Here is a 144,179-nt window from a genome sequence, read left to right on the forward strand (position 1 = left end):
AGAGGAGATAGAAGAATGAGAGGAGGAGAGGCGGACTCCAGGGACCAGACTACACAACAAACCATGGAGTAAGAAATAAAGAAAGGTATATAGAAAGAGAAAGATAAAAACCCAGAGGCAAAGGTAGACAGGATAATTTAAGAAAAGCTGGCTAGAAAGGAGCCGAGCTAAGGCCAGGCATTTATAAGGAAGAATAAGCCTCTGTGTGATTTATTTGAGAGTTAGGTGGAGAGCCCCCCCCAAAGAGTCAGAAAGGTAAAAACAAAATCCATCCATACATCAGCACACTGAGATAATTCATTTGCGGTTTGAAAAAGACAGCATCACGTGATGCTTCATAGCTTGCATCTTGTCAAAGCTCTCAGGACAATCAAGAAGAAAAGCTACCACCATGTATTACTTCTGGTCTTATGTCCCATGCTGGAGGAGGGTCAGCCTTTCAGCATTTCTAGATGGGTGTAGAGCAAAAAAAAAATCAGTGCTTTCAATTTGTTTGTTTTTCGAGACAGGTTTTCTGAGTGTAGCCCTGACTGTGGAACTAGCTCTGTAGAGCAGGCTGGCCTCAAACTCACAGAGATCCGCCTGCCTCTCCCTCTCCAGTGCTGGGATTAAAAACTGCCCAGCTACTTTTTTTTTTCTTGTTGAGAGCATTAACAGAATGAGAGAGATGAGGTGTGAGCCACTCAGAGTTAATGCTAGAAGCGAAACTCTAGTCCTCTGAAGAGCAATAAGAGCTCTTAACCACTGAACCGTCTTTTCAGCCTTAATATTATATAACTTACATTAAAATGAAAGATCTCATAAGTTTCATAATAGAAAACTAAAGTCGTATCACCTCTTTTATTTGAAGTTTATTTGGTGAGTCAAGATTTGTTGGACTTGGTTCCGTATTGCTTCAGTTTTTAACAGAGTCAGCCAGGAAAGCAGATAATTTTATGATTACCAAATAAGAAATTGGGTCATTTTTTTTTTCAGGAGGAAATTTTGGAAACCCAGTTAGGAAGTATTTAATACTGAATTTCCAGTAGTGAGTGAGCACTAACTATAAATCAAAGCCAGACATTTTTAAATCGTACAAAGAAGTGATGGAGTATGAACTCGGAGTTTCTGAGGGTTTGGAGATTTCTAGAGCTGTTTCCCTTTGTGGACAGCCAACCCTAGTACCTGATATGCCACACCTAAGGGTGGCCTCCGCAGACCAACCCAAGCCAGGGCAGGGCTGGAGAACCAAGGCCTGTGCCTAGATACCCGCTCCAAGAGAGCAATCTCAACCCAGCTTCTGCAGGGTGCATTTCCAGTCCAGCCCCGCACCCTGGTGAAGTTTTCACAGCGACGGTGGCCATGAACCCCGAGAGCAGCCAGGGCCACGGGGCAAGGGAGCTGATGCTCCAGGTGGCCAGGGTCCTGAGGGGTGACCTGAGGGGCACGGCCACCGGGCCCTGGAGGAATCTGGCCAGGGTACCAAAGCCTGAGGGGACGGACGAGGAGGCTACAGCTGCAGGCCATGAAAGCTGTGAGTTCGGAGAAGGGGTCTCCTGGTGGGCAGAGGGTGGGCTCGGGCTGAGGAACTAGAGGAGTAACCACTGCCGCCTGGAAGGAAAGGGGCCAGCAATCTGCCCTGGCGACCCTCAGGATGTCCCCCGACACCGCCTTACCTCCTCCGTGCCCCCATCCCCATCCCGGAGTGTTTATTCATGCTGCACCCTGTACTGTGGACAGGGAAATCTCCTTTCCAAACTGAGGAGGAGACTGTTTAAAGAAATGAGTAAGCCCTTTGCAAATAGAATTTCTTGTTCTCTTGTCTTAAATCATGATTTACGTGCAGATTTATTGTGTGACTTTAAGTCGCGTACAGTTGTTGCTAGGTTTCTAAAGCATGGGGAATAGATCAGCTATGCTTTGGCAATGATAGCAGTTAACTGAGAAGGCCCCAAGGAGGAGGTCATCAGGAGTTGAAAATAAAGGACTCAAGTCTCTTAACAGCACACCATGGGCTCACATGGATGGGCTCTTTCCTGAAGCCCAGCCTTGGCAACTGGACACTAGTTCCTTAATATAATGTACAGTCAGTTGGTTAGCTAATTCCAGAAACACTTTCCCAGGGCTTAATATTTGTTAGACATGATTCAGACGTGGGGATGCAGAAGCCAAGGTAGCTCTTGTTCCCTGGAGCTCGCTTTCTGCTGTGTGGTGGAAGTTGGTGGACCATGAGGAAGTAAACCCGTGTGACCATTTGAGGGAAAGGTCTGAGAGCGCTGTGGAAACCGTGAAACAACGTGACCAGGGCTCAGGCTGACTTTAGGACGGATACCCAAATGAGAGGAAACAACCAGCCACCGGAAGTTCAGATAGAAACCATGGCAAGCAAGAGTGAAGCAGATGGAAAGCCTGTTTAAAATGAGGAAGAAACCCTTTCCGGAGCATTGTGAATGAAGCTGAGAGCTGCCGAGGTCGGAGAGGGTTAGACTGTGGGTGGTGACATCTCCTAGTTCAGTAGGCGGGGCTTAGTGAAAGGACGTTTTCCTGTTACTGAGGGGGCAACCCCAAAGAGAATATCAGGACAAAGTCTATCCACTGTGCAGCTGCAGTCCAAAACAACGCCCACGTAGCCATGGAATGAAACCTCTGAAACTCTGAGTCAAAATGAACTTTTTCTCATTCCACGTCAGTTGTCTCAGGCATTTTGCTAACACAGGACAGTAGGTAGAACGAGTTCATTCACTAATGCGGGACTGTATTTTTTTCCCCAATTTTAGACATCTCAATGGATGCACACTGGTATCTCATTGGTGGTCTTAGTTGAGTTTCTCTCTCTATAGTGGTGACAAATTTCAATACTTTGGTTCCTCTCTGTTCTTCTGAAGTCTTTTCTCTGTATTTAAATTGGATTGTTGAATATTGAGAGCTAAATATTCTGGATGTATTTAATTTGTCAGAAATATTATTTGAGAATATAAAAACCTACATTGTAGTGTGTATTATTCTGGTTTTTTGTTTGTTTGTTTGTTTTCTGGTTTTTTTTGTTTTTGTTTGTTTGTTTTTTCTAGTCAGGGTTTCTCTGTGTAGCTCCAGCTATACTGGAATTCACTCTGTAGACCAGGCTGACCTCAAACTCATATAAAGATCCACCTACTTCTGCCTCCCAAGTACTGGGATTAAAGGCGTGCACCATCACTGACTGGCTCATCTGCTTTATTCTTTAGTGGTACCTTTCATAAGAGTGGATAGATTACATTTTGATGAAGTATAGTTTATTGATTTTCTTTTCTTTCATGGTTATACTATCACTGTTATGTATGTGTAAGAAATCTTCCTGAACCACAGACTATAAAGTTTTTCCCATGTATTTTCTTCTAAAAGTTTATAGTTTTGTGCTTTTCATTTACATACACAACCCATTTGGAATTCATTTATGTATAACATAAAAAGTTTATATCAAGATTCAGTATGGTGTCCAAATATTTAGATGCCATTTGTTGAGATGATTATCCACCCTCTGTTGTCCAAACTTGCAAACCTTTGTCAAAAAATAACTGGCCTCTTTGTCTGAGTTGATTTTCAGACTGTATACGTTATTCTATGGGTGGATGTATCCTCTCTATGTCAAATGCCCTATATTGCCCTGTTCTTGCACATTGCTGTACAATTGTGATACACTACAGTTCACTAATGTGACTCTCCCAGCATTGGTCTTTCAAAATCGTTCTTTGCCTTTCTAGATAAGTTTTATATGAACCTGTCAGTAGCTGCAATATATTTGTGCGACATTTTATTGAAAATCCATTATATCAATAGACAACTTTTGGGACATTAACAGTTTATGATGTTCACTCTTCCAACCCGAAGGACTTGATATATCTTCCCACTATTTAGCTTTGAGTGCTTTCACCCACAGTTCTTTTTTAATATTTAGTCTATTATTTTATGTGTGTTTTGCCTGCATGTACATTATGTGTGTCATGTATATGCCTCAGCCCTTGAAGGTCAGAAGAAGGTTTTAGATCCTCTGGGACTGGAGTTAGAGATGGTTACAAGCTGCCTTATAGGTGCTGGGAATTAAACTTGGGTCTTCTGCAAAAGCAACAAGTGCTCCTTAAGCTCTGAGCCAACTCTCCAGCCCCAATATTTCTTTGGTACAGAAAAGTTGTATGTTTTGTTGCCTTATATGTAAATAATTTGGTTTTTGATCAATTGTAAATAGTGCTTTGTAAATTTCAGTTTTCGTTTGTTTATTTCCAATATGTAAAAATATGATTAATAGCTATGTATTAATCTTGTATTCAACAAACTTGCTAAACTCACTGTTTCTAGAGCTGCTTTGTATATTCCTTAAGATTCTATACATAAGTAACCAAGTTGTCTGAAGCCAGACTAGACAGTTTCTCCTCCTACTGCGTGCCTCTTCACTTATGTACCAATTTATTGTTCTAGCTAGAACTCTCAGTTCAGTCCGTAAACAGAGACGTAAAAGTGAAAAATCTTTTCTCATTCTTGATCTTTAGGAAAAAAAAGAAGCTCAGATTTTAAAAATCAAGTATGCTGTTGCTTGTCAGTTTTTGTAGATGTCCTTTCAAAATGAGGACCTTCTCTTCTATTTCCAGTTAACCAAGAGAGGTGTTTGGTGTTTTTGTTTTGTTTTGTTTCTTTGGGGAAGGGAGAAGAAGGCCGTTTGTTCTTTGTTTTCATTTCTTTTATAAATGTAATTTAGTGTGTGTGTGTGTGTGTGTGTGTGTGTGAGCGTGTGTGTGAGCGTGTGTGTGTGCGCATGTGTGTGTATGATGTATGGTGTGAGGATGGTGCATGCATGCTATAGTGTGCATGTGCAGGTCAGAGGTCAGCTCTGTGGAGTCAGCTCTCTTCTTTGACCTTTATGTCCTTTCTGGGGTTAGAGTTCAGGTCACCAGGCTTGCCTTTTCCCGCTGAGCCATCTTGCTGACCCCTAAAAAAGGTTTTTATAGACTCTGTTGGTCTTTAAATGCTTCGTAAAGTTCATCAAAAAAAAAATGTTTTCAAGCATAAAGATTTCTTTTTTGGCATAGTTTTAGCTATGAATCTAGTTTCTTTGCTAGTCAGAGTTATCCGTGATAATTATATAATCTTGCATGAATTTTGGTAGCCTATGGTTGTCTAGAAAACACGACATTTTATCTTAGTTGATACATTTATATGGATGGAATTGTTCATAATATTCCCTTATCTTTTCTTGTTTGTTGTTGTTTTTGAAACAGTCTTTCTAAGTATCTCAGAATGATCTTGAACTCACAATTTGCCTGCCTCCTCCTTCTGATCCTTTTTGATGTCTGGTGGGGTCTATAAAAATATGTTTTCTTTCACTTATGATACTGATCTTTTTATGTCATCTGGCTGGGCAATTTTTTTGGTTCATTGATGTTTTTAGATAACCAGCTATCATTTTCATTGATTTTTGTTTTATGATTTTTTCTGTTTGAAATTTCATTGATCACCATTTTTATCTTGCTATTTTTCTTCTGTTTACTTTTTCTCTTCTCCCTTTAAAAAATTGTTTTTATTTCATGTGCATATGTATTTTCCTGCATGTGTGAGTATGCACCATGTGTGAGCCTGGTGCCTGTGGAGGTCAGAAGAGGGTGTCCCGTCCCCTAGAAATGGAGTTACAGATGATTGTGAACTACCACGTGAGTGCTGGAAACCAAACTCACGTCCTCGACGGGAACAGTCAGCGCTCTTAACTGCTGAGCCATCTCTCCAACCATGCTCTTTTCCTTTTCATTCAGTTCAAAATATTTTGTCAAACATCTGCTTTCAATTCTTAACCTCAATTTTTATTTTATCCCCCATGATTTATACTGTCTCTTGAGAACTCTCTGACTCTCTTGAATCTTCTCTATGCTAGCTAATAAAGCTTGTCACATGTATGTATGAGCGAGAGGGGTGGAGTGGGGGATGTCACGGTCACAGTAGGTGTGAATCCAATTTTATGTCCTTTCTTATAAATGATAATAAAACATGTCAATCTTCTTACTTAGCCTTTATCTGGGTTTCTACAATGGACTCATTAAAAGCTTTGGTTCCTCCAGGTCTGGCACTAAATCTAAATCTGAGTTCTGCAGATAGAAGGAAGTTTTAGCTTTGGAAGAAGCACGTTCCTCCCAGTCTTATCCCCTACTGATGTCTCACAAACAAGGTCCCCTGGGAGGTCACTCTGCTGTGGCCCTCTGACCTGCTAAGCTGATAGCAGGTAGTACAGCTTCAGGGTGGCCTTCTTGAGCAACACTTTGTTTGAGGTCAGGAACATTTTGAGGGTATGAAAACGAAAACACTTGCAATATGAGTAGAAGATGGAATCGTGGTATTCTGGCTTTGGGAAATATTTAAGCAAATATGCTGTGTCCTCAACAGCCGAGCAGGAGAGTCTCAAGGTTGCAGTTCCAGCTTTTCAGAGTACGAGGCTGTCACATGAAATGTGACAGAGAACCGTGGCCTCCTTTGCTCCTCTGGGTCATGCTCTCTTTCTTTCTTTCAGTACTGCCAATTAAGAGAAGCTTTCAGAACGCCGCTAAAAGCAATAATTTGGCTCTTATGGAGAAGCTGTTTGAAAAGAAGGTTAACATTAATGCTGTGAACACCGTGAGTAGAAGTCACAGACATGACAAGTGACGATTCCATGTGGTGGCTTGGGAGCACATAGGTCAGCTGAAATAATAGCAACAATCGTAGAGACTCGGCTGGCTGAGATGTGGGGGCTCTAATGTGGGTGTTAGAACTAAAGATGGAATTACGTAGCATCGCAGAGCAGGGAGTTTTCACTTTAGGGAGGGAAGTGTGCGGGGTCTTATGCAGAGTCTCTGAGGAGACAAGCAAGTCCACCATGGGCATTGTGGGCCTGGACTTGGCCCTAGATTGTATCCTGTGGATAGATCGGTTCAGTCTTCCCCATTCTGAAAGCCAGGGCATGACTTGCTGTAACATCTGGGCCCCTTTTCTCTCTTTGGGTAAAAAAGCCAAAGAAGTATATGGATTTTCATCTTACTGTTTTTGAACTAGAAAGCATCCACATGCCAGGCAACAAATCTGGCTTTTGTTTTTCCAGTACCTAGGCTTTGGGGGAACACTCCACTGCCGGAAACATGGATCTCCTGTTGCTTGGCTTGGTGGGGAGTTTCTTTAAGGCAGGGTTTATTAGCATGAGAGGGTTAACAGGTAAGACTTTCTTAGGGTGAACTGTGGGGTGCTTTGAAGTCAGAACACAGAAGTGGGTTTAATGCTAAATAAAGCCTAAGCCCTCAGAGGCCCCACTTGCTCAGGCCCCTCCAAAGGCTCCGGGAGGACTCTAGCAATGCTGCCCATAACTATATGATCTTCATAAGACCTAAGAAGATATTGTAGCTGCAACAAATTATACATCTCTAATTTTGGCTTTAGGGAAATAGCTCTGTCAATAAAGTGCTGGTCACACATCATGAAGACTCAGTTCTAGCACCCAGAAAAAAAGCCTGGCATGGTGGCACATGTCCATATCCCAGTGCTGAGGATGTGGAGACTGCAGCTCCCTGTCTAGCCAGTGTAACCTGACTGGCAAGCCTCAGGTCCCGCTGAAAGACTATCTCAAACAAAGATGGCTCCTGAAAATCAACATCTGGGCTGACTTCTAACCTCCACACACGCTTTCACAACTCTAACCCTGCTGCACCCACAGAGGGTTCCTAACAGTCTGATCTCAGGTTTCTTAAAATATGTAGCTATTCCAGGCAGGAAAGTCACAGAAACAAAACTGCACAGTCTAAGTTATGCCGCACATGCAGCAGCAGAATGATCTTTAGCAGTTGCATATGTGTGCATGGAATGCATGTGATGGGGTATGTGCTCAGGCATGCACTCATGGGAATTTATGTATCCGTATATGCACTTGTGCTTATGTGCATTGTGCATTTTTGATGTATTATGGATATATGTACATATATGTATAACATATTATATATACAGATACATACACACAACCACATATATGTTTCATACACATGTTTATATATCATATGCTTGTAATATACACACGTGTATATATTATTCATATATCCATATATATGGATATGTATATACACATAAATAGAAAATCAGAAAAAATTTATAGCACAACAATTCTAGGAACAGAAAATAGGGAAGGGGAATTGATGTGGGATTCCCTTCTGTATACTGTGAATACCATTGGTTAATAAATAAAGCTGCTTTGGGCCTGTTGCAGCACAGAACAGGGCAAGGCGGGAATTTCAAGCAGGTAAATAAGAAGAAAGAAGGCAGAGTAAAAGAGAAGTCATGTAGCCACAGGAGACAGTTGTTGGACACCAGATGGAACCTTACCAGTAAGCTACCACCATGTGGCGATACACAGATTAATAGAAACAGGTTAATTTAAGATGTAAGAGCTAGTTAGGAATACACTAGAGTCCCTGGCCAAGCAGTGTTGTAATTAATTTAGCTTCTGTGTGATTATTTCGGGTCCAGGCAGCTAGGAAACAAATGAGCAGCATCCAACTATGATGAATAAAAGAAGAGTGGATAGGAAGAGGGAAGAAAAGACAATAGCTGGTTGGCATGCAGAGAAGGTTCAGCTGTTGAGAGCATTGGCTGCTTTTACAGAGGAAAAGTGTTCAATTCCCTGCACCCATGTGCCATTAACCCACCGTAACTCCAGTTCCTGGAAATCCCATGCCCTCTTCTGGCTTCTGTGAACATGCATGGAGGCAGACGCAGAGGGATCTCTGCGAATTTGAGGCCAAACTGGTCTACATAGTGAGTTCCAGGTCCCCTGGGGCTTTAAAAAGGAGAAGAAAACTAAAGAAAAGAAGCAGGCAGGATTTAAAAAAAAAACTGTGAAAATAGTTATTTTCTATTTTTTTTTTTCGAGACAGGGTTTTCTCTGTAGCTTTGGAGCCTGTCCTGGCACTAGCTCTGTAGACCAGGCTGGCCTAGAACTCACAGAGATCCGCCTGCCTCTGCCTCCCGAGTGCTGGGATTAAAGGTGTGTGCCACCACTGCCCGGCTAGTTATTTTCTAACACACAGGTATTTATCTTTAAAATTATTCGAAGCATAGGGGTTTCTTTTTGAGTAAGTAAAACAGCAGTAACTTTTTTTCTAATTAGCAGGAAGTACAGCCTCTACGAGTTTAAAAGACTTCAAATTTTCTGCACAAAGCAGCTGCAGTTATGCTACTGGTGTTTGACCTATAGTCTCACACATGCTAGACAGCCTACCACTGATCTAATTCCCCAGACAGTTGTGTGTTTGTTTGTGTGTGTTCATGGATAAGCATTCACATCCGTGTATGAGCAGGTGTTCACGTGGGTGGCTATGTGTATGGAAGCCAGAGGACATCCTTGGGCGTCAACCCCCTCTGTCTTCCTTCTCTCTTCCTCTCTCCTTCATTCTACAGAAGGAAGGAATATCTCAGAGCCTGTGGGCGGACTGGAAAGCCCACCATCACAGTTACAGGCCTGGGCTTGGTCCTAGATTGTAGCCTGGAAACTAAGACTAAGTCCAGGGCCTCACACATACTAGGCAAATACCTATCACTGAACTACCACACACACACACACACACACACACACACACACACACACACACACACACTTTCTAATGACAGCTATTTAATCTTGTTTATAGCAACTTGTCATGGTTAGTTGCAGGGTTACTTAAAATCTGTGATGATGCATATTTTTTTAAGTGTAAGTGGACTTATTACATTCTTGTACAAATAAAGTTTATGGGGAAGCTGATAGCCCCAAGCTGACTCAATAGAATAAACTCTACATTGCAGACAATGTCAAGATGACTTGTGTTTTGTAAACATCACCAGTTTAGCAAGCAAGAAAAGAAAATACTCATCTTAAACCATTCTCTTATTTCTGTCATTACTTGTGTGTAACAAGAGTAGTTCATGCCCAGGCATCTTTGGGGGGGAGATAAAACAATACTTAGAATATGGCAAATGTGGCATGAATATTTCTGATAAGCAAAAACGTACATTGTGGGAAGAGAGGTAAATTGTCTGTGGGCTTCCTGGGAGCAAAATGTGGCTTTTCCTTGGAAGATTTCAATAGCTTGCTTTCTCTCCCCGATTCTCTAACTTCGCCATCTCTCCTTCCTCCTTCCTTTCTTCTTCTAACCTTGAATCTTCTCGTCTTTCTTTCCCTTCCTTCCTCTTCTCCTTTTTCCTTCATTCCTCCCTTCCTTCCTTTTCCTTCTCCCTCCCTCCTTTCTTCACTTCCTTCCAACTCAATTTATTTGCTTCTGTCCAAATGGCAGGCTTTTAATTATAGAAGAGAGATGCTGGGGAGACGGCACAACGATTAAGAGCAGTTGTTGCCCTTACAAAGGACTCAGTTCGTTTCCCAGCTCTGACATGGTAATACACGACCATTGTGATTCCAGTTCCAGGGCATCCTGTATCCTCTCCTGACCTCTTGGCCACACATGTCCCTTATATACACATACAATTTAAACTATTTAGATTATACATAGAAGAAAGGAACAAACTGAAACATTTAGAAAATTTTGCTGTCAATGATCAATATATTCCATTTTGATTTAAATCCTAAGTATCTCCAAAAGCCATCTAGAAGGCTTGGTTGCCGCACAGTGGAAGTTGTGAGAGCTTTCAGAGATGGGGCCTAGCAGACAAGGACAGGTCCCTGAAGTCTACTCTTGAAGGGGTCTCTGGTACCCCAGCCTCTCCCTCTCTCTTTTCCTGGCTTATTCGAGGTGAGCAGCTTTGCTCCCTTCCATCCTTCCCACCAGTGAGACTATGATGCTCTGAGCCAAAATATGGCTTCCTCCTTAAGAATCGCTCATCTCGGTTATTTTGTCACAGAAACAGGACATCGACTAACATACATTGTGAGGGGAAAATGCCATTATTAATGATTGCATATGAAGAAAAATATAGCTTTTCCTGTGTGAATGACTTTTATGGTATCACTGTATGGCAGGTTCTACAGGGCATGCGTCTGGGCGCCTTCAGTAGATGGCCAGATTCTCAGGTGACTTCTGACAATACTTAGGGTATGATTCTGCTGCACACAGTTCTTACCCCTTTCAAAGGAAAAAGCAAAAAGTGTGACCAAATAATCAGAATACAGAGAGTCAATATGAAAGTCCTGGCCATATGAGAGATGGGAGACCCAGCTGAACATGGTAGCTCAAGCCTGTGATCCCAGCCTTCAGGAGGCAGGCACAGGAGGATCACAAGTTAGAGGCCAGCCTGGGTGACACTGCCAGACTCGGCCTCATAAACAAAGTGAAAAACAAAACGACCAAAGGAGACAGGGGTGCTAAGAGGGTTAAGTGATGTCCAGATAACCAAAGATACAAATTCTGTTTCCTCAGATGAACCGCACGGCCCTGCACTTTGCGGTGGCGAGGAGTAATTTATCGGCCGTGGATTTCTTACTGAGTCACAAAGCCCGGGTTGATGTTGCCGACAAGGTAAGCTCACCTCCAGTGCGTAGACTGAACTGGCACACGGCCTGCGCTCAGGAGAATTGACAACTGCAGACGTCTTCCTCTCGTGGGCACACTTCCATCAGCAGGCCGCATTACCGGAACGGCCTCTTAAGAGAAGACACACGCTGTGTGCTCTCTGTACTTGGTAACTAAACTGTTCACCCATTAAGACTTGGGATTTTACTCATTTTCCCATATCAACCTTAGGACCCTAGCTCTCACCTGCAAAAGTAGTATGATTGTCCACACTGCAGTCAGATTCATGACAGACAGATGAGAATTAGCTCCAGGGACTTTACATCTTGACTTTGCCCTGTGGACTCTGATCCTAAATAAATTTATCAAATGCATGTTCTGTGCCAGGCACAGGTATCAGGGTGGGTATTTAATGCCATTTCCCTTCTAATCCTATGGAAAATATTAGTAGAATATACTCAATTTACAGATAAGGAGACTTGGATATAGAGAGGTTATAGATCCCGTCTCTCAAAGTTACATTTCGGAAGGACGGGAGGGAGGTTTGAACTGAACTTTTCTGGTTTCAGAGACTATGCTGTTAGCCACAAGCCAGCTTCTGTCTGTCTGTCAAGGGAGCAAAGCCCACCTCAAGGATTTTTCATCCACTTTCCCACCTCTCTTTAGTACTTCTTGGCACAAGGAAGCTGGCCAGAAAGCCCCCAGATCATGCTTCTCATCTCTGTGGCAGAAGACAATGGCAGCTCTGCTTGTTATAAAACTCTTGAGTTCATAACAGGTTGTGGCTCTTTTTTGATTACTTTTATTTACAATGGGCATGCATGTGTGGTGGGTGAGTGCAGACATGTGTGTGCCCTGGCACACATGTGGAAGTCAGGAACTGGTCACCTCTTCTGCTGTGGGACCCTCGTCCATGGTTCTCAACTTTCCTCCACCTAGAGACACTCAGAGTCTTTGTGTTCTCTCCAGTCTGTACATCCTGGGAGGGCAGGTTCAGCACTGTTTTCTCTTCACCTCTCCCAGGGCCTGGGAGCAAATATTTGGATAGTAAAAGGCTTCTGTTCACACCTGTTAGTCATCTCGCAGGCTTTGCTGGCAATCCTAGAGAACATGAAGGTTGTGTCACCAGTGAGGCGCGGAGCTCTCTCAATTATTGCCATGGCACTGGTGAGCCAGTAAATTGTTATGTAATAACCCAGAGATAAAAATTACCACCGGCTGCCCACTCACTCTCTGAGTGTGATTAATTGTATCACAGTCATGGTTTTGAGGTGCAGGGGCATGGCTGATGACTGAACCCAGGACTTTGCATATGTTAAGTAAACATGCATCACTGAGCAGTCCCAACCTAAAAAACTAAACAGATAAACAACAAAACCAAAACAAAAAACCAAAGCAACTTCATTTTGAGACAAGATACCATTAAGTGTCTCATACTGGCCTTAAACTCTCTGTGTAATCCAGGCAGGCCTTGAATTTACAATCTCACACATCCAAATAGCTGGTTTTACTGGCCTGCCACATTCTTATCATGACTGTGGCATTTAAGGGGCATGTTTTTTTAGGTATGTAAATTCTGGTTTGGTTATTTTGCCTATTAGTTAGCCTGTAAAAGTTAAATTGGCAAGAGACATGATTATCCAGATATATTTATATTTTGTCATTGGAAACGGTATACAGTATCTTTGTGTTTTACTTTAATCCCAACATATTGCCCAATCAGCTTTCTTCTTAAAGTACAGTACTGATTTTTGACAGGTATGCAGTTTTATATAACCACCACTACTTTAAAAATGCTGAGTAGGGCCTTGGGGTGTAGCTTAGTGATAGTGTGTTTAGGATGCATGAGGCTCTGTGTTCATCCCCATCAAAAAAAAAAGAGGAAAAAACACACACAACCAAATAAACAAACAAAAAACAAACACTAAAACTAACGAAACTTAACAAGCAGAACAGATGCACCGCCCCAATTTTTCTGTTGTCTCTGCAGTCTAAGCTGTCCCACACCTTGAGACTGTCACCTATGCGATGACAAATGACATAAGACATTGAGGCTGATTCTTTCACTCAGCAAAGCTCTCCTGATGTTCACCCACATCCTTTCCCCTTTTAAACCCAACAATATTTTGTTTATGGATGGAGCCTAGTTTATCTCTTTACCATGTGAAGGACGTGAGGCTGGCTTTCCATTTGTTATTGTGAGTAAAGTTACTGGTGCTGGCGAGATGGCTCGGTGGATATGGTATCTACTGCACAATCATGGGAACCTGAATTTTAATGCCCAGCACCCACACAAGAAGCCAGGCGTGGCTGCACACACCCCCAACAACAGTGCCGGGTGCAGGAGTCACACAGATGGGTGGATCCTTTGCCTCCCTGTCCTCCAACATACCCAAAATGGTGAGCTCCAGGTCACCGAGAAACCTGTTTAAAAAAATAATGTCAGAGCGATACATGAAAATATCAATAATCCACCTCAACCTCCACGTGTGTGTGTTTATGCACAAACACAAAGTAAGGCCTTGTGGACATTCTTGTATGTTTTTGCAAGCGTAGCTTTTCCTCTCTTTGGTATAAGAGACAGTTGGGCCACAGGCATATATGTGTAACTGGACATGAGCTGGAGATCTGTATGGGCTGTTTTCATCCTCACCAGCAATGCAAGAGGTCACTTTTGCTTTGGACGGCATGGTCGCCTGCGGTTGATGGTGTTTCCTCATTCGGTTCTATTCAGATTGTAGGCATCTCACTGTGGTTTGAACTGTGCTTCTCCACTAGTGGGTGACGGTAAATATCTTTTTACCTGTTAGTTATCATTTATGTCTCTTCCTTAGAGGCATCTGCTGAGATGTGTGTATGTGTGCATGCGTGTTGGAGATGGGAATCAGGGCTTTCCACATATCAACTGAACCTTCTACCACCAATGTGTATCCCTAACCAAATCTTTTGACTATTTCTAAACACTGAGTCTGATTTTTTTTATTTTCTTTTAAATTATTCTTTCATTGTGAAGTTTTGATATTTCATCATAAACCCTGAGCACAGATCCAATGTTAGGTGCATATTTTGTATTATTCTCATATCTTCAGACTGTCTTTATAGTGTTCACAGAGCAGAAGTTTTTCATTTTGATGAAATAAAAATTTTGATGTCTGTTTTGTTTTGAGACAGGGTCTCATCATATGACACCAGCCAACCTGGAATTCACTATGTAGACCAGGCTAGGCCTTGACCCAGAGATGCTCCTACCTCTGCTTTTTGAGTGCTGGTATTAAAATCATACGTCATCATGCCTGGCTTAATATTCCTCTTTTTAAAAATGAGTCCTGATACTGATATTGCGTATACATAGGGATGGTTTGCCTAATCACGGCAATTTTTTTTCATATTTTTCTTCTAAATATTTTATAGTCTTATGTTTCCATTTAGTTCTGGTGTTGCTATGGTTTCAACATGTCCCCTGTAATTGATGTGGCAGATGTCTGGGGCCGCTGCACTGAGTGAGGAGACCTTTAAGAGCTGAATAGTTCATAGTGCCCTCATGAATAGATTAGTGCTGTTTTCTCAGGAGAGGGTTCCTAATAAGGTGACGATCCCCCCCATATTATGATGTAGTTCTCTAAGGAAGCCTCTTCAGCTTGGACCGCTAAGCCTCCAGAGTCATGAGCCAAGCCTATTTTTTCTCATCATTAATTACCAGGCTGTTATTACAGTTTGTTACAGCCTCTTACAACAGATTAAGGCAGTGGTCCATCTCGAGTTGGTTTTAGTACAGAGCAGAAACGGTTTGCGATGGTTTTGTCACACAAGGGTGATTGGGTTTTTTATAAATCCCTCCAGTTTCCAAAAGTTTTGTAATGCAGCTCAGGTCTGTCCCCAGAGTCAGTCTTGGACAATAGTCTTCACCAGAGTTCAGTTCCCAAACTGTTCGTCACAGGGTTAGCAATCGGTCCAGTTATGGCTCAGGACACAGTCAGGAGTATACGCGCGAGCTCCTTCTTGTCCACAGTTAACCCCTCCTGCACACACACCATATCTCAGGTCCCCTAAGCTGTCATGGACAGAAGAGAGCAATGAGGCATGGATTCTATCACCGTCTCTTCCTCAGGGGCTTCCTCCTCTTTTTGTCCAGGTCCAGTTCTAGAACAGGAACTGCCCTTGAGTCTCTAAGAAAACAGTGAAAACATCAACACTCTCAGTTTGGGTAACCCTCCCCATCTGCCTATTTCCATTCGTTTTCTAGAGTCCTCTGATAGCTGGATTTTGTCCAGAGAGTTTAGCGGCTTTTGGTGGGAGAGACAGAGGGAAGGACACTTGCTCTACCTTAGCTGGAAGTTTACCCTACATAACAAAACTGCATGGTGAGAATCTGTAGATAGATAGATAGATAGATAGATAGATAGATAGATAGATAGATAGATGGATGGATGGATGGATGGATGGATGGATGGATGGATAGATAGATAGATAGATAGATAGATGATAGATAGATAGATAGATGATAGATAGATAGATGATAGATAGATGATAGATAGATAGATGATAGATAGATGATTGATAGATAGATAGATAGATGATAGATAGATGATTGATAGATAGATAGATGATAGATAGATGATAGATAGATAGATGATAGATAGATAGATAGATAGATAGATGATAGATAGATAGATGATAGATAGATGATAGATAGATAGATAGATGATAGATAGATAGATGATAGATAGATGATAGATAGATGATAGATAGATGATAGATAGATAGATGATAGATAGATAGATAGATAGATAGATGATAGATAGATGATAGATAGATGGTAGATAGATAGCAAAACTAAGATGGACAACAACTGAGGAAGATTTCCGGACTCTACATGAAACACACACACACACACACACACACACACACCCCAAACAAACAAAATCCGTGATTTGAAAACATTCCAGATGATTATATTTAAAATGAGTATGAACACGAGACAGTCCTGGTCTTAAGGACCCTGCTGTCAAACTGGGAAGCAAAGGGAAATACTGTAATAGACTAGTACCATTCAAGGCATTGAGACTCAGGGGCAGATGCCTGCCTCAGCCACTAAGGATGAAGGTGGGTGGCATCCATGAGCTTTGAGACAAGCTAAATAAAAGGAGGGTCTTAATTCAGGGTGAACAAAGCTCCCAGACATAAACAAAGCTCAGAGATATACCTGCTTTTCTGTGATGTTCCTCACCTATGACCAGGTTGGTTTGGGGGACCAGGCTGGTTATCAGTGAGTGTCACCCATGTCATAGGCTCCAGCTTGCCTACTTTGTGGCATGGAGGATGCTCTGGGGAGATGCTTGTCTATACACTGTGATTCATTGCCTCTGAGGAACAATGGCTCTAGTAGGAATTTGTGGCTGCAGAAACCAAGTTGCTTGCTGCTTTGATTCCCAGAGTTTAGATTTTGCAGTCAGCGCGAGGAGTTTATAAAGACTGTTCGCTTCAAAATTAGGAGTGATCTCTTAGGGGAAAGAGGGTTTGTCACTATGTGATTTGAGCCTGTCCCAAATATCTGCAGCCAGATTTAGACACTGAATATGGAGCAGAGAGAGTAGGGGAGCCTGAATGAAGAGGGAGAATCGTGGCTAATGCTGCTCAGGGAACCTCAACTAATCATGATGGGCCATTGCTCCTCGTAAAAGGAAGCCTGCAGAACTGTACACTGGGAATACACCATGATGTCTGGGACCAGCATTCCTTTTGCGTGGCAGCCTTGCGTGTTGTGGCGTGCTCAGCAACATGCCTGGTCTTTGCCCTTTGGGTACCAATATCATACCTGAGTCATGACTATCAGAAATACCCCAAGATATTTCTAGGTGTCCCCTGGAAACAAATTGGGCCCTCGTCAAGAGGCACTGACTTAGAATTACACAGTAATAAGCTGGGATTTGCTAGTTCACTCCTAACCCAAACTCTCCAAATCCAGTGCCTGGAGCAGCCATAGCAATGCCAACGGGTCTTATCCACATCACTAATGGGAAAGGTCTACACACCCATATTTCTTCATTATTTACTCGGTTATGCTCAGCTAAACAGCCTGTGTACCAGATCAAAACCATTATTTGAGGCATAGATGATTCTGTGGGAAGGCTGTTCAGAAGACATGGGTTGTTTTTTTTGAAATGGATAAAGGAAACAGGAAAGAATATGTGTGACCTTAGCGATAAGGAACAGGACAGCTGGGCATGGTTGGAGGGCATCTGTGATCCCAGGATTTGGGAGGCTGAGGCAGGAGTGTGGCACACTTGAAGCCAGCCTGCTCTTTATAGTGAGACTGTCTCAGAAACAAAGCAAACAAAACAAAATGGTCTGGAATGTGAAGCTGCTGCTGAGCCTAACTAAACTGAGCAACACGACAGGACCTGGCAGTGGCGGACAGGAGCCAAGTCGGAGCTGCTGTTGACTGCCCCTAAAGACCATCCCATGAGTTGTGTGCCTACAGCCCCCTCCCCCTCCTCTTTCCCAGACCGGCCAGGGTTAACTGCTGCTGTGGTTTCCTTCCACATTTCTCTCTGCAAGTTTAGTGCATGATTTAAGAATTCAGCCTACGACCAAGCAGTGGTGGCGCACGCCTTTAATCCCAGCACTTGGGAGGCAGAGGCAGGAGGATCTCTGTGAGTTCCAGGCCAGCCTGGTTTACAGAGCTAGTTCCAGGACAGGTTCCAACACTACAGAAAAATCCAGTCTCCAAGAAACAAAAACAAAAACAAAGGAAAGAAAAAAGATTTCAGCATACAGCTTTCTGCAGGTCATGAAGTTCTGAAATGAATCTTTCAGTCTGACTATTTTATGCACACATATGCACAAGGCATACCATCTTTTCAGCTATCTTAAACCCCATTACTTTCTTTATTGTTTTGTTTTGTTTTTTGTTTGTTTGTTTTTGAGACAATATTTCTCCAAGTAACTTTTGAGTAAACCAGGCTGGTCTCGAACTCACAGAGATCTGTCTGTCTGTGCCTCCCGAGTGCTGGGGTTAAACACATGTGCCACCATTGCCTGGCGCATATTTTGATTTTAAGTAGAACTGCCAGTTAGTTTAGACATGACACTTTTTATTTTTTCTAATGCTCTAGGAAACCATGTCTACCCACATGCTCTTCTATGGTTTGTCTTTTGTTGTTGATGATGCTTTGTAAGAAGATTCCATAGATTGGTGATCTATTTATCTTTACTAGTGATAGGCTTTGAAAGCATCATTTGTTTAACGTTTATGTTCTATTTTTCTTTTTATCATTCTAAATCAAGAGAGTGCACATTATAGTCTAGTTCAAAACTAGTCCTTGTGTGTGTTGCGTGTGCTATTGTATGTATTCTAATTTTTAGTACACTGCAGGGCAACATTTCATTTTATTTCCTTCAGCTGGAGACCCACGTGTGCCTATATTACTTACATGATCCCTATAGGATTACAATATCACTTCTGTTGCATATTAAATTACTTATTTCTTATTTTTCCAGGACTCTAAGATCACCTAGGCTTTTGTTGCCCGAGACAGAATGTGGTAGTTCATTACTTAATGGGTTCTCCTCTTCTCTCTTCTTGGGGAAGCACGGCTTGACAGTAATTCACCTTGCAGCCTGGTCTGGATGCTTCGAGATCATGCTCATGCTAGTTAAAGCTGGAGCAGACCAGAGAGCCAAGAGCCAGGTGGGTGTGCTGGTCCCTCAGGGAGGGGGATGATGTGAGCGCTCACCTCACCGGTGCTGGGGTAGGAGTTCTGGGGTTCTGAGGTAAGTAAGCCCTTACTTCTTCACCCTGGCTCTCTTCAGGAAGGAATGAATGCTCTCCACTTCGCAGCTCAGAACAATAACTTGCACATTGTGGATTACCTCATTCAAGACTTGCACCTGCAGGACCTGAATCAACCCAATGAGGTATGCCTGCACACTCCCTCAGAGTTCTACTTCTTCCTGCTTGGGTGGGGCTGCGAGAGCAGGCTTGGCCCGGTAGCCAGTTCCTCGCCTCTCTGGCTGACCACAGAGCAGAAGGGAAGTGTTGCTGGTGGCAGTGGCCCAGGCTTCTGCCTGTGGGGAGGACAGGAAGAGCAGAGAAAGCCAGACTCCGCCACTCCCTCTTCCCAGCTGGGGGCTGGACACTCTCCGCCTCCATTAGTATTCAAAATGTGTGCTATTAGTGTTCAAAATGTGTGCTTGAGCTTTGTTTTACAGTGCCTGACCTTCTTTTGATATATTTGACCCAAAGTTATGCAGAAATCAGTCACGGGCTGTAACGCTCTTACTGTATTTGCCATGGTGCCTTGAGATTAAGAAGACCAATTTTACCTCATGACTGTGTCTTAATGTGCTAGGCACAGAGGAAAGCAACTTATGTGCATTTTTTCAGGGACAGACCTAAGGCCCAGAACACAGCAGACTCCTGACTCATTTTGTGAGACAGTGGTGTGTAGGAAGGAGAGGCGGGCTGATGGTGTCAGGGACAGAAGCAGGCTTACTAAGAGCCATCTTAGTTTTTCGAGGTAGGAGCTTTCTCTATAGCCCAGCCTGCCCCTGAACCTGTGATCCTCCTGCCTCAGCCTCCAGAGCGCTGGAATCAGATGTGCACCACCACACCCAGCTCTCCCTACTTCTGGGATTCTTGCTTTTTCGAGTCTATTGACCTGTGCTGTACTTCCTCCTCCTCCTCTGGCAATAAGCTGAGGTAAAGACTGAGGAACTCAGTGCTGGGTAGAGCTACGCAGCCACTGAGAGGCCTTAGGATAACGCAGGTTCAGAGACTCCAAGAGAATGAGCCCAGGGGCTTCACTGGGGTGTGTGGCGAGAGCCTCTCTCAATGTTGATTTGTATCTCTATAATGAACCTGAATTAATGGAACAGACAAATAAGATACACTCTTTTTCTAAGATAGTTGAAAGGAATATCTTAGAAGTCCAGTAGGAATAGAGATTGTTAAGGGCGGGGGCGGAGTAGGGTTGGGACAGGCAGTTGTTGTTCACTGGGTAAAGAATTTCAATTCTGGAAGACAGAAAGGGCTATGAAGATGCACGGTGGTGATGCTTCCATAATGATATCAGTGTACCTGGTTCAGAGCTGGTGAGAGCACAGTGTGGAAAGAGGCACTTGCCACCACGCCTGGTAATAAGCCTGATAATCGGATTTTTGGAGCCCACATGGTGGAAGTAGAGAACCATCTCCCACAAGTCCTCTGATCTCTGTGCCTCGTATACTCCTTCCTCTCTCCCAAATAATAAACAACCAGACCTAGGCATTGAACTATGCATTTAATAATGATTAGGGCGGTAAACTTTATGTTATGACTATTTTACCATAGCTTTTAAAAGAAGTGGTAAAAAGAAGCCAGTTTGGAGCTAGGATCAGGAAGTGATGGCTATTGACTCACCGTTTGTATAAAGGTTGGGGATTTCACAAAACCCATTGTGCAAGAAGGATTACTCTGTCTCACGGTGTCACCCTCTTGCCCAGACTCTTCTCATCAGAAAGAGCTGTTCATCTAACAGGGTTAGTGAAATCCTTCTCATTGGCTCAAAGGGAATTCTAGGCTCTGGCAAGAGAAGCTTTTCTCAGAAGAGATCTTTAAGACAAAACGAATTTAAACCAGGCCTAAGAGAATTTGGACGGAGTTCAGGACATGCCGACATTGGGAAATCTGGACAGTCCCCTAGTCACACAGCCCTACAAATCACTGTAGGATTTGTGGGAGAGAGATTAAAGCCAGGAGTTTGAGGCTAAGTAGTCTAAATGTTTTAATCTATATGTCAACCTCTATCTGTGACCAAAACTAAAGAAGCGACACTGGGGTGGGGGGAGTAGAAGGGAAGCTACAAAGGCCATTTGAATATTGGTTGAAAACGTACATGTGTTTGGTTATGTGTCTGTCAGCTGTGTGTGTTGAGAACATCTACTGGCCTAACAGAATCGGAGCTGGAAGGCCTCGTAGGTTAAATGCAGCGTCTTTGAGGGGAGGGGTAGTAGGAAAGAGTGTAAGGGGAATTGAGAAGACATCTGTTTTCTCATTCAGGCATCCCTCAGTATCCACAGGGATTGGTTCTAGAACTCCTCTTGGATGCTAAAACAGTCAAAAATTCAAGTCCACATATAAAATTGTTTAGTATTTATGTAACCTACACAGAGCCCCCTGAGCCTTCTAAAGCATCCCTAGATTGCTGTTAATATCTGTTTCAGTGATAATGCTGTGTGGTCTATTGAAGCCTGCAGTGGGTCGAATGACAAAGAAAATGCTACATGTTCAGTAGAAGAAAGCTTTGTTCCCCCCTGGATATTTTGGATTTTGAGTAGTTTTATTCACGCATGGATGCATGGACCAAATGCATCTGAGGTGGCGTTTAGCCAAAGCCATCACTGTACTGTGAAAAGAGAACGCAGCCTGTGTCTAACCCCACCTCCCTGCCTGTGTGCCGCATCTCCAGCTCTGAGCACATATGACCTTCCTGTGTTCTTTCCTGGACTGTTTCATTGCTCTGTTTTCTCCTTATGTTGTGTTCTGCTTCCCATAAAGGGAAATGTTGTGAGGTGTGGATGGATATACACAAAAAAACCAAGGACCTGTGTCTCAAGGATCCCTATGATAAAGAATGGGTCAGGTGGGACTTTGGGTACCTGCTTATTGAAACATAAAATATTTTATTACGGAACATTTTGATGCGTCAAACTTGTTTACAAGCAAAAAAATTTAAACGCATCACGTTAAAACATAGATGGTTAAAAAATATAACAAAGGAAAAACAAAAAGGAACAAGAACCTTGGACACTGTTTGTTCTTGTTAAATAAAGGTTCGGGATCTTGGGCCAGGAGGCAAGGGGATCTGCTCCAGGAGTGAAGCTGGGGCTCAGACCCTCTTCTTAGATCTGGCTGGGAAGTTTTCCTGCCTTCCAAATATAGGGAATCCCTTGAGACTGCACTGGCTAGAAGCCCACTAGAACATAATTCAGATGGGTTGTGTTGTTTAAAAAAAAGAAAAAAGAAAGAAAGAAAGGAACAACATGGTATGAAACTTTATTTTCAAAAACACACATGGCTTTAAAATTACTATTGATATTTTTGCCCTATGTACTTAGACAAGAAAAAAGACTTCTATCCTATTATTTACATCTTACTATTGCTTCATCTTTGAAGTATTTAAAAGAGCAAGATTATGTTAAACACTCTACTCTGCTTAACTTGGCTTTTCCATTTATCTTTCTTGGTAACATCTATAAAGGGCGTCCAAAGTTCACAGACTTAGCTCTTCTTTTGCAAAGCAAGACGCTTCATCTGTGATAACAGTCTTTCTTAAGCTCTCTTTGGGTGTGGGTCCTCTGTCACTTGGTGTAGCGATACAAAAATGTAAAGCTTCGCCGCAACTCAGGGTACAAAGGGACAGGTTATTTTAAACCTGAACAGACCTCTAATCCTTTTAGAGAAACATTCGCCCTTGTCATGGCTTACAGGTGATTAGTTGCTTCAAACTCTTACAAGGAGTTTAACCCCCAGAGTCTTATGGTAAGGACATTAAGCCAACCCTGGTCCTGGGAGGTGGGACCTCTGGGAAAGGGTCAGGATTAGAAGCGATCACCAGGATGGAAACTTGTGATTGAAACCTGATGACTTTATAATGAGAGGAAGAGACATACTCCCTCTCTCTCTTGCTTTGTGACTCTTGCAACTTTTCAGCCAGCAAGAAGGCCTTTCCCAGATACGGGCCTAAACCTCACCCTCCTAGAGCCATGAGCCAAACAAACTTCTTTAACTTTATAACGTAGCCTGCCTTTGGTATTGTAGTAATGAAAAAAAACCAGATTTATACATATATTTCATATAATATATACATATGTTAGAATTATAGACCCCAAACTGTTAAATATATATTAGAATTCTTTGTTATAAGTAACAAAATCATCTTAATCTGTGCTGAAAAACAAAGATGATTTGCTAACTTATAAATGAGGTCTTTGAGGGAGTATCTTGCTGATTTCAGACATGGTAGGTCCAGCAATTTTTTTCTTTCTGTAACCATTGACTGTCACTTCACTGGTGCTCATCCTCCCTGTGCACGGTGGGAGGAGGTCTGTTCACAGTTTCCGGTTTATAGTCATACAAATTTTGATCCAGCGACAAGAGATCTTTCCTGTCAAAGTTCATACATGAGTGTCACAAGCAATTCTGTTTGGTTCTGATTGAACCACGTGCTCAATTCTGAGCCAATCACCTCGACCATATAACATGAGTTATCTGATCTCTTCCCACGGCAGGAGAAAGTCAGGTGAAGCCTAGCATGTGGCAGTGCTGCACGCAATAAATGGTGTAATATAGAAAGGCATGACCAGCGGCAAGCTGTGGTTCCTGTATCTAAGTGAACCAGTGCCAAATGTGACCCATGATACCGTTATGGGCCAGGAACCTAAGAAGATCCCCTAATGGGCATTGAGGCCAATTGCATAGTTGTAAGATATTGGATCAGTTGCTTTAAAGAAACCCCTGGGCCTGGAGATAAAGTTCTTGTTGGTAGAGACTTTTCTAACGTGCATGAGGCCCTGGGTTCAGTCTCCAGCACTGGACAAATAAAGGCCACTAACCAAAGGCACTGGGAATTACAACCTTCATTGTCAACCTGATTAGATACAGAGATGCCTAGGCAAGCAGGCTGGTACACATCTGGTCCTGCCTGAGACGGCATGTCTAGGAAAGGTTAGACGGTGAAGACTTTGGCTTGTTCCATGATTTAATCTGTTGACTCTGGATCAGAGTTTGAATAGACTGTTGGGAGATGGTGGGACTGTGGGAAGTGGGGATTACTTAGGGGAAGTGGGTCGGTTGGGGTGTTCCTTTGAAGGGTACGTCTTGGTTCTGAATCCTTCCTGGTCCTTACGGGATTGCCACAGGTGTCTTGCCTGTATCATACACATCTTCCCTGATGCTTCTGTCTTGTGCGAGTCCAAAGGCCACAGAGCTAGTCAATAGTGGACTGAAACTTCTGTCCCCATGAGCCAAAATAAACCTTTCCTTGTTAAAAAAAAATTTTTCCACCAAATATCTATGACAGTACTTTTTAAAGAGGGGGATTTATTTGTCACGTGCAGATACTAGTGGCTTCAGTTATGTGTGGATCCAGGACTCCCAAGTACTGGTATCAACCCTCCATCTCTTTTTCTTTTCGGTTCTACCTTCCCTTGTTCTGGCTTCATTCATATTCACAGTCTACTTATCAAGTGACAAGGAGGGCTGACGACATCTCAGCTGAGGACTTTAGACTAAATATAGACTGTGTCAGGGGCAAAAACCCATGGCTAACCCTGACTGGCCTGCTGTGATGTGTGGCCAACTCGGGCAGGTAGTCCTTGGTGAACATAACGGGAGTCATAGAGTTAAAGGTTGCATCAACATGGGCTAAGGGCCATGTTCCAGAGGAAAAGATTATGCAGAGATTGGGTAAAAGGTGTTTTTAATCTCCTAGGACAGCCACCTTCATAGGCAGCTCTGTGTCTCCTCTTGCTGTTTCCTTCCCTGCCCACACACAGTCATGCTAAGTGGTACTCCACCCTGTCACCAGCTCTTGATGCCTTTCGATTTGAATATATGCCTCTGTGCCTCTATACTCAGAAGGAGCCCTCTCTACTGCTCCTCTTGGCTACTCTATCGATAGCACAATATCTGCATATATGTATACTCAGTAAAATCATGTAATTTATGGATTATCAGTAATACATGGATTATGTGGATGTATGGTATATGTGGTGGTTTGAATAAGAATGGCCCCGTAGGCTCAAGCACTTGAATGCTTGGTCACCAGGGAGTGGCCAGTAGGTGGTGTGGCCTTGTTGGAAGAAGTGTGTCACTGGGGGTGGGCTACTGCTCCCATGAGGACTGTCCTCTGGCAGCTCAGGGGTTGAGGGGGAGCCTTTGGAGTCAACAGACATCACTCAGCTTGACTTTTCTATCTGAGGGAGTAAAACTTAAGTCTGTTCTTTATTTCTTTCCTTAACTCTATTTAGATGTATCCATCCTATTTCTCTTGATGTCTGTCTTCTAACTTTATTTATTCCTTTATAGCTTATACATCCCAGCAGAATCTTTCAATCGTATAAAAATTATAATGTGGTTATATTCTATTTTTCAAGTGGATGATGCAATGAATGCAAGTAAAAAAACATGTTTCTCATTTCCCTTACACGATTAAACATCTTATGTATTATAGATGAAAAACAAATTATTCCAAGAATCCACATATATTCATACCCAAGCAACTTGTTATAGATGAACAGAGTGTAAGCCAACAAGGTATTTTTCTCAGTTAGTTCTCTTACTGGCAGCTGTATTTTGTCATTACAAAGAAAGAATCAATCACTTTATTATTTATCTCAAAAGGTAATCTAATAAGGAATCTTAAAAGAATCATAAACCTAAACTTTTATTATTCAAAAACTATCAGTCATCTCTGCTTTAAATCCTCAAGGTGCATACCCATTTGTCAACAGTTGTTTTTTTCCGTTTTTTTTTTTAATGAGGAAGCTGAAGGCAGAAATGGATGCTAGGAATTAATCATCATTTTGATTACCAATCAATCACAAAAGGCAATCCAGCTAATTATAATTGGGATACATAGATGTATAGTATTTGTGTTTTAATAAATAAAGCTTGCCTGAAGATCAGAAAAGCAAAGCAGCCAGACACTGGCTCTTATATTTACCTCAGACTGAAATGGATGCTCCTGCCTCCCCGAATCCTCAGATTGAGACTGAGACTGAGAGCTGTCTCCTCCCGTCTAATATTCCTCTCTAGTGCTGGGATTAAAGGTATGTGCCACCACTACCTGACCTGTATCGCTGACTAGTGTGGTTGTTTTACATCCTGCTCTGCAGGTAAGCTTTCTTTATTAAAACACAAATCCCATACCTCTCTAAGGCTGCTTTGTTCTTGTTCCCTGACCTTAACAAGTCCCTCACTCAGCTATGTGTGTTTCTAACCTTTCCCAGGCTTTTCAACTTGAAGCCATTAGCAAAAACATCTTAATCTACCCTTAAGACATATTTAAAGCTTTGTTTCAGCTATGATGCACACCGAAACCTGTGGCCACATCTCCCAACATTAAGATTAAAAGAACTTGAGTACTCTTAGTTTTGGGGACTCAGTTGTTTTACTTATTAACCTAAGCCACAGTCTATATGGCTTTTCAGGAGAAACTAGCTGTGTGAATTTTCTTGCACTTCTTTTCTATCTTCTGCAGCCCCTGCTTTATCAGGGCAAGGGGCAACACCATACCTTGCTTTTACCTATGTTAGTTTCTCCACTAAGCTTACCTCTATTGCAATTCCTTATTGTATTTACTAAAGACTCTCAATCATCAAAATTCTGTTTAAACTAACATTATATTATATAAATCATTGCTTCAGTTAAACAGTACATTTTAGGAGGAATTCATCTTCATAATAATCCACCAGTAAAAATGTCCAGTAGAATGGGATATTTTCATGAGATAATCATCTCACATTAAAGGCAGTGGAGATCTCCCTACACCCATGCCAGATACCAGAGAAAAATAGACACGGCAACAGCAAGAGCCACTCTGAGGTCTGGGGTCTTGCCCATCCAAGATTCACCCATCAGTACCTTGCATGTGAGTGGGCTGATTCCCTGAAGTCAATTGCCACCTGCTGCTCTCCTGACATGGCCCCTGGCAGTGGGCTTTGGGGCTCCAAATACTCAAGCCAGGCCCAGTGTCTGGCTCTTCCCCCTGCCTGCCTATCTGGATGTAGAACCTGCAGCTCCTCTCTAGCGCCAGGTCAGGTCTGCCTTTGTCCAGCCATGATGGCAAAGCCTCTAGAACTGTAAGCCATCCCCAATTAAATGCTTTCTTTTATAAGAGTTGTCGTGGCCATGGTGTCTCTTATGTTCATCTGGTATACAAGCAGTGCCTGTTGTTCCCCATTTCATGATTTAGATGTTACTCGGGCTTGCTCTCCCTAGGGCACACATACCCAAGAGAACAGTTCCGAGGACAGACGCATCATTGCTCAGTATTACAGAGATTTTATTTGTCATGGCAGGAAGCGTGTGGCAGAGCACAGCAGCCTCCCACCCTGGTGGCCAGGAAGCAGAGCTGAGCACAGTAAGACAGAGCGAGCACAGGACAGGCCCCAGAACAGGTCCTCAGTGACCCGACATCCCTCAACCAGGCCCATCTTTCACAGTTCTGTCACCCCCAATAATCTATTCAAAATGTGAGTTCATCAGTGGAACAAACCATTCATTAGGTCAAAGCCTCAAGTCCTGCCTGGAGACGCCCTCCCAGACATGCCTGGGGGTGCTTTACTAATGTCCTAGCCGGCTCATAATCCAATCAAGTTGATAAATAAGATGAATCACCACGAGCTGTTTATATGATTTTTCGTCTGCTGTTGTCCTTTGGGGATACTTGTGTTAAATCACATACAGTAACTATCCATCTGTCATTTTCAAATGGACTAGATTTTATCCTTCAACCATAGCCCGACTTGTAGGCAGGAGACTGTGGCTCTAACCTGTCTGTTCCTTCCCTTTATCCTCTGGTGACTTCCTGGGAATAAGGAGGGCAGGGAAGCCTCAGACTTTGAAGAACTGAAGATGGAGGCTCTCATTGACAATATGTGTAGCCTAAGAACAATGAACTGCATGAACTTCTTGGTGCTGGTTTGTTTCTCTGGCTTCTGCACATTCATGGAGCCAGATCTCCACACAGCTGATCTTAGCAGATGTTCTCCACTTTGTCCAATAGGCACTGGGCTATTTTAGCCACTTCCTCTTCCTTTTTCCTCCCTTATAAGCAAAGAGTGGCATGATCTTTTTGTTAAACATAGCTAGCAAGCGATTAGTTGGCAGATTCAGAGCCCTATTTATAGACTGTTGCGCCCTCTTTACATTAAAGGCATCTTGGTAAGCTCTCAGTTAACACACTAAGCCGTGCTGAATTTTCCTCCTTTTCAGCTGAAGAAGATTCATCGCTGTTTTGTCATTCAGCTTCCTTTTTCTTTTTTAAAAATAGCTCAAGTTTAAAAATTCAGTCTTTGTGCCTCTTTTCCTTTTTCTTCATGACATTTGGGTATTGCAAAGGCAGTCTCCGTTACCAACAGGAAAACTTGGAGAAATTACCATTATTTAAGAATTCTATATTTGAGGAACCAGCTACAAACACTTCTCTTCACTGAAGTTTCTGGATGTCACCGCTTTGGTTCTCCTTTCCATTTCAAACAGACCCACACTCAAGAGTTTTCTGGCTGATTCTTAGGAATATAACAGCCTGTGAATACGGCCTCAAATTGGATTGAGCGGGGAGGGGAGGTTGGAAAGAAGGTTCAGTGGTTAAGAGCACTTACTGTTCTTTCGGAGGACTCAGATTCAATTCTTAGTCCCAACATGGAGGCTCACAATGGTTTTTAGCTCCAGTTCCAGGTGACCCTGAAGGGCTCTAGGCCCGAGCATGGCAGACAAGGTGCACACAAGTTTCGCTCTTTCCCCCTTGCTAAAAACCATTAGATTACATTCCTAAAGCTAGCCCCTGAGGTCCATTCTCTTATTTGACCATAGACTCATTACTGAGACAGAACACAAAGGTCCAACAATCAATTATTTGGCTAACATGTTCAATAAGGTTACCAACTCACCCTACCTAGCACAGACTCCCCCTTAAAACCCTACTCCAGAAAAAAAAAAAACGCTTGCTGCTGCTTACTGTGTGTCTTTGTGGCTCCTCCACCCCTCCCCATCCCTCCCAGGTAATAAACCTCCTTGGTGCTGAGAATTTGGTGTCAGGATGTGTCCTGTACCCCAACTCTGATGGGAGTGTCCTCCCTTATTGACCCAGCGTTCTCTTCTGGCCTCTGAGGGGGATCGTGCATGCACACGATACACATACATACACTCAAGGTCTACGTGTACACATTAAATAAAAATAAATACATCTTTAAAAACAAAACAAAATGCAGTTGTATCTGATTAAATGTTGGATCTGAATGAGCTTCACGTGTGTTAAATGCTAAAGAATTTCTGTCTCGTGTGTTTTTATCAGGAAGATTTAGGATGCTGCTGAGGAGCTTCCAGCAGGATCTGGCACTAGCTCACGTCTCAGGAGGTAGCTGAGTGGGAGAATGGTTGATGCAGTCAGGAATTCTTGCTCATTTGAACTGGCATCTGATCACTAGGCTGTGCTACAGTCCTTCTCTGGGACTTCAGAGAACCTCTTCTGAGCGCTTCTCTCGTTACCATGGAATGGACTCGCTGTTGTTTTGGGGTTCCCACAGTTCTGATGACAACGATGACAACCCAGAACTGGAACTGGCTTCACTTTAGAGGAATTATCATTGCCTTCCCATGAGAAGGGCCTAGAACTGATATATGTCCACAAAGCACCATCTTAGCTGCCTCTTTACCTTTCAAATGCTACCCACTTCTTGCCAGTTACTCCAATTGTTTGCTGAATGTGAAATAAATGTAGAATTTGTGATTGTTTCAGAGAGGAAGAAAACCATTTCTTCTGGCAGCTGAGAGGGGCCATGTTGAAATGATTGAAAAGCTTATCTTCCTTCATCTGCAGACTTCAGAAAAGGACAATGTGAGTTGGACTTAGCGGTTTGTTGTTGTTGTTTAACTGAGAACAAAGAGCAGTAACAATTGGTGTGGGGATTAAGAATCAGTGTGCAGATTGCATGACATTCTTTTCTGGCCCACAGTAGAGTTCTTAAATTGTTACTGCTGAGAGAAACATGGACTTTGCAGATAAAATCCATCCACCTTTGCTGTAGGTTGTTATAATTGGTAGGTGTTTGCTGTTGTTGTTGTTTTTGAGATTGATCTCTTATGTAATCCTGGCTGTCTTGGAGTTTAATATGTAGGCTAGGCTACATATTAAGAATTTACAGAAATCCACCGGCTTCTGCCTCCTGAATGCTGAGGTTAAAGGCATGTGCCATCAGGCCTGATTATGATTGGTAGTTTTTGCTCCATACACATTTTAAAAAATTTTTCGAGACAGGGTTTTACTGTGTAGACCTGACTATTTTGGAACTCACACTGCAAACCAAGCTGGCTTTGAACTCACAGAGATCTGCCTGCCTCTGCCTCCCGAGTACTGGAATTAAAGGTGTGCACCACCACCAACACCCATCCATAAGTGTTTTGGAGTTAGTTTACTTCACGGATTTTTCTACTTCATGTTGAGTTTGACTCTTCCAAATCAGAAGTTTGATGAACTTGGCCTCCAAGTTGCTTGTGAGGCATTGTTTCATAAACGAAGGACCCACTCCTGGGAGTCCCAACCTTCTCCTGTCCTTCCTTGGGGACTGCTCTGGACTTGGCCCCACATTACTTGTGAAGGGAAAACTTACATGGTAGCCATCCGCATGGACATCTTTGATGATTCCTTAAGATAAATTCCCAGACGAGAAATTAAAAGTCTAGGAGTTTTGTACCATATATCTTTTGATATGTGTTACTAATATTACTGCTCACGTTGATTTTATCAGGGTACCCTAACATAGGCTAGGACCAATTATTTTTGTTGTTCTTTATTTTTTTTAAGTACTAAATTTAAGCAAGAATGATTTTTTTCTCCTACTGTATTAAATAGCCGAGGATTTTCATTTAAAACTTAAAAATTGCTAAGCCTTACTTAAAACTGGATAATGTCTATATTCTGCTTTAACCAAAGAAAAAGTTTCCAGAAATCACCCTGTAGCCTGGTGTTGGAAGGTGTGTTCGGGCACAAGCAATTTCACCAGGAATGAATTTCTGTTTCAGGAGGGGAACACTGCCTTGCACCTGGCTGCCATGCATGGCCACAGCCCAGCGGTGCAGGTGCTACTAACTCAGTGGCCGGAAGTAAATGAGACCAACGAGGTAGGTGGACATGCAGGGTCCTGCTGTTTTCTTCAAGTGTCCTCCACTGGGGAAACTGCTAATTCACTCGAAAGCCACTTGAATTTACCTCGAGGGAGGTCACCAGAGACAGCAGAGACGGTGGCTGCAGGCACAGAGCCTGTATAGGTTCAAGCCCAGTGAGGTCCCAACACTGATGGGTGAAGCCGATGCAAGCTTTCAGCTCTAAGGAGCTGTCTGCAATTAACTGCCTGCAAAGGAAAACTTAGTTTCCTCCAATGGAATCTCACTGGAATCTCACAATCCGCACTCACAGAGGCTCTATGCCCAGCAGTAGATGCCAACACAAAATGAGTCAATGGTGTTTTTGTAGACTTTTTGTCTCCTAGTGCTTTGTTTGGATATTTTTTGTCTGATTGGTTTTTGCATGTCTATTACGGTTTTGGATTTTGTAGTTTTATGGGTTTTGTTTGTGTGTTTCTTGTGCATGTATGTTTATTCTGTTTTGTTTGTTTGTTTGTTTGTTTGCCCAATTGTTTTCTAAAGAGAAAGAGAGAAAGAAAGGGCCTAGAGTTGGGTGAGTGGGGAGATTGGGGGGGGGGACCTGGAAGGAATTGAGGGAAGAGAACCCGTGATCAGAATATATTGAATGAAAACAAATGTTTCCAATAATGATGATGATAAGAAGAGGAAGAGAAAGAAGTCATTTGTTTTCAGAATAAGTATGTATTTTTACACTGGGGACCTACAGGACAAGAAAATCGTGGGGAAAACATATAATTATAACTGTATACACAACATGCCATGAGAATCAATTTCAGAAACCACAGCCTTCACATAGGAGGTAACATGTCATCTCTGTTTTGCCATTTCAGTGGTCTTTGGCGGAAAGAGTTGCTTCTTTGTTGTTGTCGTTGTTGTTTTCCTGGGGTGTGTGTGTACATGTGCACACATGCATGTCCATAAAAGACATGGTGTGTCCTGGGACTGACCAGGTCAGCAAGACAGAAATTGAAAATAGCTGGACTGAGTAGGCTAGAACAGGTAGATGATGGAAGCTCTGGTCACCAGCTGTTTGATTTTCTTGCCTATAAAATAAGTATAAAATGAAGCCTGCTCTTCTAGGATTATCATATGATTTGACTGTACCAAGTGTATGGTCTTGGTAGTATATGTTGGCACATATATTAACAACAGCAAAAGAATCATGCATAAAAGATATTGGAAGTGTGCTCTTTCTCAAAGTACTTTTATCGCATGCCAAGGGGAAATTAATTTTAACTTCTTTTTCTTTGTGTCAGAATGGAGAAACTCCATTCATGTTGGCTGTTGAAGGAGGCCATGAAGAATGCAGTCGAGTGCTCTTGGCAGGAGGAAGTGATGTCAACATTCCAAACAAAGTATTCAACTTGGGTTGTGATCAGCCGTGTGGTGGGAGGATGGCTTAGAATATTCTTTGGAACTCTGGTCCTTAATTGATGGTTTACTGGGTTTTTATAGAATTAAAATTTTTTGCATAAGAATGATTTACCACAGATAGTCTCTTCAAAAGCAATGTCATTCTTCCAGTTCATTTGGGGAATGACAGAAAAGGAGACAAAAGGAGCAAGGGCCTGTCACAGCAAGGTGGTAGATACTGCACTCCGCTTTGTTGATAGCAGACACTAAAGGAGAAAAAAGTTTGCTGTGTGAAAGCTCAGTGGGTCATCCTGGCCCTGAAGAATGCATGATGCTGTCTGCCTCTAAATATAAAATACTTTTACGTAGTCATGGCACTGACAGACTTTGAAACTTTCAACATTGGTGTCTTAGTTACCATCCTATTGCTGTGAGAGGGACCATGAATGGGGCAGCTTACAGAAGAAAGCATCTAACTGGGGGCTGGCTTACTGTTTCAGAGGGTGAGTCCATGACCATAATGATGGAGAACATGACAGCATACAGGCATGATGGTGCTGGAGCAGTAGCTAAGAGCTTACATCCTCATCCATAGACAGCAGGCAAAGAGTAAGAACAGGCCTGTCATGCTTTTTGAAACCTCAGAGCCCATACTCAGTTGCACACCTCCTCCAATAAGGACACACCTACTCTAGTAAGGCCACACATGCTAATCCTTCCTAAATAGTCCACCAACTGGGAACCAAACACTCTAATATATGGGCTTATAGAGGTCATTCTTATTCAACCCACTACAACTACATTACTAGCTTCACTTTTTTTTAGATTAAAAAAAAAACAACCCTATTACCTAGAATGAGCAAGAAACTAATCCAGGACCATACTGTAATGGTAGTGCAAAGATTCAAACTCATGCTGGTGGCTCTGTCTTCAGACAGGTTTCTGTGATTTTCTGATTAGTATTAAATTACAGTGAAAATAAGTCATGGTGGAAAATCCAAATGGTACCTAAAAGAGTATATGATTTAAAAAGTGACTATCTCCAACTCTACATTTCAGTTCTGCTCTTCAGAACTGTCTCTGGAGTTCACTTAGTTCCCCAGGAAGTTTCCACGCATTCAGAAGGAAAGTGAGACTGGATTGGACATTCATCTGCACAGTAGCACTCTGTAATTTATGTTACTCTGCACCTTGCTATTGCCTTTGTATTATCACAGTGTGTTGTTGGAGGAGACCACTCATTTGTTCCCAGCTGTCCAGAAACAAATAATCACTCAGAAACTATACTATACTGTTTGGCCAATAGCTTAAGCATATTTCTGGCTTACTCTTATATCTTAAATTAACCCATTTCTATTAATCTGTATATTGCCACGGGGTTGTGGCTTACCAGCAAGGTTCTGGTGCATCTGTCTTCTGTGGGCGGCTACATGGCTTCTCTCTCTAACTCTGCCTACTGTGTGTATGTGTGTGTGTGTGTGTGTGTGTGTGTGTGTGTGTGTGATATATATCTTCCAGGCTAGCTCTATTCTGTTAAGCCATTGGCTGAAAGCAGCTTCTTTATTAACAAATAAAAGCAACACATATACAGAAGGACTTTCCACATCAAAGTGTAGGCAGAGTTTTCCTGTGCTGGTGGCCTCTCCCAATTAATTACTCAGAAGCAATATTAAATGTCAATGCTTGGCCAATAGCTCAGACTTATTACTAGCTAACTCTTACATTTAAATTAGCCCATATTTTTTATCTATGCTTTTCCACATGGCTTGGTACTGTTTCTCAATATGGCATGCCCATCTTGATTCTCTGTGTGTCTGCTTGTGACTCTATACTCTATCCTTTTTTCTCCCAGCATTCCCAGTTTGGATCTCCAACCTAAACTTATTTTGTTCAGCTATTGGCTATTCAGCTTCTTCATTCAACCAATAACAATAAAATATATTCACACAATGTAAAGGAATATTCCACATTATCCCCCTTTGAGTAGACAGGAACCAGAAATCTCTGTGGGTCTGAGCGTGAGTAGGCCTGAGCCAGAGACCTTTGCAGGACCAACCCCAAGCCAGGGACCTCCACAGGAGTGAATCCAGATCAGAAACATTTACAGAAAGAGGTCTGAGCTGCCAATCTAAGCCAGAGCAGGTTTGAGCAAACTCCACACGATTGGAGCAAACCCTGAGAGCGCTGAGCACCTTCAGGAACACGGAGTAACCAACAGAGTAACTGGAACCGTGACACTGACTGCACCATGAGGAGCAACCATCTGAGCCTTGGATCCACTGGTACCTGGAAGATTAATCACCAGAGTCACAGACAGCCCCAACTACACCAATTAGAGGAAAAGATGGGTAGACAAGGTAAGAACACACGCAACAACACAAAGAACAACATGATACCAGTAAAATCTAGTGACCCTACAACAGTAAGACTTGAACAACCAAATATAGATGAAGCAGAAGAAAATGACCTAAAAAATAACTTCAGGAGAATATTTGAGACTCTGAAAGATGAAATAAGAAATTTCCTCAAGGAAATGGAAGAAAAGACAAACAAAAAATTGGAAGACATTAAGAAATCCCTTAAAGAAAACTAAGAAAAAGCAATCAAACATATGAAAGAAACTATTCAAGACTTGAAAACTAAAATAGAGACAATAAAGAAAACACAAGCCAAGGGAATTATAGAAACAGAAATTATGCTGGGTGGTGGTGGTGCATGCCTTTAATCCCAGCCTTCAGGAGGCAGAGCAGGCAGATCTTTGCGAGTTCGAGACCAGCCTGGTCTACAAGAGCTAGTTCCAGGACAGGCTCCAAAGCTACAGAGAAAACAACAACAACAACAACAAAAAAGTAAGAAAGAAAAGAAAAGAAAAAAAAGGAAAAAGAAAGAAAAAAAGAAATTATGAGAAAACTATCAGCAACCACAAATGCAAGCATAAACAGCAGAATAGAAGAGATAGAAGCAAGAATCTCAAGTGCATAAGATACAATAGAGGAAATAGACTCATTGGTCAAAGAAAATGTTTAATCTAACAAATGCTTAACACAAAATATCCAGGAAATATGGGACACCATGAAAAGACCAAACCTAAGAATAATAGGGACAGAAGAAGGAAAAGAAATCAAACTCAAAAACACAGAAAATATATTCAACAAAATTATAGAAGAAAACTTTCCCAACCTAAAAAAAGATATGGATATGAAGATATAAGAAGCTTACAGAATACCAAATAGACTGGATCAAAAAAAAAGGCCCTCGAACACATAATAATCAAAACACTAAACATACAGAATAAAGAAAGAATATTAAAAGCTGCAAAGGAAAAAAGCCAAGTAAGATATAAAGGCAGACCTACAGAATTACACCTGACTTCTCAATGGAGACAATGAAAGCCAGAAGGTCCTAGTCAAGTGTTATGCAGACAGTAAGAGACCATGGATGCCAGCCCAGACTACTATACCCAGCAACACTTTCAATCACCATAGAAGGACAAAACAAGATATTCTACGAAAAACCAGATTTAACCAATACCTAGCCACAAACACAGCCCTACACAAAGAACTAGAAGGAAAACTCCAACCCAAGGAAATTGGCTACATCAACAAAAACACAAACAATTGATGATCTCATAACAACAAATTCTAAAGAAGGGGAAAACACACACAATAACATCAGCAACAATGAAAACTAAAATAATAGGAGCCAGCAATCACTGGGCATTAATATCCCTTAATATAAATGGACTCAACTCACCTATATAAAGACATAGGCTAACAGATTGGATACAAAAACAGAATCCATCATTCTACTGCATACAAGAAACATATCTCAGTCTTAAAACAGATATTCCCTCGGAGAAAAGGGTTGGGAAAATTTTTTTCCAATCAAGTGGACCTAAGAAACAAGCTGGTGTAGCTATCCTTATAGCTAACAAAATAAACTTCAAATGAAAATCAATCAAAAGAGGCAAAGAAGGACATTTTATATTAGTCACAGGAAAAATCCATCAAGAGAAAATCTCAATACTGAACATCAAAGTCCCAAATACAATCCCAGCACTCGGGAGGCAGAGGCAGGCGGATCTCTGTGAGTTTGAGACCAGCCTGGTCTACAAGAGCTAGTTCCAGGACAGACTCCAAAACCACAGAGAAACCCTGTCTCGAAAAAAAAAAAAAACAAAAAAAAAAGTCCCAAATACAAAGGCACCCTCATATGTAAAAGTGTAAAAGAAATACTTCTAAAGCTTAAATCACACATTAAATCCCACACACTAATAGTGGGAGACTTCAACACTCCATTCTCACCACTGGACATGTCTGCCAGACAGAAAATTAACAGAGAAATAAGGGAACTAACAGATGTTATGACTCTAATGGACTTAACAGACATCTACAGAACATTCTATACAAACATAAAAGAATATACCTTCTTCTCAGTACCTCATGGAACCTCTCAAAAATTGATCACATACTAGGTAATAAAACAAACCTCAACAGATACAAAAAGATTGGAATAACCCCACGTATCTTATCAGATCACGATGGCTTAAAACTAGAATTCAACAGCAACACTAATTCCAGAAAGCCCACAAACACATGGAAATTCAACAATGCTCACCTGAATCATCAATGGGTCAATGAAGAAATAAAGGGAGAAATTAAAGACTTCCTAAAATTCAATGAAAATGACCACACAACATATCCAAATTTATGGGGCACAATGAAAGCAGTGTTAAGAGGAAAGTTCATAGCACTAAATGTCTACCTAAAGAAACTGGAAAAATCTCACACCAGTGAATAAACAGAACATTTGGAAACTCTAGAACAAAAAGAAGCAAACTCACCCACAAGACTAGACAGCAGAAATAATCAAATTGAGAGCTGAAATCAACAAAATAGAAACAAAAAAATTACAATGAATCAATGAGACAAAGCGTTGGTTCTTTGAGAAAAATCAACATAATAGACAAGCCTTTATCCAAACTAACCAAAAGGCAGAGAGAGAATATCCAAATTAACAAAATCAGAAATGAAAGGGGGACATAACAACAGATACAGAGGAAATACAGAGAATCATCAGGTCATATTTTGAAAACCTGTACTCACAAAATTGGAAAACTTCAAGGAAATGGACAATTTTAGATAAATATCACCAAAATTAAATTAAGACCGGATAAGCAAATTAAATAGACCTATAAGTGCTTAAGAAATAGAAACCATCATCAAAAGTCTCTCAACCCAAAAAAGTCCAAGACCAGATTATTTCAGCACAGAATTTATGATTTTCAAAGAATAACTAATATTTAATAATAATATTTAATAACTAATATTTAACAATACTTGTCAAATTGTTCCACAAAAAAGAAACAGGAGCATTGCTAAACTATTTATATGAGACTACAATTACCCTGATACCCAAACCACACAAAGACTTTACTAAGAAAGAGAATTACAGACCAACATATTAATCCACACATTTACAAACACCTGATTTTTGACAAAGAAGCAGAAAATATAAAATGGAAAAAGAAAACGTATTGAACAAATGGTACAGGCATAACTGGATATCAACATGAAAAAGAATGAAGATAGATCCATATATATTGTTATGCACAAAACTCAAGTTCAAATGAATCAAAGACCTCAACATAAAGCCAACCAAACTGTACATCATAGAAGAGAGAGTGGGAAGAACACTTGAGCACATTGGACAGGAGACCGCTTCCTAAATATAACCCCAGCAGCACAGACACTGAGAGAAACGATTAATAAATGGGACCTCCTGAAACTGAAAAGCAAAAAACACAATCAACAGAATAGGAAAAGATCTTCACTAACTCCACGTTGGACAGAGGGCTGATTTTCAAAACATGCAAAGAACTAAAAAAAATTGGTCGTCAAAGGAACAAATAAACAAATTTTAAAAAAAGTGGGGTATAGACCTAAACAGAGAACTCTCAACAAAGGAATCTAAAATGGCCGAGAGACACTTAAGGAAATGCTGAACATTCTTAGTCATCAGAGAAATGCAAATCAAAACAACTCTGAGCTTCCATCTTACACCTGTCAGAATGGTCAAGATCAAAAACACTGATGACAACTTATGCTGGAGAGGTTGTGGGGTAACAGGAACACTCCTGCATTGCTGGTGAGAGTGTAAACTGGTACAACCCCTTTAAATATCAGTATGGTGATTTCTCAGAAAGTTAGGAAACAACCTTCCTCAAGATCCAGTAATACCACTTTTGGGTTTATATCCAATGGATGCTCAATCATGCCATAAGAACATGTGCTCAACTATGTTCATAGCAGCTTTGTTTGTCATAGCCAGAACCTGAAAACAACCTAAATGCCTCTTGATCAAAGAATGGATAAGGCAAATGTGGTACATATACACAATGGAGTACTACACAGCAGAAAAAAAATAATGACATCTTGAAATCTTCAAGCAAATGGATGGATCTAGAAAACATCATATCGAATGACATAACTCAGACCCAGAAAGACAAATATCATTTGTATTCACTCATAAGTGGCTTTTAGACATAAAACATTGGAAAACCAGCCTACAATTCACAATCCCAGAGAACCTAGACAACAAAGAGGACCTTAAGAGAGACATACATGGATCTAATCTATATGGGAAGTAGAAAAAGACAAGATCTCCTGAATAAATTGGGAGCATGGGGATCACGGGAGAGGGAAGAAGAGGAGGGGAGAGGAAGGGAGGGGAGCAAAGAAAAGTATATAGCTCAATAAAAACAATAAATACACCTACACTTCTAATATATATCACCACTGTTACTCTAAACAGAGCTTTTATTTTTATTTTTCTAATTACTTGGCTGCAGTGAACTTCATCTAATTTATAAGTGATTGATTTGTTAGAACACTGTATATATACTTGGGAATTTTCAGGAGGTTAAAAAGTGAAAACTCTAAGTTATTTATAAATTAATGAATATTTTATGATATTACATTTAACAATCAATGAAGTAGGAATGTGTCAATTAAATATTTATTCACTTCAATTTTGTGACTTTCTTTTGGTATCTTGGAACCAGTAATTATTATTTTTTTCTTGAGTTTCAGAGGTAGCTTAGTGGTTAAGAGCACTAGCTGTTCTTCCAGGGGAATGGTGTTCGATTCCCAGCACCCAGATGGTGGCTCACCACTGTCTGTAACTCCAGCTCCAGGGTACCTGTGGTGCTAAAGAAAACAAATAGAGGCAGTTACACTGTTTTTATAGATGGAGACAAATCGGCCTGCACTCAGAAGCCTTCTAAGCCAGGTCACACAAGTGTTCAGCATCAACTCAAGCTGGCTTTCAGTTGGCTGGTCAGCTATCTATCCCTTCATAACCAACAAGCAAAGCTCTGGGGCTTAAACCAGTGTTTGTTTATCTCTCATGGTGTGTCAATTTCACACACAAAAGAGTCTCCAAAGAGTAAATTGATGGTCTGCATAACGTTGTTGTAGTAGGATATGGGTACAGCCTATAAGCTGGTTCAAGGGCAGTATGGCCAAGCTCAAAACTGAGGAGGATTGCTTAAGGTGTTTGAAATGAAAATTGTGGACTCTCTGGATGAATAGCAAAAGTCGTCAGTCCAAGATCAAGCAGGAGGTTTCTAGGTAGACATCCAGGCAGGCATATTACTTTTTTTAAGTTCTATTTTTAACTTTTGAATGCATGTGTATGTTTATGTTTGGCAAGACACGTGCACAAAAGGGCAATTGCACAAGGATACTAAAAGAGGATGTCAGATCTCCGGAGCTGGAACTACAGGCGGTTGTGAGCCGCCTGCATAGGTGCTGGGAACTGAACTCAAGTCCTCTGCATGGGTAGTGCATGCTCTTAAGTACTGAGCCATTTTCCCAGTCTCCAGGAGTATTTTTGCTCCAGAGTCTCAGAACCTTGTGGGTACTCTTTTAAGAATAGTTCTTTTGGTGGTTTGAATGAGAATGGTCCCCATAGGTTCATAGGTTGGAAGTGTTTGGCAAGGCTTAGGAGGTGTGGTCTTGTTGTGGATGATGTGTCCTTAAAGGTGGCTTCGAAGTTTCAAAAGCCCATACCATTCCAAGTTAGCGCATTCTCTGTCTCACGGTTGTTGACTCAACGTGTAAGCTCTCAGCTCTTGCCTCAGTGTCATGTCTGCCTATATGCTGCCATGTTCCTTGATAGGGTCATGGACTCGACTTCTAAACCATACGCCAATAAACTCTTTTATGAGTTACTTTGGTAATGGTGTATAGAAAAACAACTTGGAGGCAGCAATAGAAAAGTAACTTGGACTGGTCTCATCAGTAGGTATACGTATACCAGATCCCTCTTTTATAATATCTTGGTATTATTTATTTGTTTATTTGGACTGAATAAAAGGAAACATGTTTTGATCCCGAAAACTTTCCCAGTGAGTTGACTGGAACCATCTGCGATAATTCTTCTTGGAGTCTGTTTACATGATTATAGTCAGAAGGTGGCCAGGATTTTAGTCATGTAATGTTTTATCTGAACTAGATATCCAAGATGGTTCATTCACTTATCTGGAAGATGTTGCCAGCTGTCAGTTGGGAGGTCAACTGCAGTAGCAACAAGTGCCTACTATGTGGGGTTACCCTTGGACAGTTTAGCAACTGGCTGCAAGAGGAAGTGAGTGCTACAGGAATCATTGGTACAAAAGGAAGGGAGGTGAGCCGGTGGTGGTGGTGCATGCCTTTAATCCCAGCATTCATGGGAGGCAGAGTTAGGCGGATACCTGTGAGTTCGAGGCCAGCCTGGTTTACAGAATGATTTCCAGGACAGGCTCCAAAGCTATAGAGAGAAACCCAAAAAAACAAACCAAAACAAACCAAAACAAAACAAAAAACAAAAGGCAGGGGGTGGAAGCTGCCAGGCTAGTTAGGGACCCTGCCTGAAACTGGTTTCTTTATCACTTCTGATCTACCTATTGGTTAAAGAAGTTGCAGGTCTACCTAGATCCAAGGCAGTAAAGAAATGAATGCTAGCTGCTGACGGAGGAGTGACAGAGGAGAGGCGAGCAGGTCAGGGGCTCTCAGCACAGCGGCTTCAGGGAAAGCGGTTCTCTACAATGCTCTTATATTGAGGATCTGAATATATTTTATGGCAATCTTATAATCAACCCTAACTAATTCATTGGCTTGCATTGCTGCCAGACTGAAAGCTAACCACGAGTAGGCCACGATTTCGAGCTGAGTACCATCTAGCTCAGGTGCTAAGCAAAGATACTTAGGCACTGGAGGGTGGCACGAGGCTGTGGAAGCAAGAGAATGAGAGCTGCGAAAGGAACCAGGTGACAGGACCAAGAAGCAGCACTTCACACGGGTGGAAATCTTGCTAAGCTTTGAAGTCATTCCTGGCACAGAGGAGAGCTGGGAATAAACAGAGGCGGAGAGCCAGAAACCACTGAGGTCGTTTTTGAGGCCAATGCCAACCACCTATTTTAACTCAAGGAAAGGCTTTGTTGGGACTACAGGGGTAAGCTTGATTCTGGAAATAGGGATTTAACTCCCATGCGACTGAGTCATAGTGTCTCAGTGTCTTAGGTCAGGCTGTTAAAAAATTTGCAATAAGAAAACTGGGTGACTTAAGCAGCAAGCATTTACTTCTCATAGCTGGAGACTGGACCTGGGCACTAACAGTGTTGGGTTCTGGTGAAGATGCCCTTCTCGCTTCACTGGCGGCCATTTGTTAGGTCCTCCCACAGCTGAAAGAGGAGCAGCTGGCCCTCCAGCCTTTCTTATCAGAGCAGGGACACCATCACGTGGACTCTACTCACCTAACACTATCCCTTCCTGTAGTCTCCTCTTCCATATCTCCTCTCATTAGCATTAGGAATTTTGGAGACCCAGTCAGGTCGTGGGGTCATGTGACAAGGTAACAGACGACCCTTGGAAGCGACAGACCCTAGAATAATCAGAAACACACTGGAGCTCCTTTTCAAAATAGTTGTACTATTTCCTTGTATAAATTGATTACCATGTCCTGAGCACCAGACTGCACGCAGATAGTGATGGAATTCCCCCTGACCCTCCCTCTCCATCTTTTTTTTTTTTTCAGCTCCACGTCAATGCGTTGCAGGCAGCCACCCGGAAGGGACACACATCCCTCGTCAACTTTCTTCTCCATGAGAACGTTGGTTTGCAGCAGCAGAAGGAAGTGAGTCCAGGACAGTCAATACAGGTTTGGGGGTTGGTGCCATGCAGCTGGCTGTGCAAATGCCCCGGGATGAGATGTTTCACGAGGCAGGGATTCTTTTTAGAGAACACTGGCTTGTTTTGTTTTGCATTTTTAATCTTAATCGTGAGAAATAAGATCCAAGGGGTGAATTTCAGAGAGCCATTGAAGTTGCTGCATAAAACAAACTCTTTGTGTTTAAGATCTGTTTGCTGCAGTAAGTCTCAGGTGTCTAGAGGTGCCCTGACTCTTGTAGCGATCTCACCAGCCTGGGAAATGCCGCCGCCATGGCTGCTGTGGCTGTGGAGAAAATGGATCATTTCCCCATCTCTGAATGATCTTGTGGTTTTTCAAAGTCAGTCTTTTATTACTGATTGAAGTTTTTGTGAAGTTTGGATCGGCTCCAGCAGAACAAACAAATGCCGTTTGTGCTGGAATCAGACAAGAAACACTGTTCTATCCCCACTGTATTTTCCTCTCTCCTGTGAATATTATTTCCTCTGGTGTGCTGTGCTGTTTCTATTTACGGTACTGCCTTGAAAGGAGGGACGTGATCTGAACCATGTCCGATAATTTTTAGAGCGTGGAGTTAGAGGAACTGGCTCTGATTTACCTATCTGGGGCCAAGGAGGGTTCCTCATTCTCAGGAGACGCTGGGTCCCAGCAAAGTGGGTGGCCTTGGCCAAAATACTGACCACTTCCTTGAGATGAAGGATGCGGTCTCTTTGTTCTTGCTTCATGCTTCTAGGGAAAGGCTTACTTCCAAGCAGAGGAGACCTTCACCATCTCTGGCGACCCCCATGAGTGCCCCAGTGTCACCTTGTCCCCTGGCTCCTCCCCAAACAGCCTTTCACTCAGTCGTACAGCCTTCCCTGTTCCTCAGCTCTGCTCCACTGAACTATCTCCACCGTGCAGACAGAGAACTCTGGAAGGCCTGTGCTCAAGTCCTGTCTTTGCCTCCTCCTTGTTACTGGAGAATTACCAATCTGTGTGTAATGTAGGGGATATGAGGTCTAACTCCTAGGGTTGACATAGGTTTTAAGAACAGTTTTTTTTTTCCTAGTCTTGTTTTTCCTTTTTGTTTGTTTGCTTGCTTTTCAAGACAGGGCTTCTCTGTGTAACAGTCCTGGCTGTCCTGGGACTCACTCTGTAGACCAGGCTGGCCTCGAAGTCACAGAGATCCGCCTGCCTCTGCCTCCACAGTACTGGGATTAAAGGCGTGCGCCACCACTAGCAGCTTTTCCTTATGTTTTTGAGCCAGGGTCGTATTATGTAACCCAAACTAGCAGGAAACTCCCTATAAAACCTAGATTGACCTGACATTTGAGATCCTGCAGCCCCTGTCTGTCCCCATGAGTGCCGAGACTGGAGTCCTGTGCCACTATGCCTGCTTGATTTAGTGTTTAAAACAGGATAAGCATGGCGGGTAGTAAGTGTGTAGTATTGACCCTTGTGCATCCCACAGCGGGTGGGAGATGGACAGATACATCATGCAGAAAAAGCTTGGGTATGGAGAGTTTATTTAGTGGGCATTGGGAGGGTATAAGGGTAGGGAGTATAGGGGGCAGAGAGAGAGAGAGAGAGAGGAGGAAGTGGGGAGGAGGAAGGCAGAGGTTGCCTCTTCAGAAGAGCTGGAGAGAGAGGGAGAGGGAGAGAGAGGGAGAGGGAGAGGGAGAGGGAGGGAGAGGGGGAGAGACGGGGGGGGGGGGGGTGGGGAGAGAGAGAGAGAGAGAGAGAGAGAGAGAGAGAGAGAGAGAGAGAGAGAGAGAGAAGAGAAGAGAAGAGGAAGAAAGGCAAACTAACCTGCCAAGTTGGTGGTGGTGGGATTGGGAGTGGGCGGAGCTTTCTCTTAAAGGGACAGGATACCCAGGTGACAAGGCAGGCCAGCATAATTATATTTTAACAGGAGAGGATGTGTTGAGTGTGCCTGATTGTGACACTGCAGGCTACCCTAACCACCCGCCTTCCTCTCCTCTGTGTCCCCTTCTCTACTCTGTTGCCAGCACCTCTGCCACCACCTTCCGGCTGCAGTCTCACTGCAACCCACTGCCTTTCAGGCCAGTGCTCTCCTGCTGGCCAGAGCTCCCCTCCTCCCCTCCTCCTCTCCCTCCACTCTGCACGTCCCTCAACTTACTCATTTCAGGCCTTAACTGCTTTTGAACCTTTGTTCAATACTTCTTCCTCAGTCCTTTTCTCCTCCCAGAGAGCTCCGCAGGCCAGTGTGGCTGGGTGGAGGGGAGGTAGCAGGGACTTTTGATTCAGCTTGTGATGATGGACTTTGTGTCCTGTGGGCTGAGTAGGAGAGGGGAGGAAAGGAAGGAGTGAGAGGGGTCGGGAGATCCAGGTGGGGTGATGTAAAGGAGACAGGTTGTGAAAGGAGGAGATGAAGGAGCAGGCCGCGGAGACTGCTCACAGCACACTGAGGATAGCCTCTTTGGAGGAGGAGGCAGACACCAGCCAGGGATCAAGGGAACTGACTGTGGCTTGCATCTGGTCAGGAAATGCTGACCGCGTGTACATTTCCGCCTTGGCGGCCACTCCTTTTGTCCTTTGGCTCTTGAAGACTTGGAGAAGTCCTCAGCGGAGCCTTCCTAAGACTTCCTTGTCCAGTTCTTCAAGGAAGCCTCTTCTAACTCCCAGAGGGTCAGCCCTCCCTGCTCCTCTTGCCACTTCAGCGCATTTGACATTTCCTCTAAGCCACTTAAACTTTGAAACTAAATAGCTGTGTGACTGAATTAAAAGAAAGGAAGGGAGGGAGGGAAGGAGGGAGGGAGGGGGAAGAAGGAAGGAAGGAAGGAAGAAAGAAAGAAAGAAAGAAAGAAAGAAAGAAAGAAAGAAAGAAAAAGAACCGTTCAGGTGCGATAAAGGAGTAAGTTTATTATAGTTAAGTGGAAGAGCAGAGACATCTGGGAGAGTTCAGAGTAGAGATGACCAGACTGAGCTGGGCCATGTGAGGGGAGTAGGAGAGGAAGGGAGAGGGAAGAGACAAAAGGGACAGGTGATCAGGTAACCAAAATGGCTGTATTATATAGGAAAGAGCAGCCCGGTCCCTTGAATTGGAGAGTTCAGGGTAGGGGTGGAGTATACCAACCAGGAGGGCCCTGTTAATGTAGGTACTGAGGGCTGCTGGGACACCCAGGGCCAGTATCTTCTTTGATATGTTAAATAGGTATCCAGCTGTTTGTCCCAGGTTTGAAACCTCACAATGACTTCATTAAAAAGATAAATCTCTAACTCCTGAAGAGCCGGGTCTATAGTAGGTGCTTGCTTGTTATATATTTCCAGAATGACCGGCAGCCTGGGGATGGTGCAGATTGCTGAAGGCTTCCTGTGGGTCCCGCACTGCCAAGGACAGTTTTAATTCTCAGAGGTCGTCCGTGATGGCTAAAATGGATTGCTTCAGGATTTGAATACCAAAGCTGGATGGTTTTGGATTTGCATTTTTTTTTCTTTCCTGCAGCCTCAGGAGTCCCCTCTTCACTTAGCAGTTATCAACAACCACCCTACAGTTGTAAACAGCTTATTAAGTGCTCAGCACGACGTTAACGTCTTGGATCAGGTAAGCGGAGCAGGCGGGAGCCCGGACACTCTGTTCTCTTGCATTTCAGCCCGGAATTGCCAGGTTTCAACAGGGAGTTCTGCTTAGATTCAAGGTGCCTACAAAACTTCTAGGAGGGAACTTCTACATCCTTTTTTCATCACGCTTCTTCTACAACCAGCACCCTGTCCCCACACTTCCGCTTTCTGCAGAGGCAAAAACCCGGATTCTGCGGGTGTGTAATCAAGGCGTTCATTTTTAAGAGGCGTAGCCAGGGCTTTGGATAAACAGTGCCAAGGCAAATTGCCAGAAGCTCTTTAAATCAAAAGCCACTCCTACAGTGTGAAATGTTGTCCTTGGCCTAAAGCTGGTCCCCCGTAAGAAGGAAGCTTTGTTTCCACGCTAAGTATCTTCTATACCAGAAGGCAAAAAAGACTCTTAGAATTAAAACAAACAAATAAAAAGATCACCAGGTATTCAGTGAACTGGGGCAGAATCAAATAACCCATAAAAGTCGCCCGTGGCCTGCTGGAGTGGGAACCCAGTGGAGCAGCAAACAATGAGCTCCTGTTGCCTCAGCGAGCTGCTCCCTTCCAGGGGATGCAGGCAGGAGGAGGGAGCCCGGCTGGGGGGGGCGGAGCCACGCGCAGCCTCCTTTTCCAGACAATCTCCACCTGCGCCCTCTAGGTTAGGGGGAAGCCGTCACGTGAGGCACACCTGTCCGCATTTCCTCACCTACTGAATCAGCAGGACTTGATCCCTTCAGGGCTCAGCCAGCTCCGGTCTCTTAGTTAATTTTTCACCTGAGCAGAAGGGACACTTCGCTGCCCCCCCTCCCTCCCTCCATCGCTCCCTCCCTCCGTCCCTCGCTCCCTCCCTTTGGAGTGCCTCCCTCTTTTGTATTGCATTAGCCTACTAGCTGGGGCCAGAACTCCCTGGTTATTAAATGTATTTGCAGATTCACACTTGTTTCAAATCTTTCCTAAAGTGAAAAACCTTTTGCTAAATAATACAATACCGTCTTGCCTTCATGGGTGATTTGGGCTTCTACAGAATTGGCTTGATCCTCCTCTAGGGAAGGAGTGTTTGTCATGCCTGCCGATCCGTTACACAACTAGACTTTATCAGTTCAAACTTTTTGTTACATCAGTAATATACGTACAAAATAAAAAAAAATATTTCACATAAAGTACATAGAATCAGACTGTATAAATATGCTCTAAAAAGGTAATTGTTCTTTGGCCCCAGTAAAGAAAGCTAATGCTTGTTTTGGTGTTTCCTGTGCCCAGGACCTAGAGCGGTATTGTCAAAGCAGGACCTGTGTCCTGTCTACCTTCGATAGGTTTTTCAGTTGGCCTGTTGGGTGATGAGCGCCCCCAGAGAGGCACACTGCCATCTGCTGGTAGTGGTTACCAGTTCAGCAACCTAGAAGGAAGAGAACTTGGGCTTCAGGCTCCTGCGAAGTACTAGCCTGCGGAAGTGGCTTTCTCAGCCTGGTGCAGGAGTGGGTCCTGTCTGCCTAGACGTCCTCACGTCATTCTTTTCTATAGGAGGTCGGGGTGGTGATCTTTTGTTTACATGGGTTACACGTTTATCTTCTCGGTAGAAAGCGGTCACTCCATTAGGAAGTTAGGAATCTTTCACTCCTTCATACACACTGATGTAGAAGTGGGGAAGAGCATCAAAAGGCAGTAAAATAACCTTAGGTCTCCATCTAGATGTCACCGTTTTTAACATTAGCAATGATTTTTTTTCTCATTTTCTGTGCATTTATAGATTAAGCTTAGCCAGATATCATGTCTTTTTTCCTAAAGCTTTTTAAAAGGATTTGTTTTCATTTTATGTGCATTGGTGTTTGTCTGCATGTCTGTCTGTGACAGGGTGTTGGACCTCCTGGAACTGGAGTTACAGACAGCCGTGAGCTGCCATGTGGGTGCTGGGAATTGAACCCAGGTCCTCTGGATAAACAGCCAGTGCTCTTAATAACTGAGCCATCTCTCCAGGTGCCCCCTAAAGCTTTTATTATTATGTCATAGTTTTCCCTTTATATGAATCTCTGAAGCCATTTTATTACAGTAAAGTGCATGCCATTAGTTACCATTTGAAGTATTTTTAAGTGTGCGGTTCTGTTACATCACAGAACTTCCCCTTTCCCAATCCCCAGCCCCTGGAAACCACCATCCTTCCTGTCCTTATGAGTTTGGCAACTCTATGTACCTTGTACTGAAAAAAAAATGGGCCTCAAACTCCCTTCTGCATTAGCCACCCACGCAGCTCTGACTACAGCTCCATGACCACACACTGAGGTTGATTTAAAAGTTGCCAAATATTCCTATATGTTTATATATATATAGTTTGTATAATGTCTCATTACCAAACATGTAACTGCACCAGATGGGGGGCAGTAAAGAAACTGCTGACGTGACAACACCATTACTGGGGAAGGTTTTTATTGTGAATAAGAGTGAGAGGGAACAGCCGGAGGCATCTGGGAGAGTCCAGAGCATAGAGTGAAGAAAGCAGACTGGACATGGCCAGGGCTGTCCGCTAGAGAGCTTGAGAGAGCATAGTCGGGAATAGAGCAGATAGCCAGGGAGAATGGCAAGAGACAGAGAACAGAGAATAGCTAGAGAACAAGGGGGATAGCGAGGGAGATAGGTAGGAGAGCAATAGAGAGAACGGGTAGGGTGGGCAAACCGTGTGGGTTATAAGGTGGAGAAACGGGGGTCGGGGGATGGTGGGAAGGGTCAGGAAAGGTGTAACAGGTACTTGTGCTACTGAGGGAGCCTGGAGGCCAGCAGGGGTTTTGATAAGCTGATAGGCCCCAGAGGTAGCCCTTTGTTCCTTCTGCCAGAGATAAGGGAAATAACTCCTTTTGACAGAGGGGAACGTGTTTCACCAGTTCCTGAGGACTGCTGGCTTATCTAACCTCCAGAAATCCTTCTATAGTCCAGCTTGAGCTCCTCTGTGGATGTCTGGACTGCCTGTGACCTAATGGGAACTTCCTCTTGTCTTTCAATAATTTAAATACTGCTGCAACAACTGTGCCCTAGGTCCACATGAGGATACCCGCTTTTACCCATCCCCTGCCTCCCCCCAAGCCTGCACAGCATGTGCATGGCATGCTCTCCTGCAAGTGCCTCCATGACAGTTTCACATCTCTTGTGGCAGAGGCAGCAGACCCCTCTGCACGTTGCCGCTGATCTTGGAAATGTGGAGCTGGTGGACACCCTGCTGAAGGCCGGCTGTGACCTGAAAATCACCGACAAGGTAATGGCTCTGTGTTCACTCTTTCCGGAGATGGAGCCGTGACCTCCCTATTGGCTGCCATGGAAACAGGAACATCAGCCTTCCTGTGTGTGTGGCACATGGAGGCTAGTGGTTATTTATTTATTAGTTCGTGTGTGTGTGTGTGTGTGTGTGTGTGTGTGTGTGGCACATGGAGGCCAGTGGTTATTTATCTATTTGTTTGTGTGTGTGTGGGTAGCACATGGAGGCTAGTGATTATTTATTTATTAGTTCGTGTGTGTGTGTGTGTGTGTGTGTAGCACATGGAGGACAGTGGTCAATGTTAGGACTGCTCTCTACCCTATTTTTTAAGACAGGATCTCTCATTGAAACTGGAGTTTGCAATTTAGTTAGACTGGTTGGCCAGCAAGCCCTAGGAATCTACTGTCTCCATCTCCCCAGTCCTGGGGTTACAGGGTCAAGCCTTTTTACATTGGTGCTTGCATGGCAAGCACTTCACTAATTCAGCCACCTTCCCAGCTCTACATCTCAATTGTTTTTGATGATAACCCTTTTAAATGCTATTTTATAATATTTTATTAATTCTTCGAGAATTTCATACAATGTTATAGGCAGAATTTTTCTGTCCTGTCAGCCTGTTCCCCAATAACCACAAAGAAGCTTAATATTAATCTTAGATGCTCAACCAATAGCTCAGGCTTTTTACTAGCTAACTCTTGCATTTTAAATTAACCCATTTCTATTCATCTATATTCTTCCAGGTGGTGTTACCTCTCTTTCATCTCACACCTCCTGTTTCCCTTCAGTGTCTGGCTGGTGTCTCCTCTGACTCCGCCCTTTTTCTTCCCAGTGTCCTTAGTTTGGTTCTCCTGACTTGATCAGCCCAGCTAATGGCCAGTCAGCTTCTTTATGAAACCAATCACAGCGACATATATACACACGGTTTAAGGAATATTCTACACAATGTCTTTTGAAGATTTTCACTTCTCCCAACTGCTCTCCTTATCACTTTCTCCAACCTCCCATCCCTGCCCACCAAATTTCTAGATTGCTGCTTCCTCCTCCTCCTTCTTCTCTTTCTTCATTGAATCCAGCGTTGACCAGCTAAGTGTGTCTTGGGCTGACCCTGGCAGGTGGTCTGTCTACCAAGGGTCACATCATTGAAGAAAATTGACTCATCCCTTTATTTTTATTTATTTATTTATTTTTGGTTTTTTTGAGACAGGGTTTCTCTGTGGCTTTGGAGCCTGTCCTGGAACTAGCTCAGTAGACCAGGCTGGTCTCGAACTCACAGAGATCCGCCTGCCTCTGCCTCCCAAGTGCTGGGATTAAAGGCGTGTGACCACTGCCCGGCCTCATCCCTTTATTTTAAAAAGTTCTACCTATGAATTTAGGAATATATATTATAGGCGGGCAGTGATGGCACATGCCTTTAATCCCAGTACTTAGAAGGGAGAGGCAGGCAGATCTCTGAATTGAGGCCAGCCTGGTCAAGTTCAGAGGGAGGAAACGGAAGGGAGGAAATGACCTACATTTCAATTTTGACTGAGATCTGTCTCTAAGAATTATTATTCAAAGCCAGGCAGGAGTGGCACACACCTTTAATCCCAGCACTGGGGGGGGGGGGGCGGGGTTAGAGGCAGGAGGATCTCTGTGAGTTTGAGGCCAGCCTGGTCTACAAGAGCTAGTTCCAAGAACAGGCTCCAAAGCAACAGAGAAACCCTGTCTTGAAAAACAAAACCAAAAAAACAAAAACAAAACAAAAAAAAGAATTATTATTTAAATGACAAAAATATCTGTCTTTAGGATTCTGGGTCTGGGTGTGTATGAGTGTTTGTGTATTGGCCTGAGATGATGTAAGGAATCTTCCTATACACTTCTTCCTTAGTCTTTGAGGCTAGGCCTGTCAATCAAACCCAGAGACCTAGATCCCTGATACTGCTAGTCTTACTAGTCACTTAGCTCTGGGGATCCTCCATCTCTGCTTTCTGAGGCCAGCATTACACATGAGTTGCCATGCCTGCATGGCATTTACTGGGGTTCTGGCGATCTTCGGTCCTCTTGCTTTTACAGCCACTGAGCCATCTCCCAAGCTGTGTAGCCTAGACTGGCTTGAACTGGAGATTCCCCTGTCTCAGGTGTTAGGTTCATTGTATTTACCACACACCTGGCCATTCTTCTGTCTTCTGAAGACAGCAGTGATGTTCAGGTGTGCATACCCTTCTGCACTGAGCTCTCTAGAGCAGGGGTCGTCTTTAAGGATCAGCACATGGAGAGGTGTTGGCAAGCTCTCCTTAAAGGTGTGCTTGAGTCTCAGTGAATAACTCACATGTCTAACCGCATTGTTTATGCTTTTCACCCCTCTCTCTCTCTCTCTCTCTCTCTCTCTCTCTCTCTCTCTCTCTCTCTCTCTCTCTCTCTGTGTGTGTGTGTGTGTGTGCACGGTGTCAACCATGGCACTAAGCACGTGATGTCAGTGCTTCTCTCGTATCCTTTGTGTCCTCCCCTCATTCTGTGGATGTGTGGACTCAGGCACTTCTAAAAAGCCTGAATCAAGTTGGTCTCTCCTGGTCCTCCTCCAGGGGCATCTGGGCTGGGAGAGTTGGTTCAGAACAAATAAACAGTTAAAATAGTATGTGCTTGCTAAACTAGTAACGCGTGCATGCCAGTTCCTTTTTACAGCACGGAGCACCAAAGTGCCTTTATCAAACACAGTACGGCCCTTCCAGTCCTGGGGCTAGAACCCAGGACCCTGCCCTCGTTAGGCAATTGCTCCACCACTGAGCTATATCCCCAGCCCAAAGCAGGCCATTTTCTTTTCTGGTTCTGGAGATTGGCACATGTATGATCTGAGGTGTTATTTTACTTTTCTCTGTCAGGATTTTTTTTTTCAATTGTAAGAGTAACACAAGCAGTGGAGAATGTGGTAAACATTGAACAGCGTAGGAAACATGGGCACCTAGGGCTTTGGCTTGGGCAGAATGCCGTTTGGTCCCCAGATGTGTCTGCGTGGCTTCATTAGCATTCAGTCGTGGTATTTTCCCATTCAGTCCTTCAGAGTAACTGAGCCCGTTCACACTCCTTTCCTCCTGGGCAGTTTGGTGGGTGGAGACTCTGTAGGAATTCTTTTGGGACCCCTGGTGCTCCTGGGCTGACTAGTCCAGTTGTCAAGGTCAACACTCCCAAAAGCCTAGTGTTGCTAGCCCTTGGGAGACGATCTTCCCCACTCTCTCTTCTCCTTTGCTCCTTTATTCTGAGGGTCTGGCCTAAGGCAGGCACTGGTACACATTTAACTAATGGATAAGCACTGCCCTTTCTAGCTGCTCCCAAAAGAAAGTGCGTTAAGGACTGGATGGGTAGCTAGGCATGGTGACACAGGCCTTTGATCTCAACACTCTGGAGTAAGAGGCAGACTGGTCTCTGGGAGTTGGTGGCCAGCCTGGTCTACCTAGCAAATTCTAGAGTTTCAGGCTAACGAGGCTTGCATAGTGAGATGCTAGAGAGAGGGGTGGGGATGACGGTGGGGGAGGGTGTCATAAAGGAGCCAAAAGAGAGGCTTGATGAAAGTCTAACTTGGGGGTTGCAAAGCTCTTGGCCTCCGGCTGCCTCGCTGTCAAGGGCAGATGGCACCTACACTCTAGTGTGCTGTTCCCTTAAGAGCAATTTCTCCAGCTTGACTGTCCGACTTTTAGAATACTGTCTTCCCAAAACAGGCTAATTACGGTGCTTCAAATGGCTTTACGAGGCAGAATGCAGACAGTATGCAATTAGAGCCTTGCTAAATGCCTGCACAATGCAATTCTTCCTAATTTCATTACCAGTTCTGCTCACAGGCTGATTGTGTTCAGCCCCGACTTCCCAACTCCCCCAGGTCTTAGCGCTGGCCCTCAAAACCTTGTCACTTGGGTTGGTAGGGAACTGACTGTACTTGTTGCTGTTATCCAGACATGTAAGAGTTATTGAGAGAAGTTTCTGGATCTTCAGGGTTAGAAACACAAGTTTCTAACATTGCAATTTTTTTTTCTGGAGTTTTTTCTGACTATTAATTTATCTTTAGAGTCCCTGAGTGACTGTGCCTTGGGTCATCTGAAATGCATATAAGGGCCCAGAGAGATGTCTTGGTAAGTGGAGTGGCTATCTTGAAAGCTTGATGACCTGAGTCTTCTCACTGGTATCCACACAAACGTGACAATGCTGGGCATGGTGCCATGCATTTATAAGCCCAGTGTGGTGAGGGAGAGACAAGGGGCATCCCTGGGGCTTGCTGGCCAGCCAGTCTAGTCTAAATGGATAAACCCCAGGCCAATAAGAAACCCTGTCTCAAAGGAGGTGCTATGTGTTTCTAAAGATAATACGAAGGTTGTCTTCTGGCTTCTGCATAAACGCTCATACATGCACATGGGCACACATATGCACTTTAAAAAAAACTTTTTAAAATGTGCATTGGTGTTTTGCCATGGGTGTTGGGTCCCCTGGAATTGGAGTTACAGTCAGTGGTGAGCTGCCATGTGGTTGCTGGGAGTTGAACCTGGGTACTCTGGAAGAACAGCCAGCGCTCGTAATCGCTGAGCCATCTCTCCAGCCCCTATCCATACATTTGCTGTAGCAAATGCAAACCAGCCTCCTTTGCCAAGAAAGCATGTGTGGATGCAGAAATAGAAACTGCGTAATGCATGAAATCAAGGGGGCGCAGCTTGTGAAGATGCTCTCTCTGGCTGCTAAGACAGCCATCACAAGCAAGGTTCACCTCTTGTAATTCGTGTAAGATGAGACTCAGGCTTCCGGCAGCATACATCCCAAGTTCTGTCCAGATCAGTCCTTTCTTACTTGTCCAGTTTGGCTAAAATTGGAATACTTCAACGTCGGTTAGAGGCAGTATGTTATGAAAGACAGCGCTCCTTGCTGGCAGCCCGTGAGCTGAATATTCCACAATGAACTGTGTGGTCATTATTGACACTGTTCTTGGACCCAGCCCTTTTCTGTCTCATTACCTCATCCTCTTCCAAATGAGACTTCCATTTCCTGATGGAAAGTGGCTGCCCGGATTCCCGCTGTCAACATTCCCCTTGGGAATGGGAGGAACGAAAGGAAGAAGTCATCTTTCCTCCCTTTGAAAATCTTTCCCAGGAAAGGAATGTGCCTTTGCATTTACATGCCGGCCAGAATGCAGGCCTCCACCCTGACCGCCACGAGGCCAGGAAATGTTCGGGGTGGCACACCCAAAGGGGTCTATCAGTGCTTGTGGGAACACCTGGGTGTAATTGCAGAGACCCTGCAGCGACTAAGCACTGGTCCTTAGTTCACTAGCAGGTGGCAGAGCTGGGATCTGGGTGCAGGCCTACGTCGAGAAGCTGGAGCTCCCATCTAACAGGCAATATCAACTCCCCGCCCCCTCTTTTTAATCTAGCAAGGGAAGACTGCCTTGGCTGTGGCTGCCAGGAGCCACCACAGCCTCGTGGTGGACATGCTCATTAAAGCTGAGAGGTACCAAGCCTGGAGAGAGGTAAGAAAAGCCAGTTAAAGCCAAATCAGGGGCTCTTTTGGCAACCCTTGCTCAGTACAACGATGACTGTCCCTATTTATGGCACAGACAGTGTGTCTGTCCTCTTTCCCTCTTTCTCTGTGGGCATCGGCAATCAGACCTGAGGATGTGGGCCGGGCAGCCTCATCCATGGTGGTATTGCTGGCCTAGCATGCCAGCCTCTGATGCCTGACTCCACTGGGATCTTTGTCTCATGGTCTCTGGCCATGACCTGTCACAAGCTCTAATGAGTGGCATACATGGGAAGCATTTGGAGCTCTCCTGGCTCTGCCGGTTTTGCTGTAGCCCTATGCTGGCTTTCTGGCACTCAAATATTCCTGGACAACACAAACTTTGAACACACAAATTTTATCTCTAAGTGAGTTTTCATTTTTTATATCTTTCTTTCCTCTGATTTCCTGTCAGTCACATATCTTAGTAGGCTGTCCTTCCCTCCAAGATTCAGGTCTGTGCCTTCAGGCAAGATGCTCAGACCCAAAACACCAGCCCCAACTTCTAGACCTATGCTGTTTCCCAGTTTCCCTCCTGGGGACATGGCTTCTCCTGGGCCCATGTGTCATGCCGGCATACATGTCTACACAGCTCGGGTGTCTACTGTAGAGAGGTTACAAACCCGGATTGCTGTTATTGGCCAATCCTGGGATGGTCCTTTTTAAATCCACAAAGCAAGAATGTTTACCGTCTCTTTCCCCCTCATAAAGCAGCTTGGTAGTCTAAATATACAGTCAAATGTCAGTCGATGACAAGGAAAGTTGAGACGCGTCATCAGGCAATGTGATCATTGCGTCAATACCACTGAGCACTCTTACATAGGCCACACAGCTAGAACTGTTTAGCCACTGTCATATATGTGGTCCATGATGATCCACATAGCTATGTAGCTCATGACTGAGAATGGAGTCTTCCAATGGCTACACAGCTTCCTTGCAACTGCTCTTGCATGTAGAACGATAAAGTCTGTTTCACCTACAAAACAACAGTTTCTTGTGTACAAGTAGAATTCTGTTTAATCTCCCTCCTCTAACTTATTTTTATTGTTCTTCTGTCTTCTTGCTTCTTTATCCTTCTCTTCATTTTCTTAATCATCTGTATGCTACTAAAGACTCCGGTTGGCTTTCTCTTGTTCTTTAAGTGATTTTCTACACTCACTTTGAAAAATCATGCTGTTCAATGTCTTTTCTTTTTCCTTTTTTTTTTTTTGGTTTTTCAAGACAGGGTTTCTCTGTATAGTTTTAGAGTCTGTCCTGGAACTCACTCATGTAGACCAGTCTGGCCTCTAACTCACAGAGATCCGCCTGCCTCTGCCTCCTGAGTCCTGGGATCGTGCGCTACTACCGATCCATTTATTCTTTAATGCCTGTTAGCAGCCTCATATTCTTTTGGCTAGATGACGATCAATAATTCTTACACCAAATGGACCCTTCTTTTCTTGACGTTTGTGGTACTGGGAAAACTTACTTTTAACTAAGTAGCATTAATTTCTTTTTCTCTTTTTAAAGCTTATCAAATTTTATTATTTTAAGATATTTTTTCATTAATCAAACAAGTTTTAATCCAGATTTAGTACAAAATAATCACCAATACAAAGTTTGAAGAGATAATTTGAACTTTTTTTTATATATCTACTTACATATGTTATGTGTACCCACATCCCATTTAAATTAGTTAGATATTGTGTCTATTTATACATGTACATATTTAACCACATGTACATGCCATTTAAATGACCTATTTGCTGTATCCACGTGCATATTTAACCATCATCCATCCTTATATTCAGTGTCAGAGCAAAGTCGTGACCTCTGCTGTTGTTTCTGTCGAGCTTGGATACCTCAGGCTGCTACTGGGAGCTAAAGTGATTCCTTTCCTCCTCTTCCTCACTGTAGAGGTACTGGATGAGCACCAGGACAAGCAGCTTTTTAAAAGTGGGCTCCAGGGATCAAACTCAAGTTGTCACACTTTGCAGCAATCACTTTTAGTGGCCGGGCCATCTTGACAGCCCTGTCTTATGCTTTTTACTCTCCACCACTTCTGGCGCACCGGCAACTGGGTCACTGGGGCTTTCCCAGTCCCCTGCTCTTGCCTACAGATGCCTGAATGTCCACCCTGCCCCATGGTAGAATGCAAAGAATGCAAGATTCTCTAAGAAATAAAAATGCATAGAGTGGAGATGAACGCAGAGCCGGTCTGTGCTCTTCTCTCCTCATGCTGTTTGATGTTTTGATCTCACTGGGTGCGTCGTTTTATGAGAAGGAATGGGGAGAAAAAGTGGATTTTGCTGGTGCTCCCATCTCAACTCCTAGGATTCCTGGCAGCAGGCATTGTGATAGCAAAGCCAGGGAGCTCTGGAGAGGACTGCGTTTTCAAGTCTTGGGAACAGTTGTGGGTGCTTCACACCTCCCATTCCCATCCCGGTTTCTGCACCAAGGCCCAACACCAGCAGAAGGCCTTTCCCTGCTCCGTGGCTGAGATCCCCAGGGGTGTGCAGAGGTTTCCGGAGGTGGTGAGGGCTGAGTGCAGGCCTACTAAGTTCTCAAAACTCTAGAGAGGCAGGGTCCCATACTCTTTGCCCATTTCCTCGCCTGGCATTAGCTCCCATCCTGTTTTTAGAGTATCTTTTATTTAACTGGAAGACTAAAATAGAAGTCATTCCACATGAAAAAGGAGGCGAGATAGGACGTCTTAACTAAATCTTTCAGTGAGTCCTGTCTTCCATTCCCTTACCAGAGCTGTAATCTTCTGCCGTCCTAACGGAGCATGTGTGGTGTGCGGCTGCTTTTCCCTTTGACACTCTTTCCTCTAATGCTTTAGAGAGGTTGATCGGGAAAGACCGTGGCACCTCCCACCAAGGAAGGACAAAAGCCCAAGAGAGCAGTCTAGGTGCAGTGCTGTTGGGCTTAGCATGGTGAAATGACAACCACTTCCTTCTGGTCACCACCCTGCCTCCCTACTCCCTCTCTGTCTTACACTAGTCTACGCTGCCCTACCCCAATTTACCTTACCTGACTTTACTACCCTAGCCCAGCCTGCTCTACCCTGCCCTACCCTACACTACCCTACCTTATCTGACTTTTCTATCCTACCCTACCCTGCCCTACCTTACCTAACTTTACTATCTTACCCTACCCTGCCCAACCCTATCTTACCTGACTTTACTACCCTGCCCTGTCCTGCCCTGCCCCACACTGCCCTATCCCTGCCCTACCTTATACTGCCCTACCCTACCCTGCCCTACCCTATCTTACTCTACTTTACTACCCTGCCCTACACTACCCTACCCTACCCTGTCCTACCCTGTCTCACCTGACTTTACTACCCTGACCTACACTGTCCTACCCTACACTGTCCTGCTCTCCCCTCCCTTCCCTACCCTACCCTACACTATTCTACCCTACCCTACCCTGCCCTACCCTACCTACACTGCCCTGCCCTATCCTATACTGTCCTATCCTACCCTACCCTGCCCTACCCTGCCCTACCCTACCTACACTGCCCTACCCTATCCTATACTGTTCTATCCTACCCTACCCTACCCTGCCCTGCCCTACCCTTCCCTACCCTACCCTGCCTTGCCCTACACTGCCCTACCCTACCCTACCCTGCCCTGCCTTGCCCTACACTGCCCTACCCTACCCTACACTACCCTGCACTACCCTACCCTACACTGCCCTACCCTATCCTATACTGTCCTACCCTACCCTGAGTTAAGCTTCCAGTCTCTCCTCATACTTAGAATGAGCAGAAAGAAGAGCCATGAGGTTTTATTAAGGATGTATCCAATCTGAATTTCACTGAGGTGTCAATGAGAAAATCAAATACACCAAAGACTAAAGACTGAAGAGGGCTCAGTGTTGGGAGTGAGGCCATTAGAGCGATGGGTTGTAATGTTTCACTTGCCAGCATGTCCCCTCTGTTCTCGTTGGAAGTGGGCAAACACAGACACAACACATTTGCCGTTTCAGACCCAGTACTCATGCTTTTTATTCCAGACATTTCTGTCCAATTTGGATGACAAAAGATGATCTAGGACAGATTAGAGAGTCTCAGTTACTGCTTGCCCAAATACTCGTGACATACAGGTAGCAAGCGAGCACGCTGTAAATAACAGGCTACAGCGCGTTTCCTTTTAGGCGCACCCTGAGAGCATCCAGGGCTCGGCAGGATGCTCTACACTGACATTCAAGCAGGACCACAGTGTGGAGACCAGGCGCATCCGTACGCTCCTCTGGAACCTGGCCTACCGACAGCTGAAGGAGAAGGACTGGCAGCGGCTGGCCCGCTTGTGGAACTTTTCAGAGGACCAGATCCGAGCCATTGAGGAACAGTGGTCAGGTGAGTGGGGACCAGGGGACATGGACAGGAAGGCATTCAGAGTTAGGGGCAGCAGCCTTCCTGTGTACACAACAGGCTGAGTCCAGGGATCACGGTAATAACGGAAGTTAGCTTGGCTAAGTCTGCACTGGTGGTTGGCAATTTGGCAGAAAGCTAAACTCCCAAGAATATGCAGTCAGCTGCCCTGGCAAAGGTTGACTACTCTGGCCTAAAAGAGAAATGAAGGCTTCACAATTGAGAGGGAACCAAAGAGGTGAAGCTACATACAATCCCTGGTATGCCTGTGGAATGCCAGTCTGGCTTCCCACCAAAATCTGCAGCTTGTCCTGCCATAGAAAAGGTCACTGCTGAAGCTTCTGCCCAGGAAGAAGCCCCTTACCATGTTGGGGGAAGGGTGTGGAGATCAGCATCTGTACACACACACACACACACACACACGCACAATCTCACTAGCATGGCATCAACACTCACAATCCAATCATATTTTAATTCTTGAAGCAACTGGTATCGGGAAGTTTGCGGGATTTTGAGTGAATAATGTTGGTATATGTTGTTGGTATTGAAGAACAACCAATAATAAATGTAGTTCTTCAGTTCTTTGACAATACAACAATAATACACGTTGGTATTGAAGAAGAATTAGTTTTTTGAGGAGCACATTCTTTCTGCCAAGGCTCTTTTTGTATCATCTGCCCCATGGTGCCTGTTGTGTGTTTGTAACTATGAACTGTCCAAAGTGACAACAGATTGTCTTCTTATTCCAATACCTCTCCTAGCCCCTCAGGAATTAGCTCTTAGGTATTTACAGGATGAATAATCCTGACCTGAGATACAAACCTGCTGAATTGTGTAGCATGAATAATAAAAACCCAGAGACAGATATTGAGGTTCAAGCTGAAGATCAGAATAGCAAAGCAAGTCGCTAGAGTTCTTACCTCTACCAAGGCTGCTACAGAGGGGCGACCCTGTCCTCAGGGTGACTGCTGGCGGCAATGCTCTCCACGAAACCTCAGGCTGCACCGAGACTTCACTGAGCCTTAGATTCCTCTCTAGTGCTGGGACTAAAGGCGTGCCATCCCAAGTGCTGGGTGAGCTCTGTTTCTCTTTCAGACTGATTCAGCGTAGCCCAGGGTGGCCTTGAACTCAACAGAGATCCTCGGGCCTCTGTCTCTCTGAGTGCTGGGATTAAAGGTGTGGCCACCACTGCCTGTCTTCTATGGCTAACTAATGGCTTAGTGTGTTTACGCCTAACTTGTGGCTTAGCTCTTAACTAGCTGTGAGGCTAACTTGTGGCTTAGCTCTGCACTCTGATTTTCAGGCAACATTTATTTGTTAGATTACGAACAAAATATCAGTACAGAGCTGGAGCGATTGTATGGCACATGCTTGCTGCCCAGATTCAGAGGGCACTGGGGAACTTGTCATACTGTATACCGTCATTCAAAACCATTGACTCCAAAAATCTGCATTTGCACAAGATGCCCAGGGAAAACACGTAGTTTGAGCCTGACCTGCTAGAAGACTTCATATCTTCACATCTGTGGCACTGTCTGTCATCTCCAGGGAGGCATCAAAGCCCTTCAGTCCCTTATATCTCCCCACCTCCCTGTGTGTCAGGATGGCCAAGTGGTCTAAGGTACATTCAGGAGTGTCCCAGAACAGGAGGAGCAGGCCAGGCTGTCTCTCAAAGCGTGGTCACCATAGCACAGTATCAGGGAGGAATGGCAAGTGCTTCCTCCCTTCGCTGGGCTTTTGACCTGCGAGATCTGGGAGGAGGAAGGGAGGACAATAGCTGTCATTTAGAAACGTGTCAGAACGAGCATGAGTGTGTGGTGCCTCACTCTGGCCGCTTATCCCGGACACAGGAAACAAGAGCTTCCGTGAGCACGGCTACAGGACTCTGCTCATCTGGCTGCACGGGGCTCTCATGACACAGCCCGACCCTGCCAAGCAGCTGGACAAGGCGCTGGTGCGTGCAGGATTCCCAGAGTCAGCTGGTTAGTTACTTTGCCACAAACCCACACAGATAAATCCCTTCTCCCTTCAGTGGCGGGCAGGCCTTACTCCCTGAATTTGGCAGCAGTCTGATGGGGGTGGTTGTGGCCAAACAGCACACGAAGCTGTGGAAGGGGCTTACGGGTATGCTGTAGCTTCTGACTTGGTTAAGCCAATTAGGCAATCCTCAGCACAGCATTTGAACCAAGTGTGGGGTATTGGTGTGCCCGTGAACAGGTAGGATGGGGCACGGAGGCTCAACCACCTTCCACAACCCGGAACTCTTCTCCACAACTGAGCAAGAATTCTCCTGTTCCCAAAGCTGCTTGCTCCTATTGGCAAACTCCACCAACTTAGTGGTTGTGAAAATGTGTGTTCTCCAGGTAGAAAGCAGAGTAGCACAGACTGCTGCTTCGCCAGTTAAGGCTATTATAGAAAAATCACCCTCCCCACATGTTGTCAGGGAACATTCTTTGAAAGTATCAGTGAGTTAGTAATGACAGCCTGATGTGGGAGTGATTTCTTTCTAATCTGTTGCTTTCATTGGTTAATTAATAAAGAAACTGCCTAGGCCCATTTGATAGGCCAACCCTTAGGAGGGTAGAGTAAACAGAACAGAATGCTGGGAGAAAGAAGCTGAGTCAGGGAGTTGCCATGGTTCTCCCACTCCAGACAGACGCAGGTTAAGATCTTTCCTTGTAAGCACACCTCGTGGTGCTACATAGATTATTAGAAATGGGTTAAGAGGCTGAAACTAATGGGTCAGGCAGTGTTTAAAAGAATACAGTTTCCGTGTAATTATTTCGGGTAAAGCTAGCCGTGCGGGCGGCCGGGTGCCGGGAAAGTAGCCCGCCGCTCCTAACACAACAACAGCCGCTGAAGGAAAAGGTGGAGAGGCCTCTGCCATGGTTTTCATGGAGGCAGTTCCACTTAGGGCTGACCACAAGCCTGCCTTATTCTGGCCCCTGGACCAGCATTGTTTCAAGCAGGAATAGGAATGATGATTACTGCAGATACCTACATTGCAGGACACTAGCCTCCTAACACGAGGCCCTGCAACTTTAAGCATGTTCTTTCTAATCAAAGCGCACCTTCTGAGGGAAGACTACGGCGGTGTGAGGAAGTGGTTAGGGCTATGTTGTCAGGGCTTGCCTTGGCTCCAGAGCTGCCATCTTTAGCAGGTTCTATAACCACATCGCACCACTGTGCCCATTGTAAACTAGGGAAGAAATGAACATCCATCTCTAAAGGTTGGTGCTGATGAAATGAATGGTGCCCGGAACACAGTAAACTATACTTAGTATCAGTTGTTGATCTCGAATGTGTGTGCTGGTTAATTTTTATGACAATTGGACACAAGCTGGAGTCATCTAAGGGGAACCTCAATTGAGAAAATGTCTCCATAAGATCTGGTTGTAAGGCATTTTCTTAATTAGTGATATGGGAGGGCTAAACCCATTGTGGGTGGTGCCACCCCAAGGCTGGTGATCCTGGGTTCTGTAAGAAAGCTGGTGGAGCAAGCCACGGGGAGCAAGCCAGTAAGCAGGACTCCTTCATGGCCTCTATAGTAGCTCCTGCCTCCAGGTTCCTGCTGGATTTGGAGTTCCTGCCGGATTTGGAGTTCCTGTCTTGGTTTCCCTCAATGGACTGTGTGATTCAGGATATGTAAACCACATAAACGTTTTCTTCCCCAAACTGCTCTTAGTTATGATGTTTTATGGCAGCAATAGTAACCCTAAGATAATTATCCTGTTTTTTTTTCCAGGAAAGATTCATCAGTTCGAAGGTAAAACTGACCCAAGCTCCAAGAAATGTGCAGTCTCCTAAGCTGAAGAAAAATTCCAATGGCTTCCTACTCCGCATTCAGGTTGACTGTGGTTCCCGATGGCCACAGCCACCTCCCAGCAGACTGATTTCCTGGTCCAAAGATGCTGTTCCTCCAGGGATGGAGGTGAACATACCACCTTCTCACTGCTCCAGCCTCACGCTGGAGGCAAACTGTGTGGCTTTCCTATTTCTGTCATTTGATGTGCATGCAGAAGAGCACAGCTCTGTACACGCTTAAAATCCAGACGGATGTGGGGAGCAGCATGGCGGCACACACAAAAGCAGGGCTAGGAGATTCGGCTTTGAAACTGGACGCTTGGCTGCGAGCAGTGGGCAGGTTAACATTACTGACGTTTTAAGAGCTGTGGCTTCCTTTTCTGGTAGACAGAACATTTCCTCCAGAGATCGGGAGGGAGATGAAGGGAAAACACCTGTGATACCTGACCGCAAGCCAGTGGGATGTAAGGCATAAACTCTTATCTTTGTGGAGAAGCTGCGTGTGGAAATCCACACACTACTGGCTTTCCACCACACAAGTGAGTTTATTACACAGAAAAAAAAAGACACACACCAGAAATTTTTAAACCCATCGTGATCTAAATATGGGTAATTTTAATTCTTGGTACTTTCCGGTACATCTGATTTTGCTCACAACAATCAAGCACTGCCTTCTGTAACTTGGTAAAGTTACAAAGGTACCAGTTTTCCTCACTGTATACCTACCTAGAGTCCAGCTCCGACTCTCAGTCTGGAAAAGCTGGTAAGGCAACCACAGACAATTAGTCTATTAATTTAGTTTCAAGTAGTTTTCTTAGAGTGATTGTAAATGGCCCATGTAATGCTAGGAATGTTTAAAACAGGCAATATATTCACAAGATCCCAGAATTTTAAAAAAGTATTAAATAAAAAGTCCCATCCCAGTTTGTTCTTGAGTTTGGCCACAGCAATGCTAGCTAGCACTCTTCCTCCAACCAAATCTCTGCATGTAAAATGAGCACAAAATGCACACTTACTGTAGGGTGCTTCCATCACGCTTGTGTTGTTTGACTTAGGACAATATGAATTGTTTGGTAATTTGGATAACACACAATTCTAGAGTTAACAATGCCTATAATAGTCCTAGTTACATCAACTTGCACTAGTATGTCCATAGGACCTGGCTTGCACACTGAAAACCTAGCTGGTCCGGGCTTCTCAAAGGTCCAGCCTAGACCAAGATTTCAATAGAAAATGAACAGGAAGCTGAGGAGGAGCAAGGTGAGGATGCTACCAAATTGGCTCCACTTGGTGTCAAGTTTGGCTATCTGATCCTAAGCACATTCTGTTCCAAGATGGGATGGATGAATGCATCTCAGGGCAGTTCACACAGGGGAGGGAGGGAGGAGGAATTGGTCCATGTTACGGTGTGTTTTAAAGACGTAAAAATGTGTTTTGACTGTATGTACGCATGTACACATGCATTCCTGATGCCTATGACGGCCAGAGGAGCTACAAATGGTTTGAAGCTGCCAAGTGGGTGCTGGGAACTGAATTAGATTCCTCTACAGGAGCAGCATGTGCTCAGTGGTCGAGTCATGTCTCAAGCTGCACAGTGGGGACTTTTATTCTGGTCACATGAGTGATCTCTTAAGGCAGCCTACCGTTCCTCCTGGCTCTGCTGGGTGGAGAGGGCAGTTCTGGGGAGCATGCCCACAGGGAAGGTGTGAGAGGAGGTGCTGCAGCTTGCTAGTCACAAAACTTACAATCCCAAGGAGTGAGCTTTTGCTACGGTAGTAGCTGGACCGTTGCCTGGTACGTCTATAATTCAGAAAAGTCTTAAGCACTTGTTATAATATAGATGATGTTTGCCTAGATCACATTTAGTCTCTGAAGTGTGAGGCAGCAAGAAAAGTGACTTTTATAATAAAATGAGAGAGCACAGAAGCAGATCACGCTCAAACTGGCAGAGGCTTCAGATGATCAAAACCACACGTATCAGAAAGTGGAGGACCTGCTCATATATTCCTTAAGTACAGTGTCAACAGGAAAGGAAGTACATCTACTTACATCACAGTTGAGGATCCTGAAATCCATTTAATTAAATGTTTGGCCCCAGAAAACAGTATTGAAGAAAACTGCAGTTTTTTTCTCTAATGTCAGTTCTGTCCAGATGGTCTATTTCCTTCCTTCCTTCCTTCCTTCCTTCCTTCCTTCCTTCCTTCCTTCCTTCCTTCCTTCCTTCCTTCCTTTTCCTCTTCCCTCCCTCTCCTTCTCTCTCTTTTCCTTGAGACAGGGTTTCTCTACACAGCCTTGGCTGTCCTGGAACTCACTGTGTAGATCAGGCTGGCCTTGAACTCATAAGAGATCCACCTACCTCTGCCTCCCCTGTGGTGGGATTCGAGGCGTGCGGCACCATTCTGGCCAGCCATTGGGAAGCTTGCAGATCTGCAGGGCTCTCACTCCTGAGCAGCACACGCGTGGATGTGCAGAAAGGAGGAGGCAGGCTCAATGCTGCAGGCCCCACTAGGGTGAGGGAGAAGAAGGAAAGCAGGGTCATCCCAGCAGGGAGTTTCACAGATGTTGACTGTCTCCCTCAGGGTTTGACTGCAGAGTCCTAGAGATGAAGACCAATATACTGAAGGCAGAAAAAGCTGTGTTTAGAAATATCACCGTGACTCTTGGTCTTTATTTAAAAATTCAGATAGCTTCTATTTGTTTTAGTAATGACTAAGTTCTCTGTCCAAGTTTTGTGTAAACTATGGTTCAGTAACAGTGGAAATATTCCCTTTTAGAAATAATGTACAGAAAAAGATTTACACCCTTCAACAATGCAAGCAGTGGCAGGCTGGACATGTTTAAAATCAGTTTTTTTTATTAAAAAGTTATACTTAATTGTTTAAATAAAAATAACAACATTAAAATAATTGCTACATATAGTTACAAAGGATGGGAAGGTATCTTATAATTCTGAAAAGATGAACATGATGTGTCCATGATGTTCTAAACAGTACAGAAAAGTCAAAATAAACAACTTCTGCTCCCAGTCAAGTCCTCAGAGGAGTGAAGAGACCCGAGTGTGAACACAGCCACTCTAGTCAACCACTTTTATGGACTGAAAGTTGGAGAGAGATTGGGTGTGGGCTGGCCTGGCTCCGAGAGACCTAGAGGTTGGGACGCCGCCACCTTCAGGATGGATGGTCCGTGGGTACTTGGCAGCGGCTGCCTGAGGAATGGTTTGCTGTAAAGATAAGAGGCTGCTTTACTAATCCGACAGAGTCGATGTGAAGCATCATTTCATCACTTATAGCCCAAACCAACCGGCATCTGACATCCCACAGATACCAGCAATGCACTGGGTGAAGTTGCCACTCAAACAGACAGTGAAGTCCTTCTCTAAAAGGAACCCATATTTGAACAACCACATTTAATACCAGAGCCCTGGGAATCATTGCTCTAAGAGGTCTAAGAGGAAAAGGTCTATAGAGGCCAAGGACAGAAAAGGGCTTCGGTGTCTAGATGAGGGTCAGCTCTACATCATTCACCCCTTATTCTATAGAGCCCAGGCCTTGCTTCAAGCCACGGTGAAATAGACTTCAGATTTCACTTGGGAGCAGACCCAACATTTTATAGTCACACAAGAGAAGGCTCCCCAGAAGATAAGTGGCTCCCTTAATATCGCTTTCCTTCAGTGGGGTCTGGCTTTGTAGCCCACGTTGGACTCAGACTTGTGATCCACCTGCCCAGGCTCGAGAATGTTGGGAATATGGAACATCCACCACACCCGGCTGGGCCACACTATACTAAACAAGGAAAGAGCTAGACGTGGAGAACAACCACAGACACCGAGGAGAAGGTGATCTGCATGCCAGTTCAAAGCTTAGGAGAACAGAGACATGAATGCTAAAGAATTAAAGCCAGGGCAGAGCCGACAGTCTAAGTATGTGATACGTAAAAATATGCACTGTGTATATACGTACGTGGTAGCCATACGTACATATGAAAACCAGTTAAGACTTTATTGTACCTGTGACAATGTCTTAGTAGCTGGCAGGGGATCTGTATCAAGTTATGTTCTTAGTCATGTCCACAGATTCCTATTATGGGAGCTTCCACTTGAAAAATTATCTTTAAAATATTCCAAGTACAATTTTATGCATTAGGGGCAGGGGTGACGGCTCAGGAGGAAGAAGACCTGGGTTTGGTTCCCAGCACTCACATAGTGGATCGCAAGAATGGCCTCTGTGGACACCAGGCATACATGTGCTGCACAGACATATATGTAGGCATGATGTGGGAGTGTCATATATCAATATGTTGATTTCATTGGTTAAGTAATAAACAAACTGCTTGGGCTCATAGCTTAGAACATAGGTGGGTGGAGTAAGCAGAACAGAATGCTGGGAGGAAGAGGAAGTGAGCTCAGACTCGACAGCTCTCCTCTCGGGAGCAGACGCCTCAGAAGAGATGCCATGCCCCGCTCCCGGGCAGACACACATGATGAAGCTCCGACCCAGGATGGACGTAGGCTAGAATCTTCCCGGTAAGACCAGTGCTCACAGATTATTAGAGATGGGTTGATCGGGATATCAGAATTAGCCAGTAAGGGCTAGAGCTAAAGGGCCAAGCAGTGTTTAAAAGAATACAGTGTCCGTGTAATTATTTTGGGGCATAAGCTTAAGCTAGCCATGTGGGCAGCCGGGTGTTGGGGACCCAGCCCTGCCGCTCCTATTACTACATAGACAAAACATTCTTACACGTAAAATTTATAAAAAATGCATTTAGCTAATATATTTACCATGTATTTCAAAGACTGCATAATAAAACAGGGTCCTCATGTCCAATTCTGTCTTAAAAGTGAGAACTTCTCTATGGAGAAGTGGAAAAGTAACCTCCCTTCTTAAGGTATTTTATACAGATGTTTCTTCAACTATAAACACCTGGATAACTATTACAAATGGGAGAGTCTTATAGCTGGCATGAAATTTTAGTTGAAAAGCATCAAATGTGACATGATTTATCAAAGCTGTTTCTCCTTGAGGATGGGTAAAAGGAACTGTAGGAAGAGATTAGAGTTCCCACGGGCACTGTGATCTACAAAATATGGCAGAACACAATCAGCCCTGGAAGCAAGTGAACACCCAGCTGACGGGCAAAGGAGTTCAAACAGATCCATGCTTTATTGGCAATGATGGTTTCTGCCAGTTTTAGGTCTGGATTCCTGGAAAACACTTCAAACAGCACAGAGGCCCACAACTGTCACATGACAGAAGACAAGCAAGGAAGGGTTTCTCCATCTCTGACTCGGCCCGTACTGCACGCCTGCTGAATAGCAGGAGAGAACAGGTAAAGAGAATTCCTAAGATTCTAGTTACTCGAAGTGCAGGTCTGAATAAGTTATTTGATGGAGGCTTAACCTGAACTCAGGGAAATTAAGGAAAACAGGAAAGGATGAGGTAATATTAGGAGAAAAGGAATTGATGAAAGTAGATAAAACTCTACTCCATCATAACAAGAAGCTGATATAAAACAAGTTCAGCCTGGGAAAGAATGGAGAAATGATGTGATTTTATTTTAATTAAATAAAAAACTTAAATAAGAAAAAAGATTCTACTCCCTCAATTTCTCTATTCTCTAAAACACTAGGGCTGGAGAGACAGCCTGGAGCACTTGTTGCTCTTCCAGAGGACCCAGGCTCAATTCCTGGCTCCCACATGGCAGCTCATAACCATTTGTAACTTCAGTTTCAGGGGCTCTGATGCCCTCTTCTGGATCAGGCATACATGTGGTGCACAGACATACATGCAAACAAGCACTCAAAGATTAGAAAAAAGAAATAAAATCTCACATTCCTTTTCTAGTAACTTTCTAGTTCCTAATGGCTCTGTAGTTTCCACAGTACCCCTGCATATGTCATTACTTGTGGTATTATCTTATTTACTCCTGAATTCTGACAATGTTCCAGAAGCTCAGTACTCTCACCAACCCCATTTCACAGAAGAGAAAGTGGAGAGTGGAGACTTGACTATTTGACTTGAGTCTCTGTCCAGGTGCAGCAAGTGGAAGGAACAACTGGGAAGTTCTCACTTGCCTGCTGCTTCAAGTCTGTGCGTCTTCCCTTATACCTTATGTATTTCTTGCATCTCACCACCCTTTAATATAGAGATAAGTTAGATACACTATTGAAGGAGACTGGAAAATACAAGGACAAGAGTAAGCACTCTAATGTAGGACATTTTCTTATAATCAACACCTGCTGCATGAAGAGTCAGTTTACCAGTAAATTATTTTTCTTTCTTTTTTTCTTTTTACATGGAATCTTTACAGTTTACTGCTTTAGCAGTCGATATAACTGATTACCTTTTCTATTTGATGATTTTTATGCCATTTGGAATAAACATCTTTCTTAAAAGAAGAAAATTTTAAATGACTGATGGCAACAATGACCAGCCATGAATGTCGGGGTTGATTATGGGACAAACTCATAGGACTTACCACTGTAACTGGATGGTGCTTCTCCACAACGACTGAGCTCATGGGAGGAGAAACTCCCATGATAGCCAAACTGCTGCTGACTCTAGTTTTGGAAGCAAAATCACAGCGACCCATGATCCGCGCGGTGATCGTCTTCCCGGCTTTCTGCTGTGCTGAGGTCACAACTCTTGGTATGTACTACAAAACAAACCAAAGGTCCAGTTGGAGGAAGAGCCACTGCACAATTTACATGACTTGGCTGTGTAACTTTCAAAGAAAACCCACAGCACTTAAAAGCTAATGAGACAAAAAGGCAAAACAAAACCTCAATATTCCCAAATACCAAAATATTCCTCTAACCTTGGCATGTCAACTCTCTAAAGATGTTTTTGAGATTTAAGACCTTTATTTTGAAATGACAGATTCCCAGGAAGTGTCCCTTTGTTCTCTGAGGTTCCTGCAAGAATCAAGTCCTCCTGAAGTCAACCACACTGACACCAGCACAACGGTGCTGCAGGAGGCCTATACACACACCTGTGCTATTTTCTTACATGCAGATTCCTACTGCCACCGAGTTCACTCCATCAAACAGACCACCTCTCGCCCACTTTCCCTTCTCCCCACTCATCCTCCATAATACCACCACTATCTGCGTTATACTTTAATCCTGACAAAAATTTATCATCATTACATATATGCTTTTGTTCTGCTTAAAAACTTTAACAATATGTTTCACGAATACAGAAACTTAAAACAATTTGTAAAGAACGATTTCATATGACAGACTAGTTCTTTTTCTGTTCTCTTCCTGTTACATTTAGTAATTTTTTTTTTTTGGTAAAAACACTTTCAGTTATTTTTGTAGAGATATTGCAAGAATGGGATGATCAGATCAAAACACAACTTCAACATTTAAAATTTTTATTTGTTACTACTAGATGATATTGAAGAAAGTTACATGCATATCAAGAGTGATGTATAATTTCCTTTTATCATTGTCAATTACATAAATGCTCCACTCAGTGTAAGGGAATGTGCTTTAATTTAATTTGTAATGCTTCATTAATATTTCATATTTATACTACAGCTTGTTAGCTCTTTAACTGTGGGTCTGAACTGGAAAGGACGGTTGCTATTAGAACAATACAACGGCTCCAAATCCTGGGCAGGGCGGCACGAATGTGCGAGTCAGCACCCGGGAGGCTAAGGCAGGAAGAGCACCAGTTTCAGGATTCTCTTTCTCTCTTGCTCTCTCTCACAGACAGACAGACAGACAGACAGACAGACAGACAGACAGACAGACAGACACACACACACACACACACACACACACACACCCTAGCATCAGCTGGGCTGGGAGTATTACTAACTGGTTTTGGTATGCCATGAGTGGACCCATGGGTCTGATTCCTAACTCTACAAACAAACATTTTTAATAGTTCCTGTTGGGTACTAACTTGATTTAAGGACTGCAGATACTTGCCTAGTCATATAAACATTTTCCTTATGTATTTCCTTCCTTCCTCGGATGTTCAATCTGCATGTGATAATGCTTCTACATACACATGCAGAAGCCAGAGAGAGGATGCGTGCCTTTCTGTTGCTCTCTGACCTGCTGCTCTGAGACAGGGTCTCACTGAACAGAAGCACACTGTTCATTTAGGCTTGCTGCCTGGCCACTGAGCTCCTAGGATCCACCTATCCGTCTCCTTGCCCTCCTATACACCCCATGCTGGAGTTACAGTCATGTACAATCATGCCCGACTTTTTGGAAAATAAGTGTTAGGATTCGGAAATAGGTCCTCAAGTATTTTTTCTGGCTGAGCCACCTCCCCAGGCCAGTGTTTCACTTTTCAGCATCCGCAGTCTTTAATCTTATCATTAGCCCTTCTTACTTGAGGGAGAAATGACCTGTTTAGGATAGCTGCAGTACTTATGTCCTCTGACATGTACTCATTTTGGTGTAACTGAAAATGCCACGTGAAGTATTAATCTAAATGCATGTTTTTTCCTCAATAGTTCTTCCAAGAGCATTGATTAAACACTGGTCCTTTCCCCATTGAGCTTATCCAAGGTTCTCTATCTACATCCAGCTGCAGATGATCAGAGCTGTCTACTGAATCATGGAGAGGCTAATCAAGGAGACTTGGCTCTGGGGAAATTAAAACAACCCAGAGGAAAACAACATTTAATAGGGTTGTCCAATTCCTTAAAGAATCTTCAAAGAATTCCTTATAGTTCTGTAAAAACCCAAGCAAAGGCAAAAATGTAGCAATTAATTCTAGGAACAAAAAACATGCTGGAAGGAAATGTCATTATATACATCCAAGGCTTAGCTATATTTACACAGGAATCTCAAGTACTGATTTAATTTAAAGCTGGAATAGCTATGTCTAAACATGAGCACACAGGAAGGGGGGCGGCAGAAGGCTAAGATGGTGTCACAGCTCAAACCCTTCATCTACAGGAGGAAGGCAACAGAAAATGCTGCAGATTAATAAATATAAGATAATGACAGAACACACTGTTCAAGAAAAGGCAACAGAAACAAACCGCTAACAGCTTGGGGGAGGAGATTTGGAGGACTGTTATGAAAACATAGACTGCTTTTGAAATTAGTGATACGGATCTTATGTATTTGTGCAAACAAATCTCGGATTTTAAGATGTTCACAGGGCTGCAAACATGGCTCAGTGGTTAAGCACATGGACTGCTCTTCAGAGGAACTGGGTGAAATCCCAGCACCCAAATCAGAGGCACATAAACACCTGTAATCTAGCTCCAGGGGGACCTGACACTTCCAGCCTCTGCAGGCACCCTGCCCCCCAACTCACACTTAAAAACAATAAAAACAAGCTGGGCTGTGTGGTGGCGCACACTTTTAATCCCAGCACTCGGGAGGCAGAGGCAGGTGGAGCCCTGGGAGTTCCAGGCCAGCCTGGTCTACAGAGCTAGTTCCAGACAGTCTCCAAAGCCACAGAGAAACAAAAACAATAAAAACAAATTAAGAAAAGATGTTCGCAAATGTTTTGTGGACTAAATTCATGTTTCTATCTTCAGGAATTCATATATGAATCACATTTATAACATACACATCAGCAAATGTGAGGTATGGAATATTTTGTGAATGAATGAAGATTATTTTTTGGGAGAGTGGCAATTAGGGATTGAACCTATGATTCATGTATGCCAGGGATTTATTCCACCAGTAAGCTGGGTCCCAACTCCAAATGAGGAATCATAAATGCTATTTTAGAAATAAAATTAATAGCTGACAAGAAAATCCCCTGAAGATGTGAATCAGCTCAGTGCTAGAGCACTTGTGTGTTGAGCCCTGGGTGTGATTCTTATCAGTGGGGAAAAAACCCAATAACCAAAGCCTTGCCAAGTACTGAAGACTGGGGTAGAACTGAGCCTCCATCACCTGAAGGCGATAACCATCCCCCCCCCCCCCCCCCCCCCGCAGCTCATCTCACGTGGAGAGGGAGGGATGCATGACAACCCAGAAAAGTTTGGAAGGACAAACACCAGAGTAGCCAGGAAATACAGATGGATGATCAGCTACCCCAACCCAGCTAAGAACTGCTTTCGACTGCCTCAGGAGATGATGAGAGGACAGCTGCTGAAAACACACGTAGAGTCCACCACAGTCACAAGAGCAAAAGTCAGCCGGGTGGTGGTGGCGCACGCCTTTAATCCCAGCACTCGGGAGGCAGAGGCAGGCGGATCTCTGGGAGTTCGAGACCAGCCTGGTCTACAGAGCTAGTTCCAGGACAGGCTCCAAAGCTACAGAGAAACCCTGTCTCGAAAAAACAAAAACAAACAAAAAAAACAAGTGCAAAAGTCACGTGGTGGCACGGTTTGTCTCCACGGGTCTGTCACTTGCTAACTGTATTATGTTTATAAGAAGTAAAGGCTGGAGGATGGCGCGGCTGTTAACAGCACCTCCCGTTTGTTCTCAGCACCATAGTGGCTGACTTACAACCACCTAGGACTCTAGCCCCAGGGGCTCAGATGCCCTCTTTTGGTCAATATGGGCATTCCCTGACATCATACAAATTTATAAAATACTTATGTAGCCCAAATAGTTTAAGCCAGTGAAAAAAGAGCTGTCTTTAAAAGGCATAAGGCTGTTTTAGAAAGAATTTATATGAAAAATTATTAGAAAAGATTTCTTCAAATTAGGTGACAGGGAGAAAACAAAATTATTAGAAGATAGTGTTGAACAAAAACTGACATTGGAAATTAGAAAACACACCGAGTAAGGCTTATAGTAGAAAGGTGGATTTATTTATAATCCATAACCACACCTAGCCTGGCTGTCTGCTGAAAACAGGCTCTTTTTTAGCCTCTCTAAATACCTCAATTTCCTCATCTATAAAAAGGGAAAGTGCACCAGTCACCTCACAATACTTATCATTTTGCATTCTGGTAGCTGGATGAAAAACTTCAGTAAACAGTTTGGAAATCCAACTAAAGGAGCATTTCTCTTAGTGGCTCCAACTACACTCTAGAACCGGAGGAGCACAGCGCCATCTACTGTCCAGCTCTGTGAGTTGAAAGATAATTTTGGGGGGGATAACTGCCTACAGGCTGGCCTTATACTTCTGAGCATTTGAACTACACAAAGGAGAAAGCTTCACACTGTTCTTACAGAAGGATTACCTGTGAGTCTCCTGTCTCCTGCCTGGAAGATGTTCTCTAGGTCCTGAGCATGCATGTGCACTCTAACTATCACTTCTGTGACAGGACTTTTGGATTACTTTTCAGTAATGGTTTAGCTACTTTATCTGGAGTACTTTCTGTGGGTTGACCCAAGTAGCACGCTGACTCTTTTTTTTTTTTGAAATGCATCTTACTCTTTGCCCCTTTTATTGAAAATAGATCCCCCCCCCCCTCACATAATATATCCTGATTATGGTTTCCCCTCTCTCTACTCCTCCAGTTCCTCCCTAACTCCCCTCCCATCTGGGTATACTCCCCTTCTGTCTCTCATTAGAAAACAAACAGACTTCTAAGGGATAATAATAAAACGTAGTAAGATTAAAAACCCTAACCCATCAGAATTGGGCAAACAAACAAAAGGAAAAGAGCCCAAGAGAAGGCACAAGAATTAGAGATCCACTTGTCCACACACTCAGGAGACCATAAAACACTAACCCGGAAGCCGTACATATATGCAAACGATCTGTTGCAGACTGGTGCAGGCCCTGTGCAGGCTTGAGTTCATATAAGCTTTGATCATGTTCACGCTGACTTTTTCCTCTGCGTTCTCCAGAGCCACTTACAGCGCTTACAGGGGGATGGGAGCTTAACTGGGTTAGATCCTTAGCACTACATTTACAAATATGAACAATCACCAGGACAACTGGAGGCTCATGCGTGTGAGTGTGTGCGCGTGCGTGTCACAAACGAGAATGGCTGTCTACATAATCTATGTTTTTCATGTTTCGAAACAAATGTCAAGGTTGAATTTTAGTCTTATTTCTAAGTCAAAACTCCTCCACACATGCATATCCACATGTGCTATGTACTTTAACTTCGGGCAAGAGCAAACATAACAAGTAGCAGATCTCAACACATTTTCCTCCAAACTTAGTAGCTCCAAAAGGAAGAAATTCAAGTGAGCTAGAAGATAAAATACGACTAGCTGTCTGGTCAAAGCTGTCTCTTCATTTATAGAGAACACTCTAGAGCAGCGGTGCTGGTCATGGCCCGCCGGGAAGGGTTCAGGACAACGCAGCTGAGTTCAGCATTCACATCTGTAATCTCAACATAGGGGAGGCTCAGGCAGGAACTTAATGCAAATTGAAAGCCAACCTGGGGTGAGAGCATCTGTCTGTCTGTCTGTCTGTCTGTCTGTCTGTCTGTCTGTCTGTCTGTCTCTATCTCTCTCTCCCCCACCCCAACACAATAAAACGAGAGAAAAAAAGACTGAAACTCCTTTCTATTGTCTCTTCTGTTACATCAACAGCTAGAATCAAGCAGGGAGGCAAAGAGCTGCCTTGAGAGCTTTCTAATGGTAATGCCTTTGTGTAGAGCAACATTGGACAGGAGAGGGCTGCAGAGTTGAGTTCCCCCCTGAGTCCTAGCCACGTGTGCTGTCAACAGCTTCATTAATGATCTACCTCAGATAAACACTTTCCACACTAAGGCTCCGTCCCGTGCAGCCCCTTCTCTAAACATCCCCTTATGGAGATTGCAATGACTGGAGGAGAGGCTGCTGCCGCATTTCAGAAGGATTACGGATGGACAGAGACGCAATCACTTGCTGTGCGTGAGAGGTCACCTATGAAAAAGGGGTAGAAAATATCTCTGAGCCTCTAAGCCCTTGAAAATACCCACTAGTTTGCTTCAAAGAAAGTTTGCTATTAATTTTCTCAAGTGCAAACTATTTTTCTGGAATAGTACTTTTGGATCACTTTCACTACAAACTAATGTTTTGGCCACTTCCTGTCTTGCGCTCCTGTGTGCTGGCCAAGTGTCACACTGAATTTTCCCTCCATGTTCTCCATATTGCCTTTACAGCGCTGGGGGATGGGCGCGTGACCAGGTTAGATCCTTAGCACTACAATTACAGAACGAACAAATGAAGGACTAAAAGCCAGACCCCCACCAACGCCGTAACAAGACACACATGCCTTCGAGGCTTTCACAGTGCAGTGCTTGCACACACGGTACTCACCATTTCTTCTGGGGCAGTTGTAGCTGCGGGTCCTGCACCAAGAACAGAGATAGGAACATGAGCAGAAGAGGCAGATGTGGCTCCAGCAGAGGTCATGGAAGCTGCAGAGGGAATGGCAGTGGAGCTGGCCACTCCTGCTGCTGCTGCTGAAGGTATTGTAGAAGAAGATGTATCCAAATGAGCAGAGAGCTCTCTTCCTGGACCAGTGGGACCACTCTCGTCCCTTTTATTGTTCGTGAAGTCTACCCCTACAAACCACAAAACCATTCTATTAACAGTGGTCCAAAGTACGATTACAACCCTCTAGACAAGGAAAAGACTAATGGCTAAAATACAGTTCTATGAAAATGCAGACACTTGTCATCTTGGGGGTTCACTGTTCACTTCACACAGTGTAGTATTCACGGGCTCCTATCAACTTCAGACGAGGTGAAAGCTTCATCATGTGAAAGCTAACAAATGATCCACACTTAGTTACAAGATAAGAATCAAGTACGCGCTCAGCTGGAGCCTGCCTAGGTGGACTCATCGAAACACAGTCACAGTGGTGGCGTCTGTGCTCACACAGGGTGGGAGAACTGCAGCCTTTCCCACCTCACACAGCCATCCTGACAAACGGTCGCTAGCAGAGCTCTGCAATGACCTCCCACATCACACCCTTCTCATTTCAGTTATTCTTCCATGTGGACAAACACAAGGTGCTTGGAAGTCATAAATAAATGAGACATAAATTATGAGTATAAAGCACCTGCCTGCTAAACCAGCTGTAGGGATGGCGCCCTCACAAAGGGACCCATCCCTGCTCTAGGGAGGGAATGGAGACAACTTTCAGAAGGTAGGACAAGGGTCTTCACCCAGTTTTTGATATTTTCCCCCATAATTGGAATCTGGCTAGTTTTCACTTAAACTTTTTTTGAATTTGAAAATGCAGTGAGATGTAGATACTGAGGAAGACATCGTGTCAAAGTTTCTACGCCTCTTCTTCCCATTCAGAACTTGGCCTTCAGTGATCTGCACACTATACATACATAGTGACAGTGACCTTGTTAAAGTTTAACAGTGATCACAGTTCAAAGGTCCTTCCAACTCTGGTGGAAACAACTGTTCCACATAAAATATCACCTATTCTTTGGAAACTGCACACATACACACACACACACAAACACACACATACGCATACACTCATGAGCACACCCCACATACCCTCCCACAGAGGTTTAATATATTTCTGGCAGAAAGTAACCCTGCATGGCAGATATCCATGACTTAAAACCAGAGAAAAGGTCAGGCACGAAGAGGCAGGTGACCGACTCTTACTGCTGTGGGCTCATTACGAAGTTTCTGTTCACAGATCTCTGACAGGGAGACAGCTTTCTCACTTTACACCGTGTCTGAAACTGCTTGACAACTCTGCATCCACCATTTTAAGGATGTTTTAAAATGAAGACCCAAAAGCCAGCTAAGGTTCCATGGGACTGAAATCACTTTAATGAAGTGAAACTCTCATGAATAAGCGAACTCTCAAAAAGGACTTAAGCTTTAATCTTCTGCCTTTTTCACAAAAAGCCCCAATAAGATTTAAGGGAGCAGGTGAGAGGGTCCATCTAGTGAAAGTGTGCGTCACCAAATCTGATGGCCTAAGTTCAACTGCAGGATGCGTGGAAGGAGAGACCCGACTCTAGCATCCCAACCTCCATGATTTGTGCCATGGCCTGTGCACATCCTCCTTCCTCCAAACAGATAGATAAATACATAAATACAATGAAAAGAAATAAATAAACAAAAAAGTAACTGGCTAGTGTGGTGACCAAATTATTGGGTGTTATTGAGACACAGTAGTCACCCTCAAGGTTTTGCAATTCTAAGTCTAACCTGTATACAGACTATAGTCAACGGCTAATTCTGGTGGAAAGATGGTGGCCTAATATCACCACTCAGTACCATTTGTGACTTAATAAGAAATGGTTGCTGATGCTTTAAAACGAAGGCAAGCCAAGCACAGACACGCTTTTCACAGTGTGATCAAATCAAAGTGTAACAAGATGAAGTCACCTCTGATTTATTAGCAGAGTCCCCCAGTTGGATGTAATATTAGGCAATACTGAAGAAGTGCTCAGGTACTTTCATGACCTTGGGAGCCTGACTCCAGATGACAACTGTATGCTAAGCAGGGTCTTACACGACCGTGTTGTCTTACAGGGTACCTTCTGCTCACTGCACTGCCTCTGTTAAGAGTTCCCTGAAGCAGGTATGTTATGGGCTTTACTTGGAGAAGGGGTCTAAAGCCCAATGAGAGAAATGGCCCCACTATAAACTGATAGCAGTTTATAGTGCTCTAATCCATGCAGACAAACTATTACAAAAAGACTCCAGGTATTACATAGACTTAAAAAAATTATTTTACTGATTTAATAGGTTTTAGAAAACTCTGATTAGGTTAGAAATATTTAATCAACTAACTTTTTTATGAAATGTGGCAACCTATGCAAAAATGAAACTAGAAATTTTATCTTTAGAGCCATTAAAATGATTAGTTAAGAGGACCTCAAAATGTTAAATGTTAAAATTAAACATTATTTTGGCTGTGCATAGTGATGCATGCCTAAAATTCCAGTCTAGAGAAGCTGAAGCAGGACATGAATTTAAGGCCAACTTAGATGCTGCCTCAAATAAACAGACAGACAGACAGATAGATAAAAAGCATCATTTTATCACTGAGCTTAAGGAAAAATTGAGACTCGTATTCATCAGCTCTAAAGCACAAGGGACAATGAATAAGCTCACTATTCCGGTGGATTCAGAGCTGGGCACGAGCGGAGGAAAGCACAGACGAGTGATGTAGAGACCAGGCACACTCAGAATATAACCAACGAGCCACGGATTCCCCTCGTTTCTTTTGAAACTAAGCAGAGAACCATCCATAAATTACTCACCTGCATCGTTTTTGTTCTGAAATATGGTCATGGCTTCAAGGTTCAATGCGCACACCCCCCTCATGAATGCTTTCTTCATGGAGTCTTCAAAGTGCTCTTTTTCTTGCTGCATTCTTTGAATCTCAGCTTTGGCATTCTCCAGAGCTCCAGATAACTAAAGAATTACACAAAGGGGGAGGGGGTTGAAACACAAGAAAGACCAAGGTTATTCTTTGCTTTTTATCTACTTAATTATTCTTATGAGACAGGGTCCTCTGTAGCCTAGGCTGGTCACTAACTTGCCATGCAGTCAAGGCTTAATGTTTATATAGCTGACAACAAAAATTTAAAAATGTTTATCTTTATTAATTCAAATAAACTATGCTCCTATGTAAATTCGATATAAAGCAAATGTTTATAAATTGAATTATTTTTTCTCTGACTTTCAATAATAGAATTAACATAGTTTCCATAGGAAATCATTTGGATCATGAAAGGGGTTAGAGAAAACTAGACATTTGGAATGCAAAGGGCCTTTTGAAATCATTTTAAAAGGAAAAAGTCTTTCTTTCTTATAACAATAGTATTGAAAATAAATTTTACAAAGCTAGCGAGAGTCTCAGTCAGGAAACTGCTTAAATTGAGAGCAGGAGGAACCGAGTTCAGTTCTCACTCTACTTTCTTAACGTGCTGGGCTCAGTGCTGTGTTCTATACATTTCTTCTACTATACAAAGCGGAAACTTTATTTTTTATCTATTCTTCTCTCATATATTACATTCTGTTTAGATTCCCCTCTCCATCCACTTCTTTCAACACCCCACCAAAGCTCCCCTTTCCCCCAGATCTGCTCTTCCTTAGCTCCCCTTCAGAAAAGAGCAGGACTCCCAGAGATATCAACCAAACACAGCATAATACATTACAACAAAACTAGGCACAAACCCAGTAGGAGGAAAAGGGTCCCAAGATCAGGCAAAAGAGTTAGAGACACATCTACTCCCACTGTTAAGAGTCCTACAAGAACATCACGTTACACAACTGTAACATATATGCAGAGGACCTAGCTCAGACCCATACAGGCGCTGTGACTGTTGCTTCAGCTTCTGTGTGCCCCTGTGAGCCCTGTGGGCAGCTTACCATAGCAAGTTTGGCTTCATAATCATTGGAGATATGCACACAGACTTCTTCAGCCCTCGCTTGGCATGCCCGTTCCACCACCTCTTTCCACTGCCTCTGAACCACGGAACGCCAGCCCTTCCAGACTTTCTTCAGCAAAGTTCTCCGGAAGTACTGGTCAGCCAATTTATCTTCATAGACCTGAACAAAGGCGACACCCAACCTTAGAACCACAGAGAACTGGTAAATGTATGGGGAGTGTAACAAAAACCAGCACAGTGGGAAGGGCACGGATGCCATCACTAATCCTATACAATCACGCTGCTGCACATGGGAAACTGGCTTAGACAGGTTCAGTAACTGGTGAGGTCACATAGGCGGGGATGGAAAAGTCAGGCTTGCCTGGTTCTTGGCCAAGACATTACAGCTCAATAGGACTTTCTTTTTTTTTTATTATTTATTTATTTATTTATTTATTAAGGATTTCTGCCTCCTCCCCGCAACCGCCTCCCATTTCCCTCCCCCTCCCCCGATCAAGTCCCCCTCCCTCATCTGCTCGAAGAGCAATCAGGGTTCCCTGACCTGTGGGAAGCCCAAGGACCGCCCACCTCTATCCAGGTCTCCTAAGGTGAGCATCCAAACTGCCTAGGCTCCCCCAAAGCCAGTACGTGCAGTAGGATCAAAACCCACTGCCATTGTTCTTGAGTTCTCAGTAGTCCTCATTGTCCTCTATGTTCAGCTAGTCCGGATTTATCCCATGCTTTTTCAGACCCAGGCCTCAATAGGACTTTCAAGTCAAAGAGAAAACAAGAAATGTGTCATCTCAGTCACGAGTCTGCACGACCTTTAGCTGGAAGCAGGAACTGGAGAGGAACAGAGTGGCTGGAAGGCGGAAGGTGGCAGCAATGGTTCGGGTGGTTCTACTTTCCCTTTGGTTTGTGGAAATAATTAACCCACACTGTCACCCTCTGCAACACTACGCTGAACAAATAGGGAACATTAACTATTTTTCTTTCATCAGTGAATGCATTTCAAGTAGTTGCATTTCTTCATTTTCTTAAAATGAAGATACTATTCAACAGTGATGACAACTTGACAGTTCTAGCCAGCATTTAAAAATATATATTTTCATCATGTGTCACTTAACACATACTTTTTAAAATTATGGCACACTAATTTTAGACAGTTTCACCCATCCACCCATCTCCTAAGTGTGGTGTATGCATGTTCACATGGGCTTGTACACGTGTGTATGTGCGAGTAGATCAGTGGTCCATGTAGGTTATCTTCCTCTATTTCTCTACCTTACTTTTAGAGACTGATTCAGCTAGGGAGGACAATGAGTTCTAGGGATCCTCCAACTGTTCCAGCCCCTAAGTACTGCTATGCATGGCTTTGATTTGAGCGCTAAAGATGTGAACACAGGCCCTCGTGCTTATGCGGCAGACCAGCAGTCACTTTACTGACTGAACCATGTCCCCAACACCTGGATAGCTTGTTTCAATGTGATGAATGTGTATACGATACACTTGGATTAATACAAGATACTTTTTTTGGTCCATTAATTATTTTTATTTATTTAGTTTTATTGCTTTTATTTATATATTTTTCTTCCCTCCTCTCCCTCCTATCCCCCCTTCTTCTCTCTCCCATTATCCCCACGTTCCCAATTTACTCAGGAGATCTAATAGAAGGTACTTTTAAAGGAGATTCATGATAATATTCTCCTTAAGTATTGATCTCTTAGAACTACTCCAGGGCTATGTGAACAGTCTATATTTTCTATATTCATGTCTTTTTCATCTCTATATTCATTTCCTTTAATCAGAGATTTCTACATTCGGTTTTTTATGGCATATACACATGCATACTTTTCTGCATTTCAGACAGTTATTTTATTTAAAATTTTGTGATGTGTGTCCATGTACACAAGTGCAGGTGGAGGCCCTAGCGTTGGAGGTGCAGCTGGTTATGACCCATCTGGAGTGGGTCTTTGCATGAGCAGCATGCACTCTTAACTGCTGAGCCTTCTCTCCAGCCCCACTTTTCCACTTTTAACAGTGTTTTTTTGCTCTGCACGCTAAGCTGACAATTCACAATCCTCCTGCCCCCGCCTCTCAATTGCTGAGACCACAGTGCATACAAACATTTCTTCCTTAATTTATTGCTCTTTGTTAATTTGATAAATAACAATTATTACTAATAAAGAACAAATATTACAAACTATCACTATTTTTGATACACCGAGCATTTACTTATTGAAAGTGTGATATTCTGGTATAAACCTGTCAAAACCTAAAATGACCTTCTTTAATTCTCACACTAAGTCAAGTCTTGAACAAATACCACCTGCTTCATTTTAAGTGTAAAAATAGTAATGTCTGTTTATGAAGAGGATGTACTTAGGATTTACCATCATGAGCATTTCTTTTAGAGCCAACATATTGTTATGTTTCCCAGGCTGGGACCATACCCTGGGCTCAAGCGATCCCCCTGCTGCAGCCTTGAGGAGCTGAGAACACACATCAGGCTGCTATGCTTGAATAGACATGTCAGAAGCAGAAACAAGAAAGGAAGCAAATGGCCTATTTAAGGCTACAAATTCTTTCTCCAAATAACCGCTTCCAAGGTCAAGTGTCTTAAAGAGTTTCATCGTCAAGTATTGAAATGTCAGGTACAACCCAGTTAAACTACAGTGAAGCAGCAAACGGCTTATCTGTCATATATATATATATGTCCTACATCAATACAATCTGGGAGGTATTTTTCTAAATGTATCAAAATCAAATTTCTTGAAATCAGAGCAACATTACGACCTAATTTGTATTGACTCATTAGAAAACAAATCTTTGACTTTAGCGAGTTCTAGTAAGTCACCCCAAAGTCTCTCTAATTAGAAGTCTAACAACAGACTGACAGTGGTCATCTTTTCATACTCACATCCTGTCTTGACTTGACATGGCTGATTCGCCAGTGGAAGAAGGTTTTCATCAACTCTGTCCTTTCCTTTTGCTTGCCGATGGCATGAGACAAGCTGGAAATCACCTGTGAACAGTAATAACCCAGTTACTGTGACTCCAGGACAGCAGCGGCTGACTCACACCCAGCCTTCCGGGTTTTCTTTTGTCTTAAGCTAGAGGGTGCCTGGCTGCTCATTTTATTCATTTTCAGAAAGTGATTTTCTCATGTAAAAATGTATAGAGAATAATTATAGGTATCGCCTCTATTCATCAATTAGCTCATCTTTCTGTTTTTTGAAACAATGTTTGGACTCAAACTTGTGATCCTCGACCTTCAGAGTGCTGAGCGCGGCATAGGCTGGCATGCTTGGCACAGACTGTTAGTACAGAGACCATGTTTCTCATGTCAGTGTGGTAAGTACCGATGAACGATGGGAAAAAGGAAAAGAAATCGTCATTGTGCGTACATCTTGCTACTCTCCAATGAAGTTTACATATGTGAGGATTAACATACTTCCTAACATTTACCTCATGGAGGTAACTGCTGTTTCATATTTAGAAAGTCTTTATTTATCTGACTTATGAAAAGGGTCTGGTTGAATGTCTTCCTAGTCCTTGTTACTACCTTAGATATAGAAGTTCCTCAGCATTTAATTATTTTGTGCTTTCAGCAAATTTATAAACACAATAGCTCTGTTTTAATGGTTTTCTTTTTTTAAAAATATTTATTTATTTATTATGTATACAATATTCTGTCTGTCTGTATGCCTGCAGGCCAGAAGAGGGCACCAGACCCCATTACAGATGGTTGTGAGCCACCATGTGGTTGCTGGGAATTGAACTTAGGACCTTTGGAAGAGCAAGCAATGCTCTTAACCTCTAAGCTATCTCTCCAGCCCCTTAATGGTTTTCTTGAATGACATTATTACTATCCTTAAAATAAAGCATTTAACTCCCAAGATACTGTTTTTCCAGAGAACCGCATGACTGGATGTATCTGAAATAAGACACATTGGAAAGACCTCAGTAAACCACAAAACCCACAAGACACTGAGTTCTAGTTTATGTCTTTTTCCCCCTTTGAGATCAGTCTTGCTGTGTTCACATCTGGCCTTGAACCTGTGCTCCTCCTTGTCTCCACCTCTTAAATGCAGAGATTACATGTATACATTGCCCAGCCTTGCTTTCTAAATAAGAAAGGGCATTCTAAGTTGTCCGCTACACTGTCTTAAGTTGGATGGTGATATAAGGCTTGCTCATTTTATCCACTTTTATAAACAGAATGCAAGCATACTCATTTTATATGCTTCTTCAAGGTCAGAAAAATTAGGAGTTTTGAAGATAATAGAGAAATCTTTTCAAACAAAGCATACTACACAAAATGTTTGATTTTATACTACACCAGTAAAGAACAGTAACTGTACATCTGAAAAAATATTATCTTGCCTATTGTATAGATTATGTCTATTATCTCAGAAGTTGGGAGACCGCCGGAAGAATTTCCAGTTGAGAGGTTAGTCTGAGCTACATACTGAGTTGAGGCCAGCCTAGGCGACACAGTAAGACCCTGTCTCAAAGAGTCAAGCAATAATAAACCTGCCGCTTCGTAAGGTGAGCTGCTGTTGTGCCTGCCCCGTCCCTTTGACATCTAGCACATTCCCATCCATAAACAGATGTGAGTCAGCAGGGGCACAGGCTCACTGCCCACTATTTTGCTTAAGATGTGATCAGGAGGTAAGAAAACTTGGACCAGTTTGAACTCTACCCTCTGTTTATCTCACTGAGAGCATTTGAGAGGCTTATCCTGTCATTTACAAGGATGGAGAATGTAGGTAATGCTGGCTCCTTGATGTTAATGAGTTACAAAAATGATCAGGTAGAAAAACCTGTATGTCTGTGTCTACATTGAGCAGGCTCTTAAAACATCATGAAACACCAAAGCTTGCAGATGGAGCCCACTGCCCTCGTGTCTAATATTCGCTTCCTGCTCTGTCTGATGGAAGCAGGACAGTCACAGCTCAGAACTGGGTTTCCACTGAGCGTCTGCTGAGTCTCGCTAAAGGGAGGCACAGAAAAGAGGACCTCATCCTTCCTTCCAAGGGAAACTTCAAAGGCTTTCTGCAGCTCCTTCAAGTCAGCGATCTGGCTCGACAGTTGCCTCACAAGTGCCGCATGCTTTTCCTTCTCCTTTTTCATCTCCATACGGTGCCAGTCGATAAAATTAAGTCTCCACTTACTTAGTTCAGATAGAATGTTTGTCTGAAAAGAAAACATACTGAAAGTAAGTCATTTCTTCTTTAAAATCACTCTCAAAATTAAACTGAAAATAAACATTAAAAAGAGCAGGTCAAAACAAGAGCTATTAAAAGAAAAAAATTCCAGCATACTAATAAACGATGTTAGCAAGCTCAACAGCCATGGCTCTCCAGTTTCCCAATGTATGCTACTTTGTATGAAATCTTATGACATTAAAAAAATTCAGGTTTCATTCACTACATTCTTTGTAGTCACAGACTTAAATGTCCATAGGTTAGATGGGGTGGAGAGACGGCTCAGCAACTGTGAGCACTAGCTGCTCTTCTAGAAGACCTGAGCTCAATTCCTAGTACTCGCATGGTGGCTAGCCATATGCAATTCTTGTCCTGTGAATCTGATATCTTCTTCTGTCATCCCATGGGCACTGCAAGCATGGATGCACTTACATACATGGAGGCAAACATCCCTACACATAAGATTAAAAACATAAAATGTCAAAAAAATTTAAACAAAAAATGGTTTAGGTTTAGAAATGTAGGTATATGAGCTAAACTGAGACACAATGATCGGCTGATTAGTGGTGATGGTGGTAGCTGAAACCATAGAGCTGAGGTCCCCCCCCCAACAATTTACCACAATAGTCACCTGACAACAAAGAGCTCAGTCCATTCACCCTACTGACTGGCATGAGTAAAAACACCAAGCCATCAATGAGCATCTAAAAACAACAAAAGCCTTCAATAAGTACTCTTGGTTAATTGAACAGAGAGTCGTTTGAATGGCTGTCTGTACAATACTGCAACAGACGTCCTCTATTTCCACACCAGGAAACCTGTTCCCAGGGAGGGTGGTAGAAACTGCTGGCAGAGCACTTCTAGAGTTTAAGGAAGATACAGACCACAGAATTCATAAGATCATAACTTTATGTAAATACATACTATATGCTTCAGTAAAGTTCATCTTCTCCATTTTGGAATAGTTAAATCATATTACTTAAAAAGGCATTTGTTTTAAGTTATGCATAAGTCTCCGTGTGGGTACGTGAACACGAGTGTAGGTGCCCTTGAGGCCATAGGCTTCAGATGCCTTGGAGCTAGAGTTCCAGCAGGTTGTGACCCACCGACAGGGTGCTGGAAATTGAACTTCAACCCACTGCAAGAGCAGTACTTTTGCTCTTTAGTGAGCCATCTCTCCAGTCCCTCAATTAAAAAAAATAGCAAAAATCAGAACATTTCTGTAATATTGTTTTATTGGCAGGCTATTAACACCACCAAATAAAAACACTTTCAGATTCTTCAGACAATGTGGCTGCTATAAAATTAATATGCATTGGTAAAGTATATATATTTTTAGACATAAAAGGTCCTTCAATATCAGCTTTCCAAATAGCTGGGACTCCAGGTATATGGCCCTCCTAAGGCTCTATTGTCATCACTAGGGTCTGAAGAGACAAATAGTGTCAATCATCACTGAACATCATCAAGAAGTCCTTTGAAACAAATGGGAAATGTGGCAGAACATACAGTATCCTAGCAACTCCTTAAAACCTTGCAACTCAAAGTAGGGTTTAGAAACCAGAAACATTACCAAGGAGTGTAATAGAAACATGCAATCTTAGGCCCCACCTAAAACATACTGAGTACCAACTCACAGTTAACAAGAGAGAGGGGAGAGAGGGGAGAGAAGAGAGAGAGGAGAGAGAGGGGAGAGAGGAGAGAGAGGGGAGAGAGGGGAGAGAGAGAGAGACAGAGACAGAGAGAGACAGAGAGAGACACAGAGACACACAGAGAGAGAGAGAAAGAGCGAGGGAAGGAGGGAGCGAGGGAAGGAGGGAGGGAGCGAGGGAAGGAGGGAGGGAGGGAGGGAAGGAGGGAGGGAGGGAAGGAGGGAGGGAGGGAGGGAGGGAAGGAGGGAGGAAGGGAGGGAGCGAGGGAAGGAGGGAGGGAGGGAAGGAGGGAGGGAGGGAGGGAAGGAGGGAGGGAGGGAAGGAGGGAGGGAGGGAGGGAAGGAGGGAGGGAGGGAGGGAGGGAAGGAGGGAGGGAGGGAGGGAAGGAGGGAGGGAGGGAAGGAGGGAGGGAGGGAAGGAGGGAGGGAGGGAGGGAGGGAGGGAAGGAGGGAGGGAGGGAGCGAGGGAAGGAGGGAGCGAGGAAAGGAGGGAGGGAGGGAGGGAGGGAGGGAAGGAGGGAGGGAGGGAGGGAGCGCTCAAGTGTCAGACTGCAGTGCATACTGCAGTAGAGCAAGTGCAATACCTTCAGACCTGAACTCCAGAGGTCAAGTATATTCTCCACCTTCTGAAGATTTTCATCAGAAACAAGACGATCACCCACAGTTATTTCATGGGCATCTCTATGAGTAGAAGTAGAGGCTGGTGAGGAAGAGTCATCTAAAAGATGTGAACTGAAGAAATCCATGACTGGGTGAAAGGGCTTCCTGGGTGACGATACTGGTGATGACCCTAGAAGAAAGGCAAAACAATCAAGTAGCAGCCAGGTGAAATGGGAAATTCTCCAACTGGCAAAGTAATATCAAAAGGCTACAAGATGTCTGTCAACTCTGGAGGCTGAGAAAAGCACAGAGGTCTACCTCAGTGTGGGTGGGTGATTGTGATATTAGTACTGTCATCGATTGAGGTCTGACTGGCGTGGGATGCCTTCTATACCCCTTCTACCCTTCACAAACAGCTCCCACGACAAACAAAGATGTGTCTTATCCTGGTCCAGTCTGAACTGAAGACATACCATCACATTAACATTAACAAATGCTTTTACGGGCTAGGTCTCACATGCCATCCTAGGAGGTAGATATTTTCTAGACCTTAAGGAGAAAACTAGGGATCAGAGAGTTAACTGACCAGGTGAGGGTAGCCGTATATAGACCACTATTGCTTTATATTCAGTGCTGGTACTGCCCTTAACATTGTTAAGATTTGACAATATAAAGGGGCTAGTTATTTAGTTTATCAGATACTGTGGATGTGAACTATGTAGACCAATCAACATGCATGTTCATAGACACATAGCTCTCAGCACTTGCCGTTACTCAGTGAGTGGGGGAGAGCCAGACAGATAACTGGCCTCTATCTCTAAAGAGCATACAGTAGAAAAGTCAATTTACTAGAGTTAGACACTATCCACCACCATTTCTCGTGTATCCCACACTAACTATGAAGATTTTAGTAACCAGGACTGAAGGGCTTTCCTGTCTTTCTTGTAAAATGAATCAATGACAGGATCACTATACAACTTGTTACTTAAAAGCAAATCTTTCCAGAACTCCTTGCAAGAAGAAAAATTATTCCCTAAGTGGCACATCTGCTATGCAATATGTATTTACTTTCCCCCTATTGTTTGTTTTTTTCTGAGATAGGGTCTATGTAGCCCAGGTTGGCCTTAAACTAGCTATCCTCTTGTCTCAATGTCCTAAGTGGTGGGGTTGTAAGCATGTTCCTCCACCATGTCCAATAGACTCTGTGCTTTTATTGTTGAAATAGTCACAAAATAGAATCATATAACTTAAGAGCTTGAAAGATCACCTGCAATGATACTGCCCAATATTTAAATATTATCACATACCAGCAATAAATGAGCATTTTAGAAGTCTGATTATTAAGTAATATGCTGACATTATTCCGGTAAGTACACTGTACTTAATGAAACAAACTAAGGAACTGTCATCCCACCTGATTTTGAGTGGCTGGAAATATCACATCCTTTTCCAATTTCCATTGCAGTTTCTTTTACAGGATTATTTCCTACCAGAAAGAATAAAGCGGGAGGTGGGAGGGAGGACACACACACACCTAAAATTAAACTGAACTACTTAAAAAAAATGTGTGCATGCACTGTACAAGACAGTGGCTTCACTGTGACATTCTCAGGCATGCAGACGGCATACACATCCCTTCCTACTCTGCTGTCCCTGCTCCTCTGGTCCTCTCCCCTTCAAATAACATTCCTTCTACTTTTATGTCTCAAATTTCAAAAAAAAAATCCATATTCCACATATGTGGAAAAACATGCACTATTTGTCTTTCAAAGGCTGGTTTGTTTTGCTTAACTTGATGATTCTCAGGTTCCCTTAATTTTTCTGCAAACAACATGATTTTGTTTTTCACGCCTGAACAACACCCCATTGTTCTCTGATTCTATGCCATGGTTATAGTGAATGGTTCTGCAATAAACATGGGTGTGAGGTGTTGCACACTAGCTTGGATATTCCTGAGTGTCTATCCAGGGGCACACAGCTGGGCCGTATGGTAGTCCTAGTTTCCTGAGTGTCTATCCAGGGGCACACAGCTGGGCCGTATGGTAGTCCTAGTTTCAGTTTATTTAAAAAAAAAAAAGAAAACAACAACAACAACAAAACACACACCAAAATTAAGCAGGCCTAAAGATTATTTATCCAACATAATTCAGTTAGAATTGGCATTCGGAATGGAAGTTGTGAAGCTAGCGCCACATTAAATTTTATACTTTTAGTATCAAATATATTTTATGCACTTACCTACCATCAAAACAAAAAATCAATGACAGAATTAGAACTAGAAAGGCTTGCAATCATTTTTCATAACTTGTATCCATCTACTTTTGAGAGGATTCTCCACAATGCCTCTCTTAGAGGCTGCACGAGTCCACATTCCCACCAGCAGCGGCATGTTAAGTCTACCCTGTGCTGTATTTTCACCAGAATCTGTTGTTTTTGTGCCCTGGATGACAGCTTTTCTGTGGGGTAAGATGGGAATTTCAATATGGCTTTGGTTTGAATTTCCTATTGTTAGAGAGGTCAAGCATTGCTCAGTTGTACTATTTTATTTGAGAACACTGCTTACTTTCTATGTATCTATCTAAGGTACAGATATAACATCTGTAAGTGCACACACACAGTCTGTGTGCCTATGTGATGACTACACAGTTTGCGGAGATGCTCTCCTGCTGTGTTTGAGACAGGGTCTCTGTGTTTACTGCTGTGCATGCAGCTGTCCAGTCTGTGAGCTTCTGGGATTTCCCGTCTCTGTCTTCCACCTTGCCTGAAGGGCAGACTTGCACTACTGTGCTAGCTTTACATGGGCTCTTGGAATTTCAAACTCAAATCCTCAAACTTACATGGCAAGCACTTGGCCTGTGAACTCTCTTCCCAGCCCTTTCCTGTTTATATTTATCAGTCTGCAGTACTTTAGTTTGGTCAGTAGGAACTGTACTTTAAGGTATTCAGTGTAATCAAAATATGATTGACAATCCTGATGCATAGTGAGCAAACCCAGGGTTCACATCTCTTAAAGGAATTGAAATTTGGACAAAAAACATTCTGCCATGGTAAATTATTTGAAGTCATGGTCCTCCAGTCTTTATTTCTTGTTCCAGTGCAGCAGTCTAAGGATGGGAACATGGTGAGGGGGCGGGGATGAACAAACCGAGGGAATGAGGAACAGAGACTAGCGCTGTGACTCAACAGAAACCCAGGAGCCTTTTGTCTCTGTGTGGGTTGTGAAACGCATCCTCCAGGACAGTTATCCTCGGGGGCAAGCCAACTATATGGTGACTTCTCATGTTGGCTGTCTCAGCCCTCTCAAAGAACGGTTATTCAGGGCCATGAGATGGTTTAGTGGGTAAGGACGCTTGCTGCCAAGCTTGACCTGAGTTCAATCCCTAGAAACCATACAGTGGAAGGAAATAACAGAACCCTGTGGGCAGGTGCATGTAGGCGTGTACATACACATGTTCATGAATAAATAAATGCAAAAGAGAGAGCTCTTACTTACTCAGAATGAGTTGCTTGAGCTTGTACTTTACTTAGAGGTAAAAAGAGCTTCCTGTCTGTTTCTTCCTTTACCCCTTCTAGCAAAGCACAACGTGGCTTGTGCCAGACTCCAGATGGACTGCAGACAGTCCACAAGACGGCTCACCTTTGTCTATAACCCACTCTATCCTCCATGCCCACATAAGTATTGCTGACAGTCCACATGACGGCTCACCTTTGTCTGTAACCCAGTCTATCCTCCTGCCCACATGAGTATCACTGACAGTCCACAAGATGGCTCACCTTCATCTGTAACCCAGTCCATCCTCCTGCCCACGTAAGTATCATTGACAAAGTACTAGGATGTGGTTCCCAGAGGGCAGTGTTGGGGTCATCTTTAAAGGTGGGCTTGGGCATTTAGTTTTCAAAGTAATCCTCACATAAAACTTCTGGATCAAGAACTGAGGCATAACATATCCCACTAAGAGATAATCACCACTGTGTTACTCTGACTTTAGTCATTTTCATAAAGTTAAAAGTCAACTGAATTTTAAATAAAATCTAGCTGTCCAAACCAGCCAGGAGCAACACAGTAAAATGCAAAGCAGGAACCATGAGTTACTGCCTTACACCATGGACTGAGAAGAAACCACTGAGGGCAAGGAACATTTCTACAATAATGTCCCTATCACTGACAAACTCACGATCTTACGTGGTATCTTGACAACTGTACATAACCTGGTTAGCAAAACATACCGGCTGGCATAGGAAATCTATCTGGTACCACTTCTTCCTTTGGATGAGACGGCTGTGAAGCACCGGATTCAACATTTGGATTCACAATAGCATAGCGCAGCAATTCCTCATACTCCTCCTAGGAGAAGCAGTAACAGTCACGGATTGTAGTAGTTACTGTGCTGCACCCAACCACTCAACTTCTTGTTGTGTTAAGAAAACTACTTAATCACATAACAGTCATATTCTTACCACAATACATAAAAGTTTGGCTCTTATGCTAAGCTTGAGTCCTTTGAGTACCTCTAGTATGACTTTTGTATTTACAGTTAGAAGTTTAAAGAGGAAAGAGATGTTGGTGATTCATATAATATTTTTCTATCTCTTCTTTCTTATGTTTCAGATCAATTTCAATGAAGATGAGAAGACATGCTGTTAAAAAGCTATCACTCTCAATTTCAAGTACTTCAATTGAGACTGTTTATATTTTCTCTCTCCTTTCTTCCCTTTTACCCTTCCTTCCTTCCCTCCATCCCTCCCTCCTTCTTCTTTTTCTTGAGACAGGACTTCCCTATATTCTTCAGGCTAGAACTTGCTCTGTAGTCCAGGTTGCTATTAAGCCTGCATTTTTTTCTGCCTAAGCCTCCCGAGTATTACATTACAGGCATGCACCACCACATAAGGTACTAAAATTTTCTTGCTATTATGCAACTCAAAAGAAGCAAACTGGATACTCAAACTTATGAAACTACACAGGCATTTTGTATTCCTTAGTTTAAAGCACATACTCATAGGGCAGCTCTCTTATTTTTGCTACTGTTCTTAGAAGAAAATGGCATGGATTTGAGTTCATAAAATAAATCTGTATGACTGTAGCTTTGTTTTAGCATTGAATTTTAAGTAAAATTATAAAAGGAGTTTGTATTCTTCTGTTTGGAAATTGTGAAGTTTCAGTGTGAAAGACTGAGTAGGTTTGAACTTCAATGTGGAGTCTATTTAACACACATATGCATGAGGCATTGGGTGAAGGAAATACACTCTTTATGCAGTGTATATTAACGCTGTGAAGAAGAGAAGCAAACACGTATGAGTGACAGAAAGTTGGCCGACAGACCTTAACACCAGAGCCTTCACATGGCTCTGAGCAACTCTTTCTCAGTGACGCCCCACAAAGCAACTTCAAACCATATCCTAGGATTAAGTAGAAGGTGTAGCAGGTGCAGATGTGATTGTAATTGTAGCACTGAGGAGTGGAGATGAGAGGATCACGAGTTTGAAACTAGCATGGGCTAAACAGTCAGTTCCAGGCTAGCCTGAAGCTACAAAGTGAAGCTGTGTCAGGAAAAAAAAATCATTTAGCATATCATGTGTCTACAGCAATTATAATTCTTTACAGTAAATTAATTGTAATTCTTAAAATTAATAATAATTCTTTTAAAATATTTAATTAATTAATCAATTAAGTTTGTTTTTCAAGACAAACTTTGGATCCCATGTTCGAACTCACTCTGTAGACCAGACTGGCCTTGAACTCACAGAGATCCATCTGCCTCTGCCTCCCAAGTGCTGGGATTAAAGGTGTGCGTACCACCACCTGGCCTTAAATATTCTTAAATTAAAAATACTATAAATTATATCTGGTTATTAAAATAAAGGGAAATGCCAAGGTTTTCAGTTATTAAGATATAAGGCAACCCTAACTTGATAAATGTGGATGAGATACAAGGTATCTGTTGCTTTCTATAAACCTATATGTGAGTTGACTCTAATAAAATAATATATAGAATTCCAAATCTCCTGTGGTAGACCTGCTAATGGACCATGAGCAGCCATTTCTCCTTCACTTCTGTAAATCAATAAGCCCCAGGGTTTGACCTGGGCAAATGGTCATCGATTTCTTCTACCTCCCTTGCAGCTAGGTAGTTAGAAAACATGGTCTTTGGGATTTGACTCTCTCATATAAATAAGATGCCCTTACCCAGTCAGTTCTCCTAATTTATCTGTCAGTGTCTGTGGCAACAGGAACCAGAACCTGACTGTATAGACCACCGGAGAATCCTGGGCTCTAGAACTTCAGATGGGCTTACATTCTGTTACTTTACAGTAGAAATGAGAGCACTCAGAAGAGGCAGTTCAATTAGAACACTTCACAAAATGTTTCTGAAACTTTGAGTTTTATTTTTTACTATGTTAAAGCCTTTGTAAAAAAGCTTTGCAACAGTTCACAGCTATTTTCTGCACACTTAAAACAATATACTCCCCAAATTAGTATAGAGTTCTCTAAGTTTGATAATATTGTAAATGTAGTATTTCATTGTAAATGGAACAAGTAAATAACAAAATGTACTTTTAGTTTTGTTACAAATTAACACTTTAATTTTGTTTTTTGGGAGGTGGTCTGTCTTTGTAGCTCTGACTGTCCCAAAACTCTCTATGGCCTTAATCTTAAAGAGATACCCCTGCTTCTGTTTCTTGAATACTGGGATTGAAGGCATATAGCATTACAGAAGGCTTTAGGCTTTAAAATAAAAAAAAAACCTCATAATAAATTTAGATGTTTTCCTACCTGGAGATCTGTGGAGATGGAACTGTCATGATCAGAGTTGTTGTGAGCAACACGAAGTGAGTATTTGTCCTCGTCAGACGACATTCTGCACAAATGCTGTGAAACAGCACAAGTTAACTTGGTTTCCCAGAATGCTTAATTCAAAGCTTTTAAAGACAGGGGCATGAAGTAGTGCTTTATCATGTAAACAATTTTTCATGTCATTTAAAAGAGATCACTCACTCAACATACTGAGCACTTACAGGTGGGGGAATCATTAGGCCAAAAAAAGAAAAAGAGGACTTAACTCCAAACTGTGCATAATATAATATATTATAATACAGTGAGAGAGATGAGCTAAGTACATCAAAGATTAAAGAAAAATGCTTTAGGACAATCCCGTGCAGGGTGAGTTTGAGATAAGAGCTGTGGTCGCCATTCTTCAGCTTTATATGACATCCCAGGGACTGTATACTTTCCTGTGAGATACTGAACTACGACAGCTCAACAATTTCTGTAAACTTCCTTCCTGAGACACTTACATTTTGGGAATATTATTGTAAGAAAATTAAGTTTATATACTACAACATACTAAAACAAATACATTCAAATTATTAAAGGTCTTAGCAAAAGAAAACTAATAAAAAATACATTTAAAGACAAATAGAAACTATTCAAACTTTTGGACACTAGTAAGAGAGACAGATGGCCCACAGATTGAGACCTGAAAGATGAGCAGGTCCACCCTGAGAGACAGACGAAGGCTGAAAACAGCACAGACCAAAACACAGAGGCGTGGCATGTATGCTTAAAATAATCAGGGTGTCTGGCTAGGCTAAAGCAAAGGAAGGCGAGTAAAGAGGAAAGAAAAAGGTACAGCTGAGACCAGGGCTTTTCATATGAAAAGGCTGAATTGTTCCAGAAGGTACTATTAAGTGACTTAACTGATGTGCCCAACCTCTTTATTCATTTTTGTAGTGCTGAGGATTGAACCCATCTGCAGCTATGCCTGTCAGGGCAAATGCTCCACTGCAGAGCCACATCTCCAAACGTAACCTTGTTTTTTGTTTTTGTTTTTAAAGAAATTACTCTGACAACTTTAGGGAAGATTGGGATTCTAAAACTATAGAAACCAACTGAGAGCTAGTTGTAGTAATCCTCTCAACCTTTATGCTTGGATTACTCCCTAAACTCAAATGCAGCCCTGGCGAGGGTGAGGGCGGTGTGGCTCCGAGACAGCTGTGTGGTGGTGGTGGAAACGAGGGGTCGCGATTAATGGCCACTTAAAAGGAGAAAGCACAGACTGCTGAAGGTGTCCAGACTTATGTCTTAACTAGATGGATCACAACCCTACTCACCAAAGCGAGGACTGCAGGAAGGTGACACCTGGAGGAGTTTAGAGGCAGGGGCACTGGCGGGCGGTCGCCGTGGAAGCACTGAGTAACACTGGGCCTGCAGGACAGTCAGCCTTCAGTGTCCCTGGGTTCCACATCCATAGGTCCAGCCAACTGTGGGTCAAAAACATTTCTTAAAATCGCATTTGCACTGAACATGCAGACTTTTCTTACCATTATCCCCTAAACAATACTGTGCAATAGCTGCTTACCCAACGTTTCTACTGCACCAGGGTTATTAGTAAACTGGAGATGGTTTAAAGTGTGAAAGACCGTCTGTGGAATAGGCTACATGCACATGCTATGCCGTGTCACACAGGTCTCTTGAGCACCTGCAGGCTGAGGTATCTGGGAATCAAGCTCTGATTGTGGCTACAGGGGACAGCTGTTGGACAGTCACTGTGTACGGTGCACAGCTCCAAGCACTGCAATCCACAATGGCTAGAATGTAATACCGGTTCTATTTATTTATTTATTCATTATGTATACAATATTCTGTCTGTGTGTATGCCTGCAGGCCAGAAGAGGGCACCAGACCCCGTTATAGATGGTTGTGAGCCACCATGTGGTTGCTGGGAATTGAACTCAGGACCTTTGGAAGAGCAGGCAATGCTCTTAACCTCTGAGCCATCTCTCCAGCCCCGTAATACTGGTTCTTAAAGTCAAGTTCCTGAACTCAATATAAAGGAGGGAGACCTGCAGTACAAGTACAGGCTGAAAGTTGAGACCGAGGAAGCACTGATTTATTGGCGTGTCTAAATAAAGGGGAATGAGTGGGACCATCCATTGAGGCGTGGTAAAGAATTATTATTCTGCAGACCAAACACACACATTGCACACTTTTAGAATATAAACACACGTGTATTTTCTAGAAAGAGTTTTTGTTTCCAATATAATTTCGGAGGAGATCATAATCCTGATAAAGTTAAGGATTATTCCTGTGAGAAGACAGTTAAATCTACAATTGATAACTTTTAAGACGCAAAGTCTCGGTCAAATGTCTGGAGAGAAATCCAGAACACTGGTATTGTGTGGGCAGCATCATGAAGGTCATGGACCACAAAGGGGTAAGGATGGTCCTCAACTAGCCAATCAGGAAGCTGCTGTGCCATTTGTGACAGTTTCAGTTGCTACCAGAACAGGCATCAACTACGGCTTGCTAAGAAAATAAACAAGCAATGAAGTCACTGAAGTAGAAAGGGAAGACGCAGGGAAGCCACAAAAGAGAAAGCCAGGTTGCAGCCAGACTCTAGAAGGGGGATTCCTGTTTTATTCAGTATTGCTATGTTCACAAAAGACAAATAAACTAAATCTCAGCTGTGACTGTCTTCCATTAAAGCCACCTAGGGAAGATAAAACAAGCATGGTCTGCATCAAGGAATGAATGCTTCACTGATTTCAAACCAACCACTATGGTAATTTGCTCTGTTTTAATTTTCATTACGTTTTACTTTATGATTTGTTTGCAGACCTGGTAGGCAACTAGAATTGGGAGTTGTGGATTACTTTAGTAACAAAGGATCTGGTGTGATCAGACGTTAACAACTGTTTCTTAAAAATATATTGCGGACACAAAACAGTGTGCTTTGGAAAATGCGTTATCTGCCATTTACCCTGCTCTTTGCAAACAGGCATGACAATTAACTTGAGACTCCCCAGTCTCTGGGTTCAGAGACGACAGCAGAAGAACGATGCTTCTTTAGTGGGTGATATGCATTATTCCATCATGGTCTCAGTATTTTCTAACTTAAGTAGAAACCACAAGATAGTCTGAATGCTCCTCGTTGCCACAGGCACTACTTAGCTGAAAAGCGGGCTCCAGGAATTCAAACGCAACCCCAAGATATAAAGGGCGAACCAAAGTGTCTCTGGCAGGAAGCTGACATCGCCATTCTAACTGCAAGCAGGGACGGGGAGCGCCAGTCCCTTCCAATATTTCTTTCACCACCCTCCAATGCACATTCATTTAAATCCAATTCTTTCTTAGGAAAACACAACCTCATGATTGACTAGCATCCCGCGTCCTAAAGAGCAGAACCTGCTGGGCTGGTACGCGCGATGCTCAGTTCGCGTCGCTAGAGTCCTCTTCCTTGCACCTCCAGAGATGATGCCCCCGGTCCTGTCTGGGCGGAAGCGGCCGGACCCCGCCGCCGGCACCCACCGTCTCCGCCAAACCCCGACTCCTCACTCGCCGCACCCCCAGCGACGCCGCCGCAACCACAGCAAACACCTGCTACCCTAGCAGCTCCTTGACAGTTTCAAACTGCGGGCAGAGATGAAAAACAGCCCTGGCCATTGGTTCACAGCCTCAGCAATTCTGCATTTCATTGGTTCGTGGACCGTGGGCGGGGCCTTAGCCGGAAGTAGGAGATTTACTAGCGGTAGAGGGCCCGTGTCTCGGGAAGGCCACCCCAGAGTTCCCGGCGCAACGCGCATTCTCAATGCTGCTCTGTGGCTGAGGACTACGGGGCGGCGCTGCGGACAAATTTCTTTGATGCTATGAAAGATGGTTGGTGCTTGTTTCCGACGAGGAAGACAGGCCAGTCGCGAGGCCTCGAGGTTTAGTTTCCATTCTCAGATAGCCGGCCACAGAATCACTGGCTCGGCAGCTGCACTCTTTAAAGTACAAAAAGTACACCCTCGATTGATTTCTTCAGGGTTGAGGTAGGGAGTCTGATTTTTAACGTAAGTAATTCTGAGGACCAGGGTTTAAAAAAACTGCCAACCTAGGGTTTGCTAATGACCTAAAATGCCTTAAACTTCAAGACCGGTCCTTCTGGTGGAATATTGACCATAACAGTCAGATCATAATTACAATTTAAACTCTGTTGTACCAAATATTTATTATCACCTACCCTCATTAAACGACCTAGGGAGATTAAATGAATTAAAACAGCCATCACATAGGCATATAAAAATATTAGATTTCCAACTGTTTCATTACGGTTGGTGATAGATCTGACTAGAGATACGTAAGAGTCCAGGTGGCAAAGGATTCAGTGATATGGGCCCCAATCTAGAAAATAATACCTGCTTGATCGCCCCTCCCCCGCCTTTGTTACCTTCTTTTATTCTGTATATAGAAATGACACAACTCGAGCCTTGCCTACTTTCGTATAGTCAAGAGCTAGACTTTTAAATTTAGAAGTTATATTGCATGTGTGTGTGCGTGGTGCCTATGTGGAGGTCAGAAGACAGGGGTGTAGTTTATTCTCTATTTCCCGCAGGTGTGACCTGGGGATTGAGTGCAGATCACCAGGGTTGATGGCAAGTGCTTTTACCCACTGAACCACCTCACTGGCTCTTACATTTGTTATGAAAATGAAGTAAGAAGAGCACCAGAAATTTCTTTTGGCATAAGCTATGTTGGCTTCCATCCCCCATGTTTATCTTAAAGGACAAACTACTATCATTAGATACGGATTCATACTTGGTTCTGTAACTGCTGTTCAGTGAATACTATATGGTGACCCCATACACTGTAATCATTTTTGTGTGTTCCTGCCGCTACCATCCATTTTCCCCCTCATATTTAAGTGTGTGCCACTGTGTGTGAAGGTCAGAGGTCAAAGTCAGGTATCTTCTTCAATTACTCTCTGACTTATTTTTTGAGACACCGTCTCTCTTTGAACCCGGAGGGCTCTGATTTGGCTTGGCTAACTGACCACACCCCCAATCCTGCTTGTGTCTTCCCACTGCCTCGTGCTCTTCCTATGAGTGCTGGGGAGCTGAGCTGAGGGTCCCATCCTTGTGAGACAAACACTTTCCTGCTGAGCCGTCTCCCCTTCCTACAACGCTACTTCTTTTCAGGGGGAAGGGAACATCACAGAAGACCATTGGGCAAGTCATATCCATTCTTGTGAAATTGTAGAAAGAGACCAACCTGAACTGGATATTATGAACTTTAAAATTACTATGTTTTCAAGGTTTCTAGGCAAAGAGATTTGAACTGCAGCTAGCCCATTATAATTTAATTGGAAGCTGGAACCCATTACAATGATTTATTTATTCAACAAATATTTAACATCTGTACATGTAATTCATTTTGTAGATAGTAGGAATTGAGTGGTGTGTAGGCCACAGATACTAGAAAATTTTATGGGAAAGAAAACAGTCATCAAATGAAACTACCAAAGCCAAAAGGGAATAACTAATTATAAATAGTCTTGAAGTTAGGAAAAATAAGGAACTATGTCTGAGTAGGACACTGAATAACTGATTTTATCTAAGAAACTTAGATGTTGTTTATTGTATGTTGGGAGGTATAGTATAGTATAGTACGGTACACTGGATGTCTGTAAGATATAGGTGCCAGTTCTAGTCCCATTTTGCGGATACTGTGTTTCACTTATGATTACATAGCTAAAAGGGCAGATGTGGAGTCTATGTTCTTATCACACAGGATGTGCTCCTGGGAGCATGACAAGGGCCTTGAAGTAAGAAAGCCCCTGTAACTGGAAAATGATGAACAAAGGCCAGTCATACAGGAAGTTCAAGTGAGGAGCAAGTTGCACAGGAAGATCATGGAGGTGGGAGCTTGATTGAAGATCTTGATAAGGGCTGGAGATTTTATGTCAGAGTTCAGTGATATATTTTTAGGTGTTCAGAAGAGCAATTAAAAACAACTTGGAAGGAAGAAGAAGAGAAAATTTTAAAAAAGAGATGTTTTGGGGATAGAACTGATGGACCGTGTTGGAGAAAAAAGTGTCAAAGACTACTTTCAGGTGTCTGGCTTGAGTAACAGGGGATGGCCTTGTCATATTGTATTGAGAAAGAGAGCATTGAACATCAGAATTTGAAAGAAAATAAAAATTCAATGTTAAATATGCTTGGAGTTTGCAAGTGGGCTGTTCCCCTAACCCACTGAATGGGCATGTTCAGAGGAAGGAGCTCCCATCTCTACATCTAAATTGGGAGCTCTTGCATATGGACATGGATTGTTTTGAAAATGATTTCAATTTTTTTCTTTTTTAAAAAAGATTTATTTATTTATTTATTAAGTATACAATGTTCTGCCTGCATATATCCCTGCAGGCCAGAAGAGGGCACCAGATCTCATTACAGATGGTTGTGAACCTCCATGTGGTTGCTGGGAATTGAACTCAGGACGTCTGGAAGAGCACCCAGTGTTCTTCACCGCTGAGCTGTCTCTCCAGCCCCATAGTTTCAATTTTCCATCTTTTCCTGTAGCCATGACGTTTGCCTGATAACACTGGAGTGCTTTCCCATCCATGGCTCACAGGATGCTAACAAACACCATGCAGTGTTGACCAGGCTGTGCCATACTCTAGTTTACCCTGTCTTGTAAAAGACAGTGGTTTTCAGACTCTGTCATGGTTTGAGAGACTCCATTTTCTTTTTTCGAGACAGGGTTTCTCTGTAGCTTTGGAGCCTGTCCTGGAACTAGCTCTTTGTAGACCAGGCTGGACTCGAAATCACAGAGATTTGCCTGCCTCTGCCTCCCAAGTGCTGGGATTAAAGGTGTGCACCACTGGCCTGCTTGAACTGTTTGTTTCTTCATTGACTGTCTTCATTTCTTCCGCCCTGGACTCCACTCTTTACATTCCCTATTGCCTTAATTTATTTTCTTGTTGTTGTGATTAAAATACTCTGACAAAGTAACTTAAAGGAGAGAGGGCTCATTCTGGCTCATAGTTAAGTAATGAGGGAGTGAACTCTGTGACCAAGTCAGATTTATTAACAGGTGCCAATCAGTAAAGCACACTCGCAATACAGAATGAAGCTGCCACTACTGTGGATCCAACAGATACACTGTCACTGTTGCCGCCGCCACCGCCGTTTCAAAAGGGAATGAGGACCAAACTGCCAGCCATGTCTGTTCCCATGGCTCGCCGCCAGCTTGTTTACCCAAGAGAGAGCACTTCACCCTGCCCATGCCTTTTATTTGAGTATTCGGGTTACGTAAATCCAGAGATGACCACATCCATTGGGCTAAGCCACCCCAATGCAATTGGCTGTCAGGATTCCCACAACAGTTAAGACACAGTCTATCATGGCAGGAAAGTCATGGCAGTGGGCACCTGGCCCAGCTGGTTGCTTTATGCGTCAGAAGGGAGCAACGGGTGCATGCAGGCTTAGTTCTCATTTTCCTTTGATACAGTCCAGAATCTCAGTCAGGAAAAGCTACCACCCACGATGGGTGAGCCACCCCACCTCAGTAAGTGCAGTCATGACAGTCCCCTCCAGACATTCCACATTTTGTCAGGGTGACAGCACTGACCACCACATTTGCAAATTACTGTCTTCCGATGTCACTGAACTGTACTTTTCTTCCTCTAATGTCTTCTCTCTATTTCGTGGTACTCAAAACTCTCCAGAACCCAATCCCACCAAAGAGCCTCTGCTGGGGTCTCCCAGTTTGACACTAAATGTGAAAATTTGAGAAAGCTGTATAATCTTTATGAGATCTTTGCTGGTGAGAAAAATAATAGAATGTACAGAAATCTAAAATTGAAACTAAGTCATTATACTGAAGTGTCCCTTGCTTATTTGTCTATCTGTCTATTTCTATCAATATCTGGTCCTACTGAAATGATTGAAGGGGAGCATATGGCTGCTTAGCTATACTGCATTCTCCACCTGCCCTTCCATTTGAGTGAAGCCCGGATGTGGATGGATTGGCATCCTCCATGTCCTGAAATGAGACTCAATACAATGCTTTCTACAGTCCTCTTTTCTCACCAAGATGGGCTGAATGGCCACGTGGAACAAAGCTCCTGTATCATTTCTGCAATCAGAAAGCAAGCAAATCTCTTTATCCCTTTAAGTCATCATTTTAGAGCCCATCTGTCTCAGACTTTATTTTTCTTAAGATTTACTTGTATGCATGAGCCATGCATATGATTCTGTGTGTGTATGCTCATGCGTCTGGAGAAATCAGAAGAAAGCATTGGATCCTCTGGAGCCAGAGTTATCAACAGTTGTGAGCTGCCCAACTATCTTGCTGGGGGTCAAACTCAGGTCCTCTGGAAGAGTAGCAAGCCTCTTAACCACTGGACCAACTCTCCAGCCCTCTTTCAGATTTTAATGATACATCTACAGAGAGAGGCATAGAAATTCGTTAGAAAATAGTATGTGTGAAAGCATCGTATAAATTTCTTGTTTAAAAAAGTGAAGCAACCACTCAGACAGAAAGACATTTACTTGAGAATTATCTGGCTTCTAAATTTTCCAAGATATAGGCATAAAGCTATGATGCCTGCTTGCGGGCATCTTTATGTGGCATGTATTTATTGGTGGGAAGAGCAAACCCATGCTATTTTTTTCTAGATGTGGATTAGGCATCTGACTTGAAACCGCTCGGTTTTCAAACCATCCCTGAGCCATCTCCGAAGGACCGCCATCACTTCATCGTGTTATTTTGGGAATATTCCTCACCCTGGGGGATCTTCAACAATGAGTGCTCTTGACTAGGGTACATGATGGGCAGCCATCACCTCATGTATCATTTTCATTTTATGGAAGAGAACATTAGATCGAAAGAAAATTATGTGTACTTTCCTGAAGTTGCAAATGTGGTGGGGGTAGAGGGAGAGAGGGGTGAGAGGAAAGAGAGAGAAGAAAGAGAAGTTTATGGGGAGAGGATTCAGAGGGAAGGGGAGCATTTTAGGAACTGGCTGCCATGATGATTCTGCCCAGAAATGATTCTTTATCCCAGACTGTAGGCACACATACTTTTTCTCTTCTTTATAATCTCACTTTGTTATCAGCTCAAGATCACTTACTGTACTGACTGGTTTTGTGTGTCAACTTGACACAGCTAGAGTTATCAGAGGAAGGAGCCTCAGCTGAGGAAACGCCTCCTTGAGATCCAGCTCTAAGGCATTTTCTCATTTAGTGATCAATGTGAGAGGGCTTGACCCATGGTTGGTAATGCCATCCCCGAGCAGGTAGTCCTGAAAAAATAGAAGCAGGCTAAAGAAGCTAAGGAGAGCAAGCTAGTAAGCAGCTCCCCTCCATGGCCTCTGCATCAGCTCCTGCCTTCGGGATCCTGCCCTGTTTGAGTTCCTGTCCTGACTTCTTTCAGTGATGAACAGCAATGCTGAAGTGTCAGCCTAATAAACCCTTTCCTCCCCAACTTGCTTTTCAACCCTGGTGTTGTTGCAGCAGTAGAAACCCTAGCTAAGATGTTTATCTTTTCCACGATCATCAGCCTGGGTTTTGTTATTCCAGGTAAGATGCGGCTGGCCCACTCTCTGAAGAGGATAGGGCAAAGCTTTTTTTGAAGACTGGCTTTTGAAAACAATACTTTTGTCTTTCTACACTATACAAGCATAAAAAGCAGCTTCAGGCAGCAAAGTGTGCAAAGATTGTGGTGAAGATGGACTCACTGAAATGTCAACTGAGGGACAGCGGACAGAGCCTTCATCAGTAAGGGTAAGAGCCCAATGTCCACAGGGTGGTGTTCTGCTGCGAAGGAGCTCACAGCTTTCCGGGTGGTTAGAATTCATTGAGATCAGTTTGGCTCATTGGCTCCTGCCCTTTCTGCTGAGCACTCCCAGGCCTTTTATTGCAGAAGGGAGTTCATTGCTTGGCCCCCATCAACCTCCTGTTCTTCCTAATTGTAAAGATCCTTCCTCGAGTTGCTCTGAGAACATCTCCTAGCACTCTAAAAACTTCCTTTCTCCTCAAAGACTACATAGGATCCCCGTGAGAAGCAGGATTAATTAGTCCTCAGGGGACACCATTGCCAAATCCCACTGAGGTTTTGAGTGCTACATACACGCTGGGTTTGGGATCTTAGACTTCCTGAGGGTGGGCTTGCAGATCAGGGTTATTTGACTGGTAAAAGAATCTCTACAATTCTGAATGACGTAACTTGCTCTCTTCTCTTCTTCCCCTTTCACTCCCTCCTCCTTTCTATCCTTTTACTTTTTTTTAGTGGAGGGAAGAGAAGAGAGGACCATAGCTAGTTTCTTAGTTACCATTCCAAGGCTATGAAGAGACACTATGTATGACTAAGGAAACTTTTATGATAGGAAGCCGTGGCTTGGGTGCTTGCTTACAGTTTCAGAGGGTTAGTTCATGATCGTCATGGCGGAAAGCATACAGGGATGGTGCTGGAGCAGTAACCTCCTGATACTCCTCAAACAGTTCCACTCCCAGGTGACTAAGCGTGCAATATATGTGCCCATAGGGGGCATTCTTACCCCAAACACCACATCCAGTATTTTTAAATGTTGTAGAAAGACCTGAAATGTTGTAGAACTTGTTTCATCTCCTTGCTCTTACATGTGAATACCTTTTTCTACCCACCCCCCAAGTGTGCAGGATCATGACAACCAATCCACAGCCCCACCACCAGGAGCACACCATACAGTCCAATTGTAGATCTGTTCTTTGTAGCTTGAAATGCATTTTCATAGAGAAGAATGAAAATATTGTAATTCCAAGGTCAGTTCAGTTATGAGTTCGTGACTCTGCTGAAACATTCACAAGAAATGGAGAAAACAATACTGCCACAAGGCTAGTAGGTTTAGCAAGGACACACACCAAGTAAAAGAATTTCTATTGTTATTTTTCTTGCATACTGATGAAAAGGGAAAAGCATGAGACCGTGGGAGTGGGGAGACCCTTGTAGAGGAAGTGGCTTGAAAGCACATTGAATACTAGGGACCAGAAGGGAAATGGCAGAAGAGGAGCAGACTTGGCAAGCTGAGGGTGAAACATGAGTGTTTGGAGGACTGAGATGTGTTCTAAGGTTCACTCCTTCAGGCCGTGTGAGCGTCTACACCCATCAACTCCACACAAGTTGTTGTGTGAACTGAAATATAATCTTGCTATAAACAGCCTGTAGACGTGTCTTCCTGTGTCCCCTGTTTCAGAATCTGTGGAAAGAAATGTTCTCTGGGGATCCCAGCTCATCATCTTCACCATGTTGCTTGCTCCTGAGTGTTATCTTAATTTTGAACAATGAAAATGTGAATCTCCATTAGCAAGATCTTCAAGGGACTTTCCTTAGAAGAAAACATATGGAGATAAAAACCAGCAGTAATCTAAGGGTGAATCGTAGAGTGAACTCGAGACCAGCTTGGCCAACTTAGTGAGACCCTGCATCAAAATAAAAAATAAAACGAGGGCTGGTGATAGAGCTCAGTGATATAACGTGTACCTAGTATGTGTGAACCCCTAGGTTCAGTCACCAGCAGCACAAAAAGGGGAAACTCCATTTAGATAAGCCTATACCATAACACTCAATATATGCGGTGCATAGCAAGGCAAATTAGTGTTCAAATTCACTAACTTAGTTATTTCTGCTAAAATAATACTTCCAAGTCATTGTTTATCTACAAATATTCACATTTGAAGGCCTGATTAACTCATCACTGTAATCCAACACATGGAATAAACCTATAGCAAATGGGGGAGGTCTATAATTTTTTAAAATATAATTTAAACATGGTTGCTTATAAAACAACATAAAAACCTCCTCAATTTAGTTGTCAACATTTTTAGATTAAAATATGACAGCGTAACTTTAAAAAAATTATTTATTTTTATTTTATATGCATTGGTGCTTTGCCTGCATATGTGTCTGTGTGAAGGTGTTAGATCCTGGTGTTATAGACAGTTGTGAGCTGCTATGTGGTTGTTGGGAATTGGACCCAGGTCCTCTGGAAGAGCAGTCAGTGCTCTCAACCACTGAGCCGTCTCTCCAGCCCCCAGTGGTGTAGCTTTTACTGATGTGTTTATAAGAAGTGATAGTAAGAGCTGGAGAACCGGCTCAGTGGTTAAGAGCACTCGCTCTTGTTAAGGACCCAGGTTCGATTCCAAGCATTCATGTGGAGGCTCACCACTTCCCTGGGCACAAGACATACACGTGGCACAAGACTTATGTGCAGGCGAAGCACACATATGAGTAAAATAAATATTAAAAGAGAAGTGATAGTAAAATTTCTCAGTGTGCTTCAGTGTAGGGAAGACATGCTATGCTAGCCCTGTGACAAATGCCTGGCCACTCATTTGACTGTCGTTTTGTACAGGCCACCTTGTCCAATCGGAGCAATATCTTATCCCCCTATTTCCTCAATTAGACAAGCAATACCAGTGGCACTGTGGCTGAAACTCATGAGGAAGTTTGATTTCTCAGATATTAAGGCTTACACAAAGTATATTCTGATAGAAGAATTTTGATCAAGAATTATCATTGAATTTTAGTCATATAGAATTAGAAATTAATTTTTATTAAGTAAGTTCCTAAGTTCAACTCCAACAAAGAAAGATGCTGGTGCATTCTAGGGCCACAGACTTCTTTTGTTTAGAAGAAAGTCCCTTTCCATGAAATCTATCATATGCTAGGATATTCTCCTTCTCAAAGCCCCCTATAAAGAACAACAGGGCTTCTTTTCATTTTGAGAATTAAAAAATTATAACTAGATGGAAGTATAAAAACTAAGCTATACTTGCACATTATAACAAAAGCTTCCTAAACTCTTAAAAGTCTGGTAGTGATTACTATCCTCAGCTCCCTGAGATCTCTGAGGTAGAGAGTACTGACTCATCCCAGCTCTTATTTTAGGCTTAGCCTGGTTTGTTTTGTCTGGTTTAGGTGTTGCTATGGTTTGGATTTGATTTGAACGTGTTCCCCCCAAAGGTTCATATATTAGAATTAACCTCAGTATGGCAGCGTTAGGAAGTGGGACTGAGCACAGGGTAATTCTGTCATGGAGCACTCCCCTGGAGGAAGTACTCACGGATGTGACTGACATTGCAGTTGGTGCTGTTGACAGAAAAATGAAAAGGGTAAAAGCATTCCTCTTACTATGGAAATAAAACAGAAGACAAGTTTGCTTTACTGACTTTCAATAACTAGCAATACACAAGTGTTTAAAAATCTTTTAAAAATAAACAGTGCTATTTATGGTTAGGAGACCATGTAGTATATACTAACTATAAATTAATAGTAAGAATATACAAGATATTTAAATACACATAATCCTATCCTAGTAAAATTGTGGAAAACCCACTTTTTTTTTCTATTTTGCTCTTTCCCTATCTCTTTCTTGACAAAAAAGATTTGAAAAAAACTTACCAGAAGATTTTACCTGGTGTGGGAGGTCCTTCTGTCTATGTATTGCTTTTCTTGGTTAGTGAATAAAGAAACAGCCTTGGCCTGTTGATAGGGCAGAACTTGGGCAGGCAGAGAAGACAGAACTGAAGGCTGGGAGGAAGAAGGGCAGGGTCAGGGGACACCATGGAGCCACCTGTGGAGATAGATGTGCTGAAACTGTGCTGGTAGGTCACGACCTTGTGGTGATTTACAGATTAATAGAACTGGGTTAAATTCATATGTAAGAGTTAGCCAATACAAAGATAGAGCTAATGAGCCAAGCAGTGATTTAAATAATACAGTTTCTGTGTGATTATTTTGGTTCTGGGTGGCTGGGACGAACAAATGGTTCCCTGCAACATTTACCAAATGCTATTGGGAATTATTTTATAAGGAAAGCAAAAATTTGTTACATTAATTACATGTCTTACCCTGTTCTAGTCATAAAACCCTAATCAGAAGTGACTGTGTCAATGATAAAATAAAAAGGCATACAAATTCTAGATTTTTTTAAAAAAATATTTATTTTACATCCTAACTAAAGTTCCCTTCTCCTTCCCTCCCTTGTCCCCAACTCCCACAATCCAGTCCTCCTCTGTTTCTTTCTTCAGAAAAGGGCAGAGCTCCTGAGTATCAACAAAGCATGGCATATCAAGTAAGACTAAGCACTTCCCCTTGTATTAAGGCTGGGCCAGGCAATCCAGTATGAGGAATAGGTTCCCAAGAGCCAGCCAAAGCGTTAGGGACAAGTACAGCTCCCATTGTTAGGAGTCCTATGAGTAGACAAAGCTACACACGGTCACATATGTGTAGAAGGCCTAGGTCAGTTCTATGGTTGTTGGTTCAGACTCTGATTCCTATGAGCCATTCAGTTGTCTCTGTGGGGTTTCTTGTGAAGTCCTTTACTCCTCTGGCTCCTACAATACTTCTTCCCTCTCTTCAGCAGTACTCCCCAAGCTCTGCCTAATGTTTGGTTGTGGGTCTCTATATCTGTTTCCTTCAGTTACTGATGAAAGCGCTCTGATGACAATTAGGGTAGTCGCCAATCTGATCATGGGAGGTGGCCAGTTCAGGCTACATGTCTGTTATTGCTAAGAGTCATCCTTATAGATTCGTGGGAGTTTCCCTTGCTTCAGGTTTCTACCTGCCCGTGAAATGTGTCCCTCTTTCCAGTCATCTTTTTCAGTACTCTCCCCATCCTCCCCCATCCCTCAAGTTTCCATCCCCAAGCACCCTGAGTCCACACAGGAGATCTCTTCTATTTCTGCTTCCCAGGAAGATTCATGTGTTCCTCCTTGGGCTGTTCTTCTTACCTAGCCTGCTGGGTTTGTGGTTTGTAGTATGGTTATCCTTTAAAGCTAACATCCACTTATGAGTGAGTACATATCATGTTTGTCTTTTTGAACCTGGGTTACCTCAATCAGGATAATTTTTTTTCTAGTTCCATACATTTGCCTTCAAATTTCCCGATGTCATTGTTTTTAACAGCTGAATAATACTCCATTGTGTATACGTACCACATTTTCTTTATCCATTCTTCAGTTGAGGGGGCATCTAGGTTGTTTCCATGTTCTGGTTATTATGAATTAAACTGCTCTGAACATAGTTTAGCAAGTGTCCTTGTGGTATGATTGAACATCCTTTGGGTACATACCTAAGAGATGTATCCCTGAGTCTTGAGGCAGCTTGACTCCCAATTTTCTACAAATCACCATATTGATTTCCAAAGTGGCAGTGCAAGTTTGCACTCCCACCAGCAATGGAGGAGTGTTCCCTTGCTTCACATCCTCTCCAGCATAAGCTGTCATCAGTGTTTCTGAGCTTAATTATTCTAATAGGTGTAAGATGGAATCTCAGAGTTATTTTTGATTTGCATTTCCCTGATGGCTAAGGATGTTGAGCATTTCATTAAATGTCTTTTTTTTTTGATTTTTGAGACAGGGTTTCTCCATAGCTTTTGGTTCCTGTCCTGGAACTAGCTCTTGTAGACCAGGCTGGCCTCGAACTCACAGAGATCTGCCTGCCTCTGCCTCCCTAGTGCTGGGATTAAAGGCGTGCGCCACCACCGCCTGGCTCGTCTAAATGTCTTTTGGTCATTTGAGATTCCTCTGTTGAGAGTTCTCTGTTTAGGTCTGTACCCCATTTTTTTTAAAATTGGTTTGTTTGTTCTTTTGATGTCTAGTTTCTTAAGTTCTTTGTACATTTTGAAGATCAGTCCTCTGTTTGATATGGGGTTGGTGAAGATGTTTTCACATTCTGTAGGATGTGGTTTTGTCTTGTTAACTGTGCCCTTTGCTTTATAGAAGCTTTTCAGTTTCAGGAGGTTTCATTTATTAATTGTTTCTCTCAGTGTTTGTGCTACTGGGGATATATTTAGGAAGTGGTCTCCTGTGCCAATGCATTCAAGTGTACTTCCCACTTTCCTTTCTATAAGGTTCAGTATGGTTGGTTTTATGTTGAGGTCTTTGATCCTTCTGAACTTGAGTTTTGTGCATGGTGATAGATATGGATCTATTTACATTCTTCTACATGTCGATATCTAGTTATGCCAGTACCATTTGTTGAAGATGCTCTCATTTTTCCATTTCATAATTTTAGCTCCTTTGTCAAAACTCAGGTGTTCATAGTTGTGTGGGTTGATATCTAAGTCTTTGATTTGATTCTGTAGGTCCTCCTGTCTGTTTTTATACCAATACCAGGTTGTTTTCATTACTGTAGCTCTGTAGTAGAGTTTGATGTCAGGGATGGTGATGCCTCCAGAAGTTCCTTTATTGTACAATATTGTTTTGGCTATTCTGGGCTTTTTGTTTTTCCATTCGAAGTTGAGTATTGTTCTTTTGAGGTCTGTGAAGAGTTTTGCTGGGTATTGCATTGAATCTGTAGATTGCTTCGTATTTAGTCTGTTAGCCTGTGTCTTTTTATAGGCTAACCGAGTCCATTGATATTAAGGGATATTAATGACCAGTGATGGCTAGTTCCTGGTTTTTTTTTTGTTGTTGTTAGTGGTGTTATGTGTGTGTGTTTCTCTTCTTTGGGATTTGTGGGTGTAGTTAACTTCCTTGGGTTGTAGTTTTCCTTCTAGTATTTTCTGTAGGGCTGGATTTGTGAATAGGTATTAATTAAACCTGGTTTTGTCATGGAATATTTTATTTCTTCTGTTTATGTTGATTGAAAGCTTTGAATCTGTGGTCTCTTAGTGTCTGCATAATACCTGACCAAGACCTTCTGGCTTTCATTGTTCTCTTGAGAAACTGTGTGTAATTCTGATAGATCTGCCTTTATATGTTATGTGACCTTTTCCTTTTGCAGCTCTTAATATTCTTTTTATTTTATATGTTTAGTGTGTTGATTATTATGTGGCAAGAGAACTTTCTTTTTTGGTCCAGTTTATTTGGTGTTCTGTAAGCTTCTTGTATTTTCATAGGTATGTCCTTCTTTAGGTTGGGAAAGTTTTCTTCTATAATTTTGTTGAATATAATTTTTGTGTCTTTTACCTGTAGTTATTCTCCTTCTTCAATTCCTATTATTCTTAGGTTTGGTCTTTTCATGGTGTCCCAGATGTCCTGGATATTTTGTGTTAAGAATTTGTTGGATTTAACCTTTTCTTTGACCTATGAATCTATTTCCTCTATTGTATCTTCAGTGCCTGAGTTTCTATCTTCTATCTCTTGTATTCTGTTGTTTATGCTTTCTCTGTAGTTCCTGATCACTTACCCAGATTTTCCATTTCCAGATTTCACTTGGTTTGTGTGTGTGTTTTTTAATTGCCTCTACTTCAGTTTTCAAGTCTTGAACTATTTCATTCACCTGTTTGATTGCTTTCTCTTGGTTTTCTTTAAGGGATTTGTTGATTTCTTCCATTTTTTGATAGTCTTTTTCTCTATTTCTTTAAGTGAATTTTTAATTTCCTCTTTAAGGGTCTCAATCATCTTCATGAAGTTATTTTTAAGGTTGTTTTCTTCTGCATGGAGGAAGGTCATTGGTTAAGTAACAAAGAAACTGCTTGGCCTCATAGGTTAAAACATAGGTGGGAGGAGTAAACAGAACAGAATGCTGGGAGGAAGAGGAAGTGAGCTCAGAGATGCCATGCTCCCCTCTCCCGGGCACACGCGATGAAGCTCCGACCCAGGATGGACGTAGGCTAGAATCTTCCCGGTAAGCACACCTAGGGGTGCTACACACATTATTAGAAATGGGCTAGTCCAGGTGCGAGAGTGAGCCGAGAAGAGGCTAGATATAATGGGCCAAGCAGTGTTTAAAAGAATACAGTTTCCGTGTTGTTATTTTGGGGCATAAGCTAGCCAGGCGGCTGGGAGCCGGGTGGAACACAGCCCGCAGCTCCTACAACAGATATTTAGGTCTTGCTGTTTTGGAACCACTAGTTTCTGTTGGTGCTGTATTGCTCTTTATGTTGTTGATTGTATTCCTACCCTGTAGTGGGAGCTGTGGGGCTGCATTCTGCCACCCAGCTCCCGCCACCGGCTAGCTTATGCCCCGAAATAACAACACACAAATTGTATTCTGTACCGGCACAAAATAAAGGCAATGCAGATATCAAAGAATATTTACCAGTTTATTGTTAAACTTACTGAACCAAAGTTCCAGCGTAGCACAGGTAGCGAGGAACAAAAGGGACTAGCCGCCTCTCCGCGCACCCTTTATTGGCATGGATTCACCTGAGGCAAACCCCTCCCTCTAAAGGGAGCTGATTTAACCCCTTTATCTCCCCCTTTTGTCTAAATAAGACACAACTAAACCAAATATAACTATAACAATAATAACAAATGATAAATATAACAAACAATATTGAGAGCAAAAGTTTTGCTAAAGAGTAACTACAATTAAATAATCTTCAACTCCATCAAAGATCTGAGAAGGGAGTAAATATTACTTAACAAAAAAGAGATATCCAAAATGTGCAACAAATGACAGAGACAATTGACTGCCTGGGCAATCACCCAAAATCTCGTTTGCAATGTTGAGTCAACCAACTTTGGCTAAGGCCTAACATAACTGACATACCATTCTCAAATGCAAGGAACTTTCTTAGGATTATCCTACCCTGTCTTGGCAAGATAAGACAATCCTGTTTATATCTTAGTCAGTAGTTGAGGTATGGGTTTTTCTTAACCCAAAGGCCAGTTCTGCCAGGAAGACAAGCTCCCAGTGGAGTGTCTTTGGTGCTCAACGTTCTCTCGGGAGTAGAGTGGTGTTGCCAGGAGTAAATTGTGTCTCAATGGCACATAATTCTAGGTTAGATTAAAGGCCATTTTCTACAGCTCTTCAAAGAGGCTGAAGATTATACTATCTATACTGAAAATAATCTCTATGTATCTAAAAAACCTGATTAACCTAAAAATAATATGACAAACATGTAATTCTCAATACCTATCTAATTTGAAAACTAAGGGAATAAACAATTGTGCAAAGTATGAAGACAATGATCTTCACTTGTAAACAATGTCATTACTTATCAAATGTAAACAATGTTATTACATAAATAGGACCAGAGGTAGAAATGTACATTGTGATATGATAGATGTATCCATACAATATAAGCATACTCTTATACCAAAATAGAGGTAGGAACACTCACATTCAATATTCAATATATCAATATACAAGAAACAGTACCAACATAATTTTCTAAAAACAGTAAGTCACAAATACCAATCATCCCATCAACCCAGTTAATCCCCCTCTTTTTTTTTTTATATATATCCCTAATTCCATACAATATCTCCCCATCCCCTCACCCCTAAACCAACCACTAAAAGATGTCCCTAACCCTGTGGGCAAACTCTGTTGGGAGAGGGGACGTCGTCCTCTTAGATTGCTTCTAGCTGACATGGGGGCGACGTTCTTCTTAGGGGCCCCTGTGAAAGCAAACGATGGTAAAATTCCCAAATTAACCTTTGACTTAAGAAGACTATAACTAGTCTCTGTGTGTTTCGAGAAGGTCCGGCCAGAGCGTTGTCAAAAATGTGCATCATATGAAATTGTCTCTTGCAATTGGTACCAAAAAACAGATCCAAAATTAGTGCTTAAAAAAAAAATTCATGACGTCATAAAAACCAGATTGAGTTGGTGTTGTGGGGCCCCATCTTCATCCTGGAAACTTCAAAAATTACTGTAGGAAAATATGTTGCTTGTTATGGGAAATTTAAACATTAACAACAAGGACTTATACTGACATATAAAGAAAGACACAGATGTGAGGGAAGGCAAAGAAAGTTTATCAAGTATAAAATTATTCTTATTCTGTCCCATTTCATGGCTCCTGACCTGAGACAGAAACTTTGAAATATCTCTTATCAACAGGCTTGGAATTGAAGAAGGACTGAGCCATAGTCCAACTCCAAAACCAGCTCTACACATTTATAAAGAAGTGTTCAATAAAACATATAAATATACATAAATATATATAAAACCAATACTTACGATACGTATAGAATTTTATTGTTGATGTTTAATGGGTCGTATCTATTTTCCATCCATCAGTAATTAAATATTCAGGGTCCCTCAAATTCTTTGGAGATGAATATTTTCCTGTGGAGATAAGAAAAGAACCCTGCCCCCATCCTATTAGTAATCCTTACCATCTGTATGTCGGTCATCCTTGTGAATGAATTGTTATTTATCTTTTCCAAGTGACTTCTCTTCCTCAAACCGAACCTTTATTAATTTTGACGGTATCCATAATTTTTCCTCACCTGTGGAGATAAGAGCAAAACCCCTTCCCCAACGCAGCACATCTCCTGGCTTCCATTGTGAGGTTAGTACATCCTTGAAATAAACTGGTTGATTTAGTTCAGCAGACTTTTCCATTATCCAATGTCTTTCTGCAGCCGTCGTTCCCTTCTCGTTAGCGTTGAGAAAATTCAAGGTTAACAAAGCATTATGTAACCTATTTCTAGGGGTGTTTTCCACCCCTTTCTGTTTGTTCAACATATCCTTTATAGTTCGATTTGATCTTTCTATGACTGCTTGACCTGTAGGATTGTATGGTATACCTGTAACATGCTTGATATTGTAATGATCAAAAAACCGTTTCATCTTCCTAGAGACATAAGCAGGACCATTATCTGTCTTTATTTGTGTAGGTATACCCATGATAGCCATGACTTCTAATAAATGAGTGATTACTGAATCAGCTTTTTCTGAACTTAAAGCAGTTGCCCACTGAAAGCCTGAATAAGTGTCGATGGTGTGATGAACATATTTCAATTTGCCAAATTCTGCAAAGTGGAACACATCCATCTGCCAGATTTCATTTCTATGAGTGCCCTTTGGATTAACTCCTGCTGGCAGTGGCGTTTGGTTATAGAAAGAGCAGGTAGGGCATTTCTTCACAATCTCCTTAGCTTGTTGCCATGTAATAGAAAACTCTTTCTTCAAACCTTTGCTATTAACATGATGTTTTTTATGAAATTCAGAGGCTTGAAGCACACTACCAATCAATAATTGATCAATTTCTGCATTACCTTGTGCTAGAGGACCTGGCAGACCCGTATGGGATCGGATGTGTGTTATGTACATAGGGCAAAGCCTGTTCCTGATCAAATCTTGAACCTGGATAAACAATGAGGTTAGTTCTGTATCATCAGGTATAAATTCAGCAGTTTCAATATGTAAAATAACTCTTTCTGCATATTGTGAATCAGTAACTATATTAATAGGTTCTTTAAAATCTCTTAGTACCATAAGAATGGCATATAATTCTGCCTTCTGGACAGAATCATAAGGACTTTGTTCCACCTTACCCAAGTCTTCTGATTTGTAACCTGCCTTCCCTGATTTATTGGCATCAGTATAGAATGTACGGGCTCCAGTTATTGGAGCATCACGGACTATTCGAGGAAGGATCCAAGAAGTTCTCTTTATGAAGTTGAGCCGCTTGCTTTTTGGATAGTTGTTATTAATGTCTCCCAAAAAATTAGCACAAGCTCTTTGCCATGGTTCATTATCTTCCCATAATTTCTTTAGTTCATCAGCAGTGAAAGGCACTATAATTTCTGCTGGGTCTATGCCTGCTAGTTGACGAAGTCTCAGCTTGCCTTTTATAATTAACTCAGAGACTTTTTCCACATAAGTTTTCAGTTTCTTACTTGGTTTATGTGGTAAAAAGATCCATTCCAAGATAATATCATCTCTCTGCATTAAAATTCCTGTAGGAGAAATTTTCGATGGTAATATGACGAGAATACAATCGAGCTCTGGATTCACTCTGTCCACATGTGCCTGTTGTAATTTCTCCTCAATCATTGTCAGTTCCTTTTCTGCTTCAGCTGTTAATTCTCTGGGACTGTTTAAATCTTTATCACCATCCAAGGTCTTGTTCAAATGAATTATTAGATCAGGTGTTATCCCAATAGTTGGTCGTAAACTGGAAATGTCTCCTAACAGTCTTTGAAAGTCATTAAGAGTCCGTAAGCGATCTCTCCGAATTTGTGCCTTCTGTGTCTTAATTTTTTGCAAACCTATTCTATAACCTAAATAATTAACAGAATCTCCCTTCTGAATCTTTTCAGGAGCAATTTGCAATCCCCATTTAGGTAACAGTATCTGTATTTCTTCAAACAGCCTGTTCAAGGTATCTATGTTTGAATCAGATAACAATATGTCGTCCATGTAATGGTATACAATAGATTTGGGAAATTTCTTGCGTATTATTTGCAATGGTTGGTTCACAAAATATTGGCACAGGGAGGGGCTATTTAACATACCCTGGGGGAGGACGGTCCAGTGGTACCTCCTCGAAGGTTGAGAATTGTTATAAGTAGGCACTGTGAAGGCAAATTTTTCTCTATCTTCTTTTTGCAAAGGTATAGTGAAAAAACAATCCTTCAAATCAATAACTATGAGAGGCCATCCTTTTGGTAATAAAGAGGGCAACGGAATTCCAGATTGCAGAGGGCCCATAGGTTGAATAACCTTGTTGATGGCCCTGAGATCTGTCACCATTCTCCATTTACCTGATTTTTTCTTAACCACAAATACAGGAGAATTCCAAGGGCTGGTAGATTCTTCTATATGTCCAGCATCTAGTTGCTCTTGTACCAGCTGTTCTAAAGCCTGTAGCTTTTCCTCAGCTAAAGGCCATTGCTTTGTCCATATTGGTTTCTCAGTCAACCATTTTAGAGGCAAGGCTGTTGGTATTTCTGAAGGGACATCAATTGCTTGTTCCTGCACAGCCCTAATGGCCGGTTTTGTCCTTTTGTAATAACTTTTAATATTCCTTTCAGAAATATGGGCTCTAGAAGTAGCAGGAATGTTAATTTGAGTATTCCATTGTTGTAATAGGTCACGACCCCATAAATTCATTGCAATATTGGCTACATAAGGCCTTAATTTTCCTATTTGTCCCTCAGGCCCTATACATTCAACCCATCTCGTGCTCTGTCTTATTCGAGATAGGGTTCCAATTCCCAGGAGCTGAACATTTACATTCTGAAGAGGCCAATATGGATGCCAAGATTCTGGGGTAATGATACTTACATCAGCACCTGTGTCCAGTAGGCCAGTAATAAAAATGCCATTTACACACACTCTCAGCTTAGGTCTTTGATCATTTATAGAAGTTTGCCAAAACACACGTAACTCATCTTTCTGATTACTATTGCTTGTAACAGTAGGCATGTGGCTTTCTAATTGTCCTGACGAGGCATGTTCTCTGCAGAAACTGGGAATGTCTGAACCATGTTTGCCATGGGGGCCTGAGATGCCCCCCCTCTCACGTTTCCCGTCTGTATCAGGTTGCCTTGTCTATCTCTTGTAGACCTGCATTCATTCGTCCAATGTCTGCCCTTCCCACATCTTCTACATAAACCTGAAGGCTGATTCCTTCTATTCCTGTTATTTCTAGAAGACGCATTATTATTATTTCTGAAAACCCGTTGTTTACAATTCCTTTTCATATGACCCATTTTGCCACAATTAAAACATTTGGTATTCTGGTGTCTCCTTTTACCATTGGAAATTGCTACTTCTACCCATGCTTCAGTGCCATAGTCAAATGTGTCAACATCTAGTGTATGCAAGACCCATTCTTCCAAGGACGCTGATCTGAACATTAAAGGCCTCAAGATCCTTTTGCATTCCACATTAGCATTTTCGTAAGCCAAAGACTCAATTATTATACGTCTTGCTTCTGGGTCAGGTATCCCCATTTGTACAGCCTTAGTTAATCTTTGTAAAAAGTCACTGAAGGGTTCTCTCTGACCCTGTTTAACTGTGACAAATGATTCCATTCTCTGTCCTGGGTCTTGTACTCTGTCCCAAGCCCTTAAGGCTGCTGTAGTACACATGGAGAGTATGGTTTCATCCAAATTAGCTTGTTCCTGAGGGTCTGAAAAGAGCCCTTCACCTAGAATTTTATCTAGGGAAACGTCAATTCCCTTCGCCTTTTCCTGCTGTTCTAAAAGTCTAGCCTCTTGCCTGAATAAGCATTTCCATTTTAAGTGCGGTCCACTCTCAAGGACCGCGGAGCTCAGCTGGAGCCAGTCCAAGGGGGTTGCTTTGCTTGTTGTGGCCCAAGATTTTAGCATCTCTTTAACAAAAGGGGAGTGCATCCCAAAAGACATGATGGCCTGTTTAATTTCTTTGAGATCATTCATACGGACAGGCTCCCATGTATCTTCCTTGATGACCCTAGGGTTTCTGGAACCAACCACCTTTTCTGTTGTTATTACAGGAAAGGCATGTAGAGCTGTAGGTAGAGCTTTGTGAAAATTGTCCCGGAGGGATTTATCCACAGATGTAGTTAAAATTTGCCTTTCTACCCTTTGCTCTTCTTCATCAGAATTTAGAAATTCCTCAATCTTTTCAATTCTATTCACCATTGCTTTTTGTAATGTCTGAATCTCCTGCCCAGAATTATGTTCTAAAGCCTTCATTGAGGATTCTAGAGTATGAAATTTGTCCAGTAGAGATAACTTGTCATCTTTGGACATAATTTTTATGGCATAAACCGTGCCTTCTTGTATTGACAATCTTTCCGCCAATCTGTCATACGCTTTAGACAAAATTCGATTGTCACATTCAGCAGTTTTGATTCTCTCAGTTAACGTTTCAGTTCCTACAGAAAGGGACTGCTGAAACTTACGATCTAATTCAGCTGTTCCTTCTTCCATAGTAATGAATTTCTCCTTAACATCAGAAAGGGACTGCTGAAACTTACGATCCAATTCAGCTGTTCCTTCTTCCATAGTAATGAATTTCTCCTTAACATCAACCTGTACTTTTTTTAGATTTTGCTCAGTTAACCGAGTCATGTTAAACAAAGATTTGTTTTCTTCCTGGAGAACTTCAAAGTGATTCTTGAGAAGATTGTTGTCACTCTCAATAGTTTTTAAACGTTCAACCTCTGCCTTAAGAGATTTGATCATTTTCCTATTATCAAACCAAATAGTGCTAAGGAAAATTAAGAATCCCAGGAATATCCATATATGTGGTGTGGTAGACACCTCTTGTAAGATCTCCCAAATGGTGCATTCAAAAGAACTATTGAAATAGGCTGCGGTCACGTTGTCAGACATTATTTAGAAAAGAAAAAGTTCTCTTACCTGTAATAACTGGTTCCTGCCAGTGGTGGCGAAAGAGCCCAGTTGAATCCACGTGTCCTAAATCTGAAATAAAAGGACTCAAAAACAAAATTGAAACAGACACCAAGCTGATAAGTATTTTTTGCCGGGGCTCTCAGGCCGCTGTCACGTGACCTGAGCGCTGGCGGCGGTGGGGGTGGTGGGAGGGGGAGCAGACACAGGCAGCGCGCGCGCCGGCGGGCGGTTGCGCACGGGAAATCTGGCCGGGGCGGCTCGGAACAGAGGCTTAGGCGCTGTTAAAAAGGCTCTGTGGATATCAAACTCACTGCTTGATACTCTAACAAGCAGCAGGGAAAATCGAGTCGCTCAGAATCTCAGCTGTTTCAGCGCGCGCCCAGAGAGACTGCTCAGAATCTCTACTTCTTCCGCGCGCGCCCAGAGAGACCGCCGCAGCGACCCCGGGGTGCAAGAGACTCCGTTCGGGGCCGGTTCTCGGCAAAGCCCCACGGGGGAGGCGCCAGATGTACCGGCACAAAATAAAGGCAATGCAGATATCAAAGAATATTTACCAGTTTATTGTTAAACTTACTGAACCAAAGTTCCAGCGTAGCACAGGTAGCGAGGAACAAAAGGGACGAGCCGCCTCTCCGCGCACCCTTTATTGGCATGGATTCGCCTGAGGCAAACCCCGCCCTCTAAAGGGAGCTGATTTAACCCCTTTAGTATTCATTTAAACACTGCTTGGCCCTTTAGCTCTAGCCCTTACTGGCTAATTCTGATATCCCGATCAACCCATCTCTAATAATCTGTGAGCACCGGTCTTACCGGGAAGATTCTAGCCTACATCCAACCTGGGTTGGAGCTTCATCGTGTGTGTCTGCCCGGGAGCGAGGCATGGTGTCTCTTTGAGGCGTCTGCTCCCGAGAGGAGAGCTGTCGAGTCTGAGCTCACTTCCTCTTCCTCCCAGCATTCTGTTCTGTTTACTCCACCCACCTATGTTCTAACCTATGAGGGCCAGCCAAGCAGTTTCTTTATTTTTTTAACCAATGACCTTCCTCCATCACTACCCTGTTGTCTACCCATCTCTTCCTACAATTGGAACAGGTAGAGTCTGTGTTTCAGGGGGTCCCTTTTCCTTCCATTGGTATATTTGGAGGCTGTGGCTCAATTGATCACTGCTTCAGGTGTGGGCAGAGGAGAACCTTTGGTGATCGTTCCTCCAGGTGCCTACAGACTCAAGGCTGAGATGGTTGTACCTCCTGGTGTTGGCAGGCTCCAGTGGTCAGATAATTTCTGGAAGACACTACTGTCACCATGTTCTTTGTCCCCCTCACCCCTCACCCCCATGCTGCTGTTCATGCTTATCCTCCCAGCCGTCTGGTCTGGCCCACAATGCTCTCTTCTTCTTGACTTGATTTTCTCAACCCCTATTTTGTCACCTGTAGCATCACTAGTGGGTGAGCCCTACACATTTACTGAATTAAAAATGCCAGATGCTTAAGGCTTTCCCTTCCTTACAAAATGATTTGTGTTTGCAGGGGATCAAAACCCCTCTCTTCTTTTTAAGGAGCCCTGTGAATTCCTCTACACTGACTCAGCGACATGGGATCAGTAAGTTGTCACTTCTCTGGTGGCCTTAGAGTAGAAGGAAGTTTGCTTCAACCACACCAGGTGGCAGTATGACTCGAGCCTGTAAGGACACAGAACAGGTATGTAAGGAAAACCAATGCAGCAATTCTACAAAGAAAATATTGAAAATAATTTAACAAAAAAGGGTCATAGGAGTGCAGTTTTGTGAACTTAAATTGGTTCAAAGATGTGTATTCTTTTTTATTGGTGCTACTGATAGAATAAAGAAATAATTTTTATTATTCATCCTGTCAACATATACATAGAAATACATATGTATCCTAGAAGACTGCAGTAAAAGCTTACCATTTATATAAAAGAATAGGTATTATATTGAAAGTTCTTATGATTATACTTGTTTGTGTATCTAGTAGTTGCAAAATGACACAATTATCTTTGAAATAAAAGCAACCAGATTTTCCCAGCTGCTAAAAAAATAAGATATTAATCTGATATTCAAGATACAATGTTTTTGGAATTTTAAGATGCTTGATTTTGGTCCAGGGAAATGCTTTGTGTCATATTGTTTTTGATATAATAATACCCTTATTGTCTAAAATCAGAGTTCTTACTGACTTAGAGATGGAGAGAAATACGAGCAATTCACAGGTTGCTCTGTTCTGCTATTGATACATTTCTCACGCAGTAGCGTGTGCTGCAGTGTTTCAGACGCTGTCACTTCCACGCTGCAGTTGGTTTTCTGAGTGTCTGTTGGGAGTAAAAGACAGATGAATGATTAGTAGAAGAAAGTCTCTCCTGTAGGGCTTATTGTGGGCATTTTCACTGTGGACATTTCCGATGCCCAGCGTCCTTTAACAGTCTAGTGCTTAGAGGACCTCCATCCATGCTTCATGCTTCCTCAGCCTGCAGGGGAAATTTGCTTTCTTGGCCTTCCTTGCAGCAGGGTCATGGGATACTTGTATGTGCCTTTGATTCAGAAGTGGGCAAGGGGAGGCGAGAGGACAGAGAGTTGGTGATCTGGCGTGTTGGGCTCTGTAGGAGTATCAGAGGTAGTCTTTGGTATCCGATCCCAAGCACCTCTGTGTGAGTTGTAGCATTTGTGCAAGTCCTGGTTCAGATGGTGAGTGTATCAGCAGGGTCCGTTAACTGTAGTGCATCCCCAGGAGTAATTCGGGATTTTTCCTGACTGCTCAGCATCCATGTCTGGTGCTCAAGTCTTTTCAGAGTGTCTGTGAGCTCCTGCTAGGCTTCAATGAGTACTTTATTTTGTTGTGGCTGGCCAAAGTTGATTTTGCCACTAGAAGTCCTGATTGAACTGAGAATAAGTGTGTATGCCCTGGTGTCTAGTTTTCTTCTCCTGTAATCAGCTGCTAAGGCTGCATTATGCTCAGAGCTTACGGTTCCGGAGGCTGAAAGACTTCCAGTGCTCGAGTCTAATGATCCCCAGAGAAGACTGCTCTGCCCTGCTTGGTGCCTGTGTGTGAACAGGGGACCAGGAGGAAACACAGACTTATGGGTAACTTGTCAAATTATAATTGTGTTATAAATCTAGGGAAATTGTCCTTTGAAAACAGGAAAGGAAGAGAATATGCTAATTGCAATTTTGAGTTGATCAGTGACACCAAAAATGAGTTCAAGTGGCAGCAACTGAGGAAAAGTAAAGTCACTTCATGAGCTATGCCTGCCAGTAGGGTGCTCTCTGCCATCTTTAAAACCAGAGCTGCGCTCAGAAACAGCGACTATTGAAGACTACCTTCTTAGTGAAATATTACCTTCTAATTAAAAATTTAACTATTTTTGAAAAGCAGAATAGACTGTTGTTTAGTTCAGTGGGTTATCTTATCTCCCTTCTAGCTCCAGGATCTTTTATTGTGGGGAACCCTTAGCATGGGGCTAGCACCAGGCCACTCCATTGCACCCTTTTCTCCCCTGTCCCAGGGAAGGCAGGGGAGATGTCCAGCTGCACTTGTAATCACAAGTCTTGGTCAGCGTTCTAGTAAAACTCCAGTGCTCATGTATCGTTTTTCTCTCTACCATGCCTGTGTTGTATACTCAGTAAAATGAAGAGAAAAAAAACTAAATGCATTTTCTTTGAAGTTCAAAGTAATAAATGACTAACATGGAAAAACTGGAAAATATTAAAAGCGCACAACCATACCCAAGAAATGTTAAACAAGTCAACCACAAGCCTACCTCCTATAAAAAAGTTCTTTGATCTCACAGTTTCATGTTTGGACAGTTGTGAGCATACAAAGTGTGATAATGTATTCTTCATTTAATAATACATTGTCAACATTTTTGTATTAATCTTTTTAATGCTATTAATCTTTTTCTATTGCATAATTAAATTGTCAAGCCAACAGTATGTTGAAAATGGTTAATTGACAAGTAAAAATAGTGTGTGCTAGACATGTTTCCTAGTAAGATGCAAAAAGAGATTTACATAAAGAATTCATCACTCTTTATTACCAATGCTAAGTCACTAAGTACATGCAGCTGAAAAAAGTGTGTTTTGGAAGACAATGTTGCGCCAAACTCCCATGAACTTGATACCAGGATACCAAGGCAGCACTTTGACCTTATGTGATGGAGCAGATATGATAGAATGAGACTGGGGTGGGCATTGAAAGCACAATTTAGGTACCAATGGCATAGAAAAGAGGGCTCACTGTTCCCAAGACTTCTATGGAAACAGGAAGCTTGACAGGCCATATGAGAAAACTGTTGCCTGTCCTACTTAGTATCTATGCGCCCTCCTCGTTTGCTTCTTTATTGCTGTCTTAAACACTACCCCAAAGCAACTTGGGAGAAGGAAGTGTTTACTTGGCTTATAGGTTATGATGAATTATCCCAGGGAAGCCAAGGCAGGAACTCAAAGCAGGAACTCTGAGGCAGGAACTGAAGTGGAAATATCAGGGGTATGTTGTGTAATGGCTTCTCTCAGGTTCTTGTTCAGCCTTTTTTCTTATATTGCCTAGGCCTTCCTGCCTGGGGATGGTACTGCCAACAGGGGGTACTACTTCCTAGACATGCCCACAGGCCAATTTCATGGAGACAGTTTCTCCATTGAGATCCTTTCTTCCCAGGTATGTGTAGCTTTGTGTCGAGCTGACAAACTATGACACTATCTAAGGATAAGGCTGGATGGAAGCCACGTTCATCTGTAGCACCATAAGCTCTGAATCAGCCCACACTTTCAACTTACTCTGGATTCTTGGCTGTAACTTACCCGAGCCACTAGGATAACCCTGAGCTGGAGGCTGAGGCAGGAAGATCACTTGAGTCTAGAAGTTCAAGGCCAGCCCTAATAACATAGCGAGTCCAATTTGTTTATATTAATTAATTCATGAATTTATTTGATTTTTGCCTCCTGATTGACCACGGTTTCCTTTCCCTCCTCTCCTTCAAGTCCCCTCCCCCATGCCATCCACTCTTCTCCGTTTCTCTTCAGAAAGGGCAGGACTCCCGTGGATATCAACCAGCCATAGTACATCAAATTGCAGTGAAACTAGACACCTCCTCTTCTGTTAAGGCTGGACTGTTACGGGAGGTCCTCCCACTCCTCCAGCCTATCGCTGCTGAGATACCAGCCCCTTGGGGCGTGGTCTCTCTCCCTTTAAAAAAGCGGCCACTTCCCTCTCCTCTCTCTCTTCACTTCCTGCTCCGCCGGTGACTTGACTTCCTTCCTGGTTACGCAGAGGGCTGACAGTGATCTGTAAGTTTTTTCCCCTTTAAATAAATACCACCCTATTAATCATAATTCCAAACTGGTGTGGCATTGTTTGTGACTTACGCCTTCATTTGGCGCCCAACGTTTGGTTTTAGAACCTCTCCCGGCTCGCAGCCGCGAGTTCGGCTTGGCGGCCGGAAGTTCGGCTTGGCGGCCGCAAGTTCGGCTTGGCGGGCGCTTGTTCAGCTTGGCGGGAGCCCTTGCTTCCTCAGCCGCTGCCTGTGGATTTAAACTCCACAGGCCCGCGTAGTCTCTGCCCGCCTGGTTTGCTCTTTTCTGAGTGGTTTTTAAATCTCCCTTGCAAGCACAGCTCTTAAGTGGCGCGAACCAGAGCACGCGGTTGCTGAAAGCTGCAACCCCTCAGGGTGACTCTGTCACGTGGAGGCATAAGCGGCTTCCAGGTTGCTCTTCTCTACCCCTGGATTCTGGTTTCTGGTTCCATCTCTGGAATTGATTTAATTACATTTACTTTGTTGAGCAACTTACATTTTCCAGTTTTTAACAAATACTAGGCGGACTCTGAAACAGGACCGTGTTTTCGTCGAGACTTGGCAACAGCGCCACCTGCTGGATAATAGGTAATATGGCAGTTCCCGTTTCTAACGCGAATTTTACTGTTCTGGTTACCAATACAATGGGTTATATCATGCAAGGTTTATATGACTATGGGGATAACTTAATTTACTGGTTACTAGGTTTTAGTATTCTTTTGCATATTTTATCATTTAGGAAGATCATGGCACTCCTAAGAACCATACAATCTTTACTAGAAACTCATGCAGGTCAGGAGATTAAGGATTCAAAAGAGACAATAATAAAAAGACTTGAAATGATTGAAGAAATGATTGGAGCTGGTGAACAGAGTAATAAGGCACAAGGACAGGATACAATGCCAACACCAGCTATTAGAACTGGCTTACCAAAGGTTTTAGCAGCATACCCTATACTTAATTCTGACAAAGCGTCAACTTCTAAAGGCTCAAAGGGAGTCAGAGAAGCTAGATGGACGCCAATAGCAATGAATGATCTAAAAGAAATTAAGCAAGCTATTGTTAATTTTGGCTTGCACTCTGCATACGTAAAGGAAATGATAAGGACTTGGGCTTCTAATGCTAGAGCTACCCCCCATGATTTCCATCAGTTAGTGTCTGCAGTTTTAGATAATGGACCTTCCTTGATGTTTGGAATTTATTTCAGAGAAGAATCCAAACATATGGAACAGCAAGGAAGAGCAAAAGGTATTGAGGTTTCCCAAGACCAAATTCTTGGTGCAGGAGAATATGCTGATCCACAGGTCCAAGCTCTTTATGATGATGAAGTACTGTGTCTATGTCACCAAGCAGCTTTAAATGCTTGGAATAGGATACAAGATCCAGCAAAAAGGGTTGAATCATATACCAGAATTAGGCAGGGACAGAGAGAACCCTTTATTGACTTTTTGCAAAGATTAATTAAGGCTCTGGACATAGGGGTAACAGACCCAGAAGCTAGACGAATACTTCTTGAATCTCTAGCTTTTGAGAATGCAAACATAGAATGCAAAAAGATAATTGGGCCTTTAAAGTCTAGATCAGCACCTATGGATGAATGGATTCAGCATACGATGAATGTTGAGACGTTTAGCTATAACGATGAATCTTGGGTAGGAGAAGCGATTTCCACAGCAATGAGGAGACATCAAACTGCCAGGTGTTTTAATTGTGGTAAATTAGGACATCTGAAAAGGGATTGCAGGCACAGAATTTCTAGGAATATTATCTCCTCTGGGAATGACAAAGATAGGAGACCTAGGCCTTCAGGTATATGTAGGAGATGCGGTAAAGGCCGACATTGGTCCAATGAATGCAGGTCAACAACAGACAAACAAGGCAACCCGATACCGTCGGGAAACTCCTTGAGGGGCCTCTCGCAGGCCCCCAAGCCAACAGTGGCCCAGTCATTCCCAGTCACAGTGGAGAACGTGCCTCACCAAGAAAATTAAAAGCTCCAATTTCTGCTGTAAAAAGTAATACTGGTCTAAATGATGAAATCCATGTGGAGGATGAGTCAAAAAACCCAGTTGGACAGAGTAAACGTATATTTTGGCAGACTTCTATTAATGATCAAAGACCAAAGCTAAGAGTCTGTATAAATGGCACTTTTATTGAAGGCTTATTAGACACAGGTGCGGATGTAAGTATCATTACCCCAGAATCTTGGCATCCGAATTGGCCTCTTAAAGAGGTAGATGTTCAGTTCCTGGGAATTGGAACCCTATCTCGTGTAAAACAAAGCACAAGATGGGTTGAATGCATAGGGCCCGAAGGGCAAATAGGAAGACTAAGGCCATATATAGCCAATATTGCCATAAATTTATGGGGCCGTGACCTGCTACAGCAATGGAATACCCAGATTAACATTCCTGTAGTTCCAGGAACTCATAATTCTGGGAAGGATATGATGAGGTATTATGGAAAAAGGTCACTAGCCATTCAGGCTGTACAAGAACATACAGCAAATACCAAACCTTTAGAGGTACCAACAGCCCTACCTTTAAAATGGCTAACTGAGAAGCCAATATGGATCAAACAGTGGCCTCTAGCTGAAGATAAACTACAGGCATTGGAACAGCTGGTGCAGGAGCAACTAGATGCTCACCACATTGAAGAATCAACCAGCCCTTGGAATTCTCCTGTGTTTGTTGTAAAAAAGAAATCTGGTAAATGGAGAATGGTGACAGATCTAAGAGCTGTCAACAAAGTAATTCAACCTATGGGCTCACTACAATCTGGAATTCCTTTGCCTTCTCTGTTACCAAAAGGATGGCCTCTTATAGTTATTGATTTGAAAGATTGTTTTTTCACTATACCGTTACAAGAAAAGGATAGAGAAAAATTTGCCTTCACAGTGCCTACTTATAATAATTCTCAGCCCAATAGGAGATATCAATGGACTGTCCTCCCACAGGGTATGCTCAATAGTCCTACACTGTGCCAATATTTTGTAAGTAAGCCATTGGAAATAATTCGTAAACAATTCCCCAAGTCCATTATTTATCATTACATGGATGACATCTTGTTATCTGATTCAAATAAAGATACTTTAGAAAGGATGTTTGAAGAAGTAAAGAAAGTCTTGCCTAGGTGGGGATTACAAATTGCCCCTGAAAAGATTCAAAGAGGAAATTCTATTAATTACCTAGGTTACAGAATAGGGTTAGAGAAAATTAAAACGCAAAAGGCACAAATTAGGAGAGACCGGTTAAAGACTCTTAATGACTTCCAAAGATTGTTAGGAGACATTTCCAGTCTACGACCAGCTGTTGGGATAACACCTGATCTAATAGTTCATTTAAACAAAACCTTAGATGGTGATAAAGATTTGAATAGTCCAAGAGAACTGACAGCTGAAGCAGAAAAGGAACTGACAATGATTGAGGAAAAATTACAGGAGGCACATGTGGATAGGGTGAACCCAAATCTTAGCTGCATCCTAGTCATATTGCCTTCCAGAATTTCTCCTACAGGGATTCTAATGCAGAGGGAAGATATTATTTTAGAGTGGATATTTATACCTAATAAACCAAGTAAAAAATTAAAAACTTATGTGGAAAAAGTCTCTGAATTAATTATAAAAGGTAAGCTGAGACTTCGTCAACTAGCAGGTATAGACCCAGCAGAAATTATAGTGCCTTTTACTACTGAAGAAATAAAAAAGTTATGGGAAGACAATGAACCGTGGCAAAGAGCTTGTGCTAATTTTTTGGGAGAAATTAATAGCAACTATCCCAAAAGTGGTAGACTTAACCTCATAAAAAGAACTTCTTGGATTCTTCCTAGAATTGTACGTGATGCTCCAATAACTGGAGCCCGTACGTTCTATACTGATGCAAATAAATCAGGGAAAGCAGGTTACAAGTCAGATGAATTGAGTAAGGTGGAACAAAGCCCTTATAATTCTGTCCAGAAGGCAGAGTTATATGCCATTCTTATGGTGCTAAGGGATTTTAAAGAACCTCTTAATATAGTTACAGATTCACAATATGCAGAAAGAGTTATCTTGCATATTGAAACCGCTGAATTTATACCAGATGACACAGAGTTGACTTCATTGTTTATCCAGGTACAAGACATAATCAGGAACAGGCTTTGTCCGATGTACATAACACACATCCGGTCCCATACAGGTCTGCCTGGTCCTCTAGCCCAAGGCAACGCTGAGATTGATCAATTATTGATTGGAAGTGTGTTGCAGGCCTCAGAATTTCATAAGAAGCATCATGTCAATAGTAAAGGCCTAAAGAAAGAATTTTCCATTACTTGGCAACAAGCTAAGGACATTATAAAGAGATGTCCTACTTGTTCTTTCTATAATCAAACACCGTTGCCTGCAGGGAGTAACCCAAAGGGCACTAAGAGAAATGAAATCTGGCAGATGGATGTGTTCCACTTTATAGAATTTGGTAAATTAAAATATGTACACCACACCATAGACACGTATTCAGGTTTTCAATGGGCTACTGCCCTGAGCTCAGAAAAGGCTGATTCAGTAATCACACATTTATTGGAAGTTATGGCCATCATGGGTATACCTGCGCAAATAAAGACAGATAATGGTCCAGCATATGTATCTAAGAAAATGAAACGCTTTTTTGATTATTATAATATAAAACACATTACAGGTATACCAAATAATCCTACAGGTCAGGCAGTTATAGAAAGATCAAATCGTACTATAAAGGATATGCTGAACAAACAGAAAGGGACCGAAAATACCCCCAGAAATAGATTACATAATGCTTTATTAACCTTGAATTTTCTTAACGCTAATGAGAAAGGAACGACAGCAGCAGAGAGACATTGGATAATGGAAAAGTCTGCTGAACTAAATCAACCGATTTATTTCAAAGATGTGCTGACCTCTCAGTGGAAGCCAGGAGATGTGCTACGTTGGGGAAGGGGTTTCGCTCTTGTTTCCACAGGAGAAGAAAAATTGTGGATACCATCAAAATTAATAAAGTTTCGATTTGAAGAAGAGAAACCTCTTGGAAAGGAGAAATGACAACTCATCCACAATGATTATATTCATACAGGTGGTAAGAAAAACATATAGAATGGGGGCAGGGTTCTGTTCTTATCTCCACAGGAAAACACTCATCTTTGAGAAATTCAAGGGACCCTGGATGTTTGGATACTGACAGATGGAAAAATACCTGCCCGATAGGAAATATCAAGAAAACTGAATGGGTTGTGTAAGTAATATTAAACCATATTTCTAAATTTATAAAGCTGGTTTTGAAGTTGGACTCTGGCTCAGTCCCTCTCCAATTCCAAGCCTGTTAGTAAGAGAAAAACCCAGAGTTTCTGGAGTTTCTGTCTCATGTCAAGAGCCATGATGTGGGACAGAAAGAAATATGAGTTTAGAAAACATCTTTGCTTTTCTTCATATCTATCATACTTTTCATTGAATATATCTATCATGTCTTTCATTGAATATATATATGTCTATATGATTAATGCTTAAGTTTTTCATAATGAACAATGAGTTTTTCCTGAAGTGACATTTGAAGTTTCCAGGAAGAAGATGGGGCCCCATAACAACAACTCCACCTGGTTGATATGACGTCATGATACTGATAGCGCTACAACAAGACCTGCTTTGGGTACCAGCTGCACAAGACAGTTCCAACTTGGTTAGCTGAAATGGTGCACATCTTATACAACATTTTGGCCAGACCTGCACAAAATACTCAGAGACTATTGGCAATTTTAAAAGACATTGATCTTGAAATTTAACCATCATTTTACTTTCACAGGATACCCCAGAAAGAACGTCGCCCCCATGACAGCTGGAAGTAATTCTAGAGGACGACGTCCCCTCTCCCAGTAAAGTTTGCCCTTGGGTTTAGGGACATCATTTAGGGGTTGATTATAATTAGTATACGATTGAGGGTTGGGGGAGGAATTTTATAAGCTCAGGGATCATTTTGAAAAAAAAAAAAAAAAAAGAGGGATGATGGGATAATAGATTTGTAATTGTGAGTTACTGTTTTTAGACAAATATATTGGTATAGATTCTTGTATATTGATACAAAGTTAAATTATATTGACTATTGTATGCATGCATGTTTCTACCTTGTTTAAAACATTTTTATGTATTGACATATATTGTATTGTATATATTTACCATATTGCTGTGTACATTTCTACCTCTGATTAAGATACTTATATAATGTTTGTGTATTGATATATATTTACCTACTGCAATGTATATTTGTACATTGTTTATATTTGGAGGTCATTGTCCTCACTTGTTTCACAGTTGTTTATTGTCTTAATCTTTAAGTTAGATAGATATTGAGAATTATATAGACTAATAGTCATCTAAGTTTGTCATTTATAATTAGACTAATCAGGTTCTTTAGATATATAGAGATTATACTCAGTATAGATAGATAGTCTTCAACTTCTTCAAAGAGCTGTAGAAAATGGCCTTTAATCTAACTCAGAGTTTTGTGGTAGTGAGACACAATTGCTCCTGGCAACACCACTCTATTCCCGAGAGAATGTTGAGCACCAAAGACACTCCACCTGGAGCCTTTCCTTTTGGCAGAACTGGCCTTGGGGCAAAGAAATGCCCATACCTCAACCACTGACAAAGATACAGAGCATGCATCAATGGATAAAACAGGGCTGTCTTATCCTGCCAAGACAGGGTAAGATAGTTTTGAAAAGTTGCTTGCCTTTGAAAATGGTGTGTCAGTTATGTTAGGCCTTAGCCAAAGTTGGTTGCTTCAACACTGCTAATGTGACTTTGGGTGATTGCCTAGGTAGCTAGTTGTCTCTGTGATTTGTTGCATGTTTTGGAAGTTGTTTTACTGAACTTCCTAATTAACCAGGTAACATTATTTCCCTTCTCAGATCTTCGATGGGGTTGAAGACTATATAGATGTAGTTACTTTTCTCTCATGACTTGGCCAAGTTATTTATTATACAAGACCTAAGCTAGTTAGAATAGGATATTTGTACTTATTGTATATAATTTCATAGTAGGTTTAGAACTCTCTTATTTAAACAAAAGGGGGAGGTGTTACGGGAGGTCCTCCCACTCCTCCAGCCTATCGCTGCTGAGATACCAGCCCCTTGGGGCGTGGTCTCTCTCCCTTTAAAAAAGCGGCCACTTCCCTCTCCTCTCTCTCTTCACTTCCTGCTCCGCCGGTGACTTGACTTCCTTCCTGGTTACGCAGAGGGCTGACAGTGATCTGTAAGTTTTTTCCCCTTTAAATAAATACCACCCTATTAATCATAATTCCAAACTGGTGTGGCATTGTTTGTGACTTACGCCTTCACTGGACAAGGTATCCCAGTACAATGAGAGCTGCCAAGTTGAACTGGTAATGACTCTCAAACTTGGAGATTGAGAAGCGAGGGAAAGGAACAAAGGAAATTGAGAAGTGCTGGGCTCTCTAAGAACAAGAACCAGGAGATAAAAAAATCTGGAAACTAAGTGAGGAAGCCATGGGTTCCAGGGTATGAAGGGCTCTGTGACCAGGACAAGAACAGTTTTAGTACAATGATAGGAAAACAATACTGATTGGAGTATGGTGGGAGAAGGGGTTGAGAGAAAATAGAGGAGCAATTACAGAAAGTTATTTCAGAGGAATGTCTTCATGAAGGGAAGCAAGGAAATGGAGCAGAATTTTAGGTCAAGGGAAGCTTTTAAAAAACAATGTAAGATAGGAGAGTGTATTTTTATAATGTTGGAGATGTCCACAAAAGGCAGAAAAGCTGATATTGAAGAATAGGGATGATTGACGGAGGAATATCCTTAATAGTTGAGATGGCACATACTTTAGTAAGGGAAGGTTGGAACTGCCAGAACATAGGTGGCTTGTTGGCTGTAACAGGGGTGTGAATGTAGAAATGCAGGTAGGTTTCTACGTTAATAATGTCCATCAGACTTCTTTAATTTATTCTCCTTTTGAATATAACAGGTAGCAAAATCATCAGTTGAGAATGAGGAAGGGAATATTTGAATGGAAGATTCATAATAATTGTAGAGAGGAGGCACAGAGGCTAACAGGACCATGTTGGTATCCTTAGGCTCCACCAGAGGCTAGTGGTCATGAATTCAGCCCAGTTAGCCTGGCTCAGTGGTTTTGTACAATACATTCAGAGGATTAGGCAATGGTATCTAGGGCAATTATCCTAAACTACTGTTTATTCAACTAAAGTGTAGAGAGTCTGGGCATGGTATGCATGCCTGTAATCCTAGCACTTGACAGGTAGAAGTAGGAGATTAGGAGTTTGAGACAATAGAGACTAGGCCATTTTGTGAGACTTTGTCTTAAAGCCAACCAACCAACCAACCAACCAAAAACAAACAAACAAACAACAACACAAAACTTCAAGATTATTACCTCTATAAGTTCCTTGTATTGATTTGCTCCCATTTCAGCAAAGCATAGTCTGTTCTTTTAAAATCACTTTTTATGAGTTTAAATTATTTCGGCATTTGATTTCATAGACATGGAATTATATAGTATGTACTATTTCTATGCTTAGCTACTTTTGCCCAGCATATAGTCTGTTCTCATACATATTTTTCTATTTTGTTCCCTTTTTATTCTGAGTGGTACTCCATTGTATAGAAATTTAAAAATGTGTCTATTCACCTGTAGATAGGCAGAGGCTTTCAGTTTATGTTGTTATTAACATTTATATACAACTCCTTTTATTTGTTTTGATTTTTAAAAATATTTTATGTGCATTGGTGTTTGCCATGGGTGTTGGGCCCCCTGGAACTGGAGTTACAGACAGTTGTGAGCTGCCATGTGGGTGCTGGAAATCAAACTTGGGTTCTTCTAGGAGAGCAATCAGTGCTTTAAACCACCGAGACATCTCTCTAGCCCCTGCTTTGGTTTTCTGGGACAAAGTCTCACTGTGTAGCCCAGGCTTACCTCTAACTGTCAGTGTTTCTGCCTCAGTCTTCTGAGGGCTGGGACTGCAGCTGTGCACACCTCCCCTGCTCAATGTACAAACCTTTTCATGTGCATGTGTTTTCATTTTCTTCAGTAAATACCTATGATGACAGTCATTGCTATTATTCATTTTGGTTTTGCTTAGTATTATATTGATTCTAAAGCATCTTATCCAGGGAAATGCACTGCAGGTACCATTTGAAGAAGGAAGCATTAACCCTTTGCTGAGAGTCCCAGGGGACCCTAACCCCACGACTTCTCTGCTTCTGTTGGAGCCATCAGGGCAATAAACAATGGTACAGTGAACAATAGTGTACCATTCCCTGGGTCACTTGAGCTTCCCAAATCGTAGGAGCTTCTCTCCTTCCTCCAGGAAGGAATGTTTCGCTTTGGAGGAAACACTGGCACCGTCAGTACCATTGCTTTAAATGTCAGACTCCCCCAAGTGCATGGAAGCATGCACTGCAGGAAGAAAGACATGAGAGAGGTTAATGGCCCTCAATACTCCGGAGAAGCAGCAGGAGTAGCCTTGTCCCGTACCCTCTGCTCTGAGGGTCTGTTTGTGCGTTCTCTTGGGTTACCAATTCTTGCTATATTTTGGAAGATAACTGTGGTGCTTTAAAGAAAATGGCCTCCAAGGGGAATGGCATTCTTAGGGGTGTGGCCTTGTTGGAGGAAGTGTTACTGTGGGACGGGCTTTGAGGTCTCTTTTGCTCACACTTCGCTCATTCTGACTTCCATTCGACTTCCTGTTGCCTGCAAGATGTAAGACTCTCTGCTATTCCTCCAGCATCACGTCTGCCTGCCACCACGCTACCCGTCATGACGATAATGGTCTGCACCTTTGAAACTGCAAGCAAGCCACCCTAACTAAATGTTCCCTTTATAATAGTTGCCGTGGTCATGGTGTCTCCTCAGCAACAGAAACCTTAACCAAGACAGTAACAGGAAACATTTAAGTGTTACTATAAGGAAGATGAATTTTTGTTGTGATGTTTAGCTTCTAAGTCACTACCCATAAAGGCGGTCCAGAAAGGAGCACAGTCTCTCTCCTCCTTGGATCCTAGGAGCTCTAGCTCTAGACTCCTCGATGAAATGTCCTCTTTTGTAAAGTGGGAAGTGTCTCTGAGATAAGTTGTGTAGCTTCTCCTGGAGAGAAGTCAACAACTGTCTATTTACCCCAGATGGGACACCAATGACAAGGCCAACAAGATGACCCCTGAAGTCTAGCTTGGCGAACCCGTGGGTGGGTTTTCTGGGGTCACCTGCAGGAGCATGGGTAACACAAAGGCCACCACATCACAGCAGGGGCCACCCCAGCATGGTGGTGACTCATGAAACTGCATCTTCAGAACTCCCAACCTGTCAGCTCTGTAGGCTTTCCTCCTCCCTACAACTGATTTCTGATTTTATAACTTTGGGGAGGGGCCTGGAAAATGTTAGCTTCTTTAGCTTCCTCTGTTTCCTGCATCCTTTGAATTCCCTGGGTCACTTGAGCTTCCCAAATTGTAGGAGCTTCTCTCCTTCCTCCAGGAAGGAATGTTTCGCTTTGGAGGAAACAGTGGCACCGTCAGTACCATTGCTTTAAATGTCAGACTCCCCCAAGTTGAACAATTACATACTCTGCAGTTAACAGTTCAATTTGCAAATTAAGATTTGTAACCAATTTATTGAAACTTTCTTTCTACATAGTTTTTCAGTACCTGGCAGGGCCTCTGGCAATCTGTTGATTTTAAAAAAGCAATCAATATTCCAAAATGTCTCACCCCAAATTAGAAATTATGTGAAGATAATTGAAGTAGAAAAGAGAGAACACATTGTTCCCCTGGCTTCAGCTCTTCCCTAGCAATGATTTTCATGAACTGTTTGGGCTCTTAAGGAAAATTGATAATTTTTTTAAAGTTTGTGATTATTTGTGATAGGAGTACAATATCAGCAGGCTTTTGCTTATGTATTCATATTTATGCTAAACATCTATGGGCAATTGTAAGCCAAATACCTTCTGTCTGTAAACTGTTCATTTTACATAGCACTCATTAAACATCACTTAAATGAGTATTAACTGTGGGCAAAACACAAGTGCTTTCTCACGTGCCTTTAAAATATTTAATTAGGAAACAAGGGACTGAGGAAATGGCTCAGCTGGAGCAAAGCCTTTGGAATGATTCTGTCACATACACAGAGACGAGATAGAGGCAAAAAGAGCACAACATGACTCACAACATGAGTAGTGCTTCTGACTCCTGGCTGGGGAAAGAGCTGCTAGAACAAGCTTTCTGGAGGCCTAGGCCTTACACCTCCAAGAGCTGCCCCTGTTTTTTTAATCAATGGAATAGCATTTTCAGTTGTATGCTAACTTAAGCAGGACATATATTATACAATCTATGAATTCTGCAGGTGGCAACTACGGATGTCAGGTCACTGAGGGGTGCTCTCCTTGAGACGTTTAAGAGAGAACACATCAAAATGAAGCCTTGAAGCAGTTTGGGGCCACCTATTAAATGACGTGTCTGTTTCCTCTCCCTTCCTAGTCTTTCCACACCAACCCACACACCCACATTTAAACCTAATTTGTTCGTTTAAACTCAGGAGATTGAGGTTTGACTAAAGGAGACACGTGGATTTGGTTATTCCCTCATAACTTTTATTTTTCCATTGCTTTAGAGTTTTTCTTTTTCCTCTTTGGCAGAAGCCGGGCATGCTGACTCTAAATGCTCTAAGTCAGGAGTCAAGTGCACGTATTTATTGCCTGCCTTCCTTCCTTCCTTCCTTCCTTCCTTCCTTCCTTCCTTCCTTCCTTCCTTCCTTCCTTTTTAACTCCCCAGTCTTTACAATTTATTAAAGTTAGGCAGATAGATTAGAAATGGCTCAGTTTGTAAAGTACTTTCTGTGCAAGCATACAAACCCAAGTTCATGTGCTTTTATGCGGGTGCTGGTATAAAAGCTAGGCACAGCTATGTGTGTCTATAATTCCCGGGCTGGTCTTGTAGAGACAGGAATCTTTGGCACATTAGGTCAACTAGCCTAGCAGAATCCAGTGAGCTTCAGTGAGAGACCATGTCTCAAAAGATAAGGTGACCCACAAACTGTGGAAGATACCCCGTGTTGACCTCTGGCTTCCACATGTACGAAGCCATGAAGATACATGAACACATGCACCTCTACACACATATGCATCCAATGTGTCCATACCTTACACCCACATACAAGTCAATCAGAAAATGACTCCTGGACATAGGGTATGTTGCCTTGGTAACTCAGAGTACAGAAAACTATGATTAGTTCCTTCAGAATCTCACTTAAATGTTTTCGTAGAAACAGCCCCGAAACTAATGAAAGTACCCTTTTGGCAGATGAAGGAAAAATCCAAGACAAGTCCTTGGGTCAGTGAGCATAGGCATTGCTAAGGCAGAAGATGAGCAACATGAACCGAAGGAGATGATGGTGAGGGGGCCGGGTTGTATTTGCTGCCGCTGGAGATGGTGATGCGGGAATGCCCACCAGGGCTAGGAAGAGTGAGAAGTGTCAAACAATGGTTAGACAAATTGTCTTCTGCCATTGCTGCTCAGAGATTTTGATTTCAAGGACCCCTTGTGTTTTTAGGTGTGTGTGTGTGTGTGTGTGTGTGTGTGTGTGTGTGTGTCTGTCTGTCTGTCTGTCTGTAGGGGTACGCACATAAGAGTGCATGTGCCTGTGGAGGCCAGAGGCATCAGATTTCTTGGAGCTGGAGTTACAGGAAATCTGATGTTGTTAACTGTCTGACATGGGCACCAGGGATAGAACCCAGGTCCTCTGCAAGAGCAGTATGTTCTCTTAACCACTGAGACATCTCTTCATCCTCCAGCCTTTTGTTACACCGTTAAAAACACACTTCCATATAACCCAGCAGTCATACCCCAGGATATTATGTTACAGAAATGAAAAGCTGAGTTCAACAAAAACAGGCATACAAATATTCATAGCAGCTTTCTCTATGATAAAAAGCTGGAAACAACCACATGTTCTTCAACAAGTGAATGGCTAAGCAAATTTGTGTGTTTTTACGTGAGTATTGTTTAGGTGAAAAAATCAGGAATGCCCACAGCTAAGATGTGTGCCACCTTGGAGCAAAGCCTTTGGAATGATTCTCTTCACATCATGGTTTTGATGTGACGCAACCATAAAGAGGGGGAGCAGACGATGGTCTCCAGGGCTGAGAACTGCAGTGGCGAGGGCATGAGGGCCTTTCTTTGGAGCCATGGAACAGTTCAACACACTGTGACTGTGGGTACAGGAATTCAAGCATGCTATTCACATTCCTAGAACTGAGCACTGGAATGGGGAGTGTGTGGAAAAATCAGGGAAACCCAAACAACGCCTGTGTTGAGTTATGCGCTTCTGACAGTTCTCGTGCATTCCTCTACGTAGTCACAGGAAGGAGGTGTGAGATACGGTGCTTGGAGTATACATTTATATATAAAAGATATAATTTTTGAAATGGCATGAAGAGTTTACAGAAACTCCATGCTGTTTTGCAACCTTTCTGTGATCTTGAAATTAATTCAAAATAAAAAGGTAGTGTTTCCATCACCCACACCAAAGGGGCTGAAAATGGCCTTTTTAGGGGAAAAGGTGAGTTGTTGGTTTGGGAGACATTATAATTTGAGATGTCTATTACACATGTGTGTATATAAGTTTGGAGTTTGGGAGAAGAATGTAGAAATGACATGTGGGAGATAAAATTGTAAATCATAAATTTGGATAAAATCATTAAAGTCAGGAATATTGATCGTGGAGGAAAGAGCAGAGCTGAGCCCTGGGACTCTCCACCAGGGGATAGCATAGGAGAATAGAATGGAAAATGGGAAGATGCTGGCTGTTTCTGTTTACTGTTGCTTTTCTTGGTGCGCGCGTGTGTATACACACATGTGTGTATAGAGATCTATTCTAAGGAGTAGACAGACTCACCAGTAGATGTGAACTTTCTTCCTTGTTGTGGATTTATTTATCTTTTCCTCTGTACTTTATTATTAAAGTAAAATTTTTCAGGATATCAGTAGGAACATCCCTACTAAACTGTTCAGTGATCATACACAGTGTTTTCTAGCAATCCTTATTGCTACTTGGAGCCATACGTAGTAATCTTAATGCTTTGGGAGAATCAGTATTGGTTCCATAAAAGAGAGGATGGAACAGTCATCGTGGGACTACATTCCCTAAAGAGAAAATAATGCCAAAATTAGATTTGCTTTCAGGAAAATACATTTATCTTCTTTTAGTTTCTAAAACTATTGCTCATTAAAAATAATACATTTCTCAATCCTTAGAGAATTTAACAAATGTATCTTGATCATACTCACCCCACTTCTCCAGATTCCCCTCCCTTTTTTATTTTTTAAAAAGACTTTTGTTCTGTTTGTCCTCTGACTTTTTCAATCTTTCTGTTCCATCGCACTCAATGTCCCCTAAACCTTAAGTGTAGGGTTGGTATTGTTCACATATTAATCAGAGGCAGGCAGTCCACAATTGGTTGATCTTCGCATTTTGACCAGCTGTGGGTATCTGTAAGGAAACCAAAAAGCTTAGTATCCCAGTCAGAAAGCCCAGAGGAAAGACTTGCAGGAAGAAAAAGTCAAGCAGAAAGAAGGCAGAATGTCAGGACTCAATGGTAAAGTAGAGGATCTAGATGAAATAAGCAAAGATTATAAAATTTTTTTTTGAGGAGCACAGGGACAGAACCTCAGTAGAAAAAGCAAAAAACTAATAAAACTTCCTGTAAGTGTATAAACTCATAGAGATCAAACGATTTTCTATTAAATGATGAATAGGTCAAAGAAGAAGGGAAGTAAAAAATTTTCTGCAATTAAAGGAAAATAAAAATACAGCATAAAAAACTCCTGGGATGTATTAAAGGCAATTCTAAGAGGGAGATTTATATCAGTAAGTACCTATACTAAAAAATCAGAAAGAGCATGAAAATGGCTTAATGATGCAACCCAAGAATTTGGAAAACCAATAACAAATTAAACCCAAACCCGGTAGATAATAAATAATAAAAATCAAGGTAGAAATCAATGAATTAGAAACAAATAAAACAATCAAAAGAACCAAAGAATCTAAGAGCAGGTTCTTTGAGAAGATAAACAAGATCAACAGATCCTTGGTCTAAGTAACCAAAAGAAAGAGAGAGATGACCCAGGTTAACAGCATCAGAAACGAACAGGGAAACATCACAACAGATATCAAATAAATACAGAATATTCTAAAGGAATACTTTAAAAGTCTGTATTCCATTAAGTTGGAAAATATAAAGTAAATGGATGAATTTTTAATTTGTCCAAATTCCCAAAGTTAACCCCAAAGACCAACAACCTAAACACATCCATAAGGGAGATTGAAACAGTAGAAAAGACCTCCCTACTAAACAACGTCCAGAGCCAGATGGGTTCACAGAGTTCTACTATACTTTCAAAGAATTCTAATGAGCCTTTTTCAATTCTTCAAATAAAATAAAAAGAGGCAGAAATAGAAGGATCATTCCCAAACTTGTTCTATGAAACCAGTGTTATTCTGATACCCAAACTAGGTAAAGATACCGACAAAACAAAGCTACAGACTGATGTGCCTCGTGAGTAAAGATGTAAAATCCCTCAGTACAACACTAGCAAACTAAACAGGAGCACATATAAACTAAAAATCATTTACCACAATCAACTTGCCTTTATCCTGGAAATGCAAGGTAGTTTAACATATATTACATCAATAAATATAATAAATCACATAAATGGGCTTAAAGACAAAATCACATAATCACCTCAACAGATGCAGAAAAACTTTGGCAAAAACCCAGCATGCTTTTATGGTAAAAGTCCTAGAGAGAGTAGGATTGTAGGGGACATACATCAGCATAGCAAAGGCTGTAATGAGAAACACACAGCCAACATTATTCCAAATGGAGACAATCTTTAACAAGTCCCACAAAAATCAGAAATGAGATAGAGATGCCCGATATTCCCACTCTTTTTTAAAAATAGAGTGCTGAAAGCATTGGCTGGAGCAGTAGGGCAAGGGAAGATAAGCAGATACAATAACTAAAGGTATACAATAGGAAAAGAAGAAACCAAATTATCCCTATTTGTAGGTGCTATATATGAGACACACTAAAAATTCCACCAAGAAACAATTTCAGTTAAGTGACAGGCTACAAAATCGCTTACAAAATCAATAGTGTTTCTTTACACCCAAACAAGCACACTGTGAGAGAGATCATGGACACATCCATTATAATAGCATTAAAGACAATAAAATATCCTGGAATAAACCTAACCAAGGAGGTGATACATCTCTATAATGATGATACATCTCTAAAATATCTGAAGAGAGACTGAGAAAGACATTAGTAAATGGACAGACAGCTGTGCTGTTGGCTTGGGAGAGTGAATATTGTGAAAATGGACTTCTTACCAAAACCAATTTACAGATTCAACATAAATTCCATCAAAATATCCAGGAAATTTTTTACAGAAATAGAAAAAAATCGTGAAATTAATATGAAACAAGAAAAGAGCCCACAGAGTCAAAGCAGTCCTGAGCATGGAGAACAATACTGGGGGATTGTCATTCCAGACTTCAGTATTATAGAGCTATAGTAATAATTATTGTTCTGATATAAAACAGACTAGTGGACAGTGGAATAAAATAGAAGATCAAAACATGAGTAATCATAACCACAGGCGTTTTGACCAAGAGGCTAGGAGAACAGACAGCTGTTTGACAGATAGTGCTGGGAAAATTGGATGTGCTTATGCTGAAGAGTGAAATTAGACCTGTATCTCTCACCCTGCACAAATTAGATCCAAATGAATCAAAGACCTCAATTTGAAACTTTAAACACTTAAACCGCTAGAAGCAAGTGTGGACTGAACCCTAAAGATTTAGATGTAGGATCGGACTTTCTGAATATGAATCCTTTTGCCTGGGATTTGAGACCAACAATTGACAGCTGGGCCAACGGAACTAAAAGAAACTAAAAAGTTTTTGAACAGATAAGGAAGCGGTCGACTGAGTGAAGAAGAAACCTACAGAATGCGAGAGAATTATTTTCCGCTATATATCTGACAGGATAATATCTAGAATATATAAAGAACCTCCAAAAAGAGTCAAGGAAACAAATGACCCAATTAAAAAATTGACTAGTAATCTAAACAAAGAGTTCTCAATAGAAGAAATTAAGTGACTAATAAATACCTTGGAAAAAGTTCATTGCCCTTAGCAATTAGGTAAATGTAAATTCAAACAGCTTTGAGATCTCATCTTACTCTAGTCAGAATGGCTAAGATCAACAAAACAGCTGACAACAAATGCTGGTGGGGTGTGAGGAAAGAGGAACACTTGTTCACTCTTGGAATGTCTACTCTGGAAATCAGTATGCAGAATCTTTCAATATACAATATAACCCAGCTACACTACTCCTTGGCATGTGCCCAAAGGACTCGAAATCCTACTGCACTGACACCGTACTCACAATAGCCGGGGAATGGAAACAACCGAAATGCCCTCAACAGGAGAAGGGATAGTGAAATAGTGGTACATGTTCACTGTGCACTACTATTCAGCTGTAAAGAAAAATAAAATCATGAAAATTTCAGGTAAACGGATGGGCCTAATAAAGATTGTATTGAGTGAAGTAACCCAGACCCAGAAAGACAAAAGCTGCATTTCTGTCTTATCCATGGTTCCAGGACTTCAGATAGGAGTCTGCAGCATGGAGTAAAAACAACAACAACAAACCAGGGAAATAGAAAGGGGCCATAGGTGGCAGGGAAGAGAGTGCTTAAGAGGGGAATGAGCAGGATATAAGTGATGTAAGGTGGAAAACAGAAAATTGGAGCAGGTTCCAAAATCAGGGGGAGGGAAGAAGAGAGCAATACAGAAGGAGGAGCTACCAGGAATCAATAATAGCAAGGTTGTTTGATGAAGCTCAAGGAATCACATTACCTCATATTTACCTACAATTACAAAAACTTTATCTTAAAGGAAGTTATATCACTTAGGCTGACAGTGGGAAAAAGGAGGAACCCAGAAGAAAACAAAGAATTCCTCCTTACACTATATATGTGTGTGTGTGCGTGTGTGTGTGTGTGTATTATATAATGTATAATTTGTATTTGAGCCTTCCTGTATTATAACCCTCTCTCTCCATCCATTTCTTTCACAAAAAGAGTAGTTAAAAAATCAAAATACAAACCAGGAGGTGGTGGCACACGCCTTTAATACCAGCACTCGGGAGGCAGAGGCAGGCAGATCTCTGTGAGTTTGAGGCCGGCCTGGTCTATAGAGCTAGCTCCAGGACAGCTAGGGCTGTTACACAGAGAAACTCTGTCTTGAAAAAGAACAATCAAAGTAGGGTATTGTGGTGCGTGCCTTTTATTCCAGCATCTGGGAGGCTGAGACAACAGCAGGTGGATCTCTGTGAACTCGAGACCAGCCTGGTTTTACACAGTGAGCTCCAGGACATCCAGAACTACATAGTAGGACTGCTGTGAGTCATGTGACTTCTTCAGAGGACAAGGCCTGAGAATAGCAGGAACAAGTTCTTCTTTTGGCAAGCCTTGAAGAATTTAACCCATTTTTGTTAAGGCCGATGGACAGTTTGTTGTATAATTCTGTGCATGACCCCAGGACCATATGTGCTGCTTGCTCTCCTCACTTTGCTTACACAAATTATTGCTGGTTGCTTTTAGTTTCACTTTTTTGGAGCCATAGATGAAATGGCCATTGCATTAGGAAAACGTTCCCCTGATGACTCTCCTCTGGGTGAGCCAGAGGGGATGTTGTTAAAAATATACAGTGGATCCCATTCAGCTCTTAATGCCTTTGGTGTTTTAAGTATGACCACGAATTCAGGATTCTAAAGAACAGGATGTTGTCTTTCCAATGCACCTTGGGACTAGTCTGAAAGAGTCATGGTACTTCAAGACATTACATATTTGCATAATTGTCCTGGAGAGGATGATTCTAACCGCAGGAGTCTAAGAGTAATGCAAATGAATAGATGATATCAAGAGTAAATGGGAACAGTCTAAGAACAGGGAATGAAGTAGAATCACAGAAACCCACAATGCCC

General features: G+C 42.5%; 2 protein-coding genes across 6 annotated transcripts; one reads left to right on the top strand and one right to left on the bottom strand.

The window, feature by feature from the left end:
- Nucleotides 1-1,341: 1,341 nt before the first annotated feature.
- Nucleotides 1,342-64,770, top strand: Ankdd1b (ankyrin repeat and death domain containing 1B). Of its 2 annotated transcripts, XM_075977850.1 has the most exons (15): nucleotides 1,342-1,513; nucleotides 6,506-6,609; nucleotides 11,364-11,462; nucleotides 19,048-19,146; nucleotides 19,269-19,373; nucleotides 29,960-30,058; nucleotides 31,243-31,341; nucleotides 32,622-32,720; nucleotides 42,796-42,894; nucleotides 46,373-46,471; nucleotides 49,622-49,720; nucleotides 55,107-55,202; nucleotides 59,372-59,573; nucleotides 61,439-61,570; nucleotides 63,334-64,770. In XM_075977850.1, the coding sequence occupies exons 1-15, from the start codon at nucleotides 1,342-1,344 to the stop codon at nucleotides 63,393-63,395; spliced, it is 1,665 nt and encodes a 554-aa protein (XP_075833965.1). In that variant the 3' UTR covers nucleotides 63,396-64,770. The 2 variants fall into 2 exon arrangements, with proteins under 2 accessions (XP_075833965.1, XP_075833967.1); XM_075977852.1 differs by lacking the exon at nucleotides 32,622-32,720.
- Nucleotides 64,771-66,228: 1,458 nt separating this feature from the next.
- On the bottom strand, nucleotides 66,229-98,466 carry Poc5 (POC5 centriolar protein). Of its 4 annotated transcripts, XM_075976271.1 has the most exons (13): nucleotides 98,221-98,442; nucleotides 96,147-96,296; nucleotides 94,810-94,905; nucleotides 92,265-92,382; nucleotides 89,452-89,523; nucleotides 88,022-88,227; nucleotides 85,599-85,775; nucleotides 83,497-83,601; nucleotides 80,578-80,757; nucleotides 79,464-79,617; nucleotides 76,531-76,778; nucleotides 69,867-70,043; nucleotides 66,229-66,612 (listed from the first exon to the last, which is right to left on the bottom strand). In XM_075976271.1, exons 3-13 carry the CDS (start codon nucleotides 94,891-94,893, stop codon nucleotides 66,466-66,468), a joined length of 1,668 nt encoding a protein of 555 aa, XP_075832386.1. In that variant the 5' UTR covers nucleotides 94,894-94,905; nucleotides 96,147-96,296; nucleotides 98,221-98,442; the 3' UTR covers nucleotides 66,229-66,465. The 4 variants fall into 4 exon arrangements, with proteins under 4 accessions (XP_075832386.1, XP_075832387.1, XP_075832388.1 ...); XM_075976272.1 differs by lacking the exon at nucleotides 89,452-89,523 and having other exon boundaries at nucleotides 98,221-98,466; XM_075976273.1 differs by lacking the exon at nucleotides 89,452-89,523 and having other exon boundaries at nucleotides 98,181-98,461.
- Between the last annotated feature and the right edge of the window lie 45,713 nt (nucleotides 98,467-144,179).

The sequence above is a fragment of the Microtus pennsylvanicus genome, chromosome 6 (assembly GCF_037038515.1).
Source record: "Microtus pennsylvanicus isolate mMicPen1 chromosome 6, mMicPen1.hap1, whole genome shotgun sequence".
In the NCBI taxonomy this organism is placed as follows: Eukaryota; Metazoa; Chordata; class Mammalia; order Rodentia; family Cricetidae; genus Microtus; species Microtus pennsylvanicus.

What these genes read in the sequence shown, in the direction of transcription:
- Poc5 (XM_075976271.1), bottom strand. Translation starts at nt 94,893, where the DNA reads ATGTCGTCTGACGAGGACAAATACTCACTTCGTGTTGCTCACAACAAC. An exon ending in TTCCAGCCACTCAAAATCAG is followed by an intron (nt 88,228 to 89,451) that starts GTGGGATGACAG and finishes CCTTTCTTCTAG; the next exon opens with GGTCATCACCAGTATCGTCA. An exon ending in ATGTCAAGTCAAGACAGGAT is followed by an intron (nt 80,758 to 83,496) that starts GTGAGTATGAAA and finishes GCCTTTGTTCAG; the next exon opens with GTCTATGAAGATAAATTGGC.
- Ankdd1b (XM_075977850.1), top strand. Translation starts at nt 1,342, where the DNA reads ATGAACCCCGAGAGCAGCCAGGGCCACGGGGCAAGGGAGCTGATGCTC. An exon ending in ATGTCAACATTCCAAACAAA is followed by an intron (nt 32,721 to 42,795) that starts GTATTCAACTTG and finishes TTTTTTTTTCAG; the next exon opens with CTCCACGTCAATGCGTTGCA. An exon ending in GGTACCAAGCCTGGAGAGAG is followed by an intron (nt 55,203 to 59,371) that starts GTAAGAAAAGCC and finishes GTTTCCTTTTAG; the next exon opens with GCGCACCCTGAGAGCATCCA.